Source organism: Mastigoproctus giganteus, chromosome 6 (genome assembly GCF_048544385.1).
Source record: "Mastigoproctus giganteus isolate SK-2022 chromosome 6, ASM4854438v1, whole genome shotgun sequence".
Lineage (NCBI taxonomy): Eukaryota > Metazoa > Arthropoda > Arachnida > Uropygi > Thelyphonidae > Mastigoproctus > Mastigoproctus giganteus.
Window position 1 is genome coordinate 216,763,871 of NC_143580.1, and position 129,306 is coordinate 216,893,176.

A 129,306-nucleotide genomic window follows, 5' to 3' on the forward strand; every position below is an offset into this window, starting at 1 on the left:
ACCGATGCTCCTAAAACACAGCAGCAACATCATTCAAGTTGATTAAAAATAGCATAGGAGAGAGTATTTATCTCTGAATGTTATAGTAATACTTCTAAAGAAAACGAAGAGAGTTTATAATAGAATTTACAAATAATTGTAAATTGAAAACATAGACTCCAAAAGTCGATCCTATGCACTACTGGCATACGATGTAATGTACCCAATGAACGTTAAACAGAACAGTGCCACATTTCGCAGGTGGTGCCACCTCTTGGCAATATAGACAACCATAAAATTAGGGAATCCAAAATCGTAAAGTAGTGATTATCACTAATTTATTGGAACAAACCCAAATGAATAAATAATTTGTTATAATCATAAAGTTACATTTCCATCTGTTATCCTTAATTACAAATGATGAAAAACCTAGAAAATATAATCACCAGCAAAATTTTGTTTAAATAAATTACATTTTCAGTGAAACGACATGGTCATTGAGTCTAAATTTTTGGTCAAAAATTATTTGGACAACTTGTGGTCAAACTTTTGACCATAAAAGATGTCAAAGACCCACAAAATAATTCCAACGATCTTTTCTCATAAACAAATTAAAATAATATTATTTCAAAATAAATACAACCTGTTGATTTTGTTTAAATGACGAAGTTATAAATAAATAAGTTTTAAAATTAGTTAGATTAATTAAAACGTTAACCAAAATGAGCTACTGACGTTAATTGTATCAAGGGTTAATGAATGGAACAAGTAAGTACCATTTCTTATATTGATTTTTATACTAAAATCAAAACTAATCTTTGCATATATTTGAGGATACTCTTTGTCCAATGTCCTGTTGATGGTTCATCAAACATTTGCATTTAGAGTTGGGAAGTTTATAATTCCTCTGTATTAAGGTAATTGTGAGATCGAGCTTATTGAAAACGTCCAAATGATGCTCCTGGATAGCTGAACCTACTCGAATATGTGGACTATAGAGCTTGATAAGCCACATATTCGAGATAGAGAGGTTGTGATTGTGATTCATACGACTCTGAGTGAGCATAACAAAGTGAATGAATATGAAAATTTCAATTTTCACGGTAATAATAACGCCAGAACCAAGGGACATACATTCAAACTAAGGAGAAAGAGTTATAAAATGGAATGTACAAAGTTTCTTTTAATTACCGAGTTGCTAATTATCGGAAGAAGTTATCGTCATGGGCAAAACTGATGGCTCGATAATTTTCAAACATCTGCTAGTTTGAATTGGTAACTAGGAGATAATGTACTTTGGCCATCCAAGTATTTTTTGTGTTCTCCGTAAAGAGAGAGAGAGAGAGAGAGAGGAATATACATAGACAGAGTTTGAGTCCGGAAAGTGGTAAAAAGATTCATTAACTCTGAGTGCTATTTCATTTAATCTTCTACCGTTTTTTGTCAGTCTTCTTAAACTACTTTTTTATGAGAATACTTTTATGAAGCAATAAAGTAAATGTACAAACAATGGCCCTCAGATATCATTCTTAAGAATCAAGAGTGCTTATTGGAACCACCGCTGTTCTATGGCTAATGGGGTAAGAAGAATTTCATCCATTCATTAAATATTGACTGCTGAGCTAAGTGCTGGACGTAGAGAGTAAACTTTCCTCATAAAAACGACCCCATATTGAGCATGAATAACTGGACAAGTATAGGTCGATTACCGATCTGGTACACTTGCAGCTGTTGCTCAATATCCCTCCTTTGTGTATTCTCCTTTTTACACTGACGTAGTCTATTGGATAAACACCGTTCAGTACTGGAGAATATCATTAACTCTGTTTGAGTCGAGGAAATTACTATCATAAATCATGTTTCCCAAGTTTGATGTAACACGAAATGATGAGCTAATGCTCCAATGAAACAGTCGGCGAGAGAATGAGTGAGGCTGGGGAAAACGGTGAACGTTACTTCCTCCCCAAAGACAGAAATTGAAATACAATACACGAGTTGCTGAATGTGAAAAGCTTGCTTGCCTTTCATCTCTGCAATTTTACCATTCTTTTAAATTACACCCATCAAGAAACGTGTAAATTATTCTTTCGTATCCTATGGATTAATAAAAAAAATAAATAAATATCTAGTAACCAAAAAATTTCGTGCGATTCATTCAAATTATTATTTATTTTATTTTTTTTCAAAATGGCTGTTATCCGTCGATGCATTTCTGAAGTACAAAAGACACTCAACTGGAAAGTTGCACAAATTGCCAAATGAGTTCGATATCAACTCACAGCCAACAACCTCCAGCGACTGAATTTGCTTGTATCATAAGCCATTTTTGAACAGGTTGTTCACATTGTGGGGGGTGGAATTTCAAAGAAAATGATTATGATATTTTTATTTCTTTAAATTTATTATTTTTATTTATTTTAGTTCCCTTATGTGTTTATCCACCTTAGGTTAATTTCCCCACTTACACATCTGACTTTACTTTACAGGAGAATTCCAAATTCAAGGGAACTTCTCAATTAATTATAATTCCCTTCGGAAGGGCTGAGTGTTCAGGAATAACAAACAACACATTTTAATAAGCAAAAAAGTTTATTTACATATATATATATATATATATATATATATATACAATATAATATGCAATTGAATAAAAAAAACATGTAATATGCATACAAAGTTAAATATAGGATACCTTGCATATATTATTCTTATATTAACAATCAATATGCTATTTTCATCATTATACTCTGTGTTCTCACCATTCTGTTACAATAACTGAAGACCAATCTTAATTTTCCTAAAGTCTCTATTTGTTATTAGTCTTTCAGTTGGACCAACAATTCTTCATCAATACAAACTCTATATATTCAATTTATCTTTAAAACAATCAATTATCTAATTGAATTCAATTCAATTATAATTCAATTATCTATCTTTGAACCAACAATTCTTCATTAATACTAACCCTATATTCAATTATCTATCCTTAAAACATTATAAAACCTTCTCATATTAACTTTACTATCCTCCTAACAAATTATATAATCATTTGACGACAATCTAATCTCTTACTTATCTTTCGTTTATCTTGCATTCTACAATAGCCTTTTTTAAATAATTAAACTCTGTTTGTATATCTATAATTTACTTCAGAGATACTTTATCTATCAATTTACTTTTAGTGCTACCACTCTATTTCATTTTAATTAATCACTATACTGTTTCCTAACAGTCCTTGTTAACTTACATTACTTACTATTATCTTTTTTCTTTCCTATCCGGGGAGGTTTCAAACTTCCACTTTTGGCTCACTGAGGTTCTCCTTCATCTGCTTTCATCTGGAACTGCTATAGATAATTATCAGGAACTCTTTGCTGCATGGATCTGGCGTCCTTCCTCCACTTTATTCGGCTACCTTCCATTCACTGCTTCCTTCCTTCTCATTGAGCTACAAATTCCGAGTTTTCGCTCCTTCACGAGCTACTGATTCTGCGGATTTCGCTCCTCCATCGAGCTACTAATTCTGCAGTTTCGCTCCTCCATCGAGCTACTAATTCTGCAGTTTTCGCTCTTTTTTCTCCACCTTATTAAAACCTTTCACAAGGAGAAAGCTCATAGGGGCTACCCTCGCTTTTTCCGCTCCACCTATTAAAACTCTTTCCAGAAGAAAACTTCCCAGGGCGCTACCCTTCTCATTTTTCCAACACGACCGAACGCTCAAATGTTAACTGACACATATTTTCTACTACAACAGAATTCTCAACTGTACATGTTACTAACACATTTTTACATATATCGACGAAAAACCCAACTGTCTGTTCTAACTCATTTTTACAACTCTGACAAGAATCTCGACTTTGTCATTCTTAACTCGTTTCCCCAAACACCCACAAGAATCTCACTTTGTCTTCCCCTAACTAATTTTCGTAACCATCCACCTAATGCTCAACTGCGGGGTCTCACCTCTCTCCCCCTCTTCACTCACTTTTTGTTCATCTCAATTTCTGTACCGCCTACATATGTCAAATCCGCTCTAATTTTCAGTTAACCAATCTTATTCATTTTATCAACTTTCCCTATTTCCTATTCGTCCTTTAAAATTTCTCAAGCTGTATGTATCTTCAGAGCTAATTTTAATCTTTCTCACGGTGTCCGTTTAGTGCCCTATCCCTTCTTATTTTAAGAACTTTGTAAATTTCTCAGGCTGTCTGTACTTTTGAAGTCAGCCGCTTATAGTCATACTGTGGCAGACTAATTTCTCACGATCTAACAACTTTGCCATCACGACAGCCAGCCGCCAGTCTTATATCTACTTCCCAGCATTTGTTCTGTTTTCACTGTCCAGGTGTAACCGATTAAAGAGATGTCCCGACAGCACATGTTCCACCGCGCTATTGTTTACCAGAGTTGACACCTTTTACTAATAACAGTTGCAACCAGTTTCCATTGTTTTGGATGCTCCTGTGCGCTGGGAACCGAAGTACACCCCCTTCCTTGTCATTAGCCTTTGTCAAGCTTAACGCTGACCTTCATAAACGTCTAATTTAATTGCTTGGCTTGTAAGGTTCGCTCCCCCATATTGCCATATTATAAGTTTTACTTTAAATAAATCTCCCTCCTCCACAAAATATTATATTAGTAAGATTTTACATCTTACAACATGCTACGAGAAATGGCTTAAATGAGCAACATCAAATGATCACATCATTGGTTATCACTTTGTGAACATGTTCAGCACACACTGGAGCCCCCAATCTCCTAACAGAAAAGTTGCTATGTGACTCTAGTAGAAAACAGCTAATAACAATAATAGTATAATAAGTACCATTTTATTATATTATTAATCAGCAACTTAGGCCATATTGCGTCGTATATAATATGTCTGAAAATTTGACTGTGTTCTATGGTCGATTTGCTGTTTGCTGGACGAAAAACCCGAATTTCCAGCAAAAAAAAAAAAAAAACATGCTCCCCTCGCCTGAGACCGACTAACTCAGGAGGAATTTGGAGGTAGGGAGCAACTCTGGAAATTCTGTGTTCCCCCTGACCCTCTTAACCTACCTGAACAATGGGCCTGTGGCGTGGGATGTTGTCTTATTGAAAGAGTCCAGTGCCATCCTTTTGATCTATACAGTCACCATAGATCAAAACTTGGTCTGAAAGAATGCCGAGGTAGGATCTAGAGGTGAGGATGTGTTCAATTAGAACTAGGGGACCCAGTGAAATCCATGAAAACATCCCCCAAACCATCCCGCTGTCAGCCTGTTTTCGTTCAACCGTGCAGTCTAGTTGCAGCTGTTTACCTGCTGGCCGACAATATCTGCGGTTGCTGAGATACCAACTCCCGTATTTCTTCCGCAAATCACTCCCCATTTAAATTCCAACAGGTCTTTCCCTTTACCCAGTGCAAGGGTTTCGTAGTGATCAAATTTCAGACACTATCCGTTCCGCGACTATATATACTGCACCGTTCGGTGATGTCACTCCTGGGTGCTGTGGGATGCGTCCACTCTTAGAGACGGGTGGCATTAACGTTTTGGCTCATGAGTGTATAAAGCAAATGTCCCAGACAGTTAATTCAGCTGGAGTTGTGAGTGATTTAACGTTGCTGCGTATTACTAAAGTCGTGCTCTTTTTTAGATTTCGATGTCAAATGCAATTGCAATATACGCATGTCTAAAAATACCCTTCTTCCATTTTCATTTAGACTCTTACGAGATGACTTTGGACATGTTAGTGATAAACATGGTGAAGGTTTTCGTCACGATATTGCTACCATTGAATAACGTTACCAAGGAAGGTGGAAGTCCACTTGGCAGACTATTACTGGACATTGATCTCTCCCGCTTCTGATCATTACAAAAGAACATGCAAACAAAAATAAATTAATTTATATATTTTACGTCGTTTATTGTAATGCTACTTAAAATTTCATGAAACATTTCAATAATGGTAACCAGCATTTTTTTTTTTAATTTTGATTCATGTTTAAAATGATTTTTTTTTATTTACAATGCGATTGTTTTATTTCATAGAGTTATTTTATAAAGGGAACAGCAATAATACTTAGTGGGCATCTTTAAGCCTGGGACCTTATCTCCTGTTGTTGCTGATTGAGGAGGAACCAAAACTATCCCAACCTTGGAGGAACCGTTCAAGGATGCAATCGAGGTGGATCCTGGATCCAGCGCGAGAAAAGTAGCAGCAATATTAGATGCTTCATATTTATCTCTGTGAGAAATTCTTCATAACTACAACTGTACCGATACCACGTACAGCGATGACCCTCTCACAAGATGACTTCCATCCACGAGTGGTGTTTTGTCAATGGCTTCTGCAGAAATACATTGAATCCTCTTTATTTCCGCTGTTTTCTTTTCATGAATGAATCACAATTCACAAGGGATGTCATTTTGAATTTTCGCAATAATAACCAATGCACACGGAAAAATCCTCATGTTATCTCCTAGTCTAGGCATCAGCAGTGGATTCATTGGAACATTCCAGCTGACATAATTGTGACTACTTGACTGGTACACTTCTCCTGCCACCTACATTCAATATTCAAAGTTAGAAGCACTTCTTGGAGGAGGAGGAACATTGATGAAACAGGTTGCATTTTAAACACACCGTGAAATATTGTTCTTGCACGATGGGGCTCCAGCACATTTTAGCCTCACTGCTTGAGAATTCCACAATAATCTTGGCCATTGGACTCATACAGGTAGACCATGTCCTACACGCTCCTCCCTTTATGTTACCCCTGATCATAATGCACAACAGGATGTATGAGAACGGACTATGAACGTTTGTCGAACAATTCGGAACCCTGCTGAAATTTTTGACCTTGCTCGACAGTTGTTGAGAAGATTCTATGAGATATATATTGCTGCTCAAAGATACCTTTTCGAATTCTTCCTCTAATGTGAACGTAAAAGGAATTTCTCACCCGTCATTACATTGTGCATTAATGACTATAATTAATTTAATTTTATAGGTGTCCTTACCTTGACCCTATGAAAAAACAAAATGGTCTTTAAACTAAGAAGAGAAGCATTTTTAGACCTGTGTCCATTTTAAATTTTTTCACCCCTCTGATGAGTAGAATACACTCGCAAAGTTTGAGATCTTTTAAAAACTGCCTCTATAAATACACTCAGGGGCCAAAAGTTAGAAAACATTTTAGTCAAAGTTATAGGTATTTCTTACAGACGTTTATTAGTTGGTGCCAACAGATAATTAAACGCACTGTATGAAAACATAAGTTGTCGTATGGTATGATCACAAGTTAGATAAATGCCCTCTTGGGTGGCAAAGTTGGCATAATCACCGTCCTCCCCACAGCGGGTGGAAATCACCTGAGTTCGAATCCGTCAATGACTCGGGAAATTTTTATGGACCCTTTGCACAAGGTGGCACAATTTATCGGTCTCAGGCTACGGTAGCATCATTTTTTTTCTCCTGGAAAATCTGGGTTTTCATTCAGCAAACAGCAAATCAACTACATCATACACGCAATTTTTAGATATATCAATATTATATAACGCGCAACATGGCCTGAGTTGCTGATGCGACTAAGACTCTACAACATTATATTGCGCTGTATATAATGTGTCTGTAAATTGAGTGAGTTCTGTGTCCGATTTGCCGTTTGCTAGAGGGAAACCCCAAGTTTCCAGGAGGAAGAACCATTGTATCCGTGCCTGAAACCAAATAACTCAGTCACGTTGTGAAAAAGGTCCATAAAAATTCCTCGCGTCAATGACGGGTTTCGAACTCAGGTGTTTTCCACCTGGCGTGGGCGATGATTATGCCAACTGTGTTACCCACAAGGAGCCCCTTTTTAATCAATTTATTAATTGGAAGGATCACCTGAAGACAGGTGGCCTTTCCAATTTTAGAAAAGTGTTATAGTACAATTGAGAAAACAAAGGAAATCACTGGTGTGTCGGAAGAAACCATCTCAATCGAAAGCATCTCAAAAATATGCAATGTTTAAAAGACCAAAGGAAATGCAGCTCTAAAAGAAATTCTGGAGAAAGTCGGTACTATAAGAACGAAACAACAGGAATTGAAAATGCAAAGAATGTCAGAATAGAAGATTAAGTGTGCAACAGATTACTGAAAAATGACTGCGGAGCAATTGAATAATAGTAAACGTAAGAGTAATAGTAATAGAGGCATTTCATGCAAGAAAGCAAGCGAATGAGCTTATGTAGCATCAGCCAAAAAAAAAAAAAAAAAAATTCACACAACCATTCACTCTAAACGTTTGTTCAGCTCCTTGAGTTTATTTAAGCTATCAACTTCCACAACGACAGTGAAGTTTGTTCCAGAAATTAACTACCCGCTGGCTAAAGGCAAATTTCCGCACATCTATTCTACAACTGACTTTCCTCAATTTGAAATTATGCCCCATTAGGTTCGTAATCTGAGCATGCGGAAAAATCCCATCACAATTCATGGTGCTCGATTCATTCAAGGCCTTATACACCTCAATCAGATCACCTCGCAGGGGCCTAGTCTGCAGCCGCTGCAATTTTCAGATCTTAAGCCACACTTGGTAAGGGAACTCCTTTGTTCCCTTCACCAATCTTGTTGGCCTTCTCTGTACCCGCCCAAGCAAATCTACATCCTTCCTAAAATGAGGCCTCCTGACCTGTACGCAGTACTGAAGGCGTGGTCTGACCATTGCCTTAAACAAAGGGATAATCACTTCCTTTTCCCTACTAGAAAAATTCCTATATCTTCATTGACAATACCTGCTCTTGACCTGCTCTTGCAGCCTATCTGCATTGCTCAGAAAACTTCATATCTGACGACACATTTACTTCCAGATCTTTTTCATTTTCTACCACCCTAAGTGTAGTACTACATAGTTGGTACATTCCTGTGGGGTTACTGGAAGTAAATGTGACGACACATTTACTTCCAGATCTTTTTCATTTTCTACCACCCTAAGTGTAGTACTACACAGTTGGTACATTCCTCTGGGGTTACTTCTACCCATATGCAGTACTTTGATTTGTCAATGTTAAATTTCAGTTGCCACTTCTCAGCACATCTGTCCAAATTTTCTAGATCCTGTTGCAGTAGCACACTGCCATTACTATCATTAACAACCCTGTCAACCTTTGTATCATCTGAAAACTTCGATTTTAAGCCTGATATACCTTCATCAATATCATTGATAATATGCAAAACAACAGTGGGCCCAACACCGAATCCTGTGGGACTCCACTAATAACATTAGTCCAAGAAGAGCAGCACCCATTGATTACCACCCTCCGTCTTCTCGCACTTAACCATCCTTTTATCCATTGTAGCAACTTATCCTTAATACCATTCTGCTCCAATTTGTACAGTAGTCTTCCATGCGCAATAGTGTCCAAAGCTTTCCTGAAATCCAAGTATATGATATCAAAATTATTTTTTGCATCCATTTCCTTTGTAACCACATCATAGTACCCAATCAAATTTGTCAGACAAGACTTACCCTTAACAAACCCATGCTGTGTCGGAATTATTGCTGCAGTCTAGATGATCCTGCAATGCATCTTTAACCAGTGATTCCGTTATTTTACCCGGAACAGAAGTTAAACTAACCGGTCTGTAATTACTCGTGTCACCCTTAGATCCCCCTTTGTGAACTGTCGATGCATTTCCATATCTCCAATCCGTGGGAACTTCCTCTCAGTCCAAGGATGCTCTCATAATTATGGCTAAAGATTGGCTTATTTCCTTTGCTACCTCCTTTAATATAATTGGATAGATCCCGTTCACCCCAGGTGCCTTTCTTATGTTTAACTTCAACAATTTCTCCTCCACTTTGCTCTCAGTTATTACAAAATCATTTATCAACTTGTTATAATTTGATAACCTTCTGGCATTTTCCTCCCTTAATAACTCCTCATGTGTGAATGTCGATGCAAAATATTCATTTAGTTTGTTAGCTACCTGAGCAGGATCATCAACAGTTGACCCATCAATATCAAGTGGACCAATCTGATTCATCCTCTTCCTTCTAGAGTTTACATAAGTAAAGAACTCTTTGCTGTTCTTCTTTGCATCCCTTGCCAAAGATTTCTCGTAATCTGCCTTCGCCTGCCTAACCTCCTTTGTAACTTGGTTACAGATCAACTTGTATCTATTATAGGCTTCTGTGTCACGTGTTAATTGGTATGTATCCCATGCATTTTTCTTCTCTGCCACATGTCTCATTAGTTCATCTGACATCCACTTAGGCCTAAACCCTGAACAATATTTCTTACTTGGTATGTAAAGCCTAGTAGCTTCCAAGATAAGTTCTTTGAATGCTTCCCATTTTGAATTTGCTGTTGGTAACATCATCAGTTGGTCCCACTGTATAGAATTTAAATACTGTCTCAGTCCATCGTAGTCGCCTTTACGAAAGCAATAACCCTTCCCTTTACCCCTAATCGTAGTTACCTCTTTGAGTAAATCCCACTTCAGCACACTGTGATCACTGCCACCTAGTGGTTCATTTACCTGCAGATTCTTAATGCATGAAGAATCACTACTGATAATCAAATAAAGAGTATTACTCCCTCTAGTTGCCTCCCGAACATGCTGATGTAGAAAACAATCATCCAATAAATCCACAAAAGACTTGCTAGTGTGTGAGTGACCAGCCCCCAAATTCCAGTCAATATCTGGGAAATTAAAATCCCCCATTATAAGACTCTCTGATTTATTGGCCCACTCTATTTCCCTGCACAGTTTCTTATTATACTCATCAGAGTCATTAGGCCTATAGCACACTCCTACTCTCAATTTTGATCTCCCAATGCTTATGTCACACCAAACTGACTCGACACTGCACCGTCCAGCAATGTCGACTGGCTTCACTTCCTTGGATTTTATGTATTTCTTAACTAATAGCATAACCCCTCTTCCCTTCCTATCCTGTCTATCCTTCTGTAGACATTGTACTCCCCAAATTCCAGTTTTGCATTCCCCATATCTGTGTGACACCACGTCTCTGAAATCCTCACAATATCTGCCTTTGATGTTTTGAGCAATACCTCAAATTCATCAAATTTATTTACTAAACTCCTAGCATTGGTGTACACGCAAGTATACATGCACCTGTTCTTTTTCTTAGCTACCCTAACACAACCCATGTGTTTACTTGTACCCAATGATTCCCAGCAGTCTCTGATACTCGTACACTCAATACGAGAACGAGACTACATTCAACATCTGTTCTTTCATCCCGCTCCTCAGTTTCGGAACTCGCATTCCATGTGATCAGTGAAAGCCACACCTTTCTATTCAACATAGCAAAAATTCTCAGCATCCAACATAATTATATCAAACTATTAATTTTGGAGTTGCTTGAAATTAAATTACATCAAAATTCAGCCAATGTACGTTGCCCCTACCCCATCTCAGATTCGTGGTCCTTCACATGCATGCACCAGGATTGCAACTAATCTCCATACTATAAAATTTCATCACAATACCCGCAGTTTCACTTTCCTGTGATCATGACCCTGGTCAAAAAGCCCCATCCACTTCAGGGAAGTAACAAAATTCTTTAGTTTCTTAATGTTTCAGAGGAATCTTAATGTTTTTTTTATTGTTTTAATATTAGTTTTTAAAGTATTAAAAGTATAGATTCATTATTTATTTGGTTTCAAGGCATTTAAATTGTTTTTAAAATATGGACATATTGTATTCTCTCACTCAAAGATTAGGGTTGGTGATCCAATATACAAAGTATTTTGGGAATGGGCTTGGGGGTCCTCAGGCCTCTGATTCCGAGGTGCATTGGATCATTGATTTTGTCTATGAGGATATGGAATACATGTAATCTATTTGTACAGTTATACAACAACAGAGTATCAGCAATAAAGTGTTCTACAAGACATCATATAAGTAATTTCTCCATTTCTAAACTAATAGTTCTATTCTGGAAGAACAGATAACTCTGGGGGAGGGTATCAAAAAATACAAAGTGCTACAGCAAACAAGCACTGAATGATGTGCATGTAGCAGGGGACAATTGCATTTACAAAATTGCTCCAGTTACTATATGATTCCAAGTTTTTTGATACCAAAATTTTTTTGACAGCCCAAGGGATAAAATATTAAATAAGATTAAAATAATAATTAATAAACTAAGTTCAATGTGTAGAAAAATTATCACAAAGCAGAGAGCTGTGCTGCCGATACAATCTCCCTTTATCCATGCTTGAAATTTAATATTTCACATCTAGTTAGATATACTTGAGGTTATATCCATACTTGCTGCCGTTGAGCATGGTAGATAGCGGGTTAACTGCTAGACAGAACTACAATGGGCTCAGGGCATCTGAAAGATTCCTCTCTTGATGGGGATTGGCCTGGTTGTGACGTTTCCGACCTTAATGGTGGTACTCCATTTCGCTATCATTTCGCCTAGGAAGTCTGTCACTATCGGATTGACTTTGTAGATTTCAGCGCCTCTATAAGGCTCTGTGAGGTTTTATGAGGCACGGAGTCCCTCCCTGGTAATCTATGCAGGCTGCACACACGTTGCGGCGCTTCTTGTAAGCTTGCTCCACAACCGTGGCATCTATGGTTAATTGCTCCTTGCATCCTTTCTGCTGTTCGGCCATTATGTTCTGGCTCTCCAAGTGGTCTGATATCTTCCTGGTTATTCAACTGGTCAGGATCTTGTACATTGTTGGGAGGTTATTGTCCTATACTTCGTTGGGTTTCTTGTATATTCGTCTTTAGGCTTCAGATATGTGATTCCTCCTTGAGTGAAAAACTTCGCAACTGTCTCTGGGTGCCTTATCATTCGGGTGAACTGCTCTGTTAGGTGCTTGTGTGTGCAAGTTTGCTCTTGTACCAGTAATTGTGGACGTTATCTATTCCTGGAGTTTCCCAGTTGTGAGAATTCTTGATCGTCTGTTTTACTTCTTCTTCCCGAATCTCCCATTCTCTCATCATTCTAGTTCTATCCAGGTTGCTCGGCTGTTATGTCTTACTTCCCTGCTCCATATGTTTCTCCAGAATTCCTCAATCGTCTTCGTCTTCTTCTCGGGTGGTCCGTTCTCTTCTTTCTCGATGCAGTATGATTAATTTTTCTCTGCGACATCATCCATCTATGGAGGTGGACCTGTTTAGCTTCGGCTTATGTCCAGTGGTAGTTCTCGCGAGTGACGCCAGATGGCGCCACAGTCTGCCTCAGCTGCCACTCCGGCATTGGGGTAGGTAAGTCCCTTGGAGCAGCTTTCACGATGGTTTTTTTTTTTAAATTTTATTAATTTTTTATTACTATTAATTTATTTATTATTATTATTCAAATTTATTACTATTATTAGGACCGGTCTCCCAACGTGATAGAGCCACGTTCGCTTCGGCCAAGGCAGTAGTAGTAGTAGTAGTTACATTTAACCTTGCACAGTATTTCTTAGTTTGAATGAAAAGCCCAGTAGACTCCAAAATTAAGTTCCTGAAGGCTTCCCATTTAGAATTCAATGTTGGTAACATCATCAGTTGATCCTGCTGTACAGAATTTAATAACTGTCTGAGACCACTGTATAGTCATCTTTAGGAAAGCAAAAGCCCTTCCCTTTAGCCTTGATGGTAGTTACATTAGCATTAGCATTAGCATTAGCATTAGTAGAGGCATATGATGCAAGAAAGCAAGCTTATTCAGCATCAGCCAAAAAAAAAAAAAAACCCTCTCCCATTTCATCCCTCCGTTCGTTCGAAATACCTGTCCAGTTGAGCTTTAAATTTGTTTAGGCTATCAACTTCAACAACAAGTGATGGAAGTCGGTTCCACCAACCAACCACCCGCTGGCCAAAGGCAAATTTCCGCACATCTATCCGACATCCGTCCTTCCTCAATTTGAATTTATGCCCTCTGAAGTGATTATTCTGAGAAAGATGAAGAATCCCATTGGCATTGAGCATGCTCAAACCATTCAAAGCCTTATACACCTCTATCAGATCACCTCGCCGGTGCCTAGTCTCCAGACTCTGTAATTTGCAAAACTTAAGCCTTTCTTCGTAAGAGCAACCCTTTGTTCCATTTACTAATCTTGTTGCCCTTCTCTGTACCCGTTCCAGCAGCTCTAGATCCTTCTTGAAATGAGGCCTCCAGACCTGTATACAGTACTCAAGATGTGGCCTAACCATTGCCTTATACAAGGGAATAATCACCTCCTTATCCCTGCTAGAAAAATTCCTGTATATCATTGACAAGACACCATGAGCTACTCTTGCAGCTCGTCTGCACTGCTCAGAGAACTTCATATCTGCCTGCACAATTACCCCCAGGTCCTTTTCATTCTCCACCACTGTCAGTGTAGTACCGCAGAGTTGATACATTGCTCTGGGGTTACTGTTACCCATATGTAGTACTTTACATTTGTCAATGTTAAACTTCATTTGCCACCTCTCAGCCCATCTGTTCAACCTTTCCAGATCCTGTTGCAGCAGCATAGCGTCAGTAGTGTCCTTAACGACCCTGCCAACCTTTGTATCATCTGCAAACTTAGACATTAAACTTGATATCCCATCATCAATATCATTCATAAACACCGAAAACAACAACGGACCCAACACTGAACCTTGAGGAACTCCACTAATAACATTAGTCCACGTTGAGCAGTGTCCATTGATTACCACTCTCTGTCTTCTCCCCCTCAACCACCCCTTTATCCATAGCAGCAATTTGCCTCCAATGCCACACTGCTCCAATTTGTGCAGCAGTCTTCCATGTGCAACAGTATCAAAAGCCTTTCTGAGATCCAAATATATAATATCAAAGTTATTCCCTGAATCCAGTTCTTTTGTGACTACATCATAGTATCCAATCAAATTGGTCAGGCAAGACCTGCCCTTAACAAAACCATGCTGCGTCTGAGCTATAACTGAATTCTTGTCTAGATGATCCTGCAGTGCTTCTTTAACCAGTGCCTCCATTAATTTACCTGGAACAGAAGTTAAACTAACAGGTCTATAATTACTTGTGTCAGCCTTTGATCCTCCTTTGTGTATTGGGGTTACATTTGCACATCTCCAGTCTATGGGTACCTCCCCTGAGTCCAAAGAAGCTCTCATAATTATGGCTAGGGGTTTGCATACTTCCTTTGCTGCCTCCTTTAATATAACTGGATAGATCCCATCCACCCCAGGTGCCTTTTTTATGTTTATCCTCAACAATCTCTCCTCCACTTTCCTCTCAGTTATTACAAAATCATCCAGCTCACTGCCAATGTTTACTTTACCTACATCATTCTCCTTCCTGAATAACTCCTCATGCGTGAATGTAGATGCAAAATACTCGTTTAGATTGTTAGCCACCTGAGCAGGATCCTCAACTGTTGAACCATCAATATCCAGTGGACCAATCTGATTCATCCCTTTCCTTCTCGAGTTCAAGTATGTAAAGAACTCCTTTCTGTTTTTCTTTGCATCCTTTGCCAAGGATTTTTCGTAGTCTGCCTTTGCCTGCCTAATCTCCTTTGTGACTTGGTTACAGACCAACTTATATCTATCATAGGCTTCCATGTCACCCATTAATTTGTATGTATCCCATGCATTTTTCTTCTCTGCCACATGTCTCATTAGTCCATCTGACAACCATTTAGGCCTAAACCTTGAACAATATTTCTTAGTTGGTATGTAAAGCCTGGTAGCCTCCAAGATTAGTTCCTTGAATGCTTCCCATTTTGAGTTTGCTGTTGGTAACATCATCAGTTGGTCCCACTGTATAGAATTTAAATACTGTCTCAGACCATCATAGTCGCCTTTACGAAAACAAAAACCCTTCCCTTTACCTCTGATGGTAGTTACCTCCTTGAGTAAATCCCACTTCAACACACTGTGATCACTGCCACCTAGTGGTTCATTTATCTGCAGGTTCTTAATGCATGAAGAATCACTACTGATAATCAGATCAAGAGTATTGCTCCCTCTTGTTGCCTCACAAACATGCTGATGTAGAAAACAATCATCCAATAAATCCACAAAAGCCTTGCTAGTGTGCGAGTGACCAACCCACAAATTCCAGTCAATATCTGGGAAATTAAAATCCCCCATTATAAGACTCTCTGATTTACTGGCCCACTCTATTTCCCTGTACAATATATTATTATACTCATCAGAGTCGTTAGGCCTATAGCACACTCCTACTCTCAATTTTGATTTCCCTATGCTTATGTCACACCAAACTGACTCGACACTGCCCTGTCCATCGATGTCAACTGGCTTCACTTCCTTTGACTTTATGTGTTTCTTAATTAATAGCATAACCCCTCCTCCCCTCCTGTCCTGTCTATCCTTTCTATATACATTGTATTCCCCAAATTCCAGTTCCGCATTACTTATATCTGTGTGACACCACGTCTCTGATATCCCAACAATATCTGCCTTTGATGTTTTGAGCAATACCTCAAATTCATTAAATTTATTTACCAAACTCCTAGCATTGGTGTACACGCAGGTATACATGCACCTGTTTCTATTCTTAGCTACCCTAACACAACCCATGTGTTTACTTGTAACGCAATGACTACCAGCAGTCTCTGAAATATCCTGCATCTTGTTTTTCGGACTTCTGCTCATTTGAATAGAAGCAGTGCAAGAATCACTTCCACCTCTGCCAGTGGCTACTGTTAATCTATTAGTCCTTGTATCCCCCCCAACTAGCAGTTTTCCGACCCACCTAACACTGCCTCGACAGCATCAGCAAAAATTCTTGCACCCTTTCTATTTAAGTGTATCCCATCCCTGTAGAAGCAATCTCTCCTGTTAACAAGTACAGTCCAGGCTGAAAAAAATTCTACCCCTTGAGCCTTGCACAATCCCTCCAGGGCCGAATTGATCGACAAGGCTCTCATCATATACTCCCTCCTATCGTGTCTGGGCAGAATTGCAGACACTTTCAAGTTCAACCCTAATTCACGGCTTTTTTTCAACAGTGACCTGTACTTGCTAAGTAATTCCGCCGGTCTCCTACTCTTAATATCATTAGTGCCAACGTGTACAACTATATCACCTTTTGTGCCCTTAAAAGATGATATCCGCTCTACAACGTCATCAACCTTTGCCCCTGGCAGACATACCCTGGTCCTATTCCACCTATCCTTTTTACAAAGCATGTTCCCCGTTTCCCTGACAATAGAGTCACCAACAACTACTAGTTCCTGTGGGACCAGCGCATTCTGCCTAGGGGACTGCCCCTGTGTTGCCTGATGACCAAGTGCAAGCTCTGGCGTTGATGTGGGCAGCTGAGAGCTTGATGGGCCCCTCAATTTATTTCCTTCGAGGGCATCCACCCTGTCCTTCAAGGTCTCATAAAGGCCCATAACAACGCTGAGTTGTCGCCTGATTTCCTTGCACTCCTTACATCGTGCACACACAAAGACATCCCCCTTGGCAGTATCATGTCCCGTACCCGACTGCTCCGCAAACATCAAGCAAACAGTGCATTTTAATAGACTGTGATTCAGAGGGCAACTGCTCCCCCTCAGTTCTCCCCTGAACCACAGCACTCCCATTAGCTTGAGCCTTTTGCTTTGCTGCTCTGGTCAGAGTCATGATTCCAATTTAATTCAATAAAATTTAAAACAAAAATTAAATCCTTAAGTTATATCCCAAAACAGTTATGTTATATATATATATATATATATATATTTTTTTTTTTTTTTTTTTTTTTTCGGTATCTAGTGTTCCCTTTATACAACTTCCGTATCACGTGTACCACTATAGTTATGTATTAATTATTTGTTACGATTAAGTCGTTATATATATTTATAGAGTTAAAAATACAATATAATTGACAATAAAGTTTATCAAGATTAATAGATTTACTGATTAATTGACAATATTATATTATGCAGTATACTACACTAAGCTTATGCTATCGTTAAGTAATTCTCACATCAGTACATTGTGATCACTGTCACCCAGTGGTTCCTTTATTTGCAAATTCTTAATGCATGAATAATCACTGCTGATAATCAGATCAAGAGTATTACTTCCTCTGGTTGCCTCTCGAACATGTTGCTGTAGAAAACAGTCAACCAATAAATCCACAAAAGTCTTGCTAATATGCGAGTGACCAACTCACAGGTTCCACTTAATATCTGGAAAGTTAAAATCCCCCATTATAAGACATTCTGATTTACTGGCCCACTCTATTTCGCTGCACAATTGCTCATTATACCCATCAGATTCATTAAGCCTATAATTCACACCTACTCTCATTTTTCCTTTGCCAGTGCTTTAAGAGTAACAGAGTAACTTTATTTACGCCTTGGAATTAGTTCGACCTCCAGCCTTTGTTTTTTTTTTTTTTTTTTTCAGCCCAACTTGATTTTATATCCAATAAATGCTATTTAGTCGATGAAAAAGATAACTCTTTTACTTCCTCGCTACTAGCACAGTGCAGATAAACAGTGTCCTACCCACACTGGATTGAGAAAGCGTGGGTTAAAATTCAGCCGATAACGCAAGGAATTTTTATGTGCTTTTTTCGCAATGTAGCTATTTTTTCTCCCAGAAACTCGGGTTTTTTGTGTAGCAAACAGGAAAATCGATCACAGGCAGTTTATAGACACAGTAATATGGTCCAGGTATCATTGATGCGCCTAAAGCCCTATACAAACAAACCAACATGACTAATTTATTTAAATGAAACGTCCCTTACAAAAACTCTTCATCACAAACGAAACTCGGTAAATTTATTCAGTTATTGTGGCGATAGGAATTTGTATATATTATTGAAACGTTAGTGTAATAAATTTTATTTTTGCCCGACTTAGTGTGCATTGACTTTATTCTTATTTAGTTATTAATTCATACTGAATGTTGAAGAACTTATTTCAGAACTGTACGCAATTTTAAAGCTACCTTACTGCCCTCTACATTGATATTTGAGAGATTACCTTTATTTTCAGAATTGTTACTACGCATTGTTTAATGAAAAAGTTATACTTTGGAATAACCGTAGTTTTGATAATTTTAAAAATTTACAGTATATTAGTAAAAGCTCAAGATAAGGAAGAAATAGTCAAAACAACAACTATTAGTCTATGTGAAAATCTCAAGGAAGCTCCGCAGCAGAAAAGTTTCGATTCTTGCATGACGTCTGCTCTCAAGATGTTGAAATCGGTAGATTATGAAGTATTTGGCAGAGTGCAAGGTTAAGAAAAATTATTTCATTCGTTCGGATTCCCTACCTGATTTTTTTGTGTGTATCGATCATGAATGATTAAGATCAGTGCCCGAAATGGAAATTTTTACGAAACGGAATGCTCATCGGCATAATAGAACAAAAGGCAGTTAATGGACATGCTTGGCATTACTGATGCGTATTCCAAACCTAAATGGCATACCGAGCTTTCAATTCCATTCCGAGTAATGAAGTAATGGCCTTATAATTAATTTTAGTATTGTCAAGATGATGTAAGAAAGCGAGCTTATACAGCATCGAACAAAAAAATGGCGTTTTAACCACTCCTTATACCCTTTAAATTTATTCAAACTACTCACTAGTAGTTTGAATAGTAAAGGCTGTGAAGTGACAACTGAAGTTGCTACTGACAAATGCAACATTCACAAATGCAAAGTACTGCATATGGGTAGAAGTAACCCCAGAGAAATGTACCAACTGTGTGGTACTATTCTTAGGGAGGTAAAAAATGAAAAAGACCTGGGAGTAATTGTGCAGTCAGATATGAAGTTTTCTGAACAGTGCAAACAGGCTGCCAGAGCAGGTCATGGGGTATTGTTAATGATATACAGGAATTTTGCTAGTGGGGAAAAGGAGGTGATTATCCCTTTGTATAAGGTAATGGTCAAGCCATGCCTTGAGTACTACGTACAGGTCTGGAAGGCCCATTTTAGGAAGGATGTAGAGTTGTTTGAGTGAGTACAGAGAAGGGCAACAAGATTGGTGAGGGGAACGAAGGGGTCCTCTTACCAAGAAAGGCTTAAGTTCTGCAGATTGCAGCATCTAGAGACTAGGCACCTGTAAGGTGATCTGATTAAGGTGTATAAGGCCTTGAATGGCTCATTTCTGATGGGATTCTTCCTCTTGCTCAGATTACAAACCTGAGGGGACATAAATTCAAATTAAGAAAAGACAGTTGTAAAATAGATGTGCAGAAATTTGCTTTTAGCCAGCGGGTAGTTGATTGCTGGAATAAACTTCCATCAATCGTGGAAGTTGATAGCCTAAAAAATAAATTCAAGTAGGAACTGGACAAACTTTTAGAGAGAATGGATGTGTAAAATTGTTTTTTTTTTTTTTGTTTTTTTTTTTGGCTAATGCTGCATAAGCTCACATGCTTGCTTTCTTGCATCACATTCCTCTACTACTACTACTTCCAGAACACTATTTGAAGATTTATTACAATAGTTGCTTTCTGGCTGAAGGTATTAAACTGAAAAAGGCTGGTAACACAACTGCATATCAATTGTGTTACCAGCCTTTTTCAGTTTAATGCTCCTTGTGTGTGTCATCAGAATAAGAGTAAATACCAGCAGCATTTAGTCAGTTCAAACTTTTTTGAAGTGTTAAACATTTCATTTAGATTGCCATGCATGTTAATTCTGAGCAGTGCAGGCACCCTGTGAGTGATGTATAGGATTTGCAAGCAGTGATAGAGGTAATTATCCCATTGTATAATGCTGTAGCCAGGCTGCATCTTGAGTACTGCATACAGGTTTGGAAACTTATTAGAAAGGACATAATTCTATCAAAACAGATGCAAAGAAGAGCAAGCAACAAAATTAGTTAGGGGCACAAAAGGGTGCACTTACTCAGAAAGATTTGAGTTTCATAAATTGCAGCCTGTGGAAACTACATGCCTCTGAGGAGACTTGAATGAGCTGCTTAAGGTTTTAAATGGATTGAATAAACTGAAGCAAAGCTGATGGCATCCTTACTCTTTTTCAGACAATGTACATAAGGGGACAAATTTAAATTGGAAAAGTTAGTTGCAGGATAGATGTGAAAATTATCTTTCAGCCATAGAGCAATTGTTCTAGCATCTGGATAGGCAGCTAAATTTAATTTTTAAATCTTAATATAAATTAAACTCGAGTTTAAGGAAGGATTAGTTAATTTATTTGAAGGGATAGATAAATGAAGTTTGTAGGGTTTTCTTTTTTTTTTTTTTGCCTTTTCTGTATAAGCTTGCTTTCCTTACCAAAGAAAGCTTTAGTTCTGCAAATTGCAGCATCTGCAAACTAGGCACTTGTGAGATAATCTGATTGAGGTGTTTAAAGCTTTGACTGGCTTGAGCAAGCTCAGTGCTGTTGGGATGCATTTTCTTGCTCAGACTTTGTATGTGATAGAGCATAAAGTCAAATTGAGGAAGGATGGTTACAGAAGTTGCCTTCAGCTTCCATCTATTGTTGTGGGAGTGGATAGGTTGAATAAATTCAAGGAAGAACTACTAGACATTATTGGAAAAGATGAATAGGTGAAATGGATTTTTTTTTTTTTTGGCTAATGCTATACAAGCTTGCTTTCTTGCATCATTGCCACTACTAATTCTCTTTCTCTCTCTAATATATTCTGCTGCAGGCTTATGCAAACTCATATGTATGGGTGTCATTTTTGCTCTATTCAGTGGAGATTTTTAATAGAAAATATTGGCAAAACAGTTTTTAAATGTTCTGTAAATGTACTCTTGAGTGGCAAGAATAGAAGAAATCTTTATTGCAATAATAATACAAATCGATATATTGCAATATTGCCCTTCACAACCACAAGGTCACGTAATCATAATCGATAGAGGTTATTGCTCTCAAGAGGGTTTTGTTTTAGTTTGCTGTGTTTCATCGACAGTGGAGAGAGAAACAATTTATTTTTTTGGTTGTTAGTATCAAACCACAAGCACTGCTTATGTGTGCAACTGACAGAATATTGAATCTTTCTCGTATCTATATTTAAATGCTTTCTTTAAAAATTGATGTTGGAAAAATCACAGAGCGATAGTTGTAAAGTGCAAAAAAATAAATGAAAGTCAGAATGATTTACATACCAATTAATTATGTAAGAGGATAAAGATACATATTTACTTAGACTTCGTTAGTCATTTTCTACAAGTCATTAGCAAGGGTGAGGCATTGATGCAACTGATGGAAATTCATTTCCTGAGGACATTTTTGTAGAATACATTTTATTGCCTTTAAAACAATGATACGGTCTTAGAAATCATTACCATCATTGTCGTCATCAGGCCATGCAAAAAAGAAAAAAATCTGAAAAGGCAAGGTCAAAGAATGTTACCATGACTTAGTTGTTTAGCACTTGCCATTTTTCTTTGATGACCTACTTAAAATGGGAACTGAAAATGGTCTCAGTGATGACAGTGTCTTTTTGAAGATATTCAATTAAACTTTATGAACTCCATGTGGGTGCTGATGGGTTGAATGGTAGACAGTTTGAATTCTATCTTTCATTTTATCTCTTTTTTGTTTTGATACCATTCTTCATTCATCTGTTTTTTTTTTGTTTTTTGTTTCTCTTAAAATTTTCAAAAAATCTCCATTAAATAGGATCAGAATGATCTTCATGTATATATAATTATATGGCTAGTGCCGCTTGGTTGAAGTGATTAATTTAATAATTTTATTCTGGCGTATATTTCTTAATTATATATGTAAATAAAAGTTTAATATTCTTATTTTATTAATTTTTATTTTGTTTTATTTACAGGTGTATTTTTCAGAAAAGTAAGTTATAAGTTAAATTTTTTTAACATGTACTCTTAAAATTAATAATTAATAAAATTAACTTTAATCTATTAATTAATAGATGTATTTAGGGAATTATCATAATACAAAATGATAAAGAAAACAGAAATATGTATTAAATATTGTTTATTTAATAAAAATGTACCAATGCCATTCATATGTATATAATAAAAAAGTTTTCAGTATTCAAATGAAATATAAACCTTTATTTTTAATACTAATTAAGATTTTATTTATTTAATTTTTATAAATATAGTTTTTAATTTATTGATTTATTTTTAATTATATTTTTTTAAATTTATAAAATTATAATTATTATTATAATATAATTTTTAAAAAATAAAAATTATTTTAAAAGTGGTTTATAATGAATTTTTTCATAATTATGCTGATTGATAAATAACAATTGGTTGATAAATAACTGTATTAAACATGCATTTTTGGATTAGTTTATCATATGTACTTTGAAAGGAAATATAATTTAAAATGCAATCAAACATGAAAAAAAAAAAAAAAATTCTTTAGTATCCCAAAATATAATATGAAATAAAAATTAATATATTTCCTTTAGTGTTATAACTTGCTAATTTACCAAATGGATTTTCATAGTAATTCTTAAAAAAATTGATTGGGAATGTCTATGAATAGTGATGAGTTGAGAATACTCTCCAAAAGAGTATTTTCAAGAATTTTCTATCATTAGGTATGAAGAATAGTATTCTCAGGCCCTGAATATTTCACCTGTTGACCTTTTTGATAAAAAGTTAAAAATAGGTTGGAACTTTCAGGTATGCAAGTTAACAGAGAAGACTTGCCCACCCACATTCCTTTAAGCAGATTTGGTGAGGACCTGACCAAAGTCTTGATCCATTGTCCACTCCTCACTTTTTTTTTTTTTTTGTGATGTAACCTGTTAGGAGCAGTTTATTATTAGCCATATGGTGCAAGGAAGCCTGAGGCTTATGCAGAACCAGGCAAAAAAAAAAAAAAAAAAAAAATTCTGAATTACCCAGAGAGATTTTTTTTTTTTTTTTTTTTTTTTTTTTGATTTGGTAGTTGTTGGCGCATCGGCTTCTGTGGCCATATTGCACCTCCCAAGGTTTTTTTGCGGTACTTTTGATCCAAGCCCGAGGCGGGAATCGAACCCGCGACCTTTGGGTTGCCGGGCAGGTACTTTACCCACTCGGCTAGCCCGGTCGGCACCCAGAGAGAGAGAGAGACAAAAGTAAAAGGGAATCACCAAGAAAGAGAAGAATGATGATATCCAGCTCAGGACCCTGAGTGTGCCAAGCCCATACTCACCAGATTTGAGCCTCTGGGGGTGAGTTATATATTTTTACTAAGAAAACAAGGATGGACTGCCAATATGGGACCAAACCAACTAGATTGAATAAATTGTAACCTGAAATCTTTTCACTGTTATAAGATGAGACGGTCATCTTTCATCAAAAGCTCTAACTATTTGCAAGTTGGTAATTCCTATGGGAAGCCAGTGAATTTTAACATAAGACTTGTTAAAATTCCAGCCAGATTTGTGCCTCTCGTCCTCACTGATGATAACAGAAAGCAGTGAGTTCTCACATCAGGATTTTTGTCAACATGTTGCTACTGATCTTCTTTTGTTTCTTCTAGCATTACTGATCATGAATCATGGGTATATGGCAATGACCCAGAAACAAATATAGCAAGATAATCTCAGTCAAATATGAAGATCATGCTTGTCATATTTTTTGACTCATGAGTATCATTCGTTATTTGTTCCTGCATGGTCAGACATTAAACCAAAGTTCTGCAGCAATTGCACAGTGCCATTTGGAGAAAGTATTCATCAGAGAATTGGTGCCTGCATCATAACTTTCCTCCTGCATGCTTGCTGCTTACAATTTAAGAATTTCTTTTGAAGCCCTCTATCACTGTGTTTCCCTATCTGCCATACGTCCTGTGATTTTTTTTTTTTTTTTTTTTTTATGTGAAACATCCTTGGGGGCAATAGACACTTCCACCAGAGGCAATAAGTCGCCTCTGGAGGAAGTGATGTCATTTGCTGCTTCCATTAGAGGCCAAATTATCATAACTTGTATAGTTGCAATCATACTTCCTATAGCTGCCATTTTATTGTAGCCATTCAAATGGCAAATAGGTAATTAGGCTATTGGCTTAGATTTCGCTAACCTCTTCCAAGCCAACAATGTTTCACATAAAACCATCTATTGCACATACTCATCACGTGGGCCTTCCCCCCCGCAAGCTTAAAAGCCCCTTAAAAGGTTATAGATTTGCAATTATTCAAAGTGCTGCACAGAAACTATTAGCAATTCCAAAAGAAGCTTCTATTTCTTAAGAATGCTTCCAGAAGTTGTAGGTGTGTTGGAATCAATATGTACATTGTCAATGAGACTACTTTGAAGGTCTCTCCAAATTTACAAGTCACAAAGGAGGTTAGGCAAGCGAAGGCAAATTACGAGAAATCTTTTGCAAATGATGCTAAGAAAAATAGCAAGGACTTCTTTACTTATATAAACTCTAGAAGGAAGGGGATGAATCAGATTGGTCTACTCAATATCGATTTTTCAAATCTTGATGATCCTTCTCGGATAGTTGAAAATTTCAATGAGTACTTTGCATCTACATTCACACACGAGGAGTTGTTAAGGGAGGAGAATGCCAGAAGTTTATCAAACTCTAACACGGAGCTAAGTGATTTTGTAATAACTGAGAGCAGTGTGGAGGAGAAATTGTTGAAGATAAACATAAGGAAGGCACCTGGGGTGGATGGGATCTGTCCAGTTATATTAAAGCGGCAGCAAAGGAAATAAGCAAACCCTTAGCCATAATTATGAAAGATTCCTTGGACTCAGGGGAGGTCCCCATGGACTGGAGAAGTGCAAATGTGTACCCAATTCACAAAGGGGGATCAAAGTGTGACAGGTAATTACAGACCTGTTAGTCTAACTTCTGTACCAGGGAAAATAATGAAGTCACTGGTTAAGGAAGCAATGCAGGATCATCTATACAAGACTGCAGTTATAGTTCAGACACAGCATGGATTTGTTAAAGGGAAATCTTGTGTGACAAATTCGAATGGATACTATGATGTGGTCACAAAGGAATTGGATTCAAAGAGTAATTTTGATATCATATACTTGGATTTTTGGAAAGCTTTTGATACTGTGGAACATGGAAGACTACTGTACAAATTGGAGCAGTATGGCATTATGGGCAAGTTGCTACAATGGATAAAAGCATGGTTGAGTGGGAGAAGACAGAGAGTGGTTATCAATGGACACTGCTCTTCTTTGACTATTGTTATTAGTGGAATCCCCAGGGTTCAGTGTTGGGCCCATTGTTGTTTTCAGTATTTATCAATGATACTGATGAAAGTATATCAGGGTTAATGTTTAAGTTTACAGATGATACGAAGGTTGGCTGGGTTGTTAATGACAGTAATGAAAGTATGCTACTGCAACAAAATCTGGAAAAGTTGAGCAGATGGGCTGGGAGGTGGCAACTGAAGTTTAACATCGACAAATGTAAAGTACTACATATGGGAAGCAGTAATCCCAGAGTAACGTATCAACTGGGCGGTAGTACACTGACAGTGGTAGAGAATGAAAGGGACCTGGGGTGGTTGTGCAGGCAGATATGAAGTTTTCTGAGCAGTATAGACAGTCTGCAAGAGTAGCTCATGGTGTCTTGTCAATGATATACAAGAATTTTTCTAGCAGAGATAAGGAGGTGATTATCCCCTTGTATAAGGCAATGGTCAGGCCACAACTTGAGTACTGTATAAAGGTCTGGAGGCCTCATTTTAGGAAAGATGTAGAGCTGCTGGAACAAGTACAGAGAAGTGCAGTGAGATTAGTGAGTGGAACAAAGAGTTGGTGCTACCAAGAAAGGCTTTATTACTGCAAATTGCAGCTTCTGGAGACTAGGCATCTATGAGGTGATCTAATTAATGTGTATAAGACCTTGAATGGCTTGAGCAAGCTCAATGCTAATGAGATTCTTCCTCTTGCTTGGATTACTCACCTGAGGGGGCATAAATTCAAATTGAAGAAAGACAATTGTAGAATAGATGTGCAGAAATTCACCTTTAGCCACTGGTTGGTTGATAGTTGGAACAAACTTCCATCTGTTGTAGTGGAGATCAGCAACTTAAATAAGTTCAAAGCAGAACTAGACAAATATTTGGAGTAAATGGATGGGTGAAATGGGAAGGGTTGGGTTTTTTTTTTTTTTTTGGCTGTGCTACATAAGCTTGCTTAATTGCATCATATGCCCTACTAATGCTAATTGCTGGTAACCACCACCATTTGCCAAATATTAGTTCAATCCCTGAACATTTTGATCACATCTCGTATTCTACAGAAACAACCATCACAATAGCCATCATCAGTATTTGAAGTTTAAGTATTGATCATTTGCAGGGGAGTTCCTAGGGAATGTGGTGCCCAGGTGCCAATCACAGTTTGGCATCCCCCCCTTTAAAATTTTCTTTATATGTGTATGTAAGTTTCAGGTTTTTAGGTGCCCCATGAATGTTGCTGCCTGGGTGCAATGCACCTCTTGCATCTGATGATAAGGAACATCAGTATACTTGGGGATTCACCAATTTTACATTTACACACCACATTACAGGTGTTTTCTTAAAGTGTGTGATTATATTTATTTTCATAATTTTTTCATTTAATTAAATGGCTGAGGTGGTGGCATGAAGATGTTAGTATCATAATTATTGAGCAGCCGAGCATCTCAGATAATGGAACTTTATGGCAAGAGACTGGAGTGCAAACAAGGGTAGTCTCCTATTTTAGAATGAATTTATACACAGAGTGATCCTCTCACTACAGTACCAAGAATTTTGCTAATAATTCTTTTATTAATGTTTGAAATGACTTAAAAATTGCTAGCAGTGTACGTGAGTTTGTCAGATAAATCTCTGCTCTGCTCAATTAAAAGAATGACACTGCCTGCCTGTCACACATCATATTTAGATTTAACAGAAATTTAAAGCTTTTTCAAGGTCAGAGTAATCAGCAAAAGTGTATAGCCTCTCAGATCTCCACATTTGTCTCCACTTCATTCCTTTTTCTATGGAGCATGCTAAAGGGGGAGGTGCACTGCAATAAGTGTGCCTGCCTTGACAAACTAAAAACCACTAGGAAACTGAATTCTTTATGGAGGACACATTACAATGCATGTTTACATATGGACGTTCAACTCTGCCTAGACTTCAGTGTAGCTAATTCCAGTATCAATTTTAATTGGCCAGATTTCCATGACATTAAGTATGCTGCCAACAGTTTTCTTGTCATTTGTGCCTTAATACAAGTATTAGCAAAATTCTGCAGCAAGAGGATTACTCTGTATGAACAGAGCTCTGTGATATGTTCTGAAAAGTAATCATGTTTATTAACCAAGAAAGAGTCAGAGTGTGCATACATGCATGTACACACTTTCACTCACTCTGTATGTACATTTGCCTCATTGCACTAGTTGCTTTGGCAATAAGGCAACAATGTATTGTGTCTGCAAATTGCATATATTCTGTGATTGATTTGCCTATTTTTTCATTGAAAAACCTGAGTTTCTAAGAGGAAAAAACTATGAAACTCTTACCCGAGGCTGATTCGGACTTTTTTACAACCACTTTGTGAAAAAGCCCATAAAAATTACTAGTGTTATTGACAGGTTTTGGACCCAGGCCTTTTCTCTCTGTTGTGGGAGAGATGGTGATTATATCCACTATGCTACATGCAAGGGCACCAAGAAAGATGACTCTTATGTAAACACAAGGCAAATAATGATAAGTAAGTTGTAGAAAATGGGCAGATCTGTGAAAGCATGTTGCTCAACTAGGTATTCCAAAATTGTTGAAGAGGGTTCTGATAAGCATACCTCTCTTGAACAATAGAACTGATAGTGATCATCGGTGTTTTGATAATTATTATGTAATGAATATTAGTATTTATTAGGCAGAATATATATTATAGTCCCAGTAATAATCAGAATAGTTTTCAGAGGTATGATATTTTACCTCATACCTCTCGACTGTTGGCCCATAGAGTACATGAAGCCCTCCAGTTGGTTTTGTGAAGTTCATGAGTGTATTCTTCTGTTTCTTAAAATGTGATAATTCTGACCTCCTCTTTAAAAAATGTAGTGAATGTCATTGAGGATGCATTTATAAAAATTGCGTACTAAATATTGTCTGTAATTTTTAAATCACTTTCACATGAAAGCTAATAAAATGTATTAAACTTAAATAAATGGTTTTGAACCTTATGAGTATAAAGAGTGTTAACTGTTACTATTATTATTAGCCATATGGTGCAAGGAAGCCTAAGGCTTATGCTGCACCAGCCAAAAAAAAAAATTCCCAAGTTACCCTGAGAGAGAGAGAGAGAGAGAGAGAGAGAGAGAGAGAGAGAGTGAGAGTGAGTGTCAAAAGTAGAACTCTCATCTAATCTTTTGGAAGTTTATCTAAATTTAACAAGGGATTGAATAAATACTTGAAAGAAATTGGTAAATGAAGTGAAGGAAAGTGACATGGGTTACACTAATCTGTCTTATTTTGTAATTTAATTTAAATTTGAATTATTTTTTGTTTTATTTATTTATTATTATTATTTTTTTTTGTTGGCTAATGCTACATAGGCTTGTTTCCTTACATAATTTTTTACTAATACTAATTGTTATTCATGTACAGTAGAGTGTCAGTTATGCAGAATAATTGGTCAGACCTCTTCCAGATAATCGAACCAGAAAATTTTCCAGATAATTTTTCCGGTAAGATTAAATAAATTTAATTAATCTTACAGGAATAAATTAAATTTATTTAATCTTACCGGATTAAATAAATTTAATCTTACTTTATGATTAAATTAAATAATTAAGATTAATTAAATAAATCTTTAAAAAAATAATAATAAAAAAATAAACTAATCACAGAAAATAGAAACATCCATTCAGGCATTTTTATGATTTTTATACAAAACAAGAAAATTATAAATATTTTTAAATGCTCTCGGTTTTTTTGACTTACCGATAATGAGCCCGAACAATCTGTGTGTCCCAATGATATTTGCATACATAGCAATTGTAACTCGCTAAATTTCTCATCTTAAAATTTCGTGCAGGCATTTCTCTTTTAGTGGCTAGGGTTTTTCTCGGTAATGCTTTCCATAATAATCCCATCTCATCAACATTATAAACATTTTCTTTGTCGTAATTTGCTTTGTGAACTTATTTTTAAAGGACACCACTGCCGATTCATATGCAGAAAGTTTCTCCCCTTGAATGTCTATCTAGTCCAGTGGTTTCCAACCTTTTTTTAATAACAGCACCCTTAAGTAATTTATTTTATTTTGTGGCACCCCTACTCAATTTTCTGCCTGCTAGATTCGATTCTCTCTCTGTATATATATATATATATATATATATATATAAAATATTAAAAAATATATATGTTATATGATATATATTACAATAATATAATTATAAAAATTACATTTCATAATACAAATTATATATATATATATATATATATATATACAGTATATAATTTTATTCTTTATATAGAGGTACTAAGTAAACATCAATTATAGATCACCACAGAATTAAAAAGATTCTGTACAACTTTTTATAACGAAATAAACATATAAATTAAAAAATAATAATAAGTTTAAGTAACTTAAACCCAAATTACTTGGCACCCCTGGAATGTTGTTGTGGCACCACGGTTGAAAACCACTGGTTTAGTCCATGTATACAGTGTCTCAGTTTAAAATTTCTCAGCCAACTTTTTGTTTCCTTAAAATCTTCATTACCTCCTAATTTTCGATTAAAATCCAATGCTTTTTCACACAACGTTGGGCCAGACATTGGTTCGCATAATTCGCATAAACTTCGCTTCTGAAGGAAAAAAAAAGAAAAAAGTGCCCTCTCTAAAGTGGCATTTTCAGGTTTTGACATAAGTCTTTTTCCTTCTAGATCCTCCTTCACTATCCATAATCGACACAAATCTTGTTATAGCATTGGAATTTTTCTCAATGTCATAAATTGTTGAGGTCTCCACATTAAACTCTTGAGAGATTTTTCCTAAATTTTTCCCTTTTCTAATTCTATTAATAATTTACATTTTTTGTTGCAATGTTAAAACTACTTGTTTTCTTTTCGTTCACATTTTACCATTAAAAATTGAGAAAAATAATAAATCGTGCAGTTTCGGGCTGATATTATTCTTACTGGAGCTAAACTAATCTGAAATTCACTCATGGTTTCCGAGAAAACCCAGTAGTCTCTGTGATATTTTTCTAAAGCACACTTCTGAATCTCACATAGAATTCTAGTGGTTATGACCATAAACAATAAAAACAATTAGCAGTTTTTGGTTTATTGGGCTTTTTCAATCTGTTATAAACAGGTAATAAACTCATTCTTTCACTTATTATAATCAAAATTCAATTTGCAAACATGATCACTATAACTGGCGCTTACTGTACACTGTTAACATAATAAAAAAAAAAAAAGAATAAGAAGAAGAAATATCAACCTTTTAAATTCTTCTGGATAACCGACATTCTACTGTACTTGTGTTTCATAGACCTAATCATTGTTTTGTATCAATATTTTAGAAAAAATGTATTTTTTATAATACTGCGTATGAGTCAATATCAAAGTTTCAGTGCAGTCCCTCAAGTGGCTTGAAACTGACAGCCCTAACGTAAAAGATATAATCAGTAATTTAATTTAGCCGAAGTAAAATATAAGACATGAGGAAGATACGACAATAGAATTATAAAATATCTGTTTATTATGGGGAATGAAAACATGATTAAATCATTTCAGATTAAATTTTAAAAATGCTTAAACCACAAAAAAAAAAAAGCAAATTAATTCTCTTAGCATTAGCAGAGGCATATGATGCAAGAAAGCAAGCTTATTCAGCATCAGCCAAAAAAAAAAAAAAAAAAACCACACACTACTCCCATTTCACCCCTCCGTTCGTTCGAAATACCTGTCCAGTTGAGCTTTAAATTTGTTTAGGCTATCAACTTCAACAACAAGTGATGGAAGTCGGTTCCACCAACCAACCACCCGCTGGCCAAAGGCAAATTTCCGCACATCTATCCGACATCCGTCCTTCCTCAATTTGAATTTATGCCCTCTGAGGGGATTATTCTGAGCAAGATGAAGAATCCCATTGGCATTGAGCATGCTCAAACCATTCAAAGCCTTATACACCTCTATCAGATCACCTCGCCGGTGCCTAGTCTCCAGACTCTGTAATTTGCAAAACTTAAGCCTTTCTACATAAGAGCAACCCTTTGTTCCATTCACTAATCTTGTTGCCCTTCTCTGTACCCGTTCCAGCAGCTCTACATCCTTCTTGAAATGAGGCCTCCAGACCTGTATACAGTACTCAAGATGTGGCCTAACCATTGCCTTATACAAGGGAATAATCACCTCCTTATCCCTGCTAGAAACATTCCTGTATATCATTGACAAGACACCATGAGCTACTCTTGCAGCTCGTCTGCACTGCTCAGAGAACTTCATATCTGCCTGCACAATTACCCCCAAGTCCTTTTCATTCTCCACCACTGTCAGTGTAGTACCGCAGAGTTGATACGTTGCTCTGGGGTTACTGTTTCCCATATGTAGTACTTTACATTTGTCAATGTTAAACTTCATTTGCCACCTCTCAGCCCATCTGTTCAACCTTTCCAGATCCTGTTGCAGCAGCATAGCGTCAGTAGTATCCTTAACAACCCTGCCAACCTTTGTATCATCTACAAACTTGGACATTAAACTTGATATCCAATCATCAATATCATTCATAAACACCGAAAACAACAACGGACCCAACACTGAACCCTGAGGAACTCCACTAATAACATTAGTCCACGTTGAGCAGTGTCCATTGATTACCACTCTCTGTCTTCTGCCACTCAACCATCCCCTTATCCATAGCAGCAATTTGCCTCCAATGCCACACTGCTCCAATTTGTGTAGCAGTCTTCCATGTGCAACAGTATCAAAAGCCTTTCTAAGATCCAAGTATATAATATCAAAGTTATTCCCTGCATCCAGTTCTTTTGTGACTACATCATAGTATCCAATCAAATTGGTCAGGCAAGACCTGCCCTTAACAAAACCATGCTGCGTCTGAGCTATAACTGAATTCTTGTCTAGATGATCCTGCAGTGCTTCTTTAACCAGTGCCTCCATTAATTTACCTGGAACAGAAGTTAAACTAACAGGTCTATAATTACTTGTGTCAGCCTTTGATCCTCCTTTGTGAATTGGGGTTACATTTGCACATCTCCAGTCTATGGGTACCTCCCCTGAGTCCAAAGAAGCTCTCATAATTATGGCTAGGGGTTTGCTTACTTCCTTTGCTGCCTCCTTTAATATAACTGGATAGATCCCATCCACCCCAGGTGCCTTTTTTATGTTTATCCTCAACAATCTCTCCTCCACTTTCCTCTCAGTTATTACAAAATCATCCAGCTCACTGCCAATGTTTACTTTACCTACATCATTCTCCTTCCTGAATAACTCCTCATGCGTGAATGTAGATGCAAAATACTCGTTTAGATTGTTAGCCACCTGAGCAGGCTCCTCAACTGTTGAACCATCAATATCCAGTGGACCAATCTGATTCATCCCTTTCCTTCTTGAGTTTAAATATGTAAAGAACTCTTTTCTGTTTTTCTTTGCATCCTTTGCCAAGGATTTTTCGTAGTCTGCCTTTGCCTGCCTAATCTCCTTTGTGACTTGGTTACAGACCAACTTATATCTATCATAGGCTTCCATGTCACCCATTAATTTGTATGTATCCCATGCATTTTTCTTCTCTGCCACATGTCTCATTAGTTCATCTGACAACCATTTAGGCCTAAACCGTGAACAATATTTCTTAGTTGGTATGTAAAGCCTGGTAGCCTCCAAGATTAGTTCCTTGAATGCTTCCCATTTTGAGTTTGCTGTTGGTAACATCATCAGTTGGTCCCACTGTATAGAATTTAAATACTGTCTCAGACCATCATAGTCGCCTTTACGAATACAAAAACCCTTCCCTTTACCTCTGATGGTAGTTACCTCCTTGAGTAAATCCCACTTCAACACACTGTCAAGAGTATTACTCCCTCTAGTTGCCTCCCGAACATGCTGGTGAAGAAAACAATCATCCAATAAATCCACAAAAGCCTTGCTAGTGTGCGAGTGACCAACCCACAAATTCCAGTCAATATCTGGGAAATTAAAATCCCCCATTATAAGACTCTCTGATTTACTGGCCCACTGTATTTCCCTGTACAATATCTTATTATACTCATCAGAGTCATTAGGCCTATAGCACACTCCTACTCTCAATTTTGATTTCCCTATGCTTATGTCACACCAAACTGACTCGACACTGCCCTGTCCATCGATGTCGACTGGCTTCACTTCCTTGGACTTTATGTGTTTCTTAATTAATAGCATAACCCCTCCTCCCCTGCTGTCCTGTCTATCCTTTCTATACATATTGTATTGTTGTTGTTGTTGTTGTTTGGTTTTTAGGAGCATTAGCAACTAAGGCCATATTGCTCCGGGATATGCGGTGGTCATTCCCTGACCTTTCCGCATCCTCCATATTTGGTGGTGACGGGCTCGAACCCCGGTCTAATCAAGAAGCGACACATTGTATTCCCCAAATTCCAGTTCCGCATTACTTATATCTGTGTGACACCACGTCTCTGATATCCCAACAATATCTGCCTTTGATGTTTTGAGCAATATCTCAAATTCATCAAATTTATTTACCAAACTCCTAGCATTGGTGTACACGCAGGTATACATGCACCTGTTTCTATTCTTAGCTACCCTAACACAACCCATGTGTTTACTTGTACCGCAATGACTCCCAGCAGTCTCTGAAATATCCTGCATCTTGTTTTTCAGGCTTCTGCTCATTTCAATAGAAGCAGTGCAAGAATCACTTCCACCTCTGCTAGTGGCTACTGTTTATCTATTAGTCCTTGTATCCCCCCCAACTAGCAGTTTTCCGACCCACCTAACACTGCCTCGACAGCATCAGCAAAAATTCTTGCACCCTTTCTATTTAAGTGTATCCCATCCCTGTAGAAGCAATCTCTCCTGTTAACAAGTACAGTCCAGGCTGAAAAAAATTCTACCCCTTGAGCCTTGCACAATCCCTCCAGGGCCGAATTGATCGACAAGGCTCTCATCATATACTCCCTCCTATCGTGTCTGGGCAGAATTGCAGACACTTTCAAATTCAACCCTAATTCACGGCTTTTTTTCAACAGTGACCTGTACTTGCTAAGTAATTCCGCCGGTCTCCTACTCTTAATATCATTAGTGCCAACGTGTACAACTATATCACCTTTTGTGCCCTTAAAAGATGATATCCGCTCTACAACGTCATCAACCTTTGCCCCTGGCAGACATACCCTGGTCCTATTCCACCTATCCTTTTTACAAAGCATGTTCCCCGTTTCCCTGACAATAGAGTCACCAACAACTACTAGTTCCTGTGGGACCAGCGCATTCTGCCTAGGGTGCTGCCTCTGTGTTGCCTGATGACCAAGTGCAAGCTCTGGCGTTGATGTGGGCAGCTGAGAGCTTGATGGGCCCCTCAATTTATTTCCTTCGAGGGCGTCTGCCCTGTCCTTCAAGCTCTCATAAAGGCCCATAACAACGCTGAGTTATTGCCTGATTTCCTTGCACTCCTTACATCGTGCACACACAAAGACATCCCCCTTGGCAGTATCATGGCCCGTACCCGACTGCTCCGCAAACATCAAGCAAACAGTGCATTTTAAAAGACTGTGATTCAGAGGGCAACTGCCCCCCTCAGTTCTCCCCTGAACCACAGCACTCCCATTAGCTTGAGCCTTTTGCTTTGCTGCTCTGGTCAGAGTCATGATTCCGATTTAATTCAATAAAATTTCAAAACAAAAATTAAATCCTTAAGTTATATCCCAAAACAGTTAGGGTTATAGGTAGGACACAGTGATGTTTTGCTCCTTTGAACCTCACCACCCCTAAAACAAAAAAAATAAAATAAACGTAAAAATCTAATTTGTTTATTTAAAATCTGTTTATTTTATTTTTTTGTTTTGGTGCAGAGGTAGTGAGATTCAAGGAGCCTTATCTATAACCTTAACAGCAACATTAATCATTTACTGTATTTTTTCATGGTTTAAGTGTTTTTAAATTTAATCTGATATAAAATAGCTCTTAGTAAATGATAAAGGTAGAGAGAAATACCTTAAATTTTATCAAATTTAAAAGTAAACACTTGTACCACACAGTGCCAGCCACAAGCATGTTCAACCAGTTCTGTCGAACAGGGCCCCATGCTCAAATCGTCTAAATAATAATATTCCATCTCTTTTCCGCAGAGGCGCCTCCGTAGCTGGGTGGACAGGAGCAGCAGTGCATAGCACACAGTCTTGATTAGACGGGGGTTCGAGCCCGTGACCACCAAATACAGAGGATGCGGAAAGGTCAGGAATGACCACCGCATATCCTGGAGCAATATGGCCTTAGTTGCTAATGCTCCTAAAAATCAAATAACAATCTTTTCCGCATTTCTATCAACAAGCCTACCACTGTCTTAATATCTAGCTACCCATATTATCGTCACTCCAAGAGCACTTGCATGAGTTGACTTGAAAATTGCTAGAAGTAAAACGTATACCTCATTCTCACTGTGTATGTTTTGTTTGATGTTAAATATAGGATGTTATTTAAAAATGTAATTTTTATGTTATTCCATTATCCCATTCAAGCTAAAAATAGTTAAAAATTATTTAAGGTGGTGTTTCCAAGGAAAGACTAACTTCACTATCATTTATTTCCATTGAAAATGATGTAGCAAAAAATAATTGGTTATGATGACATGGATGACATCATTGATGACTTTGCAGCCAAAAAGACTAGAAATATTTTGTAATTATCTAAACGATATGTGTGATTATTGGTTCCTATTATTATTTATTCATATTCCTATTTTTATGAGGTGACTGCAATTGTTAAACAATATTGTTGATTAATGTATTTAATATTATTTGTATTTAAAATTTTTGTTCAGTATAATATAAAATTATTTAATTATTTCTTAATTACTGTAAAATTTGAAAAAATAAAAAATTAAAAAATCACTATTACAAAAACACCCCATATAAGTTTTGCACAGAACCCCCAAGGCCCACAAATTTTGGGGCTGGCCCTGGTACCACATAAACATTTTTTCTGTCCAAAAATGGAGTTTTACAGCTGCCTAAAGGTTAAATTTCACTAAGCTTAACATAATTAGAGAATTTTAGATTAGATGCTTTAGATTTTAAACATGAAGTATTTGATTCTTGAATTTTATTTAATTTATAATATTTTTTTGAAATAAAGTAAACTTGGAGGAGGATAAAGTGAAAAAAAAAAAAGTTATTAAATTTTCCTTTAAGTATACAAAAGAAAAAGGTAAAGAGTTAGGTCTGAGTGGCTGGGTTATGAATACAAGCAAAGGAACTGTTGTTGGAACTATTCAAGGGGAGACCAGCAAAATCGATATAATGTGAGTATTTATTATATATATTAATTTGGTATGAGCCATTAATATTAGCAAATTTAGGATATCAAAAACTTTTTTTTTTATTCTAAGCACAGTAAACTCTTGTTTAGCATGCCTTTTATTATCTGTATTTATCTTACTTATAAGATATATAAGAAATATAATAAAATATATTATATAAGATATATAAGATATTATTGCCAAAATGCTATTATTTTAATGTCATAGTGAGAATGACCACAAGTAATATTTTTTATATTGCAAATGTATACTTTAAAATAAAAGTAGCCACTATTGTGCTTTGCATCTATTTCCACTCAGTGTTTCTATAAATTGTGATGAAAGTATAAGAAGGACAGTACAACTGAGATTTGAACTTTTAAGACATTCAGCATTGAAGCAATGAGTTCATTTATTCCATTTAAAGTATTGCACAGGGAGGATGCCAGAATGGATGAAAAGGGGTTGGAAAGCTTAATAGAACAGGAAGAGTTAGCATAGGACACTTACAGAATGATGGGAGGCTCGACTTCATATATAATAAATGTAGATTGATTTGTAGCAAAACCACAAGCAAGTTTGTATAGGCAAGATCTGAATATAAGGAATTATTCTTTGCTAAGAGAGTTAAGAATGGGATATGGAGTTTTATTCATACCTAAATATAAAAAGGAAAAGAATAAACTAGATTACGGTTACCAGACATCCTCGCTTCCGAGGACATGTCCTAGTTTTTAGGGCATCCTCGGACGTCCACGCAGATTTTACACTTATATCCTAGTTTTTTTTTTTGTAATTTTAAAAAATTATCTCATCATAAAATGAATTTTCATTAAATATTCTATGCATTGCACCTTCGGTCAACAATAAATAAAAACAGTGGGCTGGTTGCATTAAGCGGACTGTATTATCCCAGTATTACACAAGTGGACTGTATCATCATCATTTGTCTAATTGAAAATCGATGATAGTAGATTATTTGACCAATTTATGAATTTTAAGGAATTTGTTTCTGAGAAAAAGAACGATGATAATTGGGAAAACTTATTAGCCCATAGAAAGTGGGCTGAATATTGTAATCAGTGCAAGAATTCTGATATAGTCACATGAGAGTTGGATGTGAGGAAACAATATTGACATTATTTAGCATTTATCAAAGCATTTGACATAGTCCCACTTTGGAGACTGCTACAGACAGGAGCTTATTGGGATTATGGGCAAGCTGCTGAGGTGAATTGAAGGATGGCTGAGAGACAGAAAATGTAGTTGTTATAAATGGTCACTCCTTGTGTTGTTTTGGTCAGTAAATGAATTTAATAATAATAAATTGGGATTCCTCAAAGTTCCATCCTGAACCCACTCTTTTTTATGATATTCTTGAATAATACCAATTAAGAAAAAGAGGGTATGCTAGCAAATGAAGATGGTATTGGGGGTTAAAGATGGCAATCAGTGATTCAAATCAGCCTGGGATTCCTTCAGAATGATTTTGGCAGGCTTCAATAATAGGAATTTTAAAAATGGCAGTTATGTTTTAACAGTGCCAGATATCAGCCCCTGCATTTGTAAATAAGAACCAAAAAGTGACTTGTACAGTAGGGAGGGTAGAGCTGATGGGTGTAAGAGGAGAGAGAGACTTGAGTATTACAAAATCAGATCGCTAGTGAGGTCACAGATTATTTACAAGATACAATCTTGTAAATGATCTGTATAATCCTGTTATACAAGTCATTGGTCAAAATCAGTGATACATACCACGAATTTACTTTTAACATAAGAAAAAAAAAAATTTAATATGATCTTGAGTTGCATATTTTAAAGTTAATATAAATTTACCATGTTAGTGAAGAATATTTTAAATTGTGATGCTACTCAGTAATTATTTAATCAAGCACAAAATGAGATTATGTTTTTATATTGATAAACAAATTATGGTTAAAAAATGTTTGCCTTTAAATTTATCTTTAGCCCTGTACAATGTCGACATTAAATCCCCCGGCAACCCAAAGGTCGCGGGTTCGATTCCCGCCTCGGGCTTGGATCAAAGTACTGCAAAAACCTTGGGAGGTGCAATATGGCCACAGAAGCCGATGCGCCAACAACTACCAAATCAAAAAAAAAAACATTAAATCCTGTGACTAAATATGCATATGGCAATTGGTTATCATAGTCAAGTTCAAATATATATTTATTAATGCTGACATGCAGTTATTTACTAACAAAGTTAAACAAAACTTTATTAATTATACAACCTCTGGACTGTCATTTTGCAATTATGTCAGATATTTGCTGAGCTTGAATGAAGCATAAAGTGGGATGATATTTTTGTATTTATAAGGAAACGTTGGCATGATTTCTTTGAGCTTTAATTAATATCCTGTACATGGGGTTACGTTTAACTCCAGGATTAATTATACTCATGGTGAATAGTCATCATTGATATAATTAACATTGAGTCAACAAGTTCTCATAAACATTTCTTGAAGTTAAGTGTCATATAACTATTAATATAGAAGCAAATTTTATAAGAAGTAGTTAATCTACTGTGAATGTTGTCTTAACATGGACTACAGATAAATGTTTCATGTTGTTTTATGTTAAGTAAAACTGTTACAGAAACTTTTGAAATACTTAATAAGTGTGTGTGGCAGTTGAAGTCTATCATATTCAAGTATTCTCTGAGAGAGAGAGAGAGAGAGAGAGAGAGAGAGAGAGAGAGAGAGAGAGAGAGAGAGAGAGAGAGAGAGAGAGAGAGTCTGGAAGACTACACTATGAAAAATGCAATTCTAAAAGTATTGTGGATTATAAATTTGTTCCATTTTGAAGACAAATTAATACTGTAAACAGTGATATTCTTAACCAATCATTTATGGCTGAAGATTGTGGACAGTGATCTTTTTAGCCCATTTAAATTTATGAATTTTTTTTGTAAAATAAAGAAACATTAATTCTTCTGTGATGCTTTTATTAATGTTTGTTTAATCTTTAGCATTAGCATTAGCATTAGCAGAGGCATATGATGCAAGAAAGCAAGCTTATTCAGCATCAGCCAAAAAAAAAAAAAAAAAAAAAAAAACCCACTCCCATTTCACCCCTCCGTTCGTTCGAAATCTTGTTGCTTATGATTATTTTTGTTTTAAGCCCATGTACATTAGACATCTCACTTCACAGTTTCACCCTCTACAATCTCAAATTATAGCTCTAAAATTTATAGATTTACCGCTAACTATTGCTAGCACTGATTGTTTAAAGAGTATAGATACAAAAAATAATGTTATGGTATTGGAGCTGAATAGATCATTGGTGTGTAAAATGAATACTGTGGAATTTGGAATTTGTTTACATGATTTGAGTTGTGAAATGAATATGGAAATAATAATTACAATTTTAACCAAGTTTTAAAGAAGTATTAGGTAACAGTAGATAAATTAAAGTGAGTGGTAAACTGTTTAATTTCATTATAAAGTTTTTTTTTTTTGTGAAATCGAGGCTAAGGTTATCAGACATCCTCAGAATTAATCATGTGTACCCAAAAATTGTTTGTCCCTGGCATGTCCTTGATTTTTAGAATGTCTTCCCTGGAAAGATGACTCACAAGAACTTCAAATTATCTTGTATTACTTAATAATACTCTCCTTCCAAATGATCAAAACAGTGGATTGATCATTTTTATCAACCCCCAATTTGGACCATTTCAATCAAACCATGGTTTAGAGTCCCTGAAGTAGAAATTATACAAAAGACTTAAGCCTATATCCTACCAAAAGTCAAGCCCACCATACTAAATAATATTGTATTCTTGTTGATGCTTCAGATCAGATTTGGATATATGTTATAAAGACAAAGTTGAGCAGGTAATAGATCTCCAAGTTTGCTTGAAGATTATTGGCTTCCTTTTTGGTAGGAAATAGGTTTAAATATTTTGTATAATTTGTACTTCAGGGACTCAGTAAACCATTTACAATTGCATAAATAATAATGAAATCAAGTATTTAATTTTTTAAAGTTTTTGAAAATAAAGTTCATTTTTTCAGAAAATTTTTCTAACCATTGAAGGAAAGAAGCAAAGTGAGGCCTTCATTAGACATAAGAAGAGGGGTAGCCAACGGACTACATTGATCACCAGATATGCTTACTTTCTTCCTTTGGAGACATTTAAAATCTGTTGTGTATCAAGATTTCCCAAGAATGATTGCAGAGTAATCCAGATATAATTTTATGTTGCAGTTACTTGCAGCAGAAGATTATCTCTGAATGTGCAAATATTAGTGGAGAAATCTTCATTCTGTGCCTTAGAAAGTGGAACTGTTTAGAAGTAAATGGAGGATTGTTTGAAAATCAGCTTTAATGTACTGAACTAATACTAACATTATTTGTTAATTCATTTCCCATCATTTTATGGTACACAATTTTTAGGACACCATGTCTAACAAAAACTGAATTAATTATCCTGAAAATATACAGGGTGAGTGTGGGTGGTTGATATGTTGTTTAATGGCACAAGGGCTACTAAGGCCATATTGTGCCTAGTGTGGGTGTGTAAGCTCAGGAGATATCAAACTACTAATTCATGCTATCAACTTATTCCTGGAATTTAATTGAAATTTCATATTTCTTACTTATTCAAAGCTTACTAAACAAAAAAAAAAAAAAAATCATCAAGTATAAAACCATTATTATTTTGATAATTTGTTTGTTTACTGCTACTTAGGCATTTTTCTTCCAACAGGAAAAAGTGGCTACAGACAACAGGCAGTCCCCATTCCAGAATTGACAAATGTGAATTTAGAAATGAAAAGACTATATCTAAACTAGAATACAATGATTTTAGTGTGCGTCACTAATATAACATGAATTTCACAAAATTTATTCTTGATTTCAAGTTATGCCTACTTTCCGTTCTTTTTGCTCCAGGTGAGAAAACATTTGTGTTGCAAGCAAATTATTTTCTGTTTCTTTACTAAGATTCAAAACAAATTGCATGTATGTGATAGTGTTTATGTCTCTGTATTCTGTTATGTGTAAAAAGTTCCAGTATTTAAAAATTCCAGTATAAAAAGTTCCAAATGTGTAAAAAAGTTTTTATCCATTGTAGCAATTTACCCTTAATACCATTCTGCTCCAATTTGTACAATAGTCTTCCATGCGCAACAGTGTCAAAAGCTTTCCTGAAATCCAAATATATGATATCAAAATTATTTTTTGCATCCAGTTCCTTTGTAACCACATCATAATAACCGATCAAATTTGTCAGACAAGACTTTCCTTTAACAAACCCATGCTGTGTCTGAATTATTGTTGCAGTCTTGTCTAGATGATCCTGCAGTCCATCTTTAACCAGTGACTCCATTATTTTACCCAGAACAGAAGTTAAACTAACCGGTCTGTAATTACTCGTGTCACCCTTCAATCCCCCTTTGTGAATTGGAGATACATTGGCACATCTCCAGTCTGTGGGAACCTCCCCCTGAGTCCAAGGATGCTCTCATAACTATGGCTAAGGGTTTGCTTAGTTGCTTTGTGGCCTCCTTTAATATAACTGGATAGATCCTATCCACCCCAAAGAAATCCTTGGTGCTTTTCTTATGTTTAACTTCAACAATTTCTCCTCCACTTTGCTCTCAGTTATTACAAAATCATTAAGTACCCTGCTACAATTTGATAACCTTCTGCCATTTTCAAACCTTAATAATTCCTCATGTGTGAATGTAGATGCAAAATACTCATTCAGTTCGTTTGCTATCTGAGCAGGATCATCAACAGTCGAACCATCAATGTCGAGTAGAGCAATCAGATTCATCCCCTTCCTTTTAGAGTTTATATAATTAAAGAAATCCTTGCTGTTTTTCTTAGCATCTTTTGCCGAGGAATTCTCGTAATCTGCCTTCACCTGCCTAACCTCCTTTGTGACCCGGTTACAGACTAGCCTATATCTGCCATGGGCTTCTGAGTCGCTTGATAATTTATATGCATCCCATGCATTTTTCTTCTCTGTTACAAGTCTCATTAGTTCATTTGATAACCATTTAGGCCTAAACCTTGAACAGTATGTCTTAATAGGTATGAAACTTTTAGTAGTGCATTATAGCCTTAGTCGCTAATCCGCCAATAAAACCCAAGCAACAACTTTTAGTAGCATCCACGATTAATTCCTTGAATGCTTCCCACTTAGAATTTACTGTTGGTAACATCGTCAGTTGATCCCACTGTACAGAATTTAAAAACTGTCTGAGACCACTGTACTCACCTTTACAGAAGCAAAAACCCTTTCCTTTACCCCTGATGGTAATTAAATCTGGTTCATGCTATAAGAAATTTTATTGGAAGGAGTTGCTGTAATGAAATGCCTTACAGAATTCTAATTTGCAGATCATCACATGCAACACATATGTATTACAGTTTATGATTTATTGCATATAGTCTGCATACTCTACATGCCATAAATATCACTAACGTGTACATATAGAACATTTATGTAGTCCTAATCAGTTCCCTTATTTGATGCTTCTGTGTTTAATTTAAATAACCCATATACTAGGCTTGAACTTGGAAAAAAAAGAAATAGGAATTGGCACTTTTTTACAGAACAAATGGTGATCTCTGTCACAATTTGTTTTTGTTTCATATAGAACTGAAAACAGTGTATACATTATAAATATTCTAAAGAAATATATATTAAAAATACTTAAGAAACTGTTTTCATATCATATATTTTATTGCATTTTTTTTTTCTTCTTTTTTTTTTTGACAGGTTACAACTTTAAGTGGAGCTGGTATGTTCTTGTTTCCTTCATTTTCTGTTCACTTTGAGAGAAGAGTTTAATTTGTTAATTTATGGTAAATTTATTGCAGCTGTATAGTAATGTATAGAAAGAAGTAAATTAAATTCTTTTATTCTGTTGTTTGTTTGTAGCTACTTTTAAGTTTATTTTATTATAAAGAAAGGGGATAAAATAGACATCACCTGTATTTTAATGTTAATCCATCAGTATATATTTTTTATTCAGACACTGTTTATAAAATAAAGTTCTACAAAAAATCACTTTTAAATTTTTTATTGCTTTGATAGACTGGTAACCTGGTAACCTTTGATAATCTCTCTGAGCAGTGCAGACATGCTGCCAGTACAGCTCATGGGGTTTTGTCAGTGATATACATAAACTTTGCTAGATGGAATAAGGAGGTGATTATTCATTTGTACAAGGCCATGGTTAGGCTGCATCTTGAGCACGGCATACTGGTCTGGAGGCTTCATATTCAGGAAGAAGGTAGATCTGCTGAAATGGGTGCACTGAAGGGCATCCAGATTGATGAAGGGAACAAAAGCATGCTCTTACCTAGGAAGGTTTCAGTTCTGCAAATTGCAGCATCTGGAGACTAGGCACTTGCAGGGAGATATGATTGAGGTGGTTATGTTGAATGTTATTTTAAATGGCATGCTTCCTCTTGCTGAGACTACACACATGAGGGGGCATAAATTCAAGTTTGAGGAAGGATGGTTGCAGGATAGAGGTATGTAAATTTGCCTTCAGCCAGTGGGTGGTTGATTGTTGGAACAGGCTTCCATCTGTTATTGTGGAAGTGGATGGTTTGAATAAATTTAGGAAGAGCTAGACAAATCCTTGGAGGGTAAGGTGAAATGTATAGTTTTTTTTTTTTTTTTTTTGGCTGATGCTATATAAGCTTGCTTTTTTGCATCATTTGCCATTACTACTACTAACCTGGCAGCATGTGCATAGTTGCTAGTGGCACTCCATTGGCAGCAATACATTTCCTGCATGGCAACATAGCTAATCATACTCAGATTTTTAGTACTTTTCAGAAATACTGAGGATTGGCTGAACACATTTCAGTTTCTGTCAGGTTCTGGGTGTTACTGCTTACCTTCTAAGCTATAGGTGAATAGTAGTATTACCTCTCTGTCTTCCATTGCCATATGATATTCCCATCACTTGACTGACTTGAAAGGGGTTTAGGCCTTTTCCTCATCTCATCCTTCTAACAGCCTGCTTCTAAGTCTATCATCCTCTATCTGTCCTTGAAAGATGATAGTACCATATGACTTCCACATTGTTTTCCAAACTTAGTCCCATTGTATATATTATATATTTGGAGGATAGTTTTCACATGGAAAAGTTAACCAACTCTGTATTTATGTTATTACATATAGTATAGTACCAACAATTGTTATTTAAGAGGCTTAGTTAACCAAACTTAGTCATGTTTCAAAATAAGTTTTTTTGACAGTATGGGAAAAACACTTTGGCAGAGAAGGAGTGGGGGGAGAGAGTAAAAGGAATGCTTTGAAAGCCTGCTTCATCCATATAGGGACTGCTGATTTTTTTTTTTTTTTTTTTTGTTATAGGGTATAATTATGGATATCAAAAAATGTTGGTTGAATCCTAGACCAATAAATTCCATATAAGAAATCACTAAAAAGATATCAGTATTGTCAGAAAATTCGGTTTTACTTATAGCAATCGGAAATCTCTCTGCTTAGTTTTGACTATCAAATATAATTTTTAAGTAGTTATTTATGTATGTGTAGACACAGATAATGTAGAAGACAAAAATCATTCTTCAGAAGCCCATTATGATAAATTCATGTTTATTTCAGAGCATTTGATAACATTTTCACATTTAGTGTGTTAATGCACTGGTATCCAGCAGTTGTTACAGATAATAAATTGCAGTACTTTTCAAATTAAGTTAACAAGCCAATGAAGTTTTATGTGAAAGTACATTATAATACAGTGCGGTAGACTGTCCACAAAATTATGGATATAGACAAGCAATTTCTGAAAAATGTAATTTAGCTTATGTGTATCCTATAGATGGCAAACCTTTTCTGCCCTGTGTGTCAAAAATAAGCTGAAGTAAAAATATACAAATTTTTTCATGCTTTAAGAAAAAAAAAATACCAAAATTAGTAAGTAGTCCTTATTGTTATTATTAAAAAAAAGGTAACAATACTTGAAAGTTTCTAATAAGAATTTTTTGCTGTATAATTTTGCACACATTTGCACTTATGGTTTTCATCACAAGATGTGGCTTTGTATTCAAATACCAAATTTTTTTTTTTATATATAATATAAACTATTTGTGAGTGGCCATGTACCTATATATTTTCCTGTCTGTGCTGTGCCACTCATGAGTGGTTTGCCATCCCTGGTATAGATCTTAATAGGCAGTCTGATTACCCCTGCTGAAACAATTCCCATCTTAAATGTCATGGTTTTTGTATAATTTTGATGCTGTACATAGACAAAATTTGCCTATGTAGAGCATCTAATACATGCTCAATAGGATTCAGTTCTGTAATTCTTAGGGCCACACCATTCAAAAAATATCCTTACCCCATCATTTGTCCTCTATGGGAAGGGGTGGGGAGAGAGAGAGAATTACCATGCATTAGAAGTAACTAGGGGCTTATTGCACTCCTAAAATATCTGACCGAGTTCAAGTATTCAATTCCCATACCTAACAGTATTAGTCAAATTACCTCACTTGAAGACGTAAAACTACACATGTACAATGGAAATTAGGCTTGCCAAGACCATTAGACTGCTCCCCTTTTGCTATGGAGAAGATGGTTTTGGGAGTACATAATAGCCCATTAAGAGGAGAACTGTTACTATTATGAAATATAGAGATAAAATCCTTAAATTCTATGTCAGACATATTAGGGAAGCAGTAGGCATCTATCATTTCCTTCTGATGAGCAGTAATGGTGGAAGACTTTTTGTAGAAGAATATTTCTCATGTGTAGTGGTCACCAAGGTCTGAATTCCACCAAGCATGTATGAGGTGCTCTCGGGAAACAAATTTTGAGTTTCACCTCACAGAAATTGTCACTCTTGCTTAAGTTACAAATTTCTTTTCTGGAAGTGCATCGTGCTTCAGTACTACTTGGGATGCTTGATATTCCCGTTTACTGCATGCAAGAGCCTTTGTGTTGCCTGCCTGGCTATTGAGTAATCATGTACTCTGATTAGCGTCTACAAGCTCCTCTGCTGATTTTCAGAAATAGCATGCTTCCCCTAAATTCACACACTTTTTGTACCCATGCCAAATTATATTGACTTGTATCAATTATTTTTACAAAATAGTTAGGCGCCTCCGTAGCCAGGTGGGAAGGAACAGCAGTGCATAGCACACGCTTCTTGATTAGACCGGGGTTCGAGCCCGTCACCACCAAATACGGAGGATGCGGAAAGATCAGGGAATGACCACCGCATATCCCGGAGCAATATGGCCTTAGTTGCTAATGCTCCTAAAAACCAAAATAACAACAACATACAAAAGAGTTGCATATTTATCATCTATAGCTTAACTTTTGCATGGTGGTGTATTACGACAACTGCTCGTGCATTTGAGCCTGGCTTATTAACCTTCTTGCAAGTTGAAATTAACATGGGAATACATAAGAATTAATAAGTTTCAATTTAATAATTTTATGAAAAAGTAGTTTAAGAGATTAAAAATACATATAAAAAATCTTTTTTATTGTTGTACTCTATAAAAGAAAACAGTTTTACTGTTGTAAAATTGTTTTATTAACAAAAAATAAAACAATTAACAAATAATAAAACAAAAAAAAATTTAATGTTGTAAAATTGTTTTGTTTTATTGTTTGATTTGTTGTCCTCTTTAAAATAAAACAATTTTACTTGTTAGATTAGCATATTAGATTAGTACAATCTGTGAACCAAATGAAAACTAAAATATAAAGGATTTAAATGTGGAGAACATTATATATATCTGTGCAAAAAGCTCTTTTCAGATTATGAAATTGTATCGATACTGCTGTTTCATCTAGAATGTGCTAACTGCTTTAAGAAAAATGGAACACAAACAGTGAAAATCATTTGTCATATTTTCGTCAATTAAGCACTTATTAGCTAAAGGAGTAAGTTATATGATAAAAGGCACCTTTAGCTGATTATTTGTTGATGATCAGTTGATTTATATAATTTACATAACATGAATTGCATCCATGTTCAGAACTTTGGATTTGAATAGAACTTGAGAAAAATATTTGCTATAATTTGTTATTTTAACATATGGACAGTCAAGAAGTAATACGGATAATTCTCACTTCGGTAATAATTGTTTTGATTGCTCTTTGCAGAAAAGCAGTTTTGATTTTCACATTTTTGCAGACTAAGTTAATATTCACTGAATGAATAACTTTGCTATAGTTACAAAATGTAAGTATAAACTATTAAATGTAAACTATTAGGGAAATTAAAAAATGCAAAAGAAATACATATGTATGTGATTTAAATTATAACATACTCAAGTTTACTAAAAAGAACTGACTGCACAGACCACTTTAAAGAACTCTTCTCAGGTCAGGAACCATTTCATTATTTCCTTATAAGCTTACACTAGATAGCAATATTAAAAAAAAAAATTCAAGCCTTAAATGTATAAATTAATATGTGTTTATCACAGATGTGGGCCATCAAAATCTCACTGTTAATAGTTTGATAATTAGAATATTATGCTACATCCTAGTAGATAATCTGTAATTAATTATTAGGTATTACATTTGGTTCTTTGCTAAATGTAATACCTAATTAACTATTAGGTATTAGGTGGCAAACCAATTACATAAATGGCAACACCATATGTTATGTAGAAAGACAGATTTATTCTGTATCCACTTTACCCTGCATACAAACATTTTAATTTTGTTAACAATGGAACAATTGATTTTGATGCTATTCTCTTACACTCCACTGGAACAACTTTATTTTCAGGGTGGAACTGCATTAAGGAGATGTTTCAAGGTGATATTCTCTTCATGTTGCATCCAAACAAGAAGTTTCATCACCAATAATAGGATGGAGAATTAAATCGATGCACCTACATCAAAGACATTCTACACTGACCCACTCTTGCCTGAAACAGCTGGTTAGGTTCCTATAACAAACCCAGAAAGAACCAGAGGAATGTAATAGCTCACATGCATATGTGAGGTTAAGCAGACTGCCAATTAATCACATGCCTAAGAAATGAAAAAGAGGGGGGAAAAGTGAAAATGAAAATTACCTGGGGATTATTTTAGTTGGACATGAAGTTCTCTGACATAGACATTCTACTAGGACTGCTCATTGCATTATATCAATGATAGAGAGGAATTTTGCCAGTAGTGACAGAGAGATGATTATTTACCACATCTGGATATACAAGTCTGGAAACCACATTTTAGGAAAGATATTGATCTATTGGAAGGGATGCAGAGAAAGAGTAAAAAGATTAGTTGTGAGCACAAAAGGTATTCCTAACAAGAAAGAGTGGGGTTCTGTAAACTGTAGTATCCGGACACTAAGAATCTGAGAAACCTAATTTTAAGTGTTAAGGTCTTTAAAAGAGTTGAGTAAACTAAAAGATTATGGTATCTTTATTCTTTCTGAGATGAAGCAGGAAACATTTAAAATGAAAAGGGGTATGGTTGTAGAATAGACATAGAAATTTACATTTATCTTAGAAAGCATTTGTTGGAAAATTGTTGATTAAATTTAAAGACTAATTGAATAATAATAATTGCAACTAAGGAATACAACAGGGGTCGGCAACCTGTGGCTCTTTGAGCATATAACTGCAGCTCTTTAACTTTTAGTCCACATGAAGCAAAATTTGAAATGGAGTTATAGAGGACTCAAAAAAAAATCAAGGACATGTGAAGTGCAAGACTAAAATGCCTTAGAACTGAAATTGGGGATTTGGAGAGGCAAAAGGCTGCCCTTGCAATTCTACATAAATGTATGCCGATAGATGAGTTGAAAAAGCAAGACCAAATTGTGTTCGTTGCATAATGTAGCTTACCAGACGCATATATGAAAATATTTGCATTTGGACTTCTCAGTTTTTGGTTTGAAGAATTTCTGCAGGCAAATATTTTTGAACCTGAACTATATTAAAAATCAAGAAACTGTCTAAACAATGCGAGTCTCTCAGCATGCCTAAGATCAAAATTACAGCATACTTCCGTGATGTTGGAAGACTCACTCAAGAAGTTCAGCAGCAAAAGTCACTAATTAGAAATATTATTAATAAATTTTTTTTTTTTTTTTGTCCTCGCCTTTTCCCATTATTATTAGGGGTCAGCGTTTTTATTGTTTCGGCATGCAGTTTTTACGGCTGGATGCCCTTCCTGACGCCAACCCTCACCCTTTATTTGGGCTGGGGATATGCTGTGGTCATTCCCTGACCTTCCGCATCCTCCATATTTGGTGGTCACGGGCTCAAACCCCAGTTTAATCACAAAGCATGTGCTATGCACTACTGCTCCTGCCCACCTGGCTACGGAGGCACCAAATATTATTAATAAATAAAATTTCAAAATATATTTTTTTTTAATAAAACACCTTCCCACTCTATTCTATTCTTTAAAACACTCCCCCCCCCAGCTTAAGTTGAAGTGTGGCTCTTCGGATTCTCTCTGTTTTTTGTTAATTAGGTCAAAAACGGCTCTTTACTTAAAAAGGTTGCTGACCCCTGCTCTACAACGATGTCAGATAAGCTGATGAAATTCATAGCAGAAAAGAAAAGTGCATGGGATGCATATAAATTATTGGGCGACATAGAAGCCTATGGTTGATAAAACTACTTTGTAATAAAGTCGCAAAGGAGGTCAGGCAAGCAAAGGCAAATTACAAGAAATCTCTTCTAAGGATGCAAAGACTTCTTCACTTATGTAAACACTAGAAGAAAGGGGATGAATAAAAATTGGTCCACTCAATATTTGGACTGTTGGACTGTTGGTTGGACTGTTGATGATCCTGCTCATGTTGCTTACAAACTGAATGAGTATTTTGCATCTACATTCACACATGGCGAATTCATTAGGGAAGAGGATGCTAAAGGTTTATCAAGCTCTAACAGGGAGCTAAATGATTTTGTAATAACTGAGAGCAAAGTGAAAGTGAAATTGTTGAAGTTAAATATAAGAAAGGCACCTGGGGCAGATAGGATCTATCCAGTTATATTAATGGAGGCAGTGAAGGAAGTAAGAAACCGCTAGCTATAATTAAGTGAGCATCTTTGAATTCAGGGGTGGTCCCTGCAGACTGGAGATATGCAAATGTATCACCAATTCACAAAGGGTGACATGAGTAATTACAGACCTGTTAATTTAACTTCTATTCCATTGAAAATAATGGAGCCATTAGTAAAAGAAATAAATCGGTATCATCTAGACAAGGCTGCAGTTACACTTCAAACACAGCATGGGTTTGTTAAGGGGAATCTTGTTTGACCAATTTGATTGATAACTGTGATGTGGTCACAAAGGAACTGGGTGCAAAAAAAATTATTTTGATATCATATACTCTTGGATTTCAGGAAAGCTTTTGATACTGTTGCACATAAAAGACTGCTCTACAAATTAGAGTAGTGTGGCATTACGGGCAAATTTCTGCTGTGGATAAAGGGATGGTTGAGCAGGAGAAGACAGAGAGTGGTGATCAATGGACATTGCTCTTCACGGACTAATGTTATTAGTGGAGTGCCCCAGGGTTTTTTTTACCCCCATGGTTTGGTGTTGGGCCCATTGTTGTTGTTTATATTTATCAGTGATATTGATGAAGGCATATCAGGCTTAATATCAAAGTTTGTAGATGATACAAAGGTTGGCAGGGTGGTTAATGACAGTAATCAGGGTGAGTCACTGCAACAGTATCTAGGAAAATTGGGTCAGTGTTGAGAAATGGCAGTTGAAGTTTAACAATGACAAATGCAAGGTACTGCATATAGGTAGCAGTAACCCCAGAGTAATGTACCAACTGTGTGGTGCTACACTCAATGTAGTGGACAGTGAAAAAGACCTGGGGGAAATTGTGCAGTCAAATATGAAGTTTTCAGAGCAGCTCATGGGATCTTGTCAATGATGTACAGGAATTTTGCTAGCAGGGATGAGGAGGTGATTATCCCATTGTATAAGGCAATTATCAGGCCACATCTTGAATACTTCATACAAGTCTGGTGAACTCATTTTAGGAAGGATGTAGCACTACTAAAATGAGTACAGAGAAGGACAATGAATTGGTGAGCAGAACAAAGGGATGCTCTTACCCAGAAAGGATTCAGTTGTGCAAATTGAAGTGTCTGGAGACTAGGCATCTGCAAGGTGATCTGATTGAGATGTTTAAGTCTTTGAATGGATTGAGAAATCCCAGTGCTGATGGGATTCTTCCTTTTGATCAGACCACACACATGAGGATCACAAATTCAAATTGAGGAAGAACTGTTACAGAATTGACATACTTCCGTACATCTATTCTGTAACATTTCCTTTAGTCAGTGGATGGTTGCTTGTTGCTTCCATCTGTCGTAGAAGTTGATAGGGTAAATGAATTTAGGGAAGTGCTAGATAAACTATTGGAGTGAATGAATAAGTGAAATGGGAAGTGTTGTGTTGTTTTTTTTTTTTTTTTTAGCTGATGCTGTATAAGCTTACTTTCTTGCATCATTTACCACTCCTATTCTTCTTCTTTGTCCTCGCCTTCTTCCCACGTTCATATGGGGTCGGCATTCCCTTCCTCCATTCCTTTCTAACCAGGGCTTCCTCTCTCCTCCATCCTCTCTCTTTCAAATCCTCTGCCACCTTGTCCTTCCATCTCAGCTTAGGTCTTCCCCTCCTCCTCTTCCCTATCACCTCTAGCTTTTCACACCTCTTCCCTACATGCTCCTCACTTCTTCATTCCACATGACCAAGCCACCTCAACCTAGCTTCCTGTATTTTTTTACTCAGAGGCCCACCTTAACCGTACCTCTAATGTAGTCATTTCTTAACCTGTCCTTCCTCGTCACACCACACATCCATCTTAGCATCCTCATCTCCGCCACTTCCATCTTCTTCTCCTGGGCCCTTGTAATCGCCCATGTCTCAGCACCATACATCAATGCGGGCCTAACCACAGTTTTATACTCTTCCTTTCATTCTACAATTAATTTTCTTATCACACAGCACCTCACTCATCTTTCTCCAGTTCAGCCATCCACATTGCGCTCTGTGCTGTATTTCTGCACTCAATCCTCCATCCCTCTCAACGATCGATCCCAGATACTTAAATTTCAAAACAGATGGTAGCTTTTCCTCCTGCAGTTTTATAGAACTCTCAACTTCTCCATTCAATACCATATATTCTGTCTTTGTTCTACTTATCCTCATGCCTCTATCTTCCAACGCTTTCCTCCATTCCTCCAATTTCTTCTCTGCCTTTCCTTGGGATGATTCGCACAGTACAATATCATCCACGAACAGCATACTCCATGGTGCTCTACTCTTCACTTTTCTCACCAACACATCCATCCAGATCAAACAGATATGGGCTGAGATCTGATCCCTGGTGCAGTCCAACTTATATAGAGAACCCCTCAGTCATACCTACACTTCTCTTAACCTGAGTCACCGCTCCCTCGTACATATCCTTCACAAGTCTTACATACTTTTTCGATGTACCCTTCTCCCTCATACATCTCCATACCTCTTGTCTGGGGACTCTATCATATGCTTTTTCCAGGTCTATAAACACCATGTGCAACTCTACTTGCATCTCCCTGTATCTTTCCATCACTGGCCTTAAAGCAAAGACCGCATCTGTTGCTCCTCTTCCCGGCATGAAACCAAACTGTTCCTCTCCTATTTCCGTCTCCTGCCTTAACCTTCCTTCCACAATTCTTTCTCAGATCTTCATCGAATGAGACATTAACTTTATTCCCCTGTAGTTCCCACATTCTTGCACATCACCCTTTCCTTTAAAGATTTGCACAAGTATACTTTCCCTCCACTCATCAGGTATCCTCTCCTGCTGCCACAGTTTTTCCACCAAGTCCCATAGGATATTGATCCCTTCTTCTTCCAGACTACTCCATACCTCTACTGGTATCTGATCAGCACCTACTGCTTTCCCTCTCTTCATTTTTCTGAGTGCACTTTCCACTTCTTTCCTGCTTATGCCTTCCACTACTCTCACATTCATCACTCCATCCTCGCATAGTGCTCTTGGGTTTTCCTCATTTAATAGCTTCTTAAAATAGTCTTTCCACCTTTCCTTAACCTTCTAATATTAATTTACACTGCTAATATTAATGCTGATAAATTATTAGAAGGTACACCATGTGAATTGTGAAGTTATTCCATATGAAGTAATGGGCAAATATGTTTTTTTTTTTTTTTTGGCTGGTGCTACATGTGCTTGCTTCCTAATGCAGTAAAATCCCATTACACAAAACTTCTCGAAAGTGCGTGAATCATTTTGTTTTTTTTTTATAACTAATATTGGTAAAAATTATTCCAAATAAACCAATATTTCTGTAAAAATATTTGTTCAAAGTCATTTTGATGAAGGAGAAAGTATAAACAAACGTGGGAGCTGGCTATGGTCCTGTATTAGAGTGCTTGTTTGCATCTAGTTTGTACCTGGATACAGAATAATCGTTGGCTTTTGAGCATAGGGATAGTTATTTGTCTAAATGGGAACTTCAATGTTTCTCAAGCACTGTACTGATCTCCCCTTGATGATTCTGTTACAAAAAATAGCTTTTTTATTCTGTATTAATTAATTCCTTCCAAAAACAAAAAAAAAAAAAAAAAAAGTTTTATCCTTTCACAAAAATGTTTCAGTTCATAACAGAATTATACTTATTCTGTGCTGTCCTAACTAATTTTATTCTAGCCATTATACAGAACAAATAATGTGCACATTTTGGCCATGCGTACTGGTATTTAATTAAGAGCACTGAGAAGGGGCTGGTGCAAATGATTCAAATTGTCTGCTGCTTTGTTCTGCACAATAGATAGAACAAAATGCAATAAAAGAATGTGGAATAAGTATAACTTCATTGACTAGTATTAGCCTTCTAGTTTGACATAACCCTCACTTAATCAAATCAGGAGGAAATTCACGTTCATCTGTATCACATAGGAATGTAAAATTTAAAAGTTGTGAATGGGAAACCAAGTAGTATACTGAAATTTTGGCCATTTAAATGATAAAATAATTACTATTTATTTTATCATTTATCTAATAGAAAATTTTAATATATATTCTCTCTGTTTCATTATGCTTTGTCAGCTTAGTCATTTATTGAGATTTGCTTACTTTCACTCAAAATATTTCATAAAAATAAAATGAAATTCATATGAAATACAATGAAGTGAATTTCACCTTGAGTGAAAGATATATATGAAGATATATATTAATAGTTATTAATCTAGTTTAACTTGACTGTTAACTGTAATAACTAATTCATATTTGTAAATTAATAAGAAAAATATATTAGAAACAGAACAGCAAAATTCTTTAAATGAGATCAATTATGCATGCATTTTTTTATCCCAGTCTCTAAAAGAAAGACTATTGTTGCAATACCATAACCAAATGAAAGTAAGAAAAAGACTCCTTGAAGATTCTTTAACTTCAAAGGATTCACACCTTCTTCTGGCCCCTCTTGCAATAAAGTTGTCTTTTCTATATCATAAATTTGATCTTCATAAAGTTTGTGAAACAGTCCTGATTCAACCAGTCGCATAACTCTGTAAAATAAAATTTAAAAAAAAAAATCTATCCTTGATTTTGGCAGCAGTTGAAATATAATCAATTTATTAGAGCAAGAAAAGTCCATACACTTGTTAAAATGAAGATCTTATTATAATCCATCTGTTACATGTAAATAAATATCCTTCTACAGTAGGAGAATTTAAAATGCACTTGTGATTGAGCTACTTACTTGTGTACACATCACATCAGACTAACTTCAGCTTTCCCAACGTAATAAAGAGTTACACCATCTGAATAATGTGCTTTCTCATGTGGTAATTTTCAAATATGAAACAACTATTTTCAGAGAAAATCAAGCCCTATAATCCTTCTAAATTATACCATTAAACTAACATTACCTTCCAATCACACCACAGCCACACAAATTGTGATTTTGGCTTGGTTTGGATAATCATCATTTCCTGCAACAAGTGTAGTCTTTCCCTCAAAGAAAAAAATGTCTTCTCCAACGTTTTTAAACAAAGTGAAAATGTTGAAACATTTCACATAATGACTAGAAAGTTAGTATAGTGGTGTCTCTAGTCATTTCTAGTGTCTGTCTTAATTATTACAGCTGTGAAACTGAACAGTAGATCATGTCTGCTTTGAAATATATTGAGTTTCATTGAGTGAAACGTTGCTCAGCTTTCTATGTTGATTAAGTTTTTGAAACGAAGGCATGAATTCTAGTGATTTTTTTGAAGAGAGGTTATTGATTGTCATAAAAGAAGAGGAACTTGTGTTCTGTTCTGTTGTGTAGCCACTTATCATTATATATAGTAAACCATCAGAGAGGAACTGGCTACCTATTTGCAAAAGGAGCACATTAGACCTTGTGATATATGACCTTGCTTTGGCTATTATATGGACCCTAATTAAACACCCATTAAGTGTAAAGGGCAGGAGTGGAGAACCTTTTTAAGGGTGCTTGCCCAAATTGGCTAAATCTTTGCGTGCCCCTCGGAATTTTGCCCAGTATATCATTATTTTTCACATATACATTTTACTTGGCAAAAGCGTAACAAAAAAAAAAAAAATGAAATAAAAGACTATTTCAAAGATGCTTTAATAAAGGTATTAAAATTTTCTTTCAATATTTTCTAAATCAGCTCTGAGGTTGATAAATATTTGCCTCCAAATTGAGCCACTCTGAAAATCAATCAATTGCACTTCAAAATCATCTAGGTCGCAGTACTAAAACATTTTCAGATTCAGTTCAGCTAGTTTTACACCGTCTGCAAACTTAATGAATTTTGAAGTTTCTTCCACTTCTCTGAACTTGACAAACCTTGAATAAAATTGTTCAATAGCTGACTCAGTGATGTTCAGACATAGCATTTAAAGGCTCTGATAGTCTGTTTTCTTATCAGTTTCAAGATCAGTGCTGTATCTTTGTAGGTTTAGGAATAGTTAAACAATATGGATTCTTGGAGTGACGTTGTTTTGAAGTTTAAAATTTTTTTGGGACATTCCGAATTCCACGTGCCCAAAAAATGTGTATGCATGCTATGGGTTCACCACCCCTGATATAGCGCATCTGCCTAAGTTTCTCCAAACTTTTCCATGGAATCTTCCGAAGGGATTATAGAATGCCTATCAGCAAAATGTGTATGGCCCAACAGTCCTGTCCAAGAATCAAGTCTGTTTTTGTGGAAGTCATTTCAAACACTGCCATCTGTAATGCGTATCTTCAGTGATTAAGTGGTGGTGTTAAAACCTGACTGAATAGGAATATTTCTGAATTTTACAACAGAGATATAATGGTTATTATGACATGGTGGAGTAAGTGCCTGAATGTGATGGATGACTGTTGATAATTAGCACACTAATCTGTTTTCATTTTTATATTATTTCATTGTTTTGTAATTCAATGTCTTTACACAAAATGATCTGTTATCTTACTCTTCAAACAGTCCTTGTGTGAAAAATAAAAACTGTAATGAGAACCCAGTGATGTGCACAGGCACATACATGCCTGAACACAAACAGTTTGCCTACCACTCCTATAGAGAATTAAAAGTTATGGCAGAAAATGAAACTAGAATTTTTTGCATGCCATTTGTGATAGACTCCATTTTGTTTCAAACAGCAAGAATGCAAATAAATTTAAGATGCAATATGGAATAAAATATTTCAGTGATATATCAAAACAAGCATTGAGAGACTTAAAAGTAGGCCAGTCAAGAAAATGAAGCTTCTCGAACCAGAGTTGAAATTCTTCAACTTATTTTTTTTTTTTTTTTTTTGACCATTTGATCTCTCTTACATAAATTAATTGGAAGTACTAGAAATTAAAAAGGGAAATAGAATGGATGATACAAAAATGTGCAATCATAAAATAATCATATGTGTAGTTGCTATAATAGGTAGGATTGGAAATTATTAATTGTTTAAAACAAAGATCTACTGCTTTGAAATATGAGTAGAGATAAAGAATTGATGTAATCTTCTTTATGAGGTGTGGCAATAAAGTTCCTGATCTAGTGCTGTTGTGGTCATGTTCAGTGAGTTTAAAAATAAGCAGAAGTGGGTGTTACAGTTCCAACTTCCTCCAACAGATGGTGGTATAGATATTGTCCAATAGGCTGGCATGTTTTAACAACTAGTTTTGTTAGTAGCTTTAACATTCCATGTCACAATTTTGCAATGGAGCAATGAAAGAATATCAAATTTTGGTTTAAACTGGAAAAATCTGTAACAAAAACAAATGAAATGTTAAAAATTGTTTATGGCAGTGAAATTTTAAGGCATACCAGTGTGTTTGAATGGTATAAGCCAGTGGTTCCCAAACTACTGAGATCTACGGACTCTTTCAAAAATCAAAAAAAGTTCACGGACCCCTTCAGATATAAAAAAAAAAAAGCTTGCAGACCCTTATATATAATATATGCATATATATATATATATATATATATATATATATATGGTCGACCCCCATTTCGTGGACCCCCTGGAACTGGTCTGCGGACCCCAGTTTGGGAAACGCTGGTATAAGCGGTTTAAAGACAGACAAGAAGATGTTTGCAATAACCCAAGAAGTGGGCATCTGTCAACCTTTCAAAGTGACAAAGTTACAAAAGCTCAAGAGATCATTGTTTGACCCTTAGAATGATGGCTGAGGAGTTGGATAAGAATAAGGAGACAATTTGTCAAATTCTGGATGAAGGTTTAGGGAAAAGGAAGGTCTTTGCAAAATTTGTGTCACACACCCTCACGAATGAGCAGAAGCAAAGACAAGTGCCATCATGTGTAGACTTCATCCCTCCAGAGTTGCCAAGACAGTGCTAATTTCCTTAGTGGTATTATCACTGGAGATGAGTGTAGGGTGTTTCACTATGGTCCAGAGATGAAGCATCAGAGCATGCACGGACTTCAAAATGATTACCAAAGCCCAAAATATTTTGTTTACAGAAGTCTAGGAGCAAGATGATGCTGATCATGTTATTCGACAAACAGGGTGAAATTCACAATTACATCATTCTAAAAGTTTGTGAAAAGAATCAGCGAAGGTGCCCAAAAAGATGATGTTCAGTTTGGCAGTTACATTTTTCTTTGTCCTCAATATCCTGAAATCTCTTTCCTTTGAAGGCAGATTGTCAATGCTGCATATTACTTAGGGGTGCTTCAAAGCTATTGAAGTGCATTTCCTGGGTGACGCCACAATTTCAAGAGAGAGGCAGCTGGTTCTTGTTGCACTACAGTGCCTCCATCCATTCCGTACTTATTGTGAAGATGTTTCTGATGAAGCACGACATTCTACAGATCAACCATCCATTCTGCATGGTTGCTCCGTACAATGTACAATCTCCTGATCTAGCACCAGTGGTCTTCTTCCTCTTTCCCAAGGGGGAATCTGCCTTCAAAGGAAAGAGATTTCAGGATATTGAGGACAAAGAAAAATGTAACTGCCAAGCTGAACATCATCGTTTTGGTCACTTTTGCTGATTCTTTTCACAAAGTTTTAGAATGATGTAATAAGTGCATTCAATCAGGTGGTGATTACTTTGAATAAAAATAAAACCTTTTTTGAGTTCCTTCACTTTGGAATAAAGTACTATTCCGAGAACTTTATTGCCACACCTCATGTTAAAGCTATATGAATGGAGTAAAAAAGTTAGAAAAAGGAGTTGTTTTGTTAAGTTCTTTTATGACATCAATAATATAAATCTTATACATAAAGTGTTATATGATGGTTCCTAGATTAAAGAATTCATTCTTTTCCTGTTTCCATAATCTTTCATTGACTTCTGAATATCGAAGTCAATTATGTGTACAATATTTTTATTAAAAAAAATCTATTTATTTATTTTATTATTTTATTTTATTATTATTTTTTTTGAAATATGAATTCCAGTACATAAGTGAAGTACAATTTCTCCTATTTCATTAGCCAAATTATGCTATATATTATTTAAATTCACTATATTATTCAGTAATGCTTGTTAAAGTGATTGTTGGAATTGAAAACTTTTTAAGGTGTTTGTGTCTGCATGCATTTGTGCATGTGTATTAGCTAAGCTAGTGGACTGTCTAGGTGTATTGTCTGTCTCTCTCTCTTGAATCTTTCATTGGTAACAAAAGAGAAGCACACGGCAAGATTTATAACTGGTTACTACATTGAGGTATAAACAACTGGAAGGAAAACAACCAATTAATGAAATCTGTTATGGAACATACCTTTCCTTGTTTTATAATGAGATGAAAGTTTGAGCTGATATCTTATGATTAATGCCACGATTTAATTTTAAGTAACTAACCAATGTTAAATTTCATAATTGGGAAAAAATATTACACTTTATCAAAAGAATTCTTATGGGGAAAACCTTTATACATGGCTACGCCCAGTCTGTTAGTGAAGAAGTAATCTTTTGCTCGTAGGAATTGGCGACGTCCATAGGGTGCCATGGCCATCTCAGATGATAATTCAACATCAATGAAAGCAAAGTTGGTTTCAAGGGCTAGCTTTCCAGCTTCAGGAAAGTTCCTAATTTGAATTTTTTTATTATTAAGCACAGCTTGACCAAATGTCTTCAAGACTCCACTTTTAGCATGCTGTAAGAGGCAAAGTAACTTTAGCATTATCTTTAATTATCTCATAGCTATACATCAATACAAAAATTATTATAATGGAAATTCAGTTTTGAACTTAATGTTTTGCTCAATTATACTTTAACAAAATTAATTAAGACATTACTTGCCTGTCTATGTTGTTTATTTTTTAGGAATAAAGGATATTGTTTATGTTTGGTTTTACTGAGGGGAGTGAGTAACAAACATGAGGCATGCATGCAGTGTCTAAGAGACTCAAGGATTTTTTGGGAATGAAAAAATCTTAGAAGGAATGCTCAAAATTGGGTAAATTTATTTATTTTACCATAAAGAACCATTCTTTCTAATAATGGGTCCACTCCTTTAACCCTTTATTAGATACATAGGTTGATTAGAAAATTGATGTGACCATTAAGGGTTAATGGTCACATCAATTTGTGGTTTTCAACCGGGGTGCCGCAATAACATTCCAGGGGTGCCACGTAATTTGGGTTTAAGTTACTTAAACCTACTATTATTTTTTAATTTGTATGTTTATTTCATTATAAAAAGGTGTATGGTATCTTTTTAATTTTGTGGTGATCTATAATTGATGTTTACTTAGTACCTCTATATAAAGAATAAAATTATATACTGTATATATATAATTTGTGTTATGAAATCTAGTTTTTATAATTATATTATTGTAATAAATATCATATAACATATATATTTTTTAATATTATATATATATATATATACACACGGATATATACAGAGAAAGAATTGGATCTAACAGGCAGAAAATTGAGTAGGGGTGCCGCAAAATAAAATAAATTACTTAGGGGTGCCGTTATTAAAAAAAGGTTGAAAACCACTGGGTTAAATAAAGGTGGGGCCACCGCAAGATTTTTTAGAATTTTTCCTCAGGCTTATTAGAATACCTGTTGCATTAGAAATATACAAAAACCGTCTTCTTCAAAAACTCCCAAATTCATAGATATCCGAGTAGACCTAACCTTTATGCAATGTAAAACATTCTGCAGTACTAGTTTGTTGCTAATTCTTACCAGGGTGAGGATAGATCAGCCATTTTGGATTATTATTCTTTTGAATAGCTTTTTACAGTATTTCAGAAATCTGCAAAAAATATCTATGTATGTCTCTAAGGTATTGTAAGGGGTTAGTATTGTAAGGGGCTTTGTTGTGTTAGCCTTCCAGAATTTGAATCTCTCCATTGGAGTGAAATGCCCACATGATTTTATTATATTCAGATGATTTTTTAATCATAAAATGTAATTCTTATTATTTAGTCGTTAAATTGAAAATCGCTTTATATTATGATTTAAAAACTTATCACTTCAAATTTTTTGTGCTGTATCTCTTTTTTATTCTTTCTCTTATCTTCTTTTCCCCTGCTTAATGGTGAATGTGCAACAGAAATTTTATCAAATATATGTAGATAATCTGTATCTTCCAAAAATGGCTTTTTCTGTTCAATTTTAAATTTAAAAGGACTTCACTGACAGTGAAGTACAATGTTCATATATGCTTTCTAAAAGTATTAGGGAACACTGCCTTTGTGAATATAACTCAATGCTGCTCTTCCACATTGTGTGAAAAATGTGAGGAACTTTTCCTGAACATTCTACATGCTGATTCCTCTGAGAGCTCAAAACCACAGCCTGAACCTAATTTGTGGGGAAAAAAATACACAATAGGTATAGTGGACCTAACTATACAGTGGCCATCTCTTTTTCCCTTATTCATTTGTCCATCAGCAAACATTCACTTAGTGGTATCTCAAGTCATTATTATTAGCCATATGGTGGTGCAAGGAAGCCTGAGACTTATGCTGCACCAGCCAAAAAAAAAAAAAAAAATTCCCACATTACCCTGAGAGAGAGAGAGAGAGAGAGAGAGAGAGAGAGAGAGAGAGAGAGAGAGAAATAGAAGGGAATCACCAAGAAAGAGAAGAAGCTAAGGACCCTGGGTTTGCCAAGCCCATACTCACCAGATGTGAGCACCTGTGGTAGATATGTTCAAATACTTTTGAATGTAGGATAGTAGTGGTATCTCTTACTAATTACAAAAAATATATATATAGTCAGGAACAGTTATGGCATCTGTTAGACTAAGCAGTTTCTCATAATAAACTGAAACAAAAACAGAAAATTCTTTAAAAAGGTTGCAAAACTGTGTGTTTTTGCAGCCAGCAGAATTTAAACTGTGTAGATGGTGCAGTGGCCTTAATGCTTACCTTAAAACGAACTTTGCCTTTATAACAAACTTCTTTGTTAATTGCATTACTTTCAAACAAACAGATAGCCTTGCCAGAAAAGTTCATTGTCTATTTGTTTAAAAGATGAGACACTGCTATGGCATCCTGTTTCTGGACTTACTGTTTCTCATCATAAAGCAAGTGATCTCTAGTATATATTGTCATGATAGCTTACATTAAACAACTTATTTATAATTGTTTTGTCTGAGAATGGCAACAAGAAGAAGGGCAACAAGATTAGTGAATGGAACAAAGGGTTGCTCTTACGAAGAAAAGCTTAAGTTTTGCAAATTACAGTGTCTGGAGACTAGGCACCTGTGAAGTGATCTAATTGAGATGTATAAAGCCTTGAATGGTTTGAGCATGCTCAATGCTGATGGGATTCTTCCTCTTGCTCAGAATAATTGCCTGAGAGGGTATAAATTCAGATTGAGGAAAGACAGTTGTAGGATAGATGTGCGGAAGTTTGCCTTTAGCCTGCGGGTGGTTGATTGCTGGAAAAAACTTCCATCTGTTGCTGTAGAAGTTGATAGCTTAGATAGATTCAAGGCAGAACTAGACAAACAGTTGGAGTGAGTGGATGGATGAAATGGGAAAGGTTTTTTTGGGTTTTTAACTAAAAACAAAAAAAAAAATTATAAAGCATCAGCCAAGCTTCTTGGCTGATGCTTTATACGCTTGCTTTCATGCTCATGCATTGTGCCTTTACTAATGTTAATGCTAATTATCACTAAAAACTTACATATTAGTCTCTAGTGATAGTGCGTTCTGAAACAGATTATCATAACAGTCTTATATTTTAAACAAATGACCATTTAACCTTTTGGAAAGGATATCTGTTTGAAAATACCAAGGCAACTCATTGTAAAGGTAACATTTGTTCTATGAGAATTAAGAACCATCACACCATCTATGAAGAGTAAATTTTGCCAGCCATAAAAACATATAAAGAACAAAATAGTCCTGCAAACTTCTTACAGGCACCTCCATAGCGAGGTGGGAAGGAGCAGCAGTGCGTAGCACAAGCTTCTTGATTAGACCGGGGTTCGAGCCCATCACCACCAAATACGGAGGATGCGGAAAGGTCAGGTAATGACCACCGCATATCCCGGAGCAATATGTCCTTAGTTGCTAATGCTCTTAAAAACCAAACAACAGCAAACTTCTTAGTGTCTTTGAGGCTACATAGCATTAGCAATATTAACTTAGAAAATGTTTTGTGATCATTTAGAGATAATTGATAGGAAAAGGTATATGAATATGATCATACCTCACATTCATAGATATTACACAAGTACCAAAGTCAGAGTCCTAGCTAGAATTTTTGGGAATTTTTATTAACATGAAATGCCAAAGCCTTACTTATAAAAGTATTATTTATAATGATATTTTAAATAATATTCAACAAATCTAAACTATAAAGAACTGGTAAGAAAGTTGGTACATCAAGATAAACAGTTTAATGATCTATAACATTTTATAACTAATTTATAAATTTGGTTCTTATTTAAAAATTTGGTCTTCCTTGCTGTATATGTGCAAAATCATTAATTAGTTTTTAAGGTCCATTTTGGCATCTCTCTTTTTTGTATTCAGTAGATAGTAATAGCAAGGCAAGGGCGTTCAATCTGATTTGCCCTTTTGAATTTATTTTGTAGTCTTTTAATATTCTAAGCAGTGGCAGATTTCCGCACAGGCGCACGAGGCACGCGCCTGGGGCTTCTTAAATCTAGGGGACCTCAAATCTCAGGTCTCAAAAAAAAAATTAAATTGTTTCATCTTTATTACCGTTACTGAATAAAACTATAATTTAATATGAGAAGTTAGTAAACTCTTATACGAATATCCCCACATTATATGAAATATCTATGCAAACTAAGTGAATCTGAAGTAGAATACATATTATCATTAATGCTAGATTTTATGTATTAATGTTAGATTTTGGAGGGATGGTAGTTGTGTCATTTTTTCATTTAAACATTAGTTAAAATATGTATGAAAGAATTGTGCAACCAAAATGATTAAAACTACAACACCAAATCTAGAGCGCGTGCTATAGTAAAAACATGCGCGTAGAATGCACACTGTAGTGGTACCGAAAATATTTAGAGGGGGGCCTCAAAATTTAATTACACCTGGGGCCTCTCAAGTGCTAAATCCATCACTGATTCTAAGGTTGGTGTAGTGGACAAACCTAGCTCAATGAATGATTCTTTTCTTTACACCCGATGGGGAGTGTAAAGAAAAGAAATACCAATCTCAAATTAGAACTTGGTGCATTAAGAGAAGAATTTTAGGCACTGAAGAAATGAGTTCTTGCCCTAGAAACAAATGTAACTGGGAGCTCGTCGTGGACTCACTCTTATCTGGGACCCCCAATTAAGCTCCCAGACCAGAATAGTCAAGTGCATACTATTCTGGCTTACAATAACAGTCAAAATCTTAATACCAGTATTTTGGGATTTTTAATTTATGAAACCGGGATACTGGTGTTAATACCGGTATTCCAAAAACAAACTTTTTTCTCAATAAATTTTGATGACAATTGGGTGCAATAAAGTAAGTAAAAAACAAGTACTGTAATTATTTGAATTCACGTTTTAAATAAACTTTTATTACAATAATAAATAATCTGAAAAAAATCATTAAAATAGAGTTATTCTAAAAACAAAAAAAAAAAAAAATACATATTGTTACTGCAAAGTTTAGTTATGTTTAAGCGTCCACACTACCTGTCCGAATAAAATGAGCTTTTAAGAAACATAAGCAATCAATAGTATGATCGTTTAAAATGGGTCTAATTTTGGTACATACAGTATTTGATTACCGGCAGAAAATGCCCTTTCGGATTCTATTCTGGTACTATTGTACTGAGATAATCATAGACTATCTCAGTCCATATTTTCTAGGCTTTGAACTTTTTTAGCAAAAATAGTTAAAAGTATTTCATTAATTTCCGACTGAAGTTCATCTTTTAAAATCTCATTGGAGTCAGGCTATTTCTTATTTTGGAAAGAATTTGCGGAAAACTGATGTTCTGTTCCATGTTGGTCTGATAGATAGACTTCCGGGATGGTCAGAAAAGTGGCAGCTATGCTTTAATTCAGCAAAATGCAAGGTCTTACACCTGGGGAACAGCAACCCCAAAATAACTTATACACTTGGTGGAGTTGAACTAAAGTCAGTAGTGGAGGAACGGGACTTGGGAGTTACGATACGGTCAGACATGAAGTTGTCCGAGAATTGTGGACAGGTTGCAATGTTGCATGGTGTCCTATCGATGATTTATTGAACATTTGCTAGTAGAGATGATGACATCATAATCACATAAAGATGATTTTATAACCTTTATGTGATTAAATTATAAGCATTATTTTTTTTAAATTAGTACAGTCAGTCCTCGTATAACATGTGTTTACACTACACGAATACAATCATACATGATTTATAAATAGGGGAACGATATCATATATAACACGAACTGAATTCACTTATGCATGATTCACCTTTGTGTTTACAAGAAATGGCAGCCGGACCGACTGAACACAACACGATAGGAATGAAGAGTAGATTTTGAAAATGTATTTATGTTTTTCATATCAGTGAAGGGGAAATGCATTTCACCATAATAACGTAAAAACCCACACAATTCGGTATTATTGCAAATGCAATTAGATCGAGTTTACTACCAGTTTATAACAGATTCCATTAGCAGGAATGCAACTGGAAATTGTTTTTATTGTTTTATGGTAGTAACCCCCAGAAATGTGCTTTAGTAAAATGTGAGCTAGAGAGGTGTTCGTAGTGTGTCTCTGCCTTTACGGTGTTGTTTATTCAGTTGCTACAGATTTTGTTTGTGTATCAAACATGCCTCCTCATTTTGTAATTGTGCTTTATACCCTAAAAATGAGTAAAATACTTAAAAGGTGTGAAAAGGAAGCATCCTGGTGAAGACACTACAGATTCAGAGAGAAAAAGAAAAGCAATATCGATAAACAGAGGCGGACAGGGTCAAAAATTCTTACTCGGGAAAATTTGTAGTGGCCTCAAACTAGTGTTTATGGCCAAAATCACACCGGCCTCCGACCCACCATGGTTTCCCTGGTAAGGCTTATAGCCAGTTCGCCTCTGTCAATAGAGAAAAAATATGAAATTGGGAAACGCTTTGAGCAAAATGAAAGACTGTGTGATATTGCACGTACTACAGGCCTAAATGAGGGAACACCGAGAATTAGAAAGAATGCAGGAAAATAAAAACAACTTTCATAGCAGGAACAACTCAAAGTGTAATTAAAATCCATTAGATCAAGACACAAAGAATTGGAAGAGATGGACCAGCTGTCATCTGTTTCCATAGAAAATCAAACAGAAAACAAGTTTGCTTACGATAGAAGCAAAAGCATTAACAATATTTTATTACGTAATAGTCGTAATAAAATACTTACGTATTTTATTACGATAATTTATTGTGTTTGGTAGTGTTTTGATTACAAATGTGTTGAACAATCTTGGGTGGTCGGCGCCTAACCCTATTTTTCCCATAGGGCCTATTGTTTATATTGCACGATTTTGCATTGCACAAGGGTTTCTAGGAACACAACTATCGTGCTATACGAGGACTGACTGTACTGAAAAACTGAGGTTTTTTGTATCAATACTGAAAAAAAATGACTGGGATTCCGGTATTGTAAACCCTACTCTGGTTAAAGGCAATCTAGTTTTATTGCAAGACCATTATCAAGGAAATGGGTAATGTTTTTTGTAATAAAGATAGGTGGACCAGAACCAGGGCGTTTTTGCTGGAAGTAACAGTTGATGATGTTACCAACAAATTGTCAGATTTTAAGCAGATTAAAGAGAGCATTATTATTCACTTGGAAACTAACAATATTAAACGAATACAGCCTGACCATTGTAGTCTTTATAGTCTTTGTTGGATAAACATAGGACCATGCTGAAAAAATGCTATGAGTTAGGTCTGAATGTGTATGTCTGCAGTTCTGTCCAGAAATGATAGGAGGGATTTTATGTTGAAAGCCATGTGAATTAACTCAAGACTTTAGGGAATCTGCAAGGCTCTAGGGGGAAATTTTAATCATCATGGCTCTCACTTTTAGGTAGGAGGAATTTGGTAGAGATGGTATTCATTTAGACAAAGGTAGTGCAAGAATTTTTGCCAGTATCATTGAGGATACCGTAAGAGTTCAGGGAAACTGCTAATTAGGGGAAGTAACGCTTGAACTCACCTCATGGATTCTTGTTTATTGCCACCACAGCCAATGTTGACAAGATCTTCTGAGTGTAGCAACATTTCAAATGAGCAGGATGTGAAAGATAGGGAAACAAATCTAAATAATTTCAAGGGGTGTGTCAGGGTACTAAACTGTAGAAGAATACTTAGTTTTAACTGTGTCTACAGTAACATCAGCAGCGATGTCAGTAAAATGGCTGTATTTGAACTCCTGGTTAGGACATCTAATGCTGACATAAGAGGGCTAACAGAAACGTGGTGCCACCCGGAAATTGGGAACGACAAGTTCCATTGTAGTATGGATAATGTATTTAGGAAAGACGGAAGATAGGAGTGGTTGTGGTGTGATGCTTCTTATCAAAAGCAGCCTGAGTGCAAAAAGAGCTTTTGCTGAGTCTGAAGTTGTCTGTCAGCATAGAATCTGTGTGATGGGAGTTAGTTGGATGCGAAAGTATAATACACCTCAAGCACAACTTCCTTGCACTCAGCAAGAGATCTCACTGATACAGGAGGAGTACCCAGAGAAAAACACAGCCACTGGATATTTGAGGAAAACCAGAGAGCTTTCTACAAGCCCAGTGGACATATAGACATGTATAGTATCTTATGCAGAGCAGCTCCAGAACTTTAGTTCAACTTCACCATGATACACTGTGATGATATGGAACTCTACAAAAGGCCAGAAAGGTGTGTAACATGTTTGTGCAACAAAATTGTTGTTGTGTTGTTTAGTTGTTTCTGGCCACTTAATTACCAGGAAGGCAATCACCTGAAAAGCCTGCTCTATCTACGCCATGGGGAGGTTGGCCACAACAAAGTATGTGCTGTAGGCCACCTTAACAATCTCATATACCAGTCCTGAAAGGGACAATATCTTGCACTTATTAGAGGTAGTGCATTACTAATGGGTGCCAGCCATCCTATAGTTAAGACAGTCCACATCTCCACTACCAGAAAAAAAACCATTGGACAAGAGGAGAAGGAGAGCAGTGGACACCCTTGTCCAGAAAATACTCGAGGAGTTCTGGGGCAATCTGTGGAGCAGAAAAGCTAGCCATTACAGCCATGATAGACCTAGAATGGAACAAAACAAATGACATACAAGAGATGACACAATGGGAGAGTCAGGAGGAAGAAGTACAATAGTTAATCAGCAAGTCCTGCAACTGGTGAACCCTAGGGATAGATAACATCCGCAACTGGGAAGCATTCAAAGAACTTATCTTGGAAGCTACTAGGCTTTACATACCAACTAAGAAATATTGTTCAAGGTTTAGGCCAAAATGGATGTCAGATGAACTAATGAGGCATATGGCAGAGAAGAAAAATGCATGGGATACTTACAAATTAACACATGACACAGAAGCCTATGATAGATACAAGTTGATATGCAACCAAGTTACAAATGAGGTTAGGCAGGCGAAGGCAGATTACGAGAAATCCTTGGCAAGGGATGCAAAGAAAAACAGCAAAGAGTTCTTTACTTATGTAAACTCTAGAAGGAAGGGGATGAATCAGATTGGTCCACTTGATATTGATGGGTCAACTGTTGATGATCCTGCTCAGGTAGCTAACAAACTAAATGAATATTTTGCATCGACATTCACACATGAGGAGTTATTCAGCAAGGGGAATGCCAGAGGTGTATTCAACTCTAGCAGTAAGCTACAGAATTTTGAAATAACTGGGAGTAAAGTGGAGGAGAAACTGTTGAAGATAAACACAAGAAAGGCACCCGGGGTGGATGGGATCTATCCAGTTATATTAAAGGAGGCAGCAAAGGAAGTAAGCAAACCCTTAGCCATAATTATGAGAGCTTCCTTGGACTCAGGGGAGGTACCCATAGACTGGAAATGTGCAAATGTGACCCCAATTCACAAAGGAGGATCAAAGGCTGACACAAGTAATTATAGACCTGTGAGCTTAACATCTGTTCCAGGAAAGTTAATGGAGGCACTGGTTAAAGAAGCACTGCAGGATCACTTAGACAAGACTTCAGTTATAGCTCGGACACAGCATGGTTTTGTTAAGGGGAAGTCTTGCCTGACCAATTTGATTGGATATTATGATGCAGTCACAAAAGAACTGGATGCAGGGAATAGCTTTGATATTATATACTTGGATCTTAGAAAGGCTTTTGATACTGTTGCACATGGAAGACTGCTACACAAATTGGAGCAGTGTGACATTGGAGGCAAATTGCTGCTATGGATAAAGGAGTGGTTGAGGGGGAGAAGACAGAGAGTGGTAATCAATGGACACTGCTCATCGTGGACTAATGTTATTAGTGGAGTCCCTCAGGGCTCAGTGTTGGGTCCATTATTGTTTTCTGTATTTATAAATGATATTGATGATGGTATATTAAGCTTAATGTCCAAGTTTGCAGACGATACAAAGGTTGGCAGGGTTGTCAAGGACACTACTGACACTATGCTGCTGCAACAGGATCTGGAAAGGTTGAGCAGATGGGCTGAGAGGTGGCAAATGAAGTTTAACATTGACAAATGTAAAGTACTACACATGGGAAACAGCAACCCCAGAGCAATGTATCAACTCTGTGGTACTACACTGACAGTGGTAGAGAATGAAAGGGACTTGGGGGTGATTGTGCAGGCAGATATGAAGTTCTCTGAGCAGTGCAGACGGGCTGCAAGAGTGGCTCATGGAGTATTGTCAATGATATACAGGAATTTTTCCAGCAGGGATAAGGAGGTGATTATTCCATTGTATAAGGCAATGGTCAGGCCACACCTAGAGTACTGTATACAGGTCTGGAGGCCTCATTTCAAGAAGGATGTAGAGCTGCTGGAACGAGTACAGAGAAGGGCAACAAGATTAGTGAATGGAACAAAGGGGTGCTCTTACGAAGAAAGGCTTAAGTTTTGCAAATTACAGTGTCTGGAGACTAGGCACCAGCGAGGTGATCTGATAGAGGTGTATAAAGCCTTGAATGGTTTAAGCATGCTCAATGCTGATGGGATTCTCCCTCTAGCTCAGAAAAATCACCTGAGAGGGTATAAATTCAAATTGAGGAAAGACAGATGTAGGATAGACGTGCGGAAATTTGCCTTTAGCCAGCGGGTGGTTGGTTGGTGGAACAGACTGCCATCCCTTGTGGTGGAGGTTGATAGCCTAAATAAGTTTAAGGCTCAGCTGGACAGGTATTTTGAACGAACAGAGGGGTGAAGTGGAAGTGGGTTTTTTTTTTTTTGGCTGATGCTGCATAAGCTTGCTTTTTTGCATCAAATGCCTCTACTAATGCTAATGCTAACTACTGGCACAAGAAGAACAGCTACACACAGGCACATAGTAGAGCAGTTCACTCAGATGATAAGGCACCTTGACACAATACTAGAGTCACTGACTCAAAGGAATCACCTGCCTAAAGGCTAAAGACAAAGACACTACTCCTGGCAAAGTACAGAACAATCATCTGTCTCCCAACAATGTACAAGATCCTAACCAACTGCATAACCAAGAAGATATCAAACCAGTTGGAGAACTAGAACATCATGGTCGAGCAGCAGAAGGAACATAAGCAGATGAGCAAAGGATGCAAAGTACTATTGACCCAGCAATTATGGAGCAAAAAAGCACTGAAACCTGTACATGGCCTACATTGACTACTACAAGGCCTTCAACTCTGTACCCCATAGCTGGCTGATAGTGACACTGAAAATCTACAAAATCAACCCGACACTGACACACTTCTTAGAAGCAACCGTGGCAAAATGGAGGACCATCATCACAACTAGACTGATCACCATCAGAAGAGGAATCTTCAAGGGAGATGCCCTGAGACCACTATGGTTCTGTCTAGCACTCAAACCCCTGTCCACCATGCTCAACAACAGCAAATACGGATATGCTCTTAAAGAATCAAAGAAGAACCTGTATACCCCCCTCTCACCTGATGCATATGGATGACATCAAACTATGCGGCAACCAAGAATCAAGTCCAACAACTATTCCAGATCACCGAAGAGTTCGGCACTGACATCAGAATGCAATTTGGCCTAGACAAGCACAAGACCTATAAATTGCATCAGGGAAATCAGTCAGCCAAAACTACCAGCCGAAGACTGGTTGTTGGTTGTTGTTGTTTGGTTTTTAGGAGCATTAGCAGCTAAGGCCATATTGCTCTGGGATATGCGGTGTTCATTCCTTGACCTTCCCGCATCCTCCGTATTTGGTGGTGATGGGCTCAAACCCCGGTCTAATCAAGAAGCGTGTGCTATGCACTGCTGCTCCTTCCTGCCTGGCTACGGAAGCACCTTGAAGATTGGCGAAAGGATTGAAGCCATGACGGAGAGATCTATAAATATCAGAGCAATGCAGGCTCAACAGCAAGAAAACAAGGAGATCAAGGCCCACCTAACTGAAAAATGCCAAATACCTTCAGAGACAGGAGCCTGCTAAAAAAAAAAAAAAAAAAAAAAACTGAATGATGGAAATGTGGTCAGAATCATAATCACCTATTCAGTCCCAGTACTAGCATGCTCCTTCGAGGTAATTTATTGGACTGACGTCGAGCTGGAGGAAATTATGAGATCTACCAGGATAATAATGACCAATTTTTTGACATAAAATCAGCTTTCAACAATGTGCCAATTCAAACACTGCTGCACATATTACAGAATTATTTCAAGGCAACTGACTTATTAATCTCCATTCTCTGCAACCCCCTTGATGAAAGGATACTCATTGTAACCCATAGTCACTACCAGACTATGACAACTGTAAGAATAGGAATACCACAAGATGGGGTCTTATCTACCACGCTCTTTGCACTCATCTTAGAACCATTTCTAGTGAAGTTTACAAACTTCAGCTCTTATGCTGACGACTTGAACTGTTCGTAATCTCTGATGACATTAAAAACATTGAAGAAATAAATCAAAATACTGCTGCACAAATTAATCAACTTTTTGACTACTTACATATGGCAGGGCTCCAACTAAATCAAAAAGCATCCTCCCAAATATCGATCACCAAGAAGTGGAGAAAACATGATATTCAAGCTGTAATAAATGGCAATAAAGTCACCAAGGTATTGTCCCACATGGATCTTGGTCTCACCTGAAATGAAAACCTTACTTTCCAGGACCATTTCATATATACAAAGAAAACATATGCAGCCAGCCTTCTGGCCGATCCACCAGGAGCTTGTTGGTTGTCAAAATAAATCCCTCATTTGCAAATACATTGAAAGGTGTCTCATGCCCATCGCTTTATATGCATCTGAGCTATGGTCCTCAGCCCCATCAAGTATTTCAAAGAAATTTCTGGCAATTGAGTATTGGGTTCTGAGGTGGCTGAACAGGAGCCATGGTAATGCTTTCACCATCTCTATTTCTATACTACATGCATATGACACCATGGAAAATCGAAATTCTGGAAAAGAACTTCATCACTATTGCAAAACTATTGCTGACTAATAAGATAGATTCCCCCAGTGTGCAAGAAATCATCTCAGCAGCAAGTATCCATCCTAGGGAGCGACATAATCTACATCATAGATCAACTCTTACCAACCTCATCTGCCTTAGAGGCATGTTTCCAGTAAATATTATTGAACATTTCAACCAGCTGCAAATTGACCCCAACAAACTATTGGATGACAAGAAATACAGAAAGAATATCCTGGAAGACTTACATCGAAGGCTTTACCTGCAGTGAATCCTGACACAATCGTGTTACTACATCTACCTGGCACATTATGGCCTTAGCTGCCAATGTGCCATTAAAAACCAAATCAACCAACCAACTCCATCTACCAGTCCATCATCTGACATCTATGGGCGCATACATTCAGGAACTTCTGTACTTGAAGACTTTGGCTATCTTTTTAATAGAAGGTAGCTGACGGAGCAATATGGCCTTAGTTGCTAATGCTCCTAAAGCCAAATAACAACAACAACTGATAGGGTAGCTGAATTCATATTGCAAACTTAATTTTCCTGTGTATAAATGTTCAAACCTAAGTTATCTCCCTCATGTTAATATATACTTAAACTATACCAACTCCAGTCAGGTGCATCATCAAACACTGTCAATCATTCTTTTAATGTATATGTTTTTATAATTCTATGTACACCCTTCTAGCCAACCAGCTGTAGAGGGGGGGTGAAATCAAACTTAATAAACTGAGTAATAATAATAATAATAAAAGCTTTAAAATATTTAATAGAATTTAGTCATTGTGAAATTTGAAAGTCCTCCAGTATTGTCTTCGGTCATGATCTGCATCATTGATTATTATTTAATTGGAAAAGCGTAGCCATATATAATCCTTTATGGATTTGTGTTAATGTACAAAGTGCACTGCATGCCTGCACCTGTGTCGATTTTCTGTAGAATTCTGGTTTCTTTGACATTTTCTCTGTCTGTCTGTCTGTCTGTCTCTCTCTCTCTCTCTCTCTCTCTCTCTCTCTCTCTCTCTCTCTCTCTCTCTCTCTCTCTGTGTTTTACTACAGAGAGAGAGAGAGAGAGAGATTGCTCTTATTAAAGTTATTTGTTTTAGAACCATTTTGATATTTATTGTCCTGTTTTTCTACCTCCAAAAATGCTGAGTGGTGTATGTGCTTCTGTAACATTTTTGACTCATCCACTAGAGGGTTAAAAGAATGAAAGATAACCATACTTCATTCTGTAAGCCTTATCTTAGAGTTAAAATATATTGTATATAGTAATAGCATTATAAAATAATGAAATTATAGTAATTTCCTAGCACTGGAGATCAGGAATCTAATTTTAGTAAATTACCATATATATCAAACAAGTAGGTTTTATATGGAATGCAAGTAAGATTAAATAATCTACTTACTGTAAATCTGTAGTATGTATTTGAGTCAGCCAATATTCCACATGTGTATCTTCCCTCTGTGACAGCTGCACCAAGTTTAGAAATTGTGTTTACAGGTGGCTCTGTTTCAGGTACTATAAGAAATGTTAAGATAGTTCCATTATAGCTGTAGATGAGGATGATTGTATATATCCACCATGAACCAAATATTGCTCGTCTGAATCCAAATTTGAAATATGAGGATGTGTTTCCTGTTAGAATTTAAAAAAGAATCATCTGTCTTAATGTATTTTAATATAATCTTTGTTCATATAAGAATTTTTTTTTATTATTCTGCTAAAACAGCAAGACATATTGTGACTTCAGTATACTGAGATGCAGCATATATTTAAAGCACATATTTTCTTTACAATATTAAATTTCGTAAATACTGAAATGCTCCTTTTAACAAGAGCCAGTGTGATGAGGTTGTGCATTTACTATCTGCTTGCATATAGTAAACATGTTTGTATGTTGTATAATGTATCAAATATGAAATTGATACATTTCTTCAAGTTTATTGCATTTTATAACTTTTAAACTTTTTGTGTTTTTTTGGGGTTGTGTCAAGAACATTTCAAATAATGTCTTTGTGTGTTTACTAATTGTCTTGAAAACTTCTGGTAAGGCTACCATCTGTCATCTATTTTCAAGTGATTGTGAACTTCATAATAGATGGCAGCATAAAAATAACTTTTAAAATCAGGGGATGTCATTGCCTATCAGCCATTGTTGTCCAGTTTTAGTAGTGGCAAATAATATGAGAAAGCAAGCTTATAAAGCATCAGCAAAAAAAAATAACCTACCCACATCACCCGCCCTTCCCTTCTAATAAATTGTCTAGTTGTTCCTCAAATTTATTCAGGCTACTCGCTTCCACAACAACATATGGAAGTTTGTTCCAACAATCAACCACCCACTGGCTGAAGACCAACTTTCACACATGTATCCTGCAACCACCCTACCTTAATTTGAATGTTTGCTCCCTCATGTGTAGTCTGAGCAGAAGAAGAATACCATCAGCATTGAGCTTACTCAATCCATTCAAAGTATTAAACAGCTTAACTAGATCACACTGCAGATGCATAGTCTCCAGACTCTGCAATGTAATCTACATCATTGAAGAATTGAAGCCTTTCTTGGTAAGACTACCCTTTTGTTCCCCTCACCAAGCTCTGCATTCTCTGCACCTGTTCTAGCAGATATACATCCTTCTTAAAATGAGGCCTCCAGACTTGTATGCAGTACTCAAGTTGCCATCTAACCAGTGCCTTGTACAATGGGATAATCACCTCCTTATCTCCCTGCTACAAAGTTCCTCTATATCATTGGCAAATCCCCTCGAGCTGTCGTAGCAGTCTGTCTGCACTACTCAGCAAACCTCAAATCTTTTTCATTTTTCACTACCCTGAATGTGATACCACACAGTTGGTACATTAATCTGGGATTACATTACCCAAACACATTATTTTGCATTTGTCAATGTTAAACTTCAACTACCATTTCTTAACACATCTGCCTATGTTTTCTAAATGTTACAGTAGCTTACCTTAATTATTGTCATTAACTACCCTGCCCTACTCTGAAGGTGACGTTGTCCATCATTTGCAAACTTAGACATTAAGCCTGATACATCTTCATAAATATCATTAATAAACATAGAAAACAATATTGGGCCCAGCACTGAATCCTGGGAGACTTCACTAGTAACATTAGTCCATGAAAAGCAGCTTCCATTAATAACCACTCTGTCTTCTCCCAGTCAACCATCCCTTTATTCATAGCAGTAACTTGCCCTTAATCTTAATGCCACACTGCTCCAATGCAAAGGTTGAGCAGCTGGTGCTGAGTGACTGACGATTCATTTCATCTGAAATGCAGTGGGAATTTATTATGGGTCTGTCCACAGCATTTTAAATGACCATCTGCATATGTCTAAGGTCTCCGCATGGTGGGTTGCAAGGTTGCTGATGCCTTTGCAGAAGCAATGTCCTTGCCAACTGTTGGATTTGTATAATGTGGATGTTCAGAACTTTTTTGATCGGTTGGTGACAAATGCTGGGTATACCAGTATGATCTGGAGACTAAAGACATGTGGAAGCACACCTCCTCTCCACCTCCCAAAAAAGGCAAAGACCACTCCATGAGCAAAGAAGGTGACGTTGTCCATGTTTTGGGACAGAAAAGGGGTTATCCTGACAGATTACCTACCTTGTGGTTACACACTTACCAGAGAATACTACAGAAACCTTGAAAAAGTTGCACGATGCTTTGAAGGTGAAAAGGCACAGAATGTTAACCAAAGGTGTCATCTTCTGTCAAACAATGCTCACATGGCCGTTGCTGCCACCAACTTTGTTGCCCAGTGTGTCTTCAAACTACTGCAGCACCCACCCTATTGTCCTGACCTAGCACCGCCAGACTTCTTGTTTTGAGAAATGAAGAAACCATTGTGTGGACCGCTTTGATTTGTCTCAAGAAGTCATCAATGAAGTGGAATCGTGGTTTCAGACAAAAAGTGCAGACTTTTATGATCATGGTATTAAACAACTGTTCAATAGATGGGAGAAATGTGTACTGTACATGGAGAGTATATAGAAAAGGATTAAAGTTCCTGTGAAGTTTCACCCTTCTAGGGCTATTATTTCTGGATAAGGGTAAAAACTTTTTGCTCTCCCTTGTATATATATATATATATATATAAACTTAAGTGAGAATAATGATAAAAAATAAATTAAAATGCCAGCAGCATGGCAAGACAGAAGAGCAAAGATTGTGAAATTATATATAACGATCAAACCAACAGGGAGGGAAGAGAATAAAATTATTGCGGCAGAAACTCTCAAATATAATTTAGAAGTCTAAATACAAAGATAATAAAATATAATCAATTAAATTTTGAATAGCCAATTAAATGAAATTTAACAGCATCCCCTCTGATGGGCACCAGGTCCCAATTTATGTGAAATATCATGAGCAGAGATGTGAACAACTACAATAAAACAAAAATAGACTGACCATTATGCCCGGCGGATAGGGGAAACCCTGGAGCCTGCAGAAAATAATAAAATACTTTGACCGTTATGCCCCATCTCAACATAGGACCAGAAGGCCAGTAATGATCAGGGAATCGCTGCATTTCGATCGCTAGCCAAATCGCCGCAAAGTCGAATCGATCGAAAGATCAGTCCACCATCCGATCCCCAGATCGAACCACCAATGCAGAGGACTTGAATAGCGGTGGTCCTGATGCAGCAAAAATTAAAAATAGGACAGATACAAGCACTCAAATACAAAGCCACACCACTGACAAAAGTAATTTTAACCAGATTATATAGGCAAAACATGAACTATGGATGGCAGACTTCCCTCCCTGTTGGTTTGATCGTTATGTATAATTTCACAATCTTTGCTCTTCTGTCTTGCCATGCTGCTGGCATTTTTATTTATTTTTTATCATTATTCTCACTTAAGTTTATATCTCAAGCGTCATGTAAAGGAAAATGCTTTTTACTGCCTCTATATGCTTTACCCCTTTTTTATGTAAGATTCAGTTTTCAGCTATTTCAAACATTATTCAAATATATATATATATATATTTAGCTTCAACAATTTCTCTTCCACTTTCCTCTCATGCAATCAAGTGGACCAATGTGATTCAACCCTTCCTTCCACTCAGTGCTGGACTAAGATATTGTTGAGCCCCAGACAAAGATTATTTTGGTGCCCCTTTCCATATCCTAGAATTGTGTAGGGTTTTGTAAAAAAAATCTTTCTCTTGCTCTTCAGCTTCTGGTGCCCCGGGCTGCTGCCATGTTAGCCCATGCCTTAATCTGGCACTGCTGCTACTGTTAATATAAATAAAGATGTCTTTGCTGCTTTTCTTTTCATTCTTTGCCAGAGCATTCTAATTCATGTGCAGGATTTTTTTTTTTTTTTTATGAATTTTAAAAATTCCATGAAAAAACCTTACTCCAGAAAAATTACTTCTGAAATAGTTCAAGTTCCTCATTCTTGAAATATTTATAGAGTTTTCATAGTCAGAAACCATCACTTAGATTAATATAAATGGAGTTAGGCTATGTCATATCACTGGATTGTGTCTGTAAATAAGACTTGTCCATTTGCAGGATAAGAAATTCCAGGAAAAATTCTGTATATTCCTGTGTCTTGAGATCTACCCACTTGAAAATTAGGTTAGCTGTAATGCATATCTTCCAATTGCTACACATTAGAAAAGGTATGGTAGGCAGTGTAAAATTATTAGCAGTGCTGAGTGTAATGTGCATAATTTGAGCATGTTTTGTGTAGTAGTCCATAAAGAGCAATACAAACTTGCTCCAGTTTTATTGATTGTGGAATCCTTCATACTTGAACCTTAGAATGTGTTTTCCATTTTTTTCATAAATGTTTATATGCTCGTTAAATTTTGAGTTTTTCAGTGTTATGCATTTTGCAGCATTTATCAAACTAATATACATCTTGATTGCAATTATTTCAAATTACCTTGGTTAATTTGTGTTCCAAACAAATTCCAAAAGAACGTTCTGAATGGCATCTTCTTACATCTCATAGTGATGTATGCTATGTGATTTAAACAGAAGACTGATGTCGTCACTGAAAATAAGGCTACGAATACAGCAATCCACATCTATAAAATATAGTAATTTTCATACACTTTAAAAGTATACTTCTTTGGACAAATAAGTTTACATTAACAAGATTCTGATTAAATAAGAGGTATTTCATTTCGTCATAGTAATTACTGAAAAAATTTTCAAATTACTATGACAAAATAATAGGCTGATTTGAATGTTGTGCAGGCTAAAAAACCCAGAATTACTTAAGGAGAAATCCTATTTCCTCTGCATGAGAAATTTCTCACATCAATAATAATGAACTCAGACCTCTCTGAAAGTGAGCCATGATGGTGTACCATGCCATAAGCTACTACTGAGGACCTGATATTAATTGTATAAATACTTGTTTATATCCTATATGACCATGGCCACAGATGTTTATAGCTTCGTTGCTGTTTTAATTGCTGCTAATAAACCAGCCCAATAATGGTCTTCTGATATTTTTGGGTTGGTCTTGCGATGTGTATACCCATGCCTATATACATTAACCCCATTCCTACAGCCAGTCAAAACATGTATTTTAGTGAGAGATCACTGTTAGTAAAAAATGGATTTCATTAAAAGACAGCTTTGCTGTCTGCAAAAAGTGTTAAACTAAAGATTAAATTATTAGAATTCAGTACGTATCAAAAATTAAATTATTATAGCTTAGGAGCATTTCACAATAAAACATTGTTAAAAATAAAATATTCTTATACTTAACATTACTGTTGTTCAATTTATATTACAAATTTCAATTGAAAGTATTGTGATATAGAATTTTTTTTGTCTAGAAATAGAAGCAACTTTGAGTAAGTAACTTCAGTTTTAGAAATTTCTGATATAAATAATTATAATTTAACCCTCTGTCACCCTCAGTTTTAACAAAGACACTTGCATTGCATCTGTGTTGATACCCATTTTAGTTTTAATTATAGAAAACTTTTTTTACTGAATTGAAAATGGCAATCTGTTAATTATAATTTTCTGAAGCCCATTAAAAATATCAAATGAAAATAGGCGGCAGAAACCAATAATAATAATAATAATGATGAAGTTTTTATCATTTTTCAGAATTTTTCAAAACCCATACTCTTGCAGGGTGGCTCGAAAATGCAATGTGAGCATCAGTATTTTTGTCAGGTGTTCACATTTAGTAGGAACAGTCAAAGTTCTATGGCAAGATTAGACACCTATTATCATCGTCTCGCAGATGCTGTGTGAGAATTAAAACTGCTTGGAAGAAAGACACTTTTGCTCACCCTGGTGTCTGCTAAATGCCACACAAAAAATTAATATTTCATAATTCAGTTATAGCTCAGACGCAGCATGGTTTTGTTAAGGGCAGGTCTTGCCTGACCAATTTGATTGGATACTATGATGTAGTCACAAAAGAACTGGATGCAGGGAATAACTTTGATATTATATATTTGGATCTTAGAAAGGCTTTTGATACTGTTGCACATGGAAGACTGCTGCACAAATTGGAGCAGTGTGGCATTGGAGGCAAATTGCTGCTATGGATAAGGGGATGGTTGAGTGGCAGAAGACAGAGGGTGGTAATCAATGGACACTGCTCAACGTGGACTAATGTTATTAGTGGAGTTCCTCAAGGTTCAGTGTTGGGTCCATTGTTGTTTTCGGTGTTTATGAATGATATTGATGATGGGATATCAAGTTTAATGTCTAAGTTTGCAGATGATACAAAGGTTGGCAGGGTCATTAAGGACACTACTGACGCTATGCTGCTGCAACAGGATCTGGAAAGGTTGAACAGATGGGCTGAGAGGTGGCAAATGAAGTTTAACATTGACAAATGTAAAGTACTACATATGGGTAACAGTAACCCCAGAGCAATGTATCAACTCTGCGGTACTACACTGACAGTGGTGGAGAATGAAAAGGACCTGGGGGTAATTGTGCAGGCAGATATGAAGTTCTCTGAGCAGTGCAGACGAGCTGCAAGAGTAGCTCATGGTGTCTTGTCAATGATATACAGGAATTTTTCTAGCAGGGATAAGGAGGTGATTATTCCCTTGTATAAGGCAATGGTTAGGCCACATCTTGAGTACTGTATACAGGTCTGGAGGCCTCATTTCAAGAAGGATGTAGAGCTGCTGGAACGGGTACAGAGAAGGGCAACAAGATTAGTAAATGGAACAAAGGGTTGCTCTTACGAAGAAAGGCTTAAGTTTTGCAAATTACAGAGTCTGGAGACTAGGCACCGGCGAGGTGATCTGATAGAGGTGTATAGGCTTTGAATGGTTTGAGCATGCTCAATGCCAATGGGATTCTTCATCTTTCTCAGAATAATCACCTCAGAGGGCATAAATTCAAATTGAGGAAGGACGGATGTCGGATAGATGTGCGGAAATTCGCCTTTGGCCAGCGGGTGGTTGGTTGGTGGAACCGACTTCCATCACTTGTTGTTGAAGTTGATAGCCTAAACAAATTTAAAGCTCAACTGGACAGGTATTTCGAACGAATGGAGGGGTGAAATGGGAGAGGGTTTTTTTTTTTTTTTTTTTTTTTTTTGGCTGATGCTGAATAAGCTTGCTTTCTTGCATCATATGCCTCTACTAATGCTAATGCTAATAATTCATAGTATATTGAAATGGAAGCAGAAAATTTGGATGTTGTGCAGCCTAAAAAACCCAGAATTACTTAAGGAGAAATCCTATTTCCTCTGTGTACCTTTACCTACCAGTGTTCTAGAGAACATTTGTATGCAAAGGTACACAGGAGAATTAGATTTCATTTACAAATTATAAACAAAAAAAAAAAAAAAAACAGAAAAATTTTAAAAGTGGCATCTGTCAGATGCCATACTAGCATTGGAAGGTTAAGCTTAAAAAATGTTTCAATTTTTTAAGCATTTGTTATCTTAAGCTTAAGAAATGTTTCAATTTTTAATCGTTTGTTAGCATTAGCATTAGCATTAGTAGAGGCATTTGATGCAAGAAAGCAAGCTTATGCAGCATCAGCCAAAAAAAAAAAAAAAAAAAAAAAAGTAACATAAATAAATAAAAATAACCACTTCCACTTCGCCCCTCTGTTCGTTCGAAATACCTGTCCAGCTGAGCCTTAAACTTATTTAGGCTATCAACTTCCACGACAAGGGATGGAAGTCTGTTCCACCCACCAACCACCCGCTGGCTAAAGGCAAATTTCCGCACATCTATCCTACATCTGTCTTTCCTCAATTTGAATTTATGCCCTCTCAGGTGATTTTTCTGAGCTAGAGGAAGAATCCCATCAGCATTGAGCATGCTCAAACCATTCAAGGCTTTGTACACCTCTATCAGATCACCCCGCTGGTGCCTAGTTTCCAGACACTGTAATTTGCAAAACTTAAGCCTTTCTTCGTAAGAGAACCCCTTTGTCCCATTCACCAATCTAGTTGCCCTTCTCTGTACTCGTTCCAGCAGCTCTACATCCTTCCTGAAATGAGGCCTCCAGGCCTGTATACAGTACTCTAGGTGTGGCCTGACCATTGCCTTATACAAGGGAATAATCACCTCCTTATCCCTGCTAGAAAAATTCCTATATATCATTGACAATACACCATGAGCTACTCTTGCAGCTCGTCTGCACTGCTCAGAGAACTTCATATCTGCCTGCACCACCTTTTAATTGTTATCTAACAATTAAAAGTAGTGTGTTCGTGCATGTTAACCTATACTGGAAAGTATTTGTAAAAAGACCAAGTCACACTCGCTATGCTGTGGAAAGAAGGAATAACTGTTATACTCAAAATTGTTTTAAATAACAAAAGTAGAACTAGCAAATTTGAAATCATCTTTAAATTTTCTGTTTGATTTATCTGATGAGCAGTTAAAGATTTTTTTTAAATAAACCATTTAGTTTTTATTAGAAATGAAGAAGAATAGAACAGAAATAATTGAAATTAATGAAATCATTTTAAAAAAATGAAAAATCTTCTACTGCAAGTGTAACTTCTAATGTAATTTATAACTAGGTTATAGTTTAGATGTAGTAGTATCAATTGGAGCTCCTCAAACTCAAAACTCACTTATATCAGAAATGTAATGGCCTCAAAGGTGTGTGAATAATATCTAATATTTCTTAAGATTACAGCCACATGACATTCTGATCCATGTATATGATAAAGCTTAGTCTACATTTTTATCAGATTGCAAATTGACTATTTGCATGCCGCATGCAAAGATTGTAATCACCTACTTACTGATGGTTGGAAAGGTCTTACAAATACAAATGTTTTTGATTTCAGCTGTGGTATCCTTACAATAAAAGACACTGGGTCAAAACGATATGGTGTAGAAAAATCCAGGACCTCGCTCCGCTTCTCATTGATAGCAAACATGTTAACAGCAATGTCGGCTTCCTGTAAAAATATGGAAAATATTGCACTTATTTATGTAATAATTATTTACTTTTATGATAAAAACACTTTAGTTAGTATTTTCCTGTCGTGTCCATATCTTTATTAATGACACTGGTGTAAGCATATAATATTTAACATCTTAAGAGTACTAATGATACAAAGGTGGACTGGGTGGATAATGATGGTAATCACAATATGCTACTTCATGAAGACCAAGATAAATTAAGCAGACAAGCTGAAAAATGGCAATTGAGGTTTAACATTGATAAGTGCAAGGTATTGCATTTGGGTAGCAGTAATCTCAGAATAAAATACCAGGTGGGGAGTACCACATGGGTAGTGGAGAATGAAAAATACCTAAGGGGTAATTGTACAGTCCAACACAAAGTTCTCTGTGCAATGCAGACAGCCCATGGGTTTCTGAATGATATACAGGAATTTTGTCAGCAGAAACAAAGAGGTGATATGTTGTATAAGGCAGTGGTTAGGCTGCATTTTGAATACTGCATACAAGTTTGGAAGCCTCATTTTAGGAAAGATGTAGATCTGTTGGAAAGTGTGTAGAGAATGGCCAGGGCTGACCAGGAACACAAAAGGTCTTTCTTACCAAGAAAGACATGAGTTCTGTGAAGTGAAGACTCTGAAAACTACAAGAATCCACAAGGGAGACCTAATTGAAGTATTTGAAGCTTTAAATGAGTTGGGTAAACTGAATGTTGTTGATATCCTTATTCTTTATTGGATGACATAAATTTGAAAAAAATGGATGCAGGTTAGATATACATGCCTGTTTGCCTTCAATCTATTGAAGGCAAACAAGTTTGCACATTATTATTATTATTATTATTAGCCATATAATGCAAGGAAGCCTGGGGCTTATGCTGCGCCATCCAAAAAAAAATTTCTGAGTTGCTCTGAGAGAGAGAGGGGGGGGAGAAGTAGAAGGGAATTGCCAAGAAAGAGAAGAATGATGATATCCAGCTCAGGACCCTGGGTGTGCCAAGCCCATACTCACCAGATGTGAGCCCTTGGGGTAATTGATTGGAAATTTTCCATTGGTCAATTGATTGTGGGGCTAAATTTCTACCTTCTGTTGTGGAAGTGGTAGTTTGATAAATTTAAAGAAGGAATAGACAAATGAAAGGGATATTTTTTTGATAGTTGATGCTCTATGAGCTTTGCTTCCTTGCATTATTTTGCTGATACTAGTACCTTTTATATGTAGTATGCAAGCCTGTTGTCAACATTTATGAGGGCAGAGTTGTGTCAAGACTAAGTGCCTGGATATGCAAACAATATTTTGTCCTCTCCTTCATGTGTAATGTCTCAGTAATATTCGTTTTGTTGCCTTTTAGAATTTTATGCATTCACTTCCAGGCTTCCATGATAACACAGCCACACTCATTTATTTTTAACTCTTTAATACTCTAGAACTACTGTTTACTCAACTGTAATCCTCAGTACCTTTCAAGAAAATTTCTCCTTTGTTTCTCCTAAAAACTTAAACTCTCCTTTGAATAAGATCAGATTGATCCCCATGTGACAGAGAGTTGTGGTGAAACTGGTGACTGGTTGAAAATATCTTAAATTACCATAGCAAGGTATTAATATAATTTATATTAAAAAGCAAAATGACTACATTTAAATCTAAACTGCATCCCTCATTTTATTATTTTAGAGGTTGGGAGTATCAGGGTAATGCACTCTGTCAATCAGATATGATTGATCTGTACCATGTGATATATATTTTGGTGCAACATTGACCTTAACTTTAACGTTGCATTCTTTCTATGGATATGTATTTGCATTATACAGAAAACTGATCATACTGCCCTAATTATTTTAATTAGAAATTTGAACAATTCTGTGCCTTCCTTCTTCCAATAGAAGTGAAGTAAATATTACCATAAATTTCTGATTACTCTTTATATTCGGCATTTTAAATTTTGGAGTAGATCTATTAACTTAGTGTCTTATGACAGTTTGGTCTTCCTAGCTTCTTTTTAAGATAGCAGTGATAAATGGCATTACAGCCATTTATCACTGCTATGTGTTTAAATTTGTTTTTGCATAAACATCACAGTATTACCAAGAAAGCTGTAATTTGTAAAGATTACATCCCTAAGGCAGCTTACACTCTAAATATTAATCTTTAATATTTATCCATTGGCACCCACTAGTGCCAGTGGATTAATAGGGTAGCACCCTATTAAAGATTAATATATCTTTAATAGAGTAACACCTTATTAAAGGCACCTCCATAGCTAGGCGGGCAGGAGCAGCAGTGCGTAGCACACACTCCTTGATTAGACTGGGGTTCGAGCCCGTGACCACCAAATACGGAGGATGCAGAAAGGTCAGGGAATGACCACCGCATATCCCCGGAGCAGTAGTAGTAGTAGTGACATGTGATGCAAGAAAGCATGTGTATGAGCTTATGCAGCATCAGCCAAAAAAAAATCATACCATTCCCTCCAAATGCCTGTCCAGTTCCACCTTAAATTTATTCAACCTATCAACTTCCACAACGACAGATGGAAGTTTGTTCCAGCAATTAACCACCCGCTGGCTAAAGGCAAATTTCCGCACATCTATTCTACATTTGTCTTTTCTTAATTTGAATTTATGCCCCCTTAGGTTTGTAATCTGAAGAAGTGGAAGAACCCATCAGAATTCAGCGTGCTCAACCCATTCAAGGCCTTATACACCTCAATCAGATCACCGCGCAGGTGCCTAGTCTCCAGCCACTGCAATTTGCAGAACTTAAGCCTCTCTTGGTAAGAGGATCCCTTCATTCCTCTCACCAATCTTGTTGCCCTTCTCCGTACACGCTCAAGTAAATATACATCCTTTCTAAAATGAGGCCTCCAGACCTGTACGCAGTACTCCAGGCGTGGCCTGACCATTGCCTTATACAGAGGGATAATCACCTCCTTTTCCCTGCTAGCAAAATTCCTATATATCATTGACAAAACCTCATGACCTGCCCTGGCAGCCTGTCTGCATTGCTCAGAAAACTTCATATCTGCCTGCACAATTACTCCCAATTCATTTTCATTTTCTACCACTTTAAGTGTAGTACCACACAGTTGGTACGTTTCTCTGGGGTTACTTCTACCCATTTGCAGTACTTTGCATTTGTCAAGGTTAAACTTCAGTTGCCACTTCTTAGCCCATCTGCCCAAATTATCTAGATCCTGTTGCAGTAGCACACTGCCATTACTGTCATTAACAACCCTGCCAACCTTTGTACCATCTGCAAACTTCGACATTAAGCCTGATATACCTTCATCAATATCATTGATAAATATACAAAACAGCAGTGGACCCAACACCGAACCCTGTGGGACTCCACTAATAACATTAGTCCACGAAGAGCAGTACCCATTGATTACCACCCTCTGTCTTCTCCCACTTAACCATCCTTTTATCCATTGTAGCAACTTACCCTTAATACCATTCTGCTCCAATTTGTACAATAGTCTTCAATGCACAACAGTGTCAAAAGCTTTTCTGAAATCCAAATATATGATATCAAAATTATTTTTTGCAACCAGTTCCTTTGTAACCACATCATAATGTCCTATCAAATTTGCCAGACAAGACTTTCCCTTAACAAACCCATGCTGTGTCTGAATTATTGCTGCAGTCTTGTCTAGATGATCCTGCAATGCATTTTTAACCAGTGACTCCATTATTTTACCCAGAACAGAAGTTAAACTAACTGGTCTGTAATTACTCGTGTCACCCTTCGATCCCCCTTTGTGAATTGGGGATACATTTGCACAATGGCCTTAGTTGCTAATGCTCCTAAAAACCAAACAACAACAAACCTTATTAAAGATTAATAGGGTACTACCCTGAAACATAAATGTCCACATAAAGTAGTCAAGGCATGTGACACAGGTAGAACTTAATAACTAAATCTAACCTTTGACATAATCTTGTGAACCATTCCTGTCCATACTCCAGGAGACTTTTCAGCTCCCCACTTCGCATCTTCAGCTGGATGAATTGTGTACCTGAATAATAGAAAAACAAAATACTTAGATGTATAAGAGCAATATTGTTTATTTAAACCATTAAAATCATATATTGACCTCCTCTACATAATTTGAGTGGTTTGAGTGTAGCAGTGTGGCCTTACACTGCTGTTCAAGTGAAATGTGCTTTAACATTATGTATTACTAATGAAATAGGAAGCCATGCCACATGTAGAATATAAAGATAATAATGTGAGTTGCATTCTAAGATGATGCATAGGATGGAAGATTATGCTCCAGCTCTAAATGATTAGCAATAATTGTTATAGAAATGGAGTATAACAATGTAGCTTATATCACATACTGACTAACCATTACACTGGCAACCCATGTCAGTTGGGTGTGCCACTTAACAAAGCATAAGTCCTCCTGTATGTTCTTTCTGTTTATCCCATTAGGATCCCCAGCAGGCCTCATAGTCCCCAACATCTTGCCTTCTAGGCTGTTGCATGTCCCAATAGAAAGGCTGTAAGATTGTATCAAACTTAATTTGACCTTGACTACATAAAAACTTGCTTTTGCAGACAGCTTTCAAGTGCATTACTGTGGTAGACCAATCACTGGGAATGTTCTGTGTTTCCACCAAAAATCGTTTAATCCTGATCTTATGTCCAACTTAGCAACAAATACCATTATCCCTGGTTAGCTTAAGTTGTTGATTTTTATATACTATGCATATAAAAATCTGGGATGCCACCAGGACAGCTATTTTAAAGCAGCTTACTGGCTTCTCGTCAGACAGCAGGTGGCTACTATTAACAAATTTATGCTGAACAAGTGAAAAATTTCCATTTAAATACACAAAAATAATTGTGTTCATTCTCCCAATAACTAGTTTGCACAAACCCTATGCAACATTTTGATATAGGTTGGGGATATTAATGCAGAAATTTAATATAGACAGCTTAGAAACACATTACTACCTTGTGTCGATCACAGAGAACATTTTGTTTTCTCCAAACATCATTTAAATTTGCTCTTATGTCCAGCTTAGAGATAAATACCATTATCCACAGTTCAGACTAAATTTCTGTCTTTTAAATTATGCAGAATTTCCCCAGTATTTTGAATCCTTGGAAGAACCTTTGGAGAAAATAGTGTTTCCCAATAATTGGCTAATGGAGTGATGTGCTTAAAAGCTGTTTGTATTTAATTTCTGCATTACTATTCCCCTCAATCCTATATTATGACATGCTTTTACCCACCTTTGTATACTAATGTTTCAAAAAATAATTAATTGAAGAAAAAATATTTTAAATTGCCAAAAATGTAGCAATGCATACATTACCAACTTGTTTACCTGAAATTCAAAGCTTCAGAAAATAATTTCAGAGTTTGGTATTCACAGCCACCTCTAGGAATCCATTTGCCATCTTTGTCTTTGGTAACATTGAATACCTGTGTCTGAAACAATAATTCATTGGAAAGTATGTCATTTGTAGGAATTTAAGTGGGGCAAGGAAAAATCCATTCAGAAAATAAAAATAAAATATGCAAGAAACTAATATTAAGAAAGTTTGTTATTTGAATATTTTAAGAATGAATAAAATACACCAGCACAGGTCTAGGGTAACAAAATGAGATGTGCAGCACTTTGAATTATGGTTTGTGTAATCAGTACAGTTGACTTCTTTAGTGCAGGAGCCTTCCAATTCATTAGCACATACACCATACATCTGATCAATGATTGCTAGTATGGATTCTGTCAGTGTTGATCCACCGGTGATATGTTACTGGCTTATGTTACCCATCCATGGTCAAATTCAGTGGAAAAGTTTGGTCAAACTCAGGCAGTTTCTCTTGACATTTCAAAGGCTTTTGATTGTGTTTGGCACAAAGCTCTTCTAAATAAATTTCCATCTTATGGATTGTCGACTTTTTTTTTTCTAATTTTGGCATCTGATTTTCTCTCTGCTTACTGCAGGTGATGATAGATGCTCTCTGTCTTCTAACTTCTCAACTAATGCTGGTGTTCCCCAAGATTCAGTTTTTTCTCCCACTCTTTTCCTGTTTTGTATATTAATGACCTTGTTCTTTTGACTGGAAATCCTATCCATAGTTTTCCTAATGATAGCATAATGCATTCCACTTTACACCTTCATAAACTTTGCCCCACTCAAACAGCTTTAAGTTCACAAATATCCACTACCAATCCTTAAATGCTGATTTCCATGTAATTCTCTGATGACACAAAGATAACTTATTAATTTCAATCCTTCTAAAACTCAATCCTGTCTTATATTTCTCAGAAAGGATTCTTTTGCTCCTTTGCTCATCTTCAGTGATACTCAGATTTCTAGACATTATCACATATCACTATTAGGGATTGCCCTAACTTCTAATATCTCTTGGCATGAACACATCACAAATATTGCTTCTTCTGCATATAAAAAACTGGTTTTTCTCTCACTCTCAGCATTACTTTTCTTCTGAACAGCTACTCACTCTGGGAAAATCTTAAATCCACCCTACCGTTGAATATTGTTCCCTCGTAACTTTCTCAGGCTTCTAGACTCGATTTAAAAGAGATAAATTAGGTTAATTAATGAGCCATCTCTTATAAAATCTCTCCACTGTCTCATAGACATTTTGTTTCTGCTGCATGCCTTTTCTATAGATTCTTCCTTGGTCACTGTTCTGAATTGGCTTCTATAATTCCTCCTCCCATAAATAAAACTAAACTGAACACATGCTGCAACCAGTCAACATCCATTTACTGTGCTGCATCAAATTCACAGAAGCAACTTTCTTCTACCTGATTTATCTGCTACATCAGGGGTAAAGGGAAAGGTTTTTGCTTTCATAAAGGCAACTACGATGGTCTGAGATAGTATTCAAATTCTATACAGTGGGACCAACTGATGGTGTTACCAACAGCAAATTCAAAATGGGAAGCATTCAAAGAACTTATCTTGGAAGCTACTAGACTTTATATACCAACTAAGAAATATTCAAGGTTTAGACCTAAATGGATGTCAGATGAACTAATGAGATATATGGCAGAGAAGAAAAATGCATGGGATACATAAAAATTAATGGGTGACAGGGAAGCCTATGATAGATATAAGCTGGTCTGTAACCAAGTCACAAAGGAGATTAGGCAGGCAAAGGCAGATTATGAGAAATCCTTGGCAAAGGATGCAAAGAAAAACAGAAAAGAGTTCTTTACTTATGTAAACTCTAGAAGGAAAGGGATGAATCAGATTGGTCCACTGAATATTGGTGGTTCAACAGTTGAGGATCCTGCTCAGGTGGCTAACAAACTAAACAAATATTTTGCATCTACATTCACACATGAGGAGTTATTTAGGAAGGGGAATGGCAGAGGTGAAGTAAACTCTGGCAGTGAGCTAGATGATTTTGTAATAATTGAGAAGAAAGTGGAGGAGAAATTGTTGAGGATAAACATAAAAAAGGCACCCAGGGTGGATGGGATCTATCCAGTTATATTAAAGGAGGCAGCAAAGGAAGTAAGCAAACCCTTAGCCATAATTATGAGAGCTTCTTTGGACTCAGGGGAGGTACCCATAGACTGGAGATGTGCAAATGTGACCCCAATTCACAAAGGAGGATCAAAGGCTGACACAAGTAATTATAGACCTGTGAGTTTAACTTCTGTTCCAGGAAAATTAATGGAGGCACTGGTTAAAGAAGCACTGCAGGATCATCTAGACAAGACTTCAATTATAGCTCGGACACAGCATGGTTTTGTTAACCGAAAGTCTTGCCTAACCAATTTGATTGGATACTATGATGCAGTCACAAAAGAACTGGATGCAGGGAATAACTTTGATATTATATATTTGGAACTTAGAAAGGCTTTTGATACTGTTACACATGGAAGACTGCTGCGCAAATTGGAGCAGTGTGACGTTGGAGGCAAATTGCTGCTATGGATAGTTGAGGGGGAGAAGACAGAGAGTGGTAATCAATGGACACTGCCCATTGTGGACTAATGTTATTAGTGGAGTCCCTCAGGGTTCAGTGTTGGGACCATTATTGTTTTCTGTATTTATAAATGATATTGATGATGGTATATCAAGCTTAATGTCGAAGTTTGCAGACGATACAAAGGTTGGCAGGGTTGTTAAGGACATTACGGATGCTGTGCTGCTGCAACAGGATCTGGAAAGGTTGAGCAGATGGTCTGAGAGGTGGAAAATGAAGTTTAACATTGACAAATGTAAAGTACTACATATGGGAAGCAGCAACCCCAGAGCAACGTATCAACTCTCTGGTACTGCACTGACAGTGGTAGAGAATGAAAAGGACCTGGGGGTAATTGTGCAGGCAGATATGAAGTTCTCTGAGCAGTGCAGACGGGCTGCAAGAGTAGCTCATCGTGTCTTGTCAATGATATACAGGAATTTTTCTAACAGGGATAAGGAGGTGATTATTCCCTTTTATAAGGCAATGGTCAGGCCACACCTTGAGTACTGTATACAGGTCTGGAGGCCTCATTTCAAGAAGGATGTAGAGCTGCTGGAACGAGTACAGAGAAGGGCAACAAGATTAGTGAATGGAACAAAGGGTTGCTCTTACAAAGAAAGGCTTAAGTTTTGCAAGTTACAGTGTCTGGAGACTAGGCACCAGCGAGGTGATCTGATAGAGGTGTACAAAGCCTAGACTGGTTTGAGCAGGCTCAATGCTGATGGGATACTGTCTCTTGCTCAGAATAATCACTTTAGAGGGCATAAATTCAAATTGAGGAAAGACAGATGTAGGATAGATGTGTGGAAATTTGCCTTTAGCCAGCAGGTAGTTGGTTGGTGGAACAGACTTCCATCCCTTGTTGTGGAAGTTGATAGCCTAAATAAATTTAAGGCTCAGCTGGACAGGTATTTCAAACTAATGGAGGGGTGAAATGGGAGTGGGTTTTTTTTTTTGGCTGATGTAGCATAAGCTTGCTTTCTTGCATCATATGCCTCTACTAATGCTAATCTCTTCAACTTCCCTTTTCTGAAACAAGCTCCCTTTGCACATAATCACCCCAGGGGCTCACATCTGGTGAGTATGGGCTTGGCACACCCAGGGTCCTGAGCTGGATATCATCATTCTTCTCTTTCTTGGTGATTCCTTTCTACTTCTCTCTCTCTTTCTCAGGGTAACTCGGGAATTTTTTTGCTGGTGCAGCATAAGCCTCAGGCTTTCTTGCACCTTATGGATAATAATAATAATAATAATAAAATTTCAGTCTGCAGAAATTTAAGTCTAATGTCAAGGTACTAAGTACTGTAAGTTCTAATACCTTTCATGTTTGGTATTTTCACAAAAAAAAAAAAAAAAAAACAGATTTAAAAGAATGGAAGCCACCATTATCCTTACGCACTAAATTAAGAGTGCCCATCGTTTCTCCAAAATGCTAAATTTTTGGGAATAGTAATATTGATGATTCTGTTGGTGAGCGCCTCCGTAGCCAGGTGGGAAGGAGCAGCAGTGCGTAGCACACGCTTCTTGATTAGACTGGGGTTCGAGCCCATCACCACCAAATACAGAAGATGCGGAAAGGTCAGGGAATGACCACCGCATATCCCGGAGCAATATGGCCTTAGTTGCTAATGCTCCTAAAAACCAAATAACAACAACAACATCTGTTGGTGAATCATTAAAAACATCTTTAAAAAGTAAAAATAAATTGCAATTCAAATAACTCAGAGTAATTAAAGAAAGTAAGCTGTCTTACCAATTTATTAGAGAATCTGCCATTTTTATATTTGCATGTCACAAGTTTTATGGCAAATGAAATAGCCAATAATGGTTAAGAATTCATGTTATGACAGACCTACTGAAAGGTATACCATGGGAATTGCAGGCAACATCACAAGAGATATGATCACAACTGCTCATATAGTAGGAGCATTCTTATTTATACCAATGTAGTTCTGTATTAACACAATTTTGCCATTCCTGACTTTTTCTAATTGCTGTTTAAAAAAAACCAGCAAACAAAAGAACAAGTCAGGTTGAAAGAAGATACTGTGTAACTGGGACTGCATTTAAAAGGACACCATTTTCTCTAGCACCGTACTCAAGGTCAGAACAATGGTTCTGTATGGCTGTTTGGCAATTTGCAAGGCTCTCGTGTGTGAGATCAATCCATTTTGTAAGCGGCAGAAATGGTCAGGGTGCACTGTAAACATAATGTCACATAAATCAGTTCACACCATTGTTGGAAAATCCTCTTAACAGTGACAACAGATACATGAAAGTATGTTAAAAACTGTGAAAAACAGTGGATCTGAGAATGGGTCATGCTTCCTTTCCGTGTGCAAGCTCTTAGTGGTTGTGACCATGTAAGGACTGTTTTGTAGAGCAGCATGGGTTCTTTTTATTCCGGTAGGCCTTGCAGGATGCAGCCATTATCTGTGCACTGCACTCCAACAACATGCATATACTGTGGCCTGCACAATTGTTGGATATGAATCCCATTGTGACTGTGTAGGATTCTGCAGAATGGGGTATCCAAACAGCCATTCTGAACCAGAAATGGAATATCATCAAGGGATACCTAATGATTTCATGCCATGCAGGAGTGCCACTCTCAGGGCCACTAAAGGTGTATCTATGTGCTATAAAGTACACATAATATTTAAGTTGGCCAGCATAAACTTATATTTTTATTCTCTAATATTTTAGTTGGCAGCATAAACTTACAATTATATAAATTGGCTGCTTACAGGAACCACAGTAGCTTTAAATGTGATGCCATTAAAATTCATTACAGCTTTCTTGTCAGAAGTATTAACTTTTTTCTCAAAGGTGCCGGTAAGAGATGACCATCTATTCCAAGTTTCCTGAAGATCAAGTAGTTTGTATTTTATCTAAAATATAAAAAATTATAATTAAAAGTTATCATTATATACTTTGTCATAAAAACTGGAACATATGTTTGAAGTGGATAATCAAATTTAATATTTTACATTACCTGAAAAATTTCATAGGTATCTTCACTAGTTATACTAGGACCTTTAAGGTAATAGATGATGGTAATATCATAAGTGCATTGATGAGGGCTGAGCTCTCTCTTCAAATCTGATTTTACATCTATGATTGGATCCATAAGCACAATCCATCTAATAGAACGGGAACTGCAGTTCAGAGGCTTGGACTGTAATTACAGGTAAACAGTTATATCCAGGCCGAAAATGACTATGAAAATTCACAATATTTGCACAATACATGAGTGGGAATGAGTCAAGTGACTTTCTGGGAAGATTAAAGGATGTAAATCATTTGACTTTGCAGGTTTAAGAGGTAAATTTTCTTTTATAATAATATTTTATTGTGTGTTATTTTAAATATATACATTGAGCTGTTGTCCTGTTGATTTTTCCATTTTTGATACTTATTACTTTTTTAGAAAATATTTTATCATTAATTTGCTATAGAACCATTTTAAATTAATGGTTTCTATGAAAAAACAGTGTATTGATTAATTAGATAATACATACTGTTATGAAGTTTGTGAATAGTGAGTCATTCACTGTTCCATTAGTAACAGTGTGAAATCTTAAGCTGACACTGGATCAGGGAAAATAAAATCGAGACCACAGCTTTTTGCCAAATCTTGGGCTCGTGCAACATTATCATGTCGTCATCAGTGATGCTGAAGGAATTATATCCATTATTCAAGAGCTTGCAAATGCATCAGGGGGGTGTAACATACAATATTAGTGGCAATCCTACAATTCTATAAAGGGGGAAGGAGCTAAAGTAGTGTTCTGGAGAATCATTAAATTTTAACCATCATATAGAAGTTAAAAAAAATCCACATTATTTTGATCATACTGTAGTGGGGAAAAAGTTAGACAAATTATTTGAGAGGATTGATAGATAAAGTGAGTAGTGGTTTTTTTTTTTTTTTTTTTTTGCTTCTGCTATATAAGCTTGCTTCCTTGCATCATTTCCCATTAATATGAATACCAAGCATGTGCCTTTAATGCAAGTTTTGGATTTTTATACCCAACAGATAAGTTAAACTCAAAATTTATATTATGTTTTTGTGCTTCAAAGGTCGACTTATACACCTGAATTTCTTCCATTATCTTGCAGGCTCTTTCCCTTATGTAAATCAGTTACTCCTACAGCTATGTAATTACAGATTTCTAAGATTTCCCTCAGATAAAGATTTTACTTACCACTCTGACCACTTGGCACAGCATTGTTATCACCATCTCCTCCACACTTCCATCTGTTGATAAGTGTTTTTTTTTTTTTTTTCTTGCTGATGCTATATAAGCTCGCTTTCCTGGATCATTTGCTATTACTGCTACTTGAGGGAAAAGGCACAGGTTCGAATCCTGTAAATGATATGTGGAACTTTTGTGGACTTTTTTCACTCTGTGGCTGAGTCAGTGGGTCTCAGCTGAGGATAGCATGGTTTTTACTACTAGAAACTGGTTTTTTGTCCAGCAAAATAGATAAATTGACCAGAAACCACATGGAATTTGTGGATTAGCATTAGTAGAGGCAGATGATGCAAGGAAGCAAGCTTATATAGCATCAAAAGGACATGCGGTGATTGGAGGAATGAATGAGTGTTATGCAGAAACAAAATGTGCTCAGTTTGCTCATAAAAGCCGTTGCTTTTTGCTCATTTATTTTTATCAGTTTACATAATTGTGAATTATTACTATTGCTTATTATATTAATAATGCAGAAACATTATTAAAATTCAGGAATAAGTAAAATTGCTTTATGAAAGTATTAACACTGTACTTATCATTGTCAGCCATTTTCAATCCACTGCAGGATGAAAGCCTCTCCAGCAACTTTCTAGTTCCTTCTGTTTTTTGCAATGGCCATCCATTTACTACCGACAAACACATGAATTTCATCTGTCCATCTCCGTCATTGTCTTCCAGGTTTTCTTCTAGCTTCTCTTGGGTACCATTCTGTTATTTTCTTAGTCCATCTGCCATCATGTCTTCAGGCTATGTGTCCTACCCAAGACCATTTTAGTTCTTTAGTTTTGATAAGGATGTCCTTTACTTGAGTTTGTTGGCTAATCCATGTGTTTCTCTTCTTATCTAACAGTCTGATTCCCAATATAATTCGTTCCATTCTTCACTGTGTAGTTCTCAGCTTCTCTTCCATTCTTTTGGTGAGTGCCCAAGTTTCACTTCCATAAGTCATGGTGGGGAGTATAAATTGGTTCATTATTTTACATTTCAGACAAACTAGGATATTGCTCCTCAGTATGTGACTATATTTCCTGAATGCTATCCATCCAAAATTTATTCTTCCCTTGACTTTCAGCCATTTATCATTATTACAGCTAATGACTTGTCCCAGATAAGTATATGACTCCACCTTTTCAATTACTGCTCCTTCAATCATTATAACCCTTTCTGTGGCATACTTGGTCATCATTACTTTTGTTTTAGCCATATTCATCTTTAGTCCAAAATCTTACTAACTCTGCATAAGATTTTCCTCTAATTCTTTGGGATTGTGGCTTATGACCACAATCTCATCTGCAAATCGGAAATAGTTTAGGTACTCTCCATTCACATTGACTCCTTTCTGCAACCAGTCTAATCTTCTGAAAGCTTCCTCAAGGGCAGCTGTAAACAACTTCAGAGATATTGTGTCTCCTTGTCGAACTCCTTTCTCAATTTTAAATTTGCTTCTGTCTTTGTCTAGTCTAATAAAGGAGGTAGCATTCTCACATATTTTCTTAAAAATCATAATGCATGCAGTATCACTGTACTACAGTTATTTATTTTATTAAATTACAGAGCCTGAAATGCATATTGCCTTTCATCTGCTGTTTATTATAAAATATTACAAAATGTGGAGTGAATATTACTTCAGAAAGGTACATGCAGTGTAGTGAAAACAATTACTTTTATATATTTTAGTTAATTAGTAATTAATTGGCTGTAAGATAATTATTTATTACTCCTCACTTTTGCTAATCTGAGAAAAATATAAATAAATTTTTGTAATGTTAACAATCCTTTAATTATTCTGCTGTGTTATAAGGAGGGATCCTACTTTCACCTTCAGAAGATTGGGTCACCTTACATGTTTATCGGGCACGTCCGTAGCCAGGTGGGAAGGAGCAGCACACGCTTCTTGATTAGACCGGGGTTCGAGCCCGTCACTACCAAATATGGAGGATGCGGAAAGGTCAGGTATTGACCACCGCATATCTCAGAGCAATATGGCCTTAGTTGCTAATGCTCCTAAAAACCAAAATAACAACAACAACATACATGTTTATCATTTATCGTTCATTGTATTCGGTGTTTATTCAAAGCTGCATGCCTAAGTATTTCTAATGAATGCATTTTTTTCAACAAAGGTCTAAATTTTAAAAATTATGCTTTTATTATGATTTGAAGAAGGCATGCATTTAATAATTGAGACTATAAATGCTTAATTTTATACGAGGTGCTAAGTAAATTGTATTGAGATGTATTTCAAACAGTCTTTCTCATATGCTGATATTTTAAATAAAAGGCTATTTTCAGAATAATATGAAATTATACAAGCTGAAAATGGGAAAAGCAGGAGTAAATAATAAGCTAAAAGCACAGTCTTTTAATTAATTCAGAAAAAGAAGCAATTATAAATTTTAATACTGAAATCACTATCAGGATGTAATATCCATATTTAAAATAGCCTTACTTGCCGAATCATGTGATTGTAATCCTTTTGCTGATTCAGATATACGAAGATGTGCAGAAAGTGTTCTGTACGAAAAACATCTGACATCACATCCTGAAGTACCGAAGAGTAGTTCTTTTCTGTGTCAAAGCAGACAGCTATGGTTTTCGTCAGCATTTCATGGAAAATATTTATACTGTAATCGAGAATCTGTTCATCTTAAAAGAAAAGTAGTTTGTGTTAATGATAAATGTGCAGGATAAAAAAAATCTTAAAAAACAAATTATGACCAGATATATTCAAGACACAGGTAGTTGCAAAAAGGGCTAATTCAAAAACCTAATATGTCACAGACTCCATCCTCCTTTGCATATTTTCTACAAACTTTGCGTGGGGTATCTCTCATAATGCCCTCCATTTCTTTTGCAGAAGTGGAAGCAAATGGCTGTTTTCAGTATTTATTAATGATATTGATGAAGGCTTATCAGGCTTAATGTCTAAATTTTGCAGATGATACAAAGGTTAGCAGGGTATAATACTACTGCAAGAAGATCTACATCTAGATAGCTTAGATGGTCTGAAAAGTGGTAGTTGAAGTTTGACATCAACAAATACAAGGTACTTATGTGGGTAGAAGTAATCCTAGATTAATGTACCAACAGAATAGTGGCAAATGAAAGAGATCTGGAGGTAATTCTTCAGTCAGATTTCTAGTTCTCTGAGTAGTGCAAACAGGCTGTAGGGTCACCAATGGGTTTTGTCAATGATATATATGAATTATGCCAGTAGGGATAAGGAAGTGATTATCTTGTTACAGAGAGGGACTTGCCATAAAACTTACCAGGGTCGGAGGCCAGTGTGATTTTCAGTATTACACTCTGACCTCCGATACATTCTCTTTGTTTTCACCAGTAAGAATTTTTGACCCAGTCTGTCTCTGTCCTGTTGCAAAAGGCAATGGCTAGGCTGCATCTTGAGTACTGCATACAGGTCTGGAAGCCTCATTTGCATAAGGATGTGGATCTGATGGAGCAGGTGCAGAGAATAGCAACAAGATTAGTGAGGGGAAGAAAAGAGTACTCTTACCAGGAAAGGCTTCAGCCCTGCAAACTGTAGCATATGGAGACTAGACAGCTGTAAGGAGATCTGATTCAGATATTTAAGTGCTGAATAGATTGAGTAAGCTCAGTGACAGTGGAATCCTTCCTCTTGCTCAGACTAAGCACATGAGCAGGGGGGGTATAAATTCAAATTAAGAAAGAATCGTTTGCACAATAGATGTGTGGAATTTTGCCTACAGATGAATATGGGAAGTTTTTTTGTTTTTTTTTGGCTGATGCTGTATAAGCTTGCCTTTTTTTGCATTGTTTGCCACTAATACTTAAAGCAGCTGGCTGCCAGAGCTAGTTCGGAAGCCTTTTTTTTTTTCTGATAACTTAACTCAGCCTTAAAATTTTTCCTGCAGATGTTTATTGAGCTTGATATCCAAGCTTCATGCAGATTAGTCTAAAAAATTTAAATATCACTATCCAGAAACCATGTCTATATGACATGTAGAGTTGGTTGTGATAATATTGACAGAGCCTCATTTTTTAGTACTCCATTGTTGGTAGCATATAATTGTTCAAAATGCCCTGGTACATGGTTCAGGTATTGTCACCAACAGACCAAGTCTGTACCATCAGATTGCCTCCATCATCAAACTGCACAGTTGAAATGATACACTCCAACAGGAAGTGCACTATGGCCACTTTCTCTATCCATACATGCACAGAGGGTGGTAATCAATTGGTGCTGCTCTTCGTGGACCAATGTTATTAGTGGAGTCCCACAGGGTTCGATGTTGGGTCCACTGTTGTTTTGTATTTATCAATGATATTGATGAAGGTATATCAGACTTAGTGTTGAAGTTTGCAGATGATACAAAGGTAATGAAACATTGTGCAGCAAGATTCATCACTCCACATGCCTTTTTTTGCAGGATGTGACTATAAGATTGGGCTTATGCACAACTGCTGTACCATTAAACTCAAAGCTGTGAAGTTCCTTACAGATTGTTTTACACATACAAACATGTGGGCCTAGGTCCTCTTAGATCTGCTTTAGGATGTTTCTTTCAGATGATGTGTGAGAACCAAATTACCATCTTTGTGATTCATTGAACACATTCTGCAAATTTATGAGGATGTCCCAGACATTTTTTTTTTTTTTTTTTTTTTTTTTAATTATTCAAAGATGCAAGATCCACCACAGATGATTTTAGGTAGTTCAGACACGTCACAGTTGATCACATAGAATGGCTTCTTATGTGGCATCCAACCGCCACCCTATATTGAAAGTAAGTTCTAATCCTTGATCCTTACTAGTTTCGAACATACTCCTGCCATACGGGTATACCCATAAAATTTATCAGTATGTCAAATGATACCAGTGCATGGGGCAACATCTGGCACAGTACAAAATATATGCCCTCATGGGTAGCACAGTTGGTAGAATCACCATTCTTTCCCACACCAGGTGGAAAAGAACAGTTCGAATCCTGTTGATGCAAGGGATTTTTATGGGCATATTTCACAATGTGACCGAGATGGTCTCAGGAGAGGGTAGCATAGTTTTTTCTTCTGGAAACCCAGGTTTTTCATCCAGAAAAAGAGAAAATCGACCTCAGAACACGTGATTTACAGACAATATACATGGAGCAATATGGCCCAAGTTGCTGATGCTCCGAAAACAACAAAATATGTAGTATACGTTCACAGTTGAATTAAATTTTTTTACTTGTTCAATGATTATTTCACTTGCTCATGTTTTTATTTCTAAAATTTTAATGTTTATCTTATTATCAATTGATAACTTTATTACATTTTCTTGCTTAAGTTTCACACTATGTTTGAATTAATAATTTTATCTAGTAATGTAAAGTTGACAAAACAACTCTGAAAATGTTAAATATTTAGGGATTATTTCATTTTTTTTTTTTTATTTTATAATTATTTTTATATTTTGTTATAGATTTTTGGAGATTTATAGATTATATATATGCAGAGCAATTCATATGTTTTACATACAAATTTCAATGCATGTCTGAAACATCATTTGAAACATTGCTAGGGTGGCAATGTATTTAGGAAAGACAGAAGGGAATGGAGGGGTCAAGCTTCTTATCAAAAGCAGTCTGAGTGCAAAAAGAGTTTTGCTGAATGTGAAATTACATCTACCAGCATATCCACTGAGTCCACTTTGTATTAGAACATCTTCCCTTCCCCTTCGGTAGGAAGGAACTGGCCTGTGATGATGGCGAAGGCTCAAAATAGGGAAGAGTTGATATTGGATTGTAGTTTACACATTTTGATCAGGTTTTGAGTGTCTGTGAGGACAAATGGGTCAGCATCAAGAACTTTCCAACTTTAAATGTAGAAATGATTATGGTGCTAAAATATCTTGACAACAGTCAACATGTTTAACTGCTGCCATTCTGTGGTATGAGATTACTGTGACTAGCTCAACAGCAGTCAAACAACCGGCCAAAGAGTTACTTGTGAAAAGCTGTGTGTAGTAAACCCCGTGATGAATGTTGTGGGTCTTGTCTCATAACACATCAACAATGCAGTACATGTCCCATTTAATGGCGCCTCCATAGCCAGGTAGGCAGGACAGCAGTGCGTAGCACATGCTTCTTGATTAGACCGGGGTTCGAGCCCATGACCACTAAATATGGAGGATGCAGAAAGGTCAGGGAATGACCACTGCATATCCCCAGAGCAATATGGCCTTAGTTGCTAATGCTCCTAAAGACCAAATAACATGTCCCATTTAAACACCCAGTACAATGTACAAATAGCAAGGCGAATATCCACATGCACTGCACCAGATATTAGCTCATAGAGGCTATGGCAATTGATGGCTGTCAGGTACCCAAGCTTACTGCAAGACAAGAAACTGCACCTTGCACGGGCACCAACAGGCAGGAATCTGTCACCTGTTTTGATGTATCCTGTTTCCAACTTATGCTGATGGGAGTATCTGCATTTGGAGAAAGCAATATATAATGCATGGCACTTGACTGTACTGTTAGGGTTCAGGCTGGAGGTAGTGGTATTATGGTTTGGGGACTTTTCGTTGCATTCCCTGGGTCTCCTGATCATTAATCAAAGACTTGATGGAAACCCCTGTCTTTCTGTTGTCGCTGACCAAATACACCTATTCATGATTACAGTGTATGCAGACAACCATAGAGTCTATCACCAAGACAATGTATTATACCATGAGGCCTAGCAGGTTGTTCACTGATTTCAGGAACATGACAATAAATTATCCATTCTCCCATAGCTGCCAATCTCAATCCAGTTCAGCATGTTTGGCACCTACTGCAAAAAAGTATATTTAATATTGCTACTACATCCAACAATGTGTGAGTATTGCTGGACACATTGTGCATGCCTAGCACACCCTGCAGCACCTTGTGGATACATGCCAAGACATAGGCTATATTATGGGCAGTAGGTGACCCACAAGGTATTAGGTGAGCATTGCTAATGCAAAGCCAACTTGTAAATTGTACATGGAAACCTATATTAAATAATATTTATCATTTAACATTACTTTGCATATAAATTGCACACTGAGTGATCACTGAATTATGACCATCCCTATGAAAACTGAAAGTGACCTGTTGACCACATGAGGTACGAGAGTGCACAGTTAATCAACCTACATAGCATAGATAAGGTGTCAGTGGTTTAGTAGGTAGTAAAATTCCGAGCGTGATGGGTAAAAGGAAGGATTTATCAGACTTTGATAAAGGACAGATTGTAGGTGCTCAACAAACTGGTGCCTTGATTTCCCAAATGACTGAACTGGTGGGGTGTTTGTTATTTGGTTTTTAGGAGCATTAGGAACTAAGGCCATATTGCTCCAGGAATATGCAGTGGCCATTCCCTGACCTTTCTGCATCCTCCGTATTTGGTGGTGATGGGCTCCAACCCCGGTCTAATCAAGAAGTGTGTGCTACACACTGCTGCTCCTTCCCACCTGGCTATGGACGTGCCTGTTGTTAAAGTGTACCACGACAGGCATCAAAATGGTCAAACAACTTCTGTTAAATAGTTTAACTTCTGTTCCAGGTAAAATAATGGAGTCACTGGTTAAAGATGCACTGCAGGATCATCCAGACAAGACTGCAGCAATAATTCAGACAGCATGGGTTTAAGGAAAAGTCTTGTCTGACAAATTTGATTGGTTATTATGATGTGGTTACAAAGGAACTGGATGTAAAAAATAATTTTGATATCATATACTTGGATTTCAGGAAAGCTTTTGAGGCTTGCACGTGGAAGACTACTGTACAAATTGGAGCAGAATTGCTACAATGGATAAAAGGATGGTTAAGTGGGAGAAGACAGAGGGTGGTAATCAGTGGGTGCTGCTCTTTGTGGACCAATGTTATTAGCGGAATCCCACAGGGTTCGGTGTTGGGTCCACTGTTGTTTTGTATATTTATCAATGATATTGATGAAGGTATATCAGGCTTAGTGTTGAAGTTTGCAGATGATACAAAGGTTGGTAAGGTTGTTAATGACAGTAATGGCAGTGTGCTACTACAACAGGATCTAGAAAATTTGGGCAGATGGGCTGAGAAGTGGCAACTGAAGCTTAACCTCGACAAATGCGAAGTACTGCATATGGGTGGAAGTAACCCCAGAGGAAAGTACCAACTGTGTGGTACTACACTTAGGGTGGTAGAAATTGAAAAAGACCTGGGAGTAATTGTGCAGTCAGATATGAAGTTTTCTGAGACAGGCTGCCAGAGCAGATCATGGGGTTTTGTCAATGATATACAGGAATTTTGCTAGCAGGGAAAAGGTGATTGTACCTCTGTATAAGACAATAGTCAGATAACGCCTTGAGTACTGCGTGCATGTCTGGAGACCTCATTTTAGGAAGGATGTAGATTTGCTTGAGCGTGTACAGAGAAGGGCAGCAAGATTGATGAGGGGAATGAAGGGATCCTCTTACCAAGAGAGGCTTAAGTTTCTGCAAATTGCAGTGGCTGGTGATCTGATTGAGGTGTATAAGGCCTTGGATGGGTTGAGCATGCTGAATTCTTATGGGATTCTTCCACTTGTTCAGATTACGAAACTAAGGGGTCATAAATTCAAATTAAAGAAAGATGTAGAACAGATGTGGGAAAATTTGCCTTTAGCCAGTGGGTGGTTAATTGCTGGAACAAACTTCCATCTGTAGTGGAAGCTGATAGGTTAAATAAATTTAAGGAGGAACTGAACAAACATTTAGAGGGAATGGTTGCGTGAATTTTTTTTTTTTGGCTGATGCTGCATAAGCAAATACACTTGCTTTCTTGCATCACATGCCACTACTACTACTACTACTACGACGACTCGACAGTAAAACTGCAAAGGTCAGCAAAAGGTTGATGTCAAAGATGAGCGGTGGATCCAACAACTCATGCAGGCACAGCACTCTTGAAGAGAACTACCCAATACAACATGGGCCAACCCAGAACAATATCTGGCATGACCATGCGTTGCACGTATTGGCTATACCAGCAGACGACTCCTACAGCAACCTCTCCTAACTAAGGTTCATTGGTGCAAAGAGCATGCAAGTTGGACATTATAAGACTGGAAGAAGGTGTGCTGGTTGGATGAGTCACGTTATTTACGCCATACCGTGGATGGTCATGTACGGATTTGGCATCAACAACATAAGGCTCTTCATCCATCATGCATATTGTCAAAAGTGCAGGCCATTGGAAGCAGTCGTATGATGTGAGACATGTTTCACTGGCAGGAACTTTGTGCGTGTAGGACAACGTATTAGTGGTCTCTGCTATCGTCAACTGCTTGCTGACTAAGAGGTTGACAAACAGCAGTGTTCAAAGTTTTTTTCTAGTTTGCACCTATGGCTATGAGGAGTCAGTATAACTTGACTGAATATTACATGTGTTCTAGTAGACTGACTGGTTTATTTAGAGATGAAAAACCCGTTTCCAGGAACGTTTGCTGTTACAAATAGCAAAATACGTTACTAGTGAATGACTCGCCCGCAATAGGGCCACCTGCCATCTCTTACATATACCCATATAGGTATTATGACTAAATTGGGGGTGTTCTCTGGTCGATTTGCCTGTTCGAAAAAAACCGGACGAAAAAAAACCTGTCGATGACGCGAGGAACTTTAGTGGGCTCTTTTCACTCTGTGGCTGAGTTAGTCAGTCTCAGGCGTAGATAGCAAGGTTTTCCTCCCAGAAACGGGGTTTTTTCGTCCAGCAAAACAGTAAAATCGCCATCTTCCAAAGAACCATGCTGAGGGTGAGGCAAACAAGGCTCTTGCCTCAAATGAAAGGGGCGCCAAAAGAAAGAATAAATATTTGCCATGATTAACAGTAGGGTGCAAATTTTTATTCTTGCCTTAGGTGGAATGGCTTGGCACGGCCATAATATTCCCCCACACTGGGCAGAAAGACGTGCGTTCAAGTTCCGTCGATGACGTCAGGAATTTTATGGACGTTTTTCACAAGGTGGCTGGTTTCTCAGGCAAGGTTAGCATGTTTTTTCTCCCAGAAACTCGAGTTTTTCGTCCAGCAAGCAGAAAATCGACCACAGAATACGCAATTTACAGACAATATACACGGAGCAATATGGCCTTAGGTGCTGATACATTTTAAATCCTACTACAACTTGACTCACAGTGCATCAGGACTTATTGGGTGCAAAACGCCAGTTTTCTCCAATTAAAGTACCAGGATTTTAAGAATTCTGAAAGCAAAAGCCTTATTTTTTCTGGCCAGATGGTTTTGAAATCATTTCATTTCTGCAGTGTGAAAGAACAATGTTTGCAATTAGGCGATAACGCGCATGTACTTGTCTTTTCTGTTACTTAAAAAGATTCCTCCATGTACACTTCATTAGGGCCACTGAAGTTAAGGCTGTATGCAAAATGCATTGTGAACCGGCAATACAGGCTGCTAGGGAATGAGTAATGGTAAAGGGTGTTTTAGTGACATCTTTGGTCCACTGATGCTACTAGAGGGTCCAATTTTTTTTTTTTTTTTTTATTAGGTCACTCGGAAAGTTGGTTCATCTACCCATGTATATTGCGTGCGTTCTCTGGTCGATTTGCCTGTTGCTGGACGAAAAAAACCCAGTTTCTTGGGGAGGGGGGAAACCTGCTATTATGCTTGAGACCTACTAACTCAGCCATGGAGTGAAAAAGCCCATTAAAGTTCCTCACGTCATCACAGGGATTTAGATCCGGCCCTTTTTCAACCAGGCAGACATGGGCCCAAAAATTCTGGAGCATATTTGAACATCCTTACAGATCAGCTGCACCCAGCAATGTTCATATTTATCCCTATGGGCGGGGACATTCACCTCCCTAAATAAAAGGGTGGTCTGAGAAAGACTTCCATCACCTGCTCTCTCTAGCCCATCTCAAACTAATTGCGTATTTGTGGGATGAACTGAAAGGTGTATTTGTCGGCTTGACCTTTGCCTACATTACAGAAATTATATAGACAATTTTTTACATGAATGTTCCAATATTCGGCATCACTTTTCAACACCTTATTGACTACATGTGCCTTCGTGTTTAAGCAGCGATTAGGACCAGTGGCAGTTGAACACGTTATTAGCTCATGATCTGCTTCTGATCACAGTGTGCCTGGGTAGTAGAATTTTTGGGATCTCATCTCGTATTCTGATAATATTTCTGTCTATAATCACTGAAATTATGTATAGTTGAAATCGCTTAGGAAGACAAACAAGACTACCACTATGTTATTGTGAGGGTTTAATTTTATTTAACAATAACTCTAATAATTCATTCTATAAACCTACCAGTATCTTTGTAATTTTTGAATAAGACAGTTGTCGCTTTCATGATTCTCCTGTTTAAATCCTTGAGAAATCTCCAGAAATTCAATAATTGTTGGTTAGTCACGAAACCTCCATGAAAAGCAACTAAAAAATCGCCTAGAAGAAAAGAAAAAAATATATTACATTCTTGCTATATTGGGAAACAAAGAGAAGTTTATTTGTATTCAGGGACGAGTCTAGGAAGGGCTATAGTTCCGTTATGATCGAAATAACATATATATGTAGCTATATGGTGGTTGAAACTTGATGAATCCCTTTAACACTGCTTTAACTACCCTCATAAGAAATGTTTTTAAAAAGGATTCAGCTCAGGTCCTTGTGTGTGCCAAGCTCATACTCACCAGATGTGAACCCCTGGGGTTTATCTCCTTTTTAAGCACATTTCATAAGTGTATGTACAATATTTATAATCAGTTTATAAAAATCAAAATTTACTGTTCCATTCAAATGCGTAATGATTGTTATTAAAAACGTATATTTGCTGATAGCTAATTAAAAACAGTGAATCATGCGTATATTGATATTACCTGTATTCATAATAGGATTTTGAATGTCGTTTCGGTTTGCAGCAGCGGTTCTGATGAGACATATAAACACTATAGTCACTGTCCAGGCCGTTCCTAAGGGCAATGTTTTCATTTTGGATTTCTCTGTCTGATAGTAAGGAAATCCTGTTTATCTTGATCGGAAGCTAAGAAAATAAAGAAATTGTTATTACGGACGTATGTGATACATCAAGTTCATTATCATTATCATTTGCCATATAGTGCAAGGAAGCCTGAGACTTTTGCTGCACCAGCCAAAAAAAAAAAAAAATTCTGAGTTACCCTGGACGAGAGAGAGAAAAAACACAGGAGTCAGAAATAGAAGGGAATCACCAAGAAAGAGAAGAATGATGATATCCAGCTCAGGACCCTGGCCCATATTCGCCAAGATGTAAGCCCCCGTTTCTTAGAAATGGATAAATAAACTTACCTTTAAGCAGAACTGGTCGGATATTACTAGATGATTCATGAGGCCCATAGATCTGAATATTTCTTTATTTGTGTAAAGAAGTTATTTATCGGAAAGATATTTTTTCCAACTTCGTTTCAAATTTGAAACTTTTTAGGTATTGATTCTCTAATAAATTTCCTAATTGTTATACTGTACTTATACACTGAGTTGGCTTCGCAATAGCAATACTTATCTAATACCTTGTGGGGTCCACTTTTGCTCGTAATACAGCCGTATGTCTTGGCATGGACGCCACAAAGTGCTGCAGGGTTTCATGTAGTGGTGCTGCCCATTCGTTGCAGAATGTGTCCAGTAATACCCACACATTACCACATGGGTAGTGTAAGCATGGAATGTTCTTTTCCAGTAGGTCCCAAACATGCTCAATCCGGTTTAGATCAGGAGTTGGGAGGAGAGGAAATTTATTCTTATGTTCTTTCTACTACATATGAATATATTTATTCTAATGTTCCTGAAACCATTAACCTGCTTACATTGGGCATTGTCTTGTTGATCGAAGACCGTGTTTTCTGGATACACTATCATCCTGAATCGCCGTCCTCCACACACCAGATGAAAAAGACCTGAGTTCGAGTCTCGCCGATTACAGGAGGAATTTTTATGGGCCTTTCACAACGTAGCTGAGTTAGTCAGCCTCAGGGAGAAGCATGGTTTTTTCTTCCGGAAACTCTGGTTTTTCGTTCAAAACAGAAAATTGACCACAGAACACCCATAATTTACAGACAATATACACGGAGCAATATGGCCGTAGTCGTCGATGCTCTTAAAACCCTACAACGACAATAACTCATTCTGAATGAGTATCCTTGGTCGATACGATAACTGGGTAGGCGTTCCCGTTGAGCTTTTGGTTAACGGTGATCGGAGTACCGAGAGCATGCCATGAAAACAGTCCCCAATCATTAAAACACCACTGTCTCCAGCCTGCCAAACACGAACAATGCATCCGTACCATGGCCTCATTGTTATTGTTAGCTATATGGTACAAGGAAACCTGAGGCTTATGCTGCACCAGCGAAAAAAAAAAATTCCTAAACCACCCTGAGAAAGAGAAAGAGAGAGAGACAAAAGGGAATCACCAAGAAAGAGAAGAATGATGATATCCAGCTCAGGACCCTGGTGTGCCATGCCCATACTCACCAGATGTGAACCCCTATGTGAATCCAAATGCTGATACGCCTGTCAACACTATATTATTGTAAACAGGATTCATCATACAAGGCGACAGAGACTTCACATGTCAGTGGTCCAGTTCGTGCTGATTTGCACATTAAAGAGGCAGTTTCTTGCATCTCACAATAAGCATTACCAGTGAAGGCAGTCGCTTGCCTTCTGTACTAAAAAAAAAAAACCAAACTATTTAGGCCACCCGAATAATTAAATTGATCTGCCGTGCTGTGTCTTATGTCTGTTAATTGCGTGTGTTCTAGAGTCGATTTGTCTGTTTTGCTGAACGAAAAACCCCAGTTTCTGGGGGGGAAACCTTGCTATATGCGCCTGAGACGACTAACTCCGCCACGGAGTGAAAAAAGCCCATTAAAATTCCTTGCGTCATCGACGGGATTCGAACCCGGGTCTTTTCCACCCAGTGTGGGGAGGATGGTGACGATACCATTATGCTACCCACGCAGACGTTTGCCTTCTGTACTTACTGTACTTATTGGTCTTGCTGTACTTACATTGTATAGGGTGAGAGGGCATGCCAACCCCGTGCTACAAGTGGTGTACTGCACCGCGGCTGAAAATCCAAAATCCCCGTGGCGATTATTATTTTTTTTCCTGCATAAATATTTATTATACTTTATAATCTGTAATAAATTTTATAATTTATGGTTCAGTTTATTTTCAACAAAATTACAAATGCATACAATGTTGTTGAAGGATTTTAAGTGCCTAAGGCCTAAAAAGATTTTTATAAGTCACAATTAAAATTAAGTGGAAAAAGACAGAGAATTGTTATCAATGGGCACTTTTGGACTAATGTTATTAGTGGCGTTCCCTAGCGTTCAGTGCTGGGTCCATTGTTGTTTTCTATATATATCAATGATATTAATTTTGAATCTTTTGTACCCTGTCTTCAACCCAATTCACTACAATATTTATTAATGGTATACCGGAGTTAATGTCTAAGTTTACAGATGATAAAAGGTTGGTAGGGATTTAACGACAGTAATCAGCCTATTCTACTGCAACAGGATATGAAAAAATTAGGCAGAAGTGCTAACCAGTTCCAAGTAGTAATCGAAGTTTAACATTGAGAAATGCATGGCGCTGCATATGGTTAGCAGTAATCCCAAAATAATATACCAACTGTGGTACAACGCTCAGGGTAGTGGAGGATGGAAAACACCTGAGGAATAATCGTGCATTCAGACATGAAGCTTTCTGAGCAGGTAGGACAGTTCATGGGCTTTTGTAAATGATATACTTGAATTTTACTAGCAGGGATAAAGAGGTGTGTATAAGACAATGGTTAGGCTGCATCTTGAGTATGGCATAGAGACCTATAGGTATCGCTTTAGGAAGGATGTGCACAGAAACGGCTCTAGCGTTTGTGATGCCTGAGGCAAAACTTGTCACGGCGCTTAATTCATATCGTATCTAGCACCATAGGCGGCGCTTGTGGAAAGTGCCTCACCTGCGCATCCCTTGTGCCGGACCTGGTTGTGGATATGTATGAACGGGTGCAGAGAAGGGCAATGAGATTAGTGAAGGGAAAAAAAGAAGAGCTTTATGAGCTCATTTTTTCTGTTCTGTGTTGCCGTTTTACACTTTCTTATCCCACTGGTGTTTTTCCTTCTGCTTGGATATTTGCTCATGTCTAGCCAGTTCCTAAAACTGGTGCCAAATCCCTCCCATCCAGTTATCGTCCCATTACACTTACTTCTACCCTTGGTAAACTAACGGAGAAATCCATTATCCACCAACTTCTAAACGATCAACAATTCTTCTATCTGATCAATGACCGCCAGTATGGATTCTGTTAGTTTCGATTCACTGCTGATGTGCTAGCAAATGTTACCCATATATATACAAATTTAATGTAAAAATTCGGTGAAACGCAAGCAACATTTGGCTTGAAGATCTTCTAAATATGCTTTCATGTTATGGTTGTCCAACTGTGTTTTGTAGTTAGGTATCCAGTTTTCTCTCTGATCGCTTATTGCCGGTGATGGTACACGGTTCTCTGTTTTCTAACTTCTCCACTAATGCTGGTTCCTCCATGTTCATTTTTTCTCCCACTCTTTCCCTCTTGAATTTTAATTGCCCTCTTTCCTTGACTGGAAATCCTCTCCGTAGGTTTGTTGAGATCAGAACGTTGTATTCACTTTCCAGTTTGAGAAACCTTTTCGTGCAAAAGCAGTTTCAACTTCTCTCACACCTACAAAACTGCAACCATTATCAATCCACTGCAGGATGGAAGCCTCCTCAACAATTCATGCTGAGGGAAATGGACCATAATCTGCCACACTGGTCCAGTGCGAGTTGGCAGATCGACCGTATTTAGAAGTCACGGGCTTGAACCCCGGTCTACTCAAAGAGCGTGTGCTACTACACTCCCGCTCCTGACCACTCGGCTACACACCTACAAACATTTCCTTAAATGTTGATTTCCAGGTAATTCTCCAGCGGGGCAAAGATAACAGTTAATTTCTACCCTTTAAACTCAGTCCTGTCTTATATCTAGCAAAGAAGATTCTTCTGCTCCTGTGCTTATTTTCGACGACAGTCAGTCAGATTTACAGAAAAGATCACATATCTGTACCAGGGGACTCTCTCTCTCTCTCTCTCTCTCTCTCTCTCTCTCTCTCTCTCTCTCTCTCTCTATCTCTCTCTCTCTCTCTCTCTAAGGATTACTTTTTTTCAAAACAACTACTCACTATGAACAAATATGAAAATTAAAAGTCGGTTATTAAAGTTGCTTGATAATTTAGTAGGATATTTAACATACAATCACGGTTAAAATAATGTATCAGTTCTAGCGAAATAGAAAAATTTTCATATCTCAGTATCAACGGATTCCATCATTTCCATGATACCTTCGTTTTCTTTTTGGAACAGCCAGCCCCATACGGGACCGAATGAGAAAAGGCTAGTTTATCACAAAAGTGTTATGGTAGTGAAAAAACATTTTTCAGAATGTGAAAGATACGCAAAAGAGTATGCGTAAATGTCAATCTATGATTTACACTCCTGCTATATTTGATATTGTCAGCCATATTATACTTATTTTACACCCATCACTTAGAGCAGCGTTTCCCAAACTGGGGTCCGCGAACGTTCAGAAAGGGTATCAAGTAATATGTGTTTATATATATATATGTAGGGGTCAGCAGATCTCAGTTGTTTGGGAGCCGTTGGTTTAGAAAATATAAATTGGAGGTTACAATAAAACACATCTTAGACAATAAACAATATCATTTGTAGCATAAAAGTGAAGTTATGCAAAGAAAATACTTTACTTACTAGCTTAAGACACGACTGAACTCTGTATCTCCCCAATGTGGTGTGATGTGGTGTGATTATGGACACCTTCCTTTCATATTCTAACTTGGTATTGGTTTTTGTTAAGGGTGTTTCTGTTTAACATGGCAAATTGATGCGCATCATTGCGTCCGATGTGATTAATATGTAACATGCACGCCATCATGAGATTCAACTTATAATAAATTCATGAGGAATTCAAACAGCAAACCTTCATTTTGTAGGGCAATTACTATTTACCAATAATAAATATGATGGTTGGAAGTCATTGTATTATCATTAGTATTAGTAGTGGCAAATGATGCAAGGAAGCAAGCTTATAAAGCATCGGCCAAAAAAAAAACATTTCCCATTTCAGCTATCCATTCCCAAAAAACCAACAATAGTTTGTATAGTTCTTCCTTGAATTTATTTAAGATATCAACTTCCACAACAACAGATGGAAGTTTGTTCCATTAATCAACCCCCGCTGGCTAAAGGCAAACTTCCGTACATTTATTCTGCAACTGTCTTTACTTAATTCGAATTTATTCTAACTCATATGCGTAGTGTTAAGCAAGAGAAAGAATCTCATCAACATTGAGCTTGCTCAAACCATTCAAGTACTCGCACACCTCTATCAGATCACCTCACAGGTGCCTAGTTTCCAGACGTTGCAATTTGCAGAACTTAAGCCTTTCTTCGTAAGAGAGCCCCTTTTTTTCCACTCACCATTTTCGTTGCCCTTCTCTGTACTCGTTCCAGCAGCTCTACTTCCTTCCTAAAATGAGGCTTCCAAACTTGTATTCAGTACTCAAGATGTAACCTGACCATTGCCTTATACAACAGGATAATTACCTCCTTATCCCTTGGTAGAAAAATTTCTGTATATCATTGACAAAATCCCCATGGGCTGACCTGGCAGCCTGTCTACACTGCTCAAAGAATTTCAGATATGAAGTTCTCTGAGCAGTGCAGAGCACTTCATATCTGACTGCACAATCAGATATGCAATAAATGAAAAGACCGCCTCAGGTCTTTTTAATTTGCAAACAAGAATCAAGTACTTTCGATACTTTCACACAATCTATATAGAAAAAAAAGTTGGGAAACAATGAAGCGCACCTAAGAAACAGAATTTTGCACATCTTCACAGGAAATGTTTCCTGTTTCTTTGAATATGATCTCTATGGGTGAATCAGTCGCAGGGACGTGAAATCTGAACACCTGATGCAATCTCTATGATGACCGATACGGGCACTTCTGTGAAAAAAGTCTTATTGGAAATTAAAAGTACAGTTTAAGCGCCCTAGGCCATTGCCTATATGAACGGGTTGACCGTGCATATTGTTCAAAAAAGATATATTGAACAAATTTTTTAACCAACTCTTCAGTTGGGACTTTAATTAGCTCATCTCAGCTGAGAAGATCCGAGTTCACCCATGAGTTATTCAGAGACCATGATTTTCATTATGTCAAAACTAAGTAACACAAAAGGAAGAAGGGAAGAAAGTCTTAATGCTAAGCATAGGCACTTCAATTTGAAGCGTCTTCAATATTTTAATTGAAACAGAAACTGAAATATGAACGAAAGATACTTCAGATTCAAATTGTATATTACAATTTTCATTCTGAAAATTCTGATCACGTACACAGCCCTACCATTATAATACGGACACACCTCCATGGATGGGGAACCGGGTCCTATGCATGCAACACGTTACAGAACCTGCTATAAATATGCGCATTGCAGGTAGTAGATGACTTTCATCAACCGGTGAAATACCACCACTTTGTTTATTGGAGGCTTGAAGTGGTAAAACCCATGTTTAGTCTCTAGAGCAAAGTTTCCGGCATCCCCTTGCCCCATACTTTTCCTTCAACCCATGCACGTTACTAAGTACTATAGGTTTTGATACCTTTTGTGTTTGGGGTTTTCATAAAAAAAACAAAAAAAAACTGGGCTTCGAACAGACAATTGCAAAAGTGGGCATGGAAGATGATAGGGTCAACAGAGTTGCCTCAACAGTTCAAACAGAATTGATCACCTCAACGAATGCTAGACGCCGATTAACATGGTGTAAAGAGCACGAATCCTGGACTGTAGAGCAGTAGAAAACAGTCCTATGGACAGACTAGTCGAGGTTCGCACTCTACCAGTCTGATGGCTGTTCCTAGGTGTGGTGAATATCAGAGCAACAGTTCCTTCCTGATTGTATCCTCCCAACAATGAATTTTGGTGGAGGCAGTGTCATGGTATGCTGCTTTTCATAGTTTGGCTTGGACTCATTAGTCGTTATCGACAAAACTGTGAATGCTGTGCAATACCAGGACAGCCTGGATAATTATGCACTTCCAACATTATGGCAATACTTAGGGGAAGGCCCATACCTGTATCAGCAAGACAACGCGCCATGCCATACCGCTCGGGTTGTAACAAAGTGGTTTGAGGACATGAGTGTGAAAAAGTTGGATTGGCCAGCCGAAAGTACTGATCTGAGCCTTATCGAGCATCTTTGGAATGTATTGGATCGTCGGATATGTGCAAGTCAAGATCGTCCAAAGAACAAGGCCGAACTGGCGGCTGCGTTAAACGCCTAGTGGAGGAACATTCACCTGACATTTATAAAAAGCTGGTTGAGAGTATGCCGCGAAGATTGAAAGCCGTCATAAATGCAAAAGGTTTCAGCACAAAATATTAAATGGCACAATAAAAGCTCATTTTTTGTCTAAAGGCAGGTGTCCGGATATTAACGGTACGGTGGTGTATTTCTTGACGTCATGTAAATTCTGTACCGGTATTTACCAAGTGGCCTCAGCTTTCCTAACTATTCATTTTCAGCTTATCAAACGGATCTGTTTAAATGGATAAAACCATTATTCTAACAGGATAGAGAGCTCTAACTGTCTTAGAGGAACAGTCACCAAACCTTGTTCGAATATTGGTTGATTAATTTACTTATGAATCTCGTCTTCAGTAAATCATTTTAGTGATGATTAGCTTAAAGCAAGTTTACATCGATAATTTCTTAGTATATTATAATTGATTGTGTTTGCTCTTTTTTTTTTTTTTTTTTTCGAAAATAGGAGAAAAGTTTGATAATAAATAATTCAAAAATCATTAATGAACTTTATGAGTTGTATGCTGTTCACATCTGTTGAAAATATAAAAAAGGGGTATTATCTAAATCAATTATTACCAATGTCTTTTTTTATATATATAAAAGTACCATATCATGAATAATAATTTAATTATTTTGTAATTTTTTCCATAATTTAATTAATACTATAATTTAAAAATATTAATTAATATTATAATATAATTATAATTTTATGAAAACAAAAGGCGCATTCTGATATTTACCATAGGCGTCGAATTTCATTGCTTTTAGGCTTAGAATCAATTTAAGGTTTTGAACTCATAAATAATTAATGAACTTAATTACTTATGTGCTATTTGCATTTGTCGAAGATATAAAAAAAGGTGAGTCCTATATATGTTCATAAAAATAGGAAATTACTGTGAATATTAAGTTGATGAAAGTAGAATCAGAGTTACCGAGATCTGCAGATGTTATTTACTTTGGTACGTTTAGGCAGAGACGAAAAGATTTATAATAACTGAATTTATAGTTTGTTTTTAAAATATTTTATTTATATATGATTAATAATTATTAATCATATATAAATAAATTAATACAAATGACTTTTTATAAAAGTACCATACGGATAATAATTTATTTTTTTTTATAATTTTATTAATACTATAATCCAAAAATATTAATCGATAAGCCAGGGTGTGGGGTTGATTTTGGACCTTCCCTTTTGCACGGCCCTACACCCATTCGAATTTTCTGTAATAACGGACAATCATTTGATACGAATTTTTCAAAATCAAAGTTAGGCAAACGAATCACTGCTTTGAAGTTTCTTTATAAAGTGTGTGATCGATTGCTTTTCAGATTACTGTAGTTAAAATTGCTAACTCATAGCAGAAATTATCGAATGTTCTATTTAAATTTTCCTAAATTCATCTCTCTACTAAAATCGATTGCAATTACCGCGGCTTCATTCAGTGTATGAAAACGTATAATTTTCAAAGTATTCGTGTCCATAAAATTTCGGTGCGAGGAAATGGGTGATTCCTATAGCTTAGTGACTAAATAATAATAGCTAATGCATATTATTGTGGCATTGCCTAATGAGAATTTAAAACCACTCCTCTAACTTAAACACACTTTTGAATGTGATGATAGTTGGATTTGGCTGTTGCTATCCAATTTGCTTTAATACAATGCCATACTTTGACAAACTGGTCTCGTAAATGAGTAGATCTTGCTGAAGGGTAACTGTTTCTATATTGGTAGAAACTATAGTGTAATGTGGACCGCATTGTAACTTATCTGATTCAATCCACATACACTACACCCAATATTTGGTTTCACATTAACCAATACTTACCTATTTGTAAATATGAAAACGTATTGAGGAAATATTTCAGCAGAGTAGAGCCCATATTTGCTAAACTGGGTCGCCAATGGGTCACCATGCCATTTAAGGTATATGAAATTTTTCTGCTACGAAAACCATTATTTCTGTAAAACTATTACCAACTAATAAATGAATTATTAATCATATCTTGATATTTTAAATATGTTGGTTTAACGTAATTAAACAAAAATAAAACATGTTTTATTTGAACCTCGTGGGTAGCACAGTTGGTAGAATCGCTGTCCTCCCCACAACCGGTGGAAAAGACCTGAGTTCGAGTCCCCTGTCGGTGAGGTGAGGAATTTTAATGGGCCTTTTTTACAGCGTGGCTGAGTTAGTCGGTCTCAGGCGAGACCGACTAACTCAGCTAAGCATTTGCTAGAAGAAAAACCCGGAAATTCGGGTTTTTCTTCTAGCAGACTTAAAATCGACCACAGAACACACGCAATTTACAGACATTATACACAGAGCAATTTGCTCCTCAAACTCTACTATAACAACGGCCACCCAATTGGTATGTTATTCTTGGATTACTTCTGCCCGTAAGCAGTACACTGCATTTACCACTGTCAGTTGCAGCAGTACTCGTTGATACCTTTTATTAACCACCCTGCCAACCTTTGTATCACTTGAAAAGAGACGATAAGGTTGATATGCCTTCACCAATATCGTTAATAAATATTGAAAACCGTGAAGGACTCTACTAACAACATTTGTCCAAGAAGAAGTAAATAACATTTATCCAAGAAGAGTAAAAGTCTTCAATCAAATGCTTTGTCAGATCTCTTCAGTAAAAACGTACAGGGCTTGATGAAAAAGTTCGTAGATTGACTGTTTAGAAATTGCAGCAGGTTGTGACTTGTGGCAACACAACATATTTGGCTGCTCATTGAGACAGTAGCGCATGGATCGTCCGTTCGACTGTATTCAGTCTAAACTGGTGTGCGCAGAATAGGTGTTTTGTGCTTCATCGTATTTTAAAATGAATTATCATCCGAATATTTGAGTGGTTCGCAAATTTAGAGAAGGTCGCTTTGCCGTCGAAGGTGATCCTCACCCTGGCCGCTCTTCAACTTCAGAAACCAATGATTCAGTCGCTCGTATTCAGTCCCCGAACTTTTTCATCACACCTCGTATTCTGAACTGCATGGTAACGGATGACCATTCAAATTGTGAAAGATATAAATCTGCCAGCTTTAATGAAAAATAGGCTAGTACATTAAAGAAACATAAATTAAATGTTCAAATGCAGTTAAGGTTCTAAATGTATACTAAATTTAAAAATTCTATATGGAAACCATATAATTTTTCCAATAAAACTATCATTTTGGTGGATTAAATTCGTGTAATTATTTAATACATTTGAGCGTTGCTTATATAAAAATCAAATAAGACAAAATATGAGTTAGTTTCATTGCCTTTATAAGCCGGTTTTTACGTTAGCATGTACTGTACTTAATGTGCCTACGTCTGTCCGTCCGTCTGCATGTAATAACTATACTCCCAGTGCATTTATTGCGGCAATTATTTTTTTCTATTTTTGCTTTTTTCATGCATATGCTATCTACATAACGTATATTGCAGCTGATGTATTGGAATATTTTTTGTCATTCACTGATTGGAAGAAGGAATAAAAATATGGCGGATGCTCAGAAACGAAATGTTTTTACTTCGTGCACGTCATTGCTTTTCATTCGTTTTTTTTTTATAATATACTGTATATATAAAAACCATGAATTATTACTGAAATGTAACGCACTGCGTATATTAAATTACTACGTGTTTGCTCTTAAAACACATAGATCTACTGAAAAGCCGGCTTTTCGTTTGTCAGATCTTCCTCTTTTCTTCTAAGTATAGATTTCCATTCTTTGGCCATACGGACAATGCTTCAAAAACTAAAGGCTCGTACAAGTGGCTACAGTGGTAAAGCAGCTTTCCAGGGAATCATTACTGATTGTGGACTGGTCTTTTACACTCGGAGAGAATAGTCTGATATCAAAAAGGACCTGGAAGAAACCTGAGTTCTAGTCCCGTCAATGACGGAAGGAATTTTTATGGACCTTTTTCACAACGTGGATGAGGCAGCATGTTTTTTCTCTCTGAAACTCGGGTTTTTCGTCCAGGAAACAGAACGTCGACCTCAGAACGCACGCAATTTACACGGTGCAATATGGTCTTAGTAGCTGATGCTCCTAAAAACCCTAAACAACAACAACAACAACGCTACATATAATTAAAGGGTCACTATATTTCAATGATGTTCTGTTTGTTACAGCGCTATATTTACCATTTGGCCAAATGGAGCAGTAACGGGCAACAGATATCTTCTGGAACAAGCATGGATTACGAAACTCTAAAATCTGGCAAATGAAATTACGCGCTCGACAAAATTTACACAACACGTAGAACACATAGTGTAACTTGTGCAGCTTGCGATGAAGCAGTACAAAATTGGGTACAGTACTGTTCTCTGATGAGCCCCGTTTTAGCTTGCAAACAGATTCTAGACATTATTTCAATCTGGAGATAACGAGGAATGCGATACCATTCCTCCAACATCAGAGAAGGTGACACACGGTGGAGGCTGTGTTCTCGTGTGGGGCGGAATAATGATCAACGGCCACGTCACTCTTCATGTTTTTGATAGGGTATCGTAGTGCACATAGTGGCATAGTTGTTTAGGGTAAGGTGCCACCTGTGGTCTCCCACAACTGGGCCATCTGTACTCTTGTGAAGTATACAGGACTGTAAAATGTGTGTGGAATGTATGTGTATAGTATTGTGTTGGGTTCTGTTGTTTTCTCTGGCTTCTTGGCCTCAGGAGCCCCTAATGGGACCGTATATTGCTCTCCACCACCACTGGGAGTTGGGCCAGGCTGCCCATCATACTCTGGTTGGCCTCTGTCGCCTGAACTGCATGGCAGAGGCCAGTACCGTACTGCACAGAGGTACGGAGAACAAATCCTTGAGTCCTATGTGCGACCATATTTTCTAGCACCTTGTATCAACTTCTGTAATGGGATCTTTTTGGTAATTTCTATGATTAACCTACACTTTGAATAATAAGTTTTTTGAAATAAGAATGTACAATTTAACATTGTGTGTTTGAATAAGTAATAACCAAATGTTAAATTTTGCATTTTGTACTGTAATGTCGCTTATCTATACAGTATACAGAAAATATACTTTTATTGAGGAACTCATTATTTTGCAGTGTATAGTATTCAACTAAATAATTTTTAGAGTTATATGTATAATAAAAAATAAAACAAACCATTGATTTGTTGTTTAGGCTATTTAATAAATAAGGCGGACTACATCGTGCCCAGACCTGCGAATCTTGGACTGCACGTTGTCATTTCGCCAGTATGAGAGTTGGTATTGCCCTGTGCAATGTCTAGTAAAAGAGTCCCGTTTTACTTTCTCAAGTAACAATTTGGATTTCTAAAGGGAAAATCTTATGAAGACGCTTTATTTATACTAAAGGAACATGTTAAGAACTTGGACTCGAAATACCATTCAGCTGTCTTCATTGATTCTGGGGGTGCGTTCGATTTCCTGCGGTAAGAAAGTGCATTCGAGGCTCTGCATACTGTTCGGTGCCCAGCATATTGTTTGATGGTTAAATGACAAATACCACGGATTGGTACTTGTTGTTTCTGGATGTTCGAGAGCACAGCTTGAAAAACCAGGACATCTACGGTTCTTCTGGACCTAACTGCTTGCACCAAACAACAGAAACTTACTGTATCTCAGACTAAAACCAAGATCTGGGTCGCCCTCCTAGTGTTAAGATTGCTTGCAAGAAAATACCCTACGTCTGTAGTTTGAAATATCTCGGTATCGTGCTAGATGACCGGCTAGACATCAACCATCTTCTGGAGAAGATCAAGAAATTTACTGTGGCTCTAGTGAGAATCTCAAAATCTGACTGGGGTCTTGGCAAGACCCCAGTCGTCATCCAATAAAAGAAGGGTACCGTCAGACGTGCCCTCAGTGAAGATCCCGATCTCTTCGAAGAGACCAGCCATTCAAAGAGTGCCGAACAAGAGATCCACTGTTCAAAGCAGTGACTGTCTCCACAATTGTTACAGTGACTGTCCTATTTTTTAAATTTTGTTTTAATTTTTGGGGAATTTTTTTCTTATAGTACTTTATTATACCTTAATAAAGCATAACATAACATCTTTATAGAGCCTATTTAATTTGCATAGTGCATCAAAAAAGCACACATATTTTTATAAATTAATCCGTTTTTTAGGCTCAAAAATATAAAAACTTGAAGTGGGAAAAAGTCGGATAGTTGAACTTTTCGGCTAATAGGATAATCCCTCGAACCAGAGGGTATTGGATTAGCCGATTATCTTATTTTATTTTGTCTTATTTTAAATTAAAATAAACAAGATGGACCACAGTGTTATTATTATTATTGTGGTTTTCAATTGTAATTTTCAATTTTAATAGTGATTTTTGTATGTAATTCTAGAAAATCAAAAAAAAAACCGCTTTTGGTTGTGAGTTATGTTTTTATAAAACAAACGATACATCATAATCACTTAATACCTGTATCTAATCCTTCCATTGAGCCACAATTCGGTTACACAATTCTGCCTCATCTTACGGGGATTTATTTCACAGACAACTACGAAGGCTGTTCAATAAAGAATGATCATAATTTTTTTTTTACAACATACTTTTATTTATCCTCCGTATTTTGATGGTGCTTTTCAAAGTAGTCCCCATTTTATGAAATGCACTTACACCAACGTTCCTGCCATTGTTCAAAAACATGGTGGAAGCCATTTTTTGACATGCGTTTGAAAATCGCCTCCGATCTTTACAATTTCTTCTGACAACTGGAAATGTTTTCTTCACAGCTTCTTATTTATTGCAGGGCTGTAGGGCAGCCCTGCGATTCTCAATAATAATGCATTACCTCCGTTGTGGCAGCAGGCCCATACCGTATCAGCAGGACAATGGTCTATGTCGTACTGCTCGCGTTGTGACGGACTGATCTGAGAGTATGAGCGTCAAAAAGTTGGACTGGCCAGACCAGATCCCTGTAATTCAATACTATAGAAACCCTCTGGAATGAAATGGATAGTTTCTGTGTGTGAGGAGAGACTTCCCAGAAACCAGAATTGAACTGGTCACCGCTTTGAAAGTCAAATGGCGGAAAATATCGGAAATGTATTACAAAAAAAAAAAAAAAAAAAAGACTTCTGGAAAGTGTTCAACACATACCAGAGACTGTCACAAAGGTTTCAGCACACATCATTAGTTTTCCTTTAAATAAGGTTATTTGTAGATATGAAGGTGTCCGCATATTAATTTAAGGCAGTGTATACTTGCATATGACATAAATGAACTCGGGAGAATACTTAAGAAGTAGGGCCGAATGGAAAATACACCCAAAACTGAATTCCGGGAAAAAAAAGATTCCATGGAAAAATATTAGTAAGAGCATACGGTGGTATCCTCCCCCTTCTCACCAAAGGTTGTTCAGTAAGCACGGTTAGTAGAAACATTGACATGTTCCAGATTGCATCTGACAGCGCTACTGCTATAAAATGTTTAACTGTAACTTCATATTTTTCAGGAAGTTCGTTGTACTGAAGAGTCATGACCCCAGGTGCTCACATCTGGTGAGTATGGGCTTGGCACACCCAGGGTCCTGAGCTGGATATCATCATTATTCTCTTTCTTGGTGATTCTCTTCTACTTCTGACTCTCTTTATTAGTACACTTTTAAGAATTATGTCGTAAAATATTTGGTTATTTTTTGTTGTACACGGGGTTCTACTGTACATCGTTCATAAAAATGTTCGCATTTGTTTAAACTTTAAATCAGATATATTTTCTGTTACATTTTTTTCTTACTGAAGGCCTCGATGCAAAGTTTCAAATGCTGCCAACATTTGTTTGGAAGGTTTAATATTGCCCTCATTTTCATCCAACTCATCGTCGATATTGTCACTAGTTCTTTAAATACGCTCCAAAATGTTGGGAGTCACTCGGAGTTGATAATGATGTCATCTACTATGACATCATCATTATCAACGCCTAAAATTTCATCAAGAACAATTTCTGCACTGATCAAACTTCGCTTGGAACTCTTCCCAAGATTGCTCAATGTCTTCTAGTAGTTTATCCTCTCTCATCTCCGTTAATTCTTAATCGTTGCTTCCGTCACATCTTGACTCAACACTTTCGCTAGCTCTGATATGCACATCCACAAATCTATAGGTTGGTTGGTTTCTATTCTCAGTATAATTTTTTTCAGTATGCGCCTTCGGTAGTGCATTTTCAAATTCTTGATAATGCCTTGGTCCATTGGCTGCAGTTAAGACGAAATATTCAGAAGGAAGAAAACAAGCTTCACACTTAAGTTTCGAAATTATCTGAGTGAAGGTGAGCAGGGCAGTTGTCGACAATCAACGGGATTTTTTCTGTTTTCTTTTGTCATCTTTTTCTATCGAAATTTAAACTCCATTGCTCAAAAATTTCGCTTTGTTGTAGTTTTAGTCCAACTCTAACGACTTTACTCCTTTGAAACATCGGAGTTATTTACTTTTGCCTATTACCAAAAGCTTCAGTTTTTCATTACCAGCCATATTTGCAACCAAGAGTGTAATTCTCTCCTTACTATTTTTACCACCTAAACATGTGTCACCTTTAAAAGTCAATGTCTTGCTCCTGAAACATTTAAAAAATAGACATGTCTCATCAACGTTAAATGTCTTTGGACTCGTAGTCCTCCATAATTTTTTTCAAAACTGTTTCTTTCCAATGAGTGTAGTCTTCTTCGATTGCAACTCCACTTTCATCAGAAATACCTTTTCCGAGTAAGCCATGACGCTCTTTAAATTTGTCCAGCCAACCAGAACTGCTTTGGAATGTTTTGTGCCCCAGAAAAATTGTGTACTTCATAGCCTTTTCTTTTATTAATAACCCTGATATGGGCATGTTTTGGTCTCGAATCAACTTCTTTCACTTAAAAACTGCTTCATCTACAACTTCTCAAAGGCATAATTTCGCACGCTTCCGACTGGGTCTCCTCAAACAGTTTGAGAATAGAAACAGGGTTTTTCAGAATGGGTGACACAGTACTGACAGGAACATCAAATTTTAAAGCGATTTCTTTTTTTTTTTAACGCCGCGATCTACACTCAAGGATTTCCTCTTAGACACTAAGGTTACTTGCACAGCAGTTAAAACAAAGCTGAAATTAGGGACTACCTGTAGCTACTATATAAAAAGAGACACAGCTGAAATTTAGTGAAAGTGTGGATAACTCATTTCTTCAAAACAACAGATGAATTTGCGAGATAAAGGAAAATCACTCTCTCCTAACTCTCTAATAGAATGCTTACGGTCAATGCCCGCGTGAGGAATATGGCTCAATCTTTGCCAGTAGCTGTGGACAGCTGACCAGTGGTACTTCTCGGCATAGTAGAGTATAAGTTGTATGTTTTACTTCTTTTTAGCCACTGCTGTGCAAAGGCCTCTCCAAAACTTCCATCTTTTTCTAACCTGCGCTGTGGGTGGCCAGTTTCCTCCTGCAGGGTTTTACAGGCACCATTAAATTGTAAAATGTTTTAGCTCTTAATTCGTGGAATTAAAGCTATTAAAAGCTAACGTAATCCCTTTACCTTTTCACCAGCCTGCCAAAATAGCGAATTAGTGAGATGACTAATTTGCTCACCTACACCACAATTTCCACCCCCACCCCCGCTCCCACAACGGAAAAGAAACTCAATTCGATGAAAACGTTTTCCCCAACTACAAGGAAGCTAACTGGTGCAATCTGAAACACAATTTTTCGCCTGCCCTGACGAAAAACAGAATAATGATCGATTATATTTAAGCAAAATAAAGGGGAAATTATTACTTCTATGTATTAGTAAAGTGCAGCATAATTTATGATTATTTTGAAATTTTCAGAGATATTCATTAGAACGAAATGATGTAGGTACACCCGAGAAGTTCATTATAACCGCATTTTTCTGTATGTATATGTACTCTAAACTGAAACATTTAATAAAATTCTCGGTGATAAAACGTTAAGGGGAGACCCTTTTGAACAAAAGGACTATTTTAGGCTGTCACCAAGTTTTTATATTCGACAAAAAATGCATGATACATTTACCATTCGTATGTAAATTTACTTTGTAAATCTGCTTTCTTTTCAAATAAGACTTTATGGGGACAAGCCAGTAACGTAGCTAGGGTCTCTACGCCTGGGGGGCAACATGGCTTTCTGGCGCCCCTGAGTGTGATAATGAATGTGAATATGATAGATAATTCCTTCAGTTTGCGCCCCTGAAGCTCGGCGCCCGGGGAAACTCCTCCCCCCTCTGCGTCCCAATCGCAATGCCTCTGGAACAAGTCATCAAATACTTAATATGAAAATGTTTTAAATAATGTAATTTAGATAAATCTACGTATTCTGTAGATTTAAAATAGATGAACATTTTAAATAGCAATAAGAGCCAACTGATGTTTAAAAAAAAAAAAAAAAAGTCACCAGACCCCAGAAAGTTGCGAATTCTTGGAACCCCTCCAATTTTTTGATTCCGGGAATTGTTAACATTTCACGGATTACGCCAGGATTAATATTACTCTGAATCCCCTCAGCTTCTGTTAATGAAAGTTGTTCTTATAAGAATAATTTAATCCTAAGATTGAGATCGATACCATTGGTTTCAATTTTTTAACAGTTTTATCAGCATGTCGCAACTCTACTACCAATTTTAAAACTAGCTCTTGGAGAAATTTGTCGAGCATTCCAGACTTGATTCAACTCAGAAAAATAAAATAATAGATTCATCGAAGAAATAAATTTATAAATGCTGGTGAAAAGGCAAAATCTGGCCATCGGGAAAAAAAGTCCAATGAAAAATTCATTCTTCCCTTCACTTCTTCCTAGTTTTGTATTGCGTTAATCTCTCAATCCTTTGCACACCAAGTTGGTTTTCGGGAGTTTCAAGAAAACCTGGATCCACCTTTGAAAGAAGTGCAAAAATATTGGGATATGCACGTTTTGGATAAATAAAATACAATAACATCTGCCATATCAATTTATTTATTATCACACATGCAACAAATAATTAAAAATAGTAATAAGCTGAATACTAAAATAATGATAAAATATTTTTAAGGGGGTGTAAATGCACTCTGGTTACCTCCTCTCTTAAATCGTTTCTTTATTTGACGAAAGGACTTTGGATGTCCATTAGGAAGCTAATTTAAATTGGTGTTTGTGCCTATATTACTTAACGACCAGCGCCAAAACTAAATTCCTATTTTTTTAGAATTCGCTAAATAGAATTTTATTCTTTGTCGAATTTTTTTTATGGAAACAAAAATTTTCCATATAACGACTGCATCTCTTTTTTTTTTCACGAGAAAAAAAAGAGAGGAAATGGTTATAGTTGATAGCTTAAATCCATTTTGGTATTTCCACGAATTATTGAAACATCAGCCATTAGTGACAGGATATGTATTTAAGACTATACGTTCGGGACCGTGTTTCACCATAAGAGATCTGTTTTTGTGGGTATTAAAGTTCCATGTGGTCGGATCATTAAAATTCAGACTTACATGTTCCATGTTAATATTATTCCTGCCACCATTTTCTTCTGCCAACTGTCATTGGTTATTGTCCACACTTTCTAATTCTTTTAAAATAACTTCAACTGTTTGAGCGTTTTCTTGGACTTCCATTTCAGTGGCATCATCATTTGTTTCATCTTCATTCGAATCATGTTCGTTTTCTTTATCACTTTCAGGTTTGGAGTGGCGAAATGTTTTTTTCTAATTTCCTCTTTATGCAGTCTTTCTACGCGGTACTGATCCACTTTTTTTCTTTGGTGGCATGTCCAAAATTAATTTGGCCTTTATTGTTTATTTAAATTATAAATCATAATATTCACGATTACCTGTTTATATAGCAATCACAAAAACATTACAAATTATTCAGTTTGTACACAATGCGTGAATTGCGAACTACTATGCATTCGAGCATGCGCTGATGAAGCGATCGCCTGATTGGTCCCTTCAAAGTTACATTCTGGACAGCAAATAGATCTATGATGTTATGCAATATGTACTCAGATGCATGCAGGCTTGAATCACCGTGTGAAAATTAATTTTCACCCTCCCTGTGCTGTCATCTTGATTCGACATCATTGAGGGGCGCCATTTTCGTCAGTTAGCCTAGGGTGTCGAAATAGCTTTACACTGTACTGATGTAGTCTGTCAGTGTGCCCTTCTCCTGTCGGCGCCCTTGGCACCTGCCCCAATGCCAAGGCGTTCCTATGCCACTGGGAACCACTAGGTGGTAGTGATCATAGTGCGCTGAAGTGGGATTTACTCAAAGAGGTAACTACCATCAGGGGTAAAGGGAAGGGGTTTTGCTTTCGCAAAGGTGACTACGGTGGTCTCAGACAATATTTAAATTCTATACAGCGGGACCAACTGATAACGTTACCAACAACAAATTCAAAATAGGAAGCATTCAAAGAATTAATCTTGGAAGCTACTAGGCTTTTCATACCAACTAAGAAATATTGTTCAAGGTCTGGGCCTAAATGGATGTCAGATGAACTAATGAGACATGTGGCAGAGAAGAAAAACGCATGGGCTACATATAAATTAAACAGGTGACACTGAAGTCAATGATAGATATAAGCTGATCTGTAATAAAGACACAAATGAGGTTAAGCAGACAAACGCAGGTTACGAGAAATCTTTGACAAACGATGCAAAGAGTTCTTTACTTATGTAAACGCTAAAAAGAAGAGGATATCAGAGTGGTCCACTTTATATCGATGGTTCAACCGTTGATGATCCTACTCAGGTAGATAACAAACTAAATGATTATTTTGCATCTAAATTTACACATGAGGAGTTATTCAGGGAGGGGAATGCCAGAGGTGAATTAAACTCAGGCAGTGAGCTAGATAATTTTGTAATAACTGAGAGCAAAGTGGAGTAGAAATTGTTGAAGATAAACATAAGAAAGGCACCTGGGGTGGATGGGATCTATCCAGTTAGAATAGATGCCAGGATCTATCCATAAAGGGGGCAGCAAAGGAAGTAAGCAAACCCTTAGCCATAATTACGAGAGCTTCCTTGAACTCAGGGGAGGTACCCATGGACTGGAGACGTGCAAATGTGACCCCAATTCACAAAGGAGGATCAAAGGGCGACAGAGAACTCTTAGTTAAACTTCTGTCCCATGGAAATTAACGAAGGCACAGGTTAAAGAAGCACTGCAGGATCATCTAAACAAGACTTCAGTTATAGCTCGGACACAGCATGGGTTTGTTAAGGGAAAGTTTGGTATGACCAATTTGATTGGATACTATGATGTGGTCACAAAGGAACTGGATGCAAAGAATAGTTTTAATATATCACATATTTGGATCTTAGAAAGACTTTTGACTGTTGCACATGGAAGACTGCTGCACAAATTGGCGCAGTGTGGCATTGGAGGCAAATTGCTGCTATGGATAAAGGGATGGTTGAATGGG

General features: G+C 36.8%; 1 protein-coding gene across 2 annotated transcripts; it reads left to right on the forward strand.

Moving 5' to 3' along the window:
* Positions 1-18,942: 18,942 nt before the first annotated feature.
* On the forward strand, positions 18,943-84,202 carry LOC150084969 (acylphosphatase-2-like). 2 transcript variants are annotated; one of them, XM_090375677.1, is made up of 6 exons: positions 18,943-19,150; positions 22,679-22,695; positions 37,194-37,303; positions 42,030-42,214; positions 44,052-44,073; positions 84,127-84,202. In XM_090375677.1, exons 1-4 carry the CDS (start codon positions 19,090-19,092, stop codon positions 42,142-42,144), a joined length of 303 nt encoding a protein of 100 aa, XP_090231803.1. In that variant the 5' UTR covers positions 18,943-19,089; the 3' UTR covers positions 42,145-42,214; positions 44,052-44,073; positions 84,127-84,202. The 2 variants fall into 2 exon arrangements, with proteins under 2 accessions (XP_090231803.1, XP_090231802.1); XM_090375676.1 differs by lacking the exon at positions 84,127-84,202 and having other exon boundaries at positions 44,052-44,204.
* Positions 84,203-129,306: the final 45,104 nt, after the last annotated feature.

What these genes read in the sequence shown, in the direction of transcription:
- LOC150084969 (XM_090375677.1), top strand. Translation starts at nt 19,090, where the DNA reads ATGACGTCTGCTCTCAAGATGTTGAAATCGGTAGATTATGAAGTATTT. An exon ending in ACCAGCAAAATCGATATAAT is followed by an intron (nt 37,304 to 42,029) that starts GTGAGTATTTAT and finishes TTCTTCCAACAG; the next exon opens with GAAAAAGTGGCTACAGACAA.